At 42.7% G+C, this 117,500-nt stretch overlaps 12 protein-coding genes and 4 non-coding genes across 22 annotated transcripts; 6 read left to right on the forward strand and 10 right to left on the reverse strand.

Annotated features, from left to right (window-relative positions):
• Window positions 1-169: 169 nt before the first annotated feature.
• On the reverse strand, window positions 170-288 carry LOC137883938 (5S ribosomal RNA). Its single transcript, XR_011104679.1, has one exon. It is a non-coding gene; the product is annotated as a 5S ribosomal RNA (ribosomal RNA).
• Window positions 289-881: 593 nt separating this feature from the next.
• LOC137883881 (5S ribosomal RNA) lies at window positions 882-1,000 on the reverse strand. Its single transcript, XR_011104625.1, has one exon. It is a non-coding gene; the product is annotated as a 5S ribosomal RNA (ribosomal RNA).
• Window positions 1,001-1,592: 592 nt separating this feature from the next.
• On the reverse strand, window positions 1,593-1,711 carry LOC137883939 (5S ribosomal RNA). The gene has a single exon (XR_011104680.1). It is a non-coding gene; the product is annotated as a 5S ribosomal RNA (ribosomal RNA).
• A 591-nt stretch (window positions 1,712-2,302) lies between these two features.
• On the reverse strand, window positions 2,303-2,421 carry LOC137883866 (5S ribosomal RNA). Its single transcript, XR_011104611.1, has one exon. It is a non-coding gene; the product is annotated as a 5S ribosomal RNA (ribosomal RNA).
• A 1,202-nt stretch (window positions 2,422-3,623) lies between these two features.
• On the reverse strand, window positions 3,624-14,241 carry tubgcp5 (tubulin gamma complex component 5). Its single transcript, XM_068725356.1, has 23 exons — window positions 13,865-14,241; window positions 13,450-13,503; window positions 12,750-12,858; window positions 12,543-12,639; window positions 12,374-12,453; window positions 11,483-11,618; window positions 11,274-11,391; window positions 11,041-11,130; window positions 10,833-10,926; window positions 10,004-10,256; window positions 8,951-9,153; window positions 8,667-8,782; window positions 8,321-8,589; window positions 7,281-7,479; window positions 6,836-7,024; window positions 6,568-6,750; window positions 6,243-6,327; window positions 5,995-6,115; window positions 5,736-5,887; window positions 5,424-5,549; window positions 5,240-5,328; window positions 4,553-4,653; window positions 3,624-4,431 (listed from the first exon to the last, which is right to left on the reverse strand). Exons 1-23 carry the CDS (start codon window positions 13,999-14,001, stop codon window positions 4,385-4,387), a joined length of 3,048 nt encoding a protein of 1,015 aa, XP_068581457.1. The 5' UTR covers window positions 14,002-14,241; the 3' UTR covers window positions 3,624-4,384.
• Window positions 14,242-15,359: 1,118 nt separating this feature from the next.
• Window positions 15,360-19,209, forward strand: chst7 (carbohydrate (N-acetylglucosamine 6-O) sulfotransferase 7). Its single transcript, XM_068725426.1, has 2 exons — window positions 15,360-16,695; window positions 18,273-19,209. Exon 1 carries the CDS (start codon window positions 15,418-15,420, stop codon window positions 16,681-16,683), a length of 1,266 nt encoding a protein of 421 aa, XP_068581527.1. The 5' UTR covers window positions 15,360-15,417; the 3' UTR covers window positions 16,684-16,695; window positions 18,273-19,209.
• Window positions 19,210-22,809: 3,600 nt separating this feature from the next.
• On the reverse strand, window positions 22,810-46,108 carry slc9a7 (solute carrier family 9 member 7). 2 transcript variants are annotated; one of them, XM_068725424.1, is made up of 17 exons: window positions 45,717-46,108; window positions 41,656-41,858; window positions 41,476-41,553; window positions 38,723-38,799; window positions 37,857-37,969; window positions 37,668-37,773; window positions 36,861-37,002; window positions 36,648-36,753; window positions 35,524-35,612; window positions 34,885-34,998; window positions 33,740-33,851; window positions 33,488-33,641; window positions 30,862-30,924; window positions 27,904-27,967; window positions 27,332-27,414; window positions 26,417-26,522; window positions 22,810-23,242 (listed from the first exon to the last, which is right to left on the reverse strand). In XM_068725424.1, the coding sequence occupies exons 1-17, from the start codon at window positions 45,985-45,987 to the stop codon at window positions 22,979-22,981; spliced, it is 2,145 nt and encodes a 714-aa protein (XP_068581525.1). In that variant the 5' UTR covers window positions 45,988-46,108; the 3' UTR covers window positions 22,810-22,978. The 2 variants fall into 2 exon arrangements, with proteins under 2 accessions (XP_068581525.1, XP_068581526.1); XM_068725425.1 differs by lacking the exon at window positions 30,862-30,924.
• Window positions 46,109-49,509: 3,401 nt separating this feature from the next.
• Window positions 49,510-54,474, forward strand: rp2 (RP2 activator of ARL3 GTPase). Its single transcript, XM_068725381.1, has 5 exons — window positions 49,510-50,010; window positions 51,634-52,302; window positions 53,482-53,596; window positions 53,837-53,922; window positions 54,020-54,474. Exons 1-5 carry the CDS (start codon window positions 49,843-49,845, stop codon window positions 54,101-54,103), a joined length of 1,122 nt encoding a protein of 373 aa, XP_068581482.1. The 5' UTR covers window positions 49,510-49,842; the 3' UTR covers window positions 54,104-54,474.
• A 2,604-nt stretch (window positions 54,475-57,078) lies between these two features.
• On the forward strand, window positions 57,079-64,309 carry jade3 (jade family PHD finger 3). Of its 3 annotated transcripts, none has more exons than XM_068725457.1 (11): window positions 57,079-57,241; window positions 58,766-58,825; window positions 58,910-58,995; window positions 59,108-59,265; window positions 59,392-59,582; window positions 60,342-60,553; window positions 60,721-60,888; window positions 60,986-61,102; window positions 61,737-62,204; window positions 62,358-62,475; window positions 62,568-64,309. In XM_068725457.1, the coding sequence occupies exons 1-11, from the start codon at window positions 57,184-57,186 to the stop codon at window positions 63,362-63,364; spliced, it is 2,433 nt and encodes an 810-aa protein (XP_068581558.1). In that variant the 5' UTR covers window positions 57,079-57,183; the 3' UTR covers window positions 63,365-64,309. The 3 variants fall into 3 exon arrangements, with proteins under 3 accessions (XP_068581558.1, XP_068581559.1, XP_068581560.1); XM_068725458.1 differs by having other exon boundaries at window positions 57,079-57,179; XM_068725459.1 differs by lacking the exon at window positions 57,079-57,241 and adding an exon at window positions 57,339-58,294.
• A 2,800-nt stretch (window positions 64,310-67,109) lies between these two features.
• LOC137883746 (phosphatidylinositol-specific phospholipase C, X domain containing 1) lies at window positions 67,110-72,692 on the forward strand. Of its 2 annotated transcripts, none has more exons than XM_068725360.1 (8): window positions 67,110-67,289; window positions 67,380-67,488; window positions 67,999-68,128; window positions 68,662-68,804; window positions 68,880-69,008; window positions 70,016-70,171; window positions 70,868-71,048; window positions 71,851-72,692. In XM_068725360.1, exons 3-8 carry the CDS (start codon window positions 68,011-68,013, stop codon window positions 72,093-72,095), a joined length of 972 nt encoding a protein of 323 aa, XP_068581461.1. In that variant the 5' UTR covers window positions 67,110-67,289; window positions 67,380-67,488; window positions 67,999-68,010; the 3' UTR covers window positions 72,096-72,692. The 2 variants fall into 2 exon arrangements, with proteins under 2 accessions (XP_068581461.1, XP_068581462.1); XM_068725361.1 differs by lacking the exon at window positions 71,851-72,692 and adding an exon at window positions 71,332-71,434.
• A 2,232-nt stretch (window positions 72,693-74,924) lies between these two features.
• Window positions 74,925-78,144, forward strand: LOC137883803 (phosphatidylinositol specific phospholipase C X domain containing 1). The gene is made up of 6 exons (XM_068725447.1): window positions 74,925-75,287; window positions 76,188-76,324; window positions 76,434-76,562; window positions 76,974-77,129; window positions 77,409-77,592; window positions 77,691-78,144. Exons 1-6 carry the CDS (start codon window positions 75,206-75,208, stop codon window positions 77,942-77,944), a joined length of 942 nt encoding a protein of 313 aa, XP_068581548.1. The 5' UTR covers window positions 74,925-75,205; the 3' UTR covers window positions 77,945-78,144.
• Window positions 78,145-78,149: 5 nt separating this feature from the next.
• gtpbp6 (GTP binding protein 6 (putative)) lies at window positions 78,150-81,991 on the reverse strand. The gene is made up of 10 exons (XM_068725446.1): window positions 81,551-81,991; window positions 81,331-81,468; window positions 81,177-81,247; window positions 80,727-80,857; window positions 80,568-80,638; window positions 80,285-80,443; window positions 79,974-80,182; window positions 79,740-79,888; window positions 78,892-79,044; window positions 78,150-78,813 (listed from the first exon to the last, which is right to left on the reverse strand). Exons 1-10 carry the CDS (start codon window positions 81,921-81,923, stop codon window positions 78,687-78,689), a joined length of 1,581 nt encoding a protein of 526 aa, XP_068581547.1. The 5' UTR covers window positions 81,924-81,991; the 3' UTR covers window positions 78,150-78,686.
• A 727-nt stretch (window positions 81,992-82,718) lies between these two features.
• Window positions 82,719-86,599, forward strand: LOC137883810 (ICOS ligand-like). Its single transcript, XM_068725454.1, has 5 exons — window positions 82,719-83,128; window positions 84,248-84,571; window positions 84,664-84,948; window positions 85,036-85,221; window positions 85,578-86,599. Exons 1-5 carry the CDS (start codon window positions 82,987-82,989, stop codon window positions 85,661-85,663), a joined length of 1,023 nt encoding a protein of 340 aa, XP_068581555.1. The 5' UTR covers window positions 82,719-82,986; the 3' UTR covers window positions 85,664-86,599.
• Window positions 86,598-90,593, reverse strand: nit2 (nitrilase family, member 2). Of its 2 annotated transcripts, none has more exons than XR_011104606.1 (11): window positions 90,443-90,593; window positions 90,161-90,279; window positions 89,593-89,713; window positions 89,409-89,497; window positions 89,221-89,314; window positions 89,043-89,117; window positions 88,877-88,955; window positions 88,051-88,149; window positions 87,395-87,450; window positions 87,099-87,262; window positions 86,598-86,871 (listed from the first exon to the last, which is right to left on the reverse strand). XR_011104606.1 is itself a non-coding variant. In XM_068725455.1 (11 exons), the coding sequence occupies exons 1-10, from the start codon at window positions 90,468-90,470 to the stop codon at window positions 87,159-87,161; spliced, it is 864 nt and encodes a 287-aa protein (XP_068581556.1). In that variant the 5' UTR covers window positions 90,471-90,586; the 3' UTR covers window positions 86,598-86,871; window positions 87,134-87,158. The 2 variants fall into 2 exon arrangements, 1 of the variants encoding a protein (XP_068581556.1); XM_068725455.1 differs by having other exon boundaries at window positions 87,134-87,262; window positions 90,443-90,586.
• Window positions 90,594-91,412: 819 nt separating this feature from the next.
• tbc1d23 (TBC1 domain family, member 23) lies at window positions 91,413-104,627 on the reverse strand. 2 transcript variants are annotated; one of them, XM_068725354.1, is made up of 19 exons: window positions 104,545-104,627; window positions 103,505-103,616; window positions 102,783-102,888; window positions 102,428-102,632; window positions 101,293-101,416; window positions 101,091-101,215; window positions 100,941-100,987; window positions 100,466-100,569; window positions 100,070-100,192; window positions 99,007-99,099; window positions 98,758-98,928; window positions 98,590-98,632; window positions 98,011-98,117; window positions 97,780-97,922; window positions 96,771-96,815; window positions 96,014-96,102; window positions 95,017-95,152; window positions 94,706-94,900; window positions 91,413-94,196 (listed from the first exon to the last, which is right to left on the reverse strand). In XM_068725354.1, exons 1-19 carry the CDS (start codon window positions 104,580-104,582, stop codon window positions 94,112-94,114), a joined length of 2,091 nt encoding a protein of 696 aa, XP_068581455.1. In that variant the 5' UTR covers window positions 104,583-104,627; the 3' UTR covers window positions 91,413-94,111. The 2 variants fall into 2 exon arrangements, with proteins under 2 accessions (XP_068581455.1, XP_068581456.1); XM_068725355.1 differs by lacking the exon at window positions 96,771-96,815.
• A 532-nt stretch (window positions 104,628-105,159) lies between these two features.
• Window positions 105,160-113,507, reverse strand: tomm70a (translocase of outer mitochondrial membrane 70 homolog A (S. cerevisiae)). Its single transcript, XM_068725413.1, has 12 exons — window positions 113,215-113,507; window positions 111,568-111,741; window positions 110,519-110,645; window positions 110,319-110,428; window positions 109,515-109,663; window positions 109,146-109,353; window positions 108,193-108,327; window positions 107,936-108,043; window positions 107,726-107,842; window positions 107,511-107,608; window positions 106,924-107,046; window positions 105,160-106,807 (listed from the first exon to the last, which is right to left on the reverse strand). Exons 1-12 carry the CDS (start codon window positions 113,446-113,448, stop codon window positions 106,654-106,656), a joined length of 1,737 nt encoding a protein of 578 aa, XP_068581514.1. The 5' UTR covers window positions 113,449-113,507; the 3' UTR covers window positions 105,160-106,653.
• Window positions 113,508-117,500: the final 3,993 nt, after the last annotated feature.

The following is a 117,500-nucleotide window of genomic DNA, read 5'->3' on the forward strand; positions in this document are numbered from 1 at the left end:
AAGTTTATCGTCATTTTTGAAATAAACAATACGAAAAAGTAGCAAATCAGGATGTACTTTTTATCACTTCCATTGTGTGTACATCGCTGTACTGCTTTTCGTGTGTGCCTGTCGGTGTCCACGGAAGAAGCAGCAGTGTCCTCTGCAGGACAAAGAGTGGATAAATAAAAGCTTACAGCACCTGGTATTCCCAGGCGGTCTCCCATCCAAGTACTGACCAGGCCCGACCCTGCTTAGCTTCCGAGATCAGACGAGATCGGGCGTGTTCAGGGTGGTATGGCCGTAAGCGAAGATACAGCCCACCAAAGGGCCTTTTATAGACACTCATCAAAAACGTTATGGTATGTCATAAAAATGTCCAAAAAGTCACAATATGTTAAATAGTTCATGGTATAGAATGTCAGGAAAATGATAGAAAAGTCATAGTATAGTATGTCAAAACAAAAAGTTACAAATTTCAATAGTATAGAAAGTCATCAAAAACGTCTTGGTACAGTATGTCATAAAAATGTCCAAAAAGTCACAGTATATGTCATGAAATGAAAATATCAACAAAACGTCATAGTATGTAAAAAAAAAAAAAAAGAAAATATCGGGAAATCATTTCAAGTGTAAAATGTCCCCAAAAGTCACAGTGTAATAAGTCGTGAAAATGTATATATAAAAAAAAAAAGAAAAAAATGGAAAAAAAAATCATCCTATAGTACATCATAAGTTTATCGTCATTTTTGAAATAAACAATACGAAAAAGTAGCAAATCAGGATGTACTTTTTATCACTTCCATTGTGTGTACATCGCTGTACTGCTTTTCGTGTGTGCCTGTCGGTGTCCACGGAAGAAGCAGCAGTGTCCTCTGCAGGACAAAGAGTGGATAAATAAAAGCTTACAGCACCTGGTATTCCCAGGCGGTCTCCCATCCAAGTACTGACCAGGCCCGACTCTGCTTAGCTTCCGAGATCAGACGAGATCGGGCGTGTTCAGGGTGGTATGGCCGTAAGCGAAGACACAGCCCACCAAAGGGCCTTTTATAGACACTCATCAAAAACGTTATGGTACGTCATAAAAATGTCCAAAAAGTCACAATATGTTAAATAGTTCATGGTATAGAATGTCAGGAAAATGATAGAAAAGTCATAGTATAGTATGTCAAAACAAAAAGTTACAAATTTCAATAGTATAGAAAGTCATCAAAAACGTCTTGGTACAGTATGTCATAAAAATGTCCAAAAAGTCACAGTATATGTCATGAAATGAAAATATCAACAAAACGTCATAGTATGTAAAAAAAAAAAAAAAAAAAATATCGGGAAATCATTTCAAGTGTAAAATGTCCCCAAAAGTCACAGTGTAATAAGTCGTGAAAATGTATATATAAAAAAAAAAAAAAAAAATGAAAAAAAAAATCATCCTATAGTACATCATAAGTTTATCGTCATTTTTGAAATAAACAATACGAAAAAGTAGCAAATCAGGATGTACTTTTTACCACTTCCATTGTGTGTACATCGCTGTACTGCTTTTCGTGTGTGCCTGTCGGTGTCCACGGAAGAAGCAGCAGTGTCCTCTGCAGGACAAAGAGTGGATAAATAAAAGCTTACAGCACCTGGTATTCCCAGGCGGTCTCCCATCCAAGTACTGACCAGGCCCGACCCTGCTTAGCTTCCGAGATCAGACGAGATCGGGCGTGTTCAGGGTGGTATGGCCGTAAGCGAAGACACAGCCCACCAAAGGGCCTTTTATAGACACTCATCAAAAACGTTATGGTATGTCATAAAAATGTCCAAAAAGTCACAATATGTTAAATAGTTCATGGTATAGAATGTCAGGAAAATGATAGAAAAGTCATAGTATAGTATGTCAAAACAAAAAGTTACAAATTTCAATACTATAGAAAGTCATCAAAAACGTCTTGGTACAGTATGTCATAAAAATGTCCAAAAAGTCACAGTATATGTCATGAAATGAAAATATCAACAAAACGTCATAGTATGTAAAAAAAAAAAAAAAAAAATATCGGGAAATCATTTCAAGTGTAAAATGTCCCCAAAAGTCACAGTGTAATAAGTCGTGAAAATGTATATATAAAAAAAAAAAAAATAAATGAAAAAAAAAATCATCCTATAGTACATCATAAGTTTATCGTCATTTTTGAAATAAACAATACGAAAAAGTAGCAAATCAGGATGTACTTTTTACCACTTCCATTGTGTGTACATCGCTGTACTGCTTTTCGTGTGTGCCTGTCGGTGTCCACGGAAGAAGCAGCAGTGTCCTCTGCAGGACAAAGAGTGGATAAATAAAAGCTTACAGCACCTGGTATTCCCAGGCGGTCTCCCATCCAAGTACTGACCAGGCCCGACCCTGCTTAGCTTCCGAGATCAGACGAGATCGGGCGTGTTCAGGGTGGTATGGCCGTAAGCGAAGATACAGCCCACCAAAGGGCCTTTTATAGACACTCATCAAAAACGTTATGGTATGTCATAAAAATGTCCAAAAAGTCACAATATGTTAAATAGTTCATGGTATAGAATGTCAGGAAAATGATAGAAAAGTCATAGTATAGTATGTCAAAACAAAAAGTTACAAATTTCAATAGTATAGAAAGTCATCAAAAACGTCTTGGTACAGTATGTCATAAAAATGTCCAAAAAGTCACAGTATATGTCATGAAATGAAAATATCAACAAAACGTCATAGTATGTAAAAAAAAATAAAAAAAAAAATATCGGGAAATCATTTCAAGTGTAAAATGTCCCCAAAAGTCACAGTGTAATAAGTCGTGAAAATGTATATATATAAAAAAAAAAAAAAAAAAAAAAATGAAAAAAAAAAATCATCCTATAGTACATCATAAGTTTATCGTCATTTTTGAAATAAACAATACGAAAAAGTAGCAAATCAGGATGTACTTTTTACCACTTCCATTGTGTGTACATCGCTGTACTGCTTTTCGTGTGTGCCTGTCGGTGTCCACGGAAGAAGCAGCAGTGTCCTCTGCAGGACAAAGAGTGGATAAATAAAAGCTTACAGCACCTGGTATTCCCAGGCGGTCTCCCATCCAAGTACTGACCAGGCCCGACCCTGGTATGTCATAAAAATGTCCAAAAAGTCACAGTATATGTCATGAAATGAAAATATCAACAAAACGTCATAGTATGTTTAATAAAAAAAAATAAAAATAAAAAAAAGATCGGGAAATCATTTCAAGTGTAAAATGTCCCCAAAAGTCAGTGTAATAAGTCGTGAAAATGTATATAAAAAAAAAAAAATTAAAAAAATCATCGTAGAGTACATCATTAGCACACACACAGAGAGAGAGAGAGAGAGAGAGAGAGAGAGAGAGAGAGAGAGAGAGAGAGAGAGAGAAATGGGATGAGGTTCAACTTACAAAATAAAATTAAAAAAAACACACCCTTGTCAAAATACATGCCAAATACATTACCACAGACAAAATGTCCTTCGTTCCTTACCGTCTCATACAGACATCGATCTTGAGATCAAGATTTCTAAACAATCTGCTCTAATTGTTTTGCTGTTAACTCTAAATTAGTCAATTACAGTTTCAATACTAATATGAATACAACTTTATTATGTTACATCATGTGGAAAAACAACAACAACAATCATTGTGCAAGATTTATTGTGCTTCATATATACACATTATTAACAGCTCATAAAAGACACCTTTTTACAAAAAGTAACTTTTACAAATTTTAAATATAGAAGCTCACATTTGTTCACAAGCTGCTTTTTATGACTCCAGTCCTTTAATCAGGACTCATAATCCTCAGACACCACATGGTCCACGAACAGTCGGCGCAGACAGAGAGTGACGGCATACGTTACGCACCGTCGTCAGAGTGACGCCATGCGTTACGCACCGTCGTCAGAGTGACGCCATGCGTTACGCACCGTCGTCAGAGTGACGGCATGCGTTACGCACCGTCGTCAGAGTGACGCCATGCGTTACGCACCGTCGTCAGAGTGACGTCATGCGTTACGCACCGTCGTCAGAGTGACGCCATGCGTTACGCACCGTCGTCAGAGTGACGGCATGCGTTACGCACCGTCGTCAGAGTGACGCCATGCGTTACGCACCGTCGTCAGAGTGACGCCATGCGTTACGCACCGTCGTCAGAGTGACGCCATGCGTTACGCACCGTCGTCAGAGTGACGCCATGCGCTACGCACCGTCGTCAGAGTGACGCCATGCGTTACGCACCGTCGTCAGAGTGACGTCATGCGTTACGCACCGTCGTCAGAGTGACGTCATGCGTTACGCACCGTCGTCAGAGTGACGTCATGCGTTACGCACCGTCGTCAGAGTGACGGCATACGTTACGCACCGTGGTCAGAGTGACGCATCATCGTCAGAGTGGTTCCTCAGCACTGCTCAAAGCCGGCCATCAGAGACAGAGCCAGAGACTCCACTGAGACACAGAGAGACAGAAAAGGACTCATTGTTCATTATTCATGTCTGTGCATTAGGAGTAATACATATAATAAATAAAGATTTAGCAGATGATCAATGTGACGTATCATTTTACTCACAATGAGGGAAGGAGCCTCGACACACGGCCTTGTTGAGAATCGTCACGAGGAACATGTGACAGTTTTTGAAGTCGGATTCCATTTTATCAATGGACTCGATCCTGAAAGTGATTAAAAAAAATTTGAAAAATACAATATTTAGCTGCAAATACACAAGTGTGTGAATTTTTTTTACCACAATAATAATACAGCCTTGAGAGGAGGAGAGTTGAGATGGAGGCTAAGCTAACCCAGCTAGGACACTCCACTACCCAGCATGCATCCTGGCATGTCTGCTGTTTGGTAGCAGAACAAATAAGATGGATGAAAAGCAGCGGGAGGTTTGGTGACTGTTGAGCCCACATCTTCACAGAGACCTGGATCCATAGTGGTCCAGGATCAATACAGGACAGAGATCAGGACTCCGGTGGTACCAGAGGAGGCGGACTCTGTTCACACCATGATGCTTGGCGCTCAAACAGTCAGATCTGACGGACAACGTTGCGTTTTTAATGTGAAGATGTCGGCCATATTGTTTTTGTTGCTGCCGTTTACATTCCTGATGATGCTAATTTAAAAAAACGCACCACAGGAACGTTCTCCTGTTGGATTTGGTTGTTCATCCCTGTGTTGCATCATAACGACAATAAACGATGCGTAGATTCTTTTATTTCTCTTGAGTTTCTATTTAAAGATTCTCTCACTTACTTCCAGGCTCCGAATCCAGCATGCCACCGGTCAGAGAAGATCAGGACCAGGTTGAGAACCTTCATTATCGCCTCCTTCACAAAACTCACCTGAGAATAAAAAACACACAAAACAAAAAGCTCACCATACACCATGTATTTAACACCCAGCTCTTCAGGTAAACCTGGTCTCTGTGAGTGTTTACCTTCTCCCTCAGGAGGCAGCGGTCGTGAATGGTTGCCAAATATCTGTAGTGGATCTTGATCAGCTGGTCCAGGTCCTTGGCCTCCTGGACCTGGTGCTGGAACTCCAGTCCTGTACTGTGCAGGATCTGCAGAGAGACAACACAGAAAACGATCAAATTTAAACTTTTAAAAAGGAACACATAACGGGGTTTTAATCAAAACAGTCTCTTATTTTATCTGCAGAATGATGGAGAGATAGAACGTCGTATCAAACTATTAGTGAATAATGGTCTGAACATCTTCAGATGAACGGAGCTGTGAAGACTTCTCACCCTGGTCGTGATGTAGTTGTGGAGGCTGTTGACGAAGTGCATCAGTTTGACCCTCAGGAGACACATGCGGTGAATCTGCTGGTTGATCGGCTCTCTGAGCTTCACGTCCTCAGCCGGAGCTCCCTCCAGCTTCTTAGCGACGTCGGTGAAATCTAGAAGAAACAAAAAAAAAAAAAAAAAAAATCGAAGCCGTTCTCCTCCACGTAAACTACCGGGAGCTGTATTCCGGTAAGCGTACGACGCCGACGTGATCTCGTACCGCCGAACCGAAGGGTGTCCAGACTGTATTTGGCCCATTTGATCTGCAGCAGTAGCAGGAACACCTGGTTGTAGATCTTCTGACACTCGGAGCTGATCACGATGTCGACCGGCCAGGGAACCTGAGGAGAGCAGAAGAAGAAATGAACACGAACAATCAGCTGTTCTATGGAAGCCTCATTCATCCTGGACCTATAAAACTATAACTGACAAACTAAAGAATAAAACTGAAAACGCAGAGAGTCAAACCTTGTAGCCCAGAGTCAGAACCTCAAGGTTATTCACAGGATGTTTCTTCCTGGCAGCGTCGATGGGCTCCAAGAAGATCGACAATCTGTCAAGATATAAAGTGATGGAGGTTCAAATAACGGCCGCGTTTCAAATCATCTAAAAATAAAAGAACCATCTAATCATAGATAAAGATAAGATAAAGAGATAAAAAAAATAGATATTTGTAAATATGGATGATGCACAAAGATGGAGATGGTTGTTTACATGTGAAACACAAATGTTTACCACAGAAATAAACGACATGAACATAAGACCGCCTCTCTCTCACGAACACATGCGGTACCTGCTGCTGTCCTCCGGGTGGCGCTGTCCCACGGCCTCCTGCAGCTGCCCGTTGAGGAAGGACAGCTGCTGCCAGCTCTCCTTCTCCTGCACCTTGTCAAAGATGGCCGTGTAGAAGTCGTACATGGTGTCTCCAGCTTCCAGTAGGAAGTAGTTCCTCATGGCCTGCAGGTATCCCAGCAGCCTGAGGAGACACGGGGGAACTCGCATTACCCGCATGGTGCAACAGAAAAACACTAACTGGTGCATAACGGAGGAGTGAGTCTCACCGGTAGTCTTTCTTCAGAGTCCTCATGAGGTTCCCGCAGCACTCGACGTACCTCCTCTCGATGTGCGGGTAGAGGCAGGAGCGCAGCGTGAGCTCGAAGGTCTGACAGGTGACCGACTGTGACGATCGGTCCACCGTGAAGTCGCCGCCGGAGAAACGCTCGTGGAAGTCGCTCTGCTCCAAGTACAGCCTGAGAGGAGACACCGAGCGGAGCGACGGAATATATTAATATCTATAATCCCTCTGGAATCTTTGGACAGTGGCGCTTTGAGAGATTACAAATGCAGCATTAAATAATGACGGCTGAGTTTGAACTGAGAGGATAACAGCTTGGGGATTACAAAAGTGCTTTTTGTTTTCACATTCTAGCATTTTGATGTTCTTCATCGTTTATTAACGTCAGTCTGAGGAGTCATCTGTAACATGAATGCAGTTTAACCGTTTACCGGGCAAAGTTGATGGCCAGCAGCGGATCGTGCACGTCCTCGATCTCCAGGTGCTGCGAGATGATGGACTGCATCTTGATCAGGCTCCTCCTGGTGGCCTGCTGCTCGGTGACCGTGTCCGCGGGGGACTCGTCTCGGCTGCAGAGACGCGACTGAACCGACTCCAGAAACAGAGTGTAGAGACTCTTCCTCTCTGCATCTGCAACGCAACACGTTGATCAACGGATGCAGCAACGCTCATCTGATTAGTGAAAAACACTTAAAAACTAAACTGGTTTAGGATGGATTACTGAGCAGACTTCCAGGCACAAGGCCCCAAAGAGTCAGAGGCCCAAAGAGTCAGAGGCCCAAAGAGTCAGCGGCCCAAAGAGTCAGAGAGACAAAGAGTCAGAGGCCCAAAGAGTCAGAGGCCCAAAGAGTCAGCGGCCCAAAGAGTCAGAGAGACAAAGAGTCAGAGAGACAAAGAGTCAGAGAGACAAAGAGTCAGAGACACAAAGAGTCAGAGGCTCAAAGAGTCAGAGACACAAAGAGTCAGAGACCCAAAGAGTCAGAGGCCCAAAGAGTCAGAGGCTCAAAGAGTCAGAGGCCCAAAGAGTCAGAGACACAAAGAGTCAGAGAGACAAAGAGTCAGAGAGACAAAGAGTCAGAGGCCCAAAGAGTCAGAGGCCCAAAGAGTCAGAGGCCCAAAGAGTCAGAGACACAAAGAGTCAGAGACACAAAGAGTCAGAGGTCCAAAGAGTCAGAGGCCCAAAGAGTCAAAGACACAAAGAGTCAGAGACCCAAAGAGTCAGAGGCTCAAATAGTCAGAGGCCCAAAGAGTCAGAGACACAAAGAGTCAGAGACACAAAGAGTCAGAGGCCCAAAGAGTCAGAGGCCCAAAGAGTCAGAGACACAAAGAGTCAGAGACACAAAGAGTCAGAGGCCCAAAGAGTCAGAGTGTCTGTCTTGCTCCTATGTAGACGAGGTGGTGGGGCCTTTTCCACGTCTTGGCCCTGGGGCCCATTGTCTCACAATCCGTGCGCAGAGACGCAAACACTGACCTCTGGAGGATCTCTCAGACTGCTCGGTCTCCTTGCAGTCCAGATTTTTGAGCAGCTGCATGGACTTGCCGGCCATGATGATCTGCTTGAGCACGGGTTTGAGGAAGGACACCATGGTGAGCTGCCTGTTGCTGGAGCCCTGATCTCCTCCGGAGCTCCCGCTGGCCGCGTCGTTCAGCTTCTCCTCGTTCTCCACCGTCTCCGACACGCTGTACAGAGTGTAGGTGGCGTACCAGAAGTCCCTGTGGTTCACCGGGACGTCCTTGTTCCTGAGCGGGACGAAGAAGAGTCACTGTTGAGGAAGCAGCCACCGGGACGCGTTCGTTCATCAGTCTCTGCCATGTACCTCTGGATGATGAACTCTTTGGCCGGATCAAACAGGTGGCCGTGAACAATCCACTCGTCCACAATCTCCAGATAAGGTCGGACCGTCTCCGTCCACAGGGAAAATAACAAGGCCACCTGGAAGGGAAGAGGACGCAGGAATGATCACACATAATACAGACCCTTTGTGAATTCACTGAGTCTTAACAGGAGAACCAGCACTCATCTACTGTAGCAGAACACTGACTACGATCCCTTTAGATAGACGGTTACTTTATTCATCATTAATCATAATTTAGCTCTCACCGCCTGCTCCGACGCCTCCCCGGCGCTGTCGTACTCTATGATAGCTTTGTACAGGGTGTTGAGCAGGTGAGAGGCCCGCACCACATTCGGGGTCTCGGGGGGCACCTCGGCGACCCCGGTGCAGAACACTTTGTGCAGCACTTTGATCTGAGCCAAGTGAGGGTTGAGTCGCTCCAGAACCGCAGACAGGGTCACCGTCTCATCTGCGGGAGGACGCATCAAACACCGGCTGACATGAGAAATAAATCATTCACGAACCAAATCCAATACAAACCAGGACAGAGAGCAGCTGGTGGTCACATGTTACACTCGTTCCGTCTTCACATTTTATGATTCATGACACCAATAAGTTCTGGTTTCATATTTATCTTCTAGAGAGAAACGGTGTTGTTTGCAGAAAGCGTAAAGGTTGGATTATTTAAGCCTCGTTCAACATGATTATTCTGAAGCTTAACATCCAAACCAAATTCTAACATCACAAAAATAGATTACAGAAAATAAATTAGTTAATAAAAACAAATAAATATACGACTATAAAAATAAAAATATTCTATCAGTAAAAATGGGTTTATTCCAGGAGGCAACCTCCGGTTCTTTAAAGTGAAGTCAAAGCTTCATGTCTTAAAGCTGCATTCTCTAGTGTCCACCAGGGGGCGACTCCTCTGGTTGTATAGAAGTCTAGTCTAAAATGACTCTACTTCTCTCTTGATTTATTCCCTCAGTAAACATTGTAAACATGAGTTTATGGTCTCAATCTCTAGTTTCAAGTCTTCTTCAATACAGCATGATGTTCATTTAGTACATTATGGTCCAATTAGGGTCAAACAGACCATAAAGCAGGGGATGCTTTAGGGGCGGGGCTACACGCTGATTGACAGGTCTCTACTTCCAAACACCAAAGAGAGACGTTGGATTTGTTTCATCTAGTTTTTTTGTTTGTTTTATAAGATCACCTGTGTTGTGATCCCAGCGTCGGTATTTCAGAGTTAAATCATCCTATCAAGAGTTACCCAAATATTTCAACCCCCCCCCCACAAACCCACTTGCACTTGCCGTTGCATATGATCTCCCTCTCGATGGTGGTGAGCTCCTCTTTGAAGCCGGTGAAGTACTTGTTGAGCGCCCACACAAAGGCCTGGTAGGTCCTGAAGGGGGGCTCAGAGCCCTTCTTGGAGCCGTGGGAGGAACCGGAGCCCGGCGGGCTCGGCTCCGAGCTGTGACCCGTCACCTCGTCGATGAACCTCTGCAGCCTGAACACCGCCTGGCCGAACACAGAGATGTGCTCCAGGACGGAGCGCAGACAGTTCTGAGGCACAAAGAGAGAGAGAGCGAGCGAGTGAGTGAGTGAGTGAGTGAGTGAGTGAGAGAGAGACAGAGAGTGAGAGAGAGTGAGAGAGAGTGAGAGAGAGACAGAGAGTGAGAGAGAGTGAGAGAGAGACAGAGAGTGAGAGAGAGAGAGACAGCGAGAGAGAGAGAGACCGAGACAAAGAGAGAGACAGACAGAGAGAGAGAGAGACAGCGAGAGAGAGACAGACAGAGACAAAGAGAGAGACAGACCGAGACAAAGAGAGACAGCAAGAGAGACAGACAGAGAGAAAGAGACAGCGAGAGAGAGAGACAGACCGAGACAAAGAGAGAGACAGACAGAGAGAGAGAGAGACAGCGAGAGAGAGACAGACAGAGACAGCGAGAGAGACAGACCGAGACAAAGAGAGACAGCAAGAGAGACAGACAGAGAGAAAGAGACAGCGAGAGAGAGAGAGACAGACCGAGACAAAGAGAGAGACAGACAGAGAGAGAGAGCGACAGCGAGAGAGAGACAGACAGAGACAGCGAGAGAGACAGACCGAGACAAAGAGAGACAGCAAGAGGTTCTACTTACACTGGTCAGGTGAGTCACCACCACGTTGTTCCTGACCGACACTTTCCCATCGTGGTGTTGGAATATGAAGTGTTTCTTAACTCCAGAGAGAAGCCTGCAACACGACAACATCGAGGCGTCACTACGAGTCTGACGGAGAAAACGTCCTCTTAAAGCCAACAAGGACCCGTGTGTTAATTATGGGTTATTAAACATGACTTCATCTCACCACAACGTCTCCCGTATCACTTGGGTCTCGGTGACAAAGGCCTTTTCTTCGGGCAGATACAATGGATCAGTGTTGTACAGGTGCTGATCCCTGAGGAGAGAGTCATATTATGAGATAAAGCTGTATTTTATTTCATTTACTAAAAAAAGAAAAAGACTATAAAAGAGACTATTTGGCCTTTTGTCTATTTGACCTCCCCCGACTCCGTCTACATATCCTTTATGGTTGCTTACCACACGTTGAGCAGGTTGGAGTGCAGATGTAAGCTGTGAGGGAAGCGAGGAGCATGAGCCACCCAGTACGGAGTCACCACATGCTGCTCCAGCCAGACCCGGGCATCTGGCTCCCCCACTGGAGACAAAAGACACAAAAGACACAAGGACACAAAGTTAGCTTCTCTGCAGACGCTCGTGCGACGACGCTCGCGTGAATCCGTCCTCACCTTTCCAGGTAACTGGGACCGTCTTGTTGTTGTTGTCCTGGTCCTCCTGAGGCGTTCTGTCACACTGGATCCCAGAGTCCTCTCTGCTGATTGGCTGCTGGCTGTCGTCGTCCTCGCTCTCCTCCTCAGACCAGTCCTAAAAAAAAAAAAAAAAGAGTCAGAACGGATTAAGATAAAAATCTAAAACTAGATGAGAGGACGGCTTTATTTCTGCTGGATTGCTTTACATTCTCTAAATGGAGCATAATGTACTAAATGAACATCATGCTGTATTGAAGAAGACTGTAAACTAAAGATTGAGACCATAAACTCATGTTTACAATGTTTACTGAGGGAATAAATCAAGAGAGAAGTAGAGTCATTTTAGACTAGACTTCTATACAACCAGAGGAGTCGCCCCCTGATGGACACTAGAGAGAATGCAGCTTTAACACACAAAGCTTTGACTTCACTTTAAAGATCCGGAGGTTTCCGCCTCACTATAACGTTATCATGATGTGTTCACATGTAATCTGTAAAATGTAGTTTTGGTGATAAACTTGAATAAATCCAGTAGTTTGAAGATGTTTTCACATGAATATAAAACAGATATTAGAGATGAATTATGAGCCGTTTAATTTCCTAACCTAGTTGTTTGAATTGTGTGTTTTTATGCAAGTCAACACTAAAGATGACTTAGACAAAGTAAAACTAAAGAGTTGATCATTATGAATGCATACTTTAGTTCATAGGTCGATTAGAAATGGACTGAAGTGAGATGAACAGAGTGAAAACTTCATCTTATTGGATAAAAAAAAAAAAAAAAAAAAAAAAGATATTGAAGAAATGCATAATTTGCAGTTGAAAATAGGAACTAAATCCTAATGTGTCGCTTGTTTATGTTTTACTCACCGGAGTGTCTGGGTACGGTCCAATGTCTACGTCTTCACCCTCCATCAGATACCCAGCCCAGTCAAAGCTGTCCTCTTCCTCTGCAGACACAACATGAAGCCACAATGATTAACATGGACACGTAAGTGTTTTACCAAGAGTTTGACCAAGTTGAACTAACTTCACTCACCGGCCTCCTTCACTCTGGGTCTCTCAGTGAAGTCTGTGTTTAAGGGCGACTCCGATAAGAAGAGCAGCAGAGACAGAACGCTGTAGTGTGCATCGCTCTGCAGAACAAAAACACATAAAAAAACACGTCTGGATATTGTATTTAATATGTATTTAATAAGTCTCGTCTGTTGTGGGTCGGGTGAGAGTGTTTCTATTGGTCACGGACCTTCGTTCCCTCTGTATGAGGTAACGGTGAGTTCAGGAACTCCTCAGTCAGCCTCTTCCAGCTCTCTGCTTTACTCACGTCTGAGTGGACCATGAGCTTCTCATAGATACTGGAAAAATACATCAAATATATAAATATAATGATAAACATGCAGTTAAACTACAGTGCCATTCATAACTGAACATTATTATCTTTGTACAGGCAGAAAACATGTAGACTCCACCAATAATTCATGTAGTAACATATATATATATATATATATATATATATATATATATATATATATATATATAGATATAGCTATATATCTATATGTATATATATATATATATATATATATATATATATCTATATATATATAGCTATATCTATATATATATATATATATATATAGCTATATATATATATATATAAATAAATATATATATAAATATATATATATATATAGATAGATATATAGATAGATAGATAAATAGAGACAGACAGACAGAGTCAGAGAGAGAAGGGGGGACAGAAAGAGACAGAGAGAGAGAGAGAGAGAGAGAGAGAGAGAGAGAGAGAGAGAGAGAGAGAGAGAGAGCGAGAGAGAGAGAGACAGAGTCAGAGAGAGACAGAGAGAGATAAAATAACAGTTATGTCTCCCTTTAAATGACAAAGACAGTCGTCAGTGTAAGAAACCAGAACTACTAGACTCACTCACCCATTTATACTGCGTTGGACTTTATGACTGTCGACGTCCAAGTAACGATGAAACCTGTCAAGAAAGAAAAAGACACTCTTACTATGCTATTAGCTTAGAGACTCTGTCTGTCTGTCGCTGTGTCTCTATATACCTGTCTCTCTCTGTGTCTCTATGCATCTGTCTCTCTCTCTCTCTCTCTCTCTGTCTCTATGCATCTGTCTCTCTCTCTCTGTCTCTATGCATCTGTCTCTCTCTCTGTCTCTATGAATCTGTCTGTAAGTCTGTCTCTCGCTGTGTCTCTATATACCGGTCTCTCTGTCTGTCTGTCTCTCGCTGTGTCTCTATATACCTGTCTCTCTCTGTGTCTGCCTCTAAGCTTACTAGCATCACACTGTTAGCACGTTAGCATCCGACAAGCTAGCTACTCCCCCACCTGAAATTCGACCAGACGAACTTCTGCGCCAGCTGAAAGTTCGCCTGGTCCTCCTCGTCCCCCACCCCGCCGATGCATTTGATCAGCTTCTTCGTTTCTCTCTCCGTCTCCTTTTCGAAAGCGGTCCAGTGAGCCATGTTGATGTTGACAGTGGTGCTGCGGTTAGTTGACAGCTAGCTAGCTTGGACGTTAGCTACATCTAGCTACATGTAGTTACATGTAAGCTATCTGTCAGTCAGTGTTGATGTCGGCCTGGTGATGATTCTTCGAGCTACAGAGCTAGCATGAACAACAACATGTTAGATGACGCCATGTTATTGCAATTGGCACGAGTGTTTTTAGCGATGTTTGGCGCGGCGTTTTTCTTCTTCTTCTTCTTTCAGTTAATTGACGGACTACAAACAAACGTTTACGGTGCATGTCGCCATCTACTGTACCGGAAGTGTGTAACATCATGACTTTTATGACAGTTATCATTTAATAAACACAATAATAATGTTATTTATTAATAAAATAATAACAAACAAACAAACAAAAACTTAATATATAAGTTATATTCTGGATATTAAATCGGTTTGCCTCCCAAGCAACAAATGAGGGGAAGAATGCGCATGCGCGACATCAAAATAAAGTTTACAAAATATATTTTTTTAATTTACATGTGAAAGTTCGTGTTTAAAACTGTACATTTAGGACAGCCAGCACGTTTTATGTCTATAGTGACACGAATACATCGCCGACACGCACTGTTCATAGAAAAACACTAATTTGGAAGTGAAGCTCCCATAATCCATTGCGCTACTCCAGCAGCGTTACGGCAGGTAGTAGCCGTTGGCTACTCCTCCTATAAAGGCTCTTTGAGATTTCCACTCTAACGGTGCTAAATTCGAAGTTTCGTTTTACAAATAAATAAGTAAAAAGTGCTAAAAAAAAAGTAAAAACTACACATTTTAAAACGGTTTTATAAAGATTATAGCAAGGTTACGGCAGGTAGTAGCCGTTGGATCCTCCTCCCCTTTAAGGCTCTTCGACATTTCGAATTAAACGGAACTTTTATAGACAGACAGACAGACGGATAGACAGATAGATACTTTATTAATCCCGCAAGGAGACATTTTTTTCGCTACAGCAGCATTTAAGAAACAGGTAAATAAAATAACGGAGTAAATATATTAAATATAAAAATGAAAATATAAAAATGCACAATATATACAATGAAATAGAATAATATTTAAATGAATTGACAAACAAAACAGTGCAAATTTAACCAAACAACAAACAACTGTTGATGACTTGTTTAACAAAGAAATAACTACAAACTACACATTTCTTAACGCCTGTTGTGACAATTACACCATCGTGTATTTCACTGTAAACATGAAAATAAAATAATTGGCTGTTTTTACTTTAAATGGGCGTGGCTACCCACCCCCACTCCCGCGCGCACACACAGACACACACACACACATAACTTTACTGTAGTTCCGAGGCGGAGCTCACAAAGCGCTGCAGACCCTCCAGAGCAGCAGCTAGTCAGCTAGCTAGGAGAGGAAATGAAGAGGAGGTTACATAAGAAATACTTGGTTTTGATCCTGGCATACACGGGTTTGCTCCTGCTAATCCCGTACGTGTTAGATTACCGGGACAAATCCGTGCAGGGCGCTAAACACGGACTGCAGCAACAACAGCCAAGATGCCCCGATTTGGAGAACACCGTGGCGCTGCTGTGGGATAATAACGGTTACCGAGTTAACGGCAGCGAGGAGCACGCCGTCAACCGGAGCCAGTCTCGGATAAACATCTACTTGCATGCCACCTGGAGGACCGGCTCCTCGTTCCTCGGGGAGTTGTTTAACCAGCACCCGGACGCGTTCTACCTGTACGAGCCGATGTGGCACATATGGCAGGCTCTGTACCCGGGGGACGCGGGCAGCCTGCAGGGCGCGGTGCGGGACATGATGAACGCGCTGTACCGCTGCGACTTCTCCGTGCTCAAGCTGTACGCCGGCTCGCAGAACATCACCACGTCCTTCATCTTCGGCTGGAAGATGAACAAGGTGATCTGCTCGGAGCCGATGTGCGACGCGCACAAGCGGCACGAGATCGGGCTGGTGAGGGAGGACCGGTGCGCAAAGTGCCCAAAGCGGGACATCAGGGACCTGGAGAGGGAGTGTAAGAAGTACCCGGTGATGGTGATCAAAGGGGTGCGCGTGTTGGACCTGAGCACGCTGGTGCCTCTGATGAGAGACCCGGCGGTAAACCTCCAGATCGTCCAGCTCTTCAGGGACCCGAGGGCCGTCCACAACTCCCGCCTGAAGTCCAAGCAGGCCCTGGTGAAGGAGAGCATCCAGGTGCTGCGGAGCAAGAAGCAAACCGACAAGTACAAGCGGCTCCTCGTGCCGAGCAACCGGGTGAACCGGGCCGAGAGCTACGTCTCCAGCGCCATGGAGCTCATCTGCGACAACTGGCTCGGGGATATGATGCTGGTGGCGAACGCGCCCCCCTGGTTGAGGAGGAACTACCTGCGCGTCCGCTACGAGGACCTAGTGCTGCACCCGATGGAGGAGCTCCAGAGGCTGCTCCGCTTCGCCAACCTCTCCAGCTCCCCGGCTCTGGAGAAGTTTGCGCTGAACATGACGCACGGCCAGGGCTACTCCTCGGACAGGCCGTTCCTGATCTCCTCCAGGGACGCAAAAGAGGCGATATACGCCTGGAGGGAGAGGCTCAGCGTGGAGCAGATACATCAGGTGGAGGCCTACTGCAGCGAGGTCATGAGGCAGCTCGGCTATGAGAAGAGCGGCGGGGACAAAACGCCATGAGGACGAGCCGAGGTGAGAGCGCGCACTTCACACTTAACCAGCAAGCAGGGTGTTTAGATAAAGCTGCAGATCGTAATCATGTGTTTAAACCTCCACTGCTGTCAGAGCAGGAAGTTGGTGGTTTAACAGAAACCGTCCTCCAGGCTGCTGCTGCTTCGTAGCTGATCCCTGACCTCTGACCTCCCTCTCGCAGATGCAAATTGAGAACAGAGCCTTCCATGTGTGACACTGTACTGTTGCAGGCTGTTTTCACTGTGTGTGTGTGTGTGTGTGTGTGTGTGTGTGTGTGTGTGTGTGTGTGTGTGTGTGTGTGTGTGTGTGGGGTGTTTCTGTGTGCAACTGACAAGTGTGAAGTGGAATCTTGCAGCCTGCAGTTCACGCAGGCTGCAAAATGTTAGGACATCATAACAAGATAAGTGAAGTTTTTCTGTTGAGAAACCACTGCAGACACATTGATGATGTCATAGAACATGTCCGGTTGTTTCATTTGATTGAATATGATTTTGCTGACAGAGCCATTATCAATCTGCTATCTGTTGTTCAGATAATAATGGGACTCTGCTCTCGCGTTGCAACGACTCAACCTATGAATGTGTCACAGTGTTCCTGTTTCCTTCTGGTGTTAACATTAAAGGAAGCCCATTTATTAAAAAAAAAAAAATGTTTTGATAATTCCAGGAACAGGTTGACTCCACTGAAACAGATTTTTTGTATCCGTCAGAGCGAGACAGAACGGTTTCTCTCTCCTGATGCTGTTTAATAGAGGCTTCATTGTTTTCCTCCCTGGCAGTGCTGAGTCCTCTCATTGATGGGGGGCAGGGGTGGGGGGCGGGCGGTCTGGCAGCGAGTCTTTGGACCTCAGACTCTGCTGTCAAGAAGGGGGTTATTGTGTGCGGCTGTCCATGACGGGACAGAGCTCCCCGAGTCACCAGCAGCAGCTGGGCACCAAGTAGAAACAGGGTGGAGGCCGCCTGGTCTCTCTGCCACCACCCTGAGTCTAGCACTGATGGACATGGACGGGTTACTGAACAGAGCCACTGGGCACAGGGCTCAGGGGCTCAAAGTGTCGGGCCCCCTGCACAATGTCACTCAGATAGACACCAACCAACCAGGGAGAGACTCAAAATGACTACAAAGAGACACAAAAGGATATAATGTAACCACAACAACTACAAAGAGACACAAAAGGATACAATGTAACCACAACAACTACAAAGAGACACGAAAGGATACAATGTAACCACAACAACTACAAAGAGACACAAAGACTACAAATAAACACAAAACAACCACACATTAACTAAAACAACTACAAAGAGACACAAAATGATTACCAAAAGAGTCTAAACAACTCTAAAGTCCGTTTGGTTTGCTGCTATGTAGGCGGTGGTGGGGCCTGTTGCATGTCTGTACCCGGGGGCCCGTTGTCTCATGATCCGCCCCTGCTGATAGAGATGTAGATGGAGCTCATGAGCATTATTAATCCTATTGCGGAGGTCCTTATGCTCTGTGTCTGTTTCAGTGAGCAGCTGTAATCCATAACTTACAGGTTTATATTTAATCCCCCCCCCCCCCCCTCTCTCTTCCAGGGGCCCGGTATTTCTACGCTGTGGGTGAAAGGTGGGACAAGAAAACGAGCGGCTGGAATGTGGTCCGCTGGGAGCTGGGGAGCTCTCGGCTGGTTTTCCTTCAGCCGAGGAGGGTCGGCGAACTGGAGAAAACCCAAGAGGACGAGAGCAGCCAATCACAGACAGATGAATTTAAAAAAACAGGGGGGGGGGGGGGGGGGGGGGGGGGGAGAGAGAGAAAGCATCTTATATTTGTACAGTGTGTTTAACACCAGCAGGGGAAACCAAAACACAGAGACACGGCCGGATTGTGGCCGGTCTCCATCCTTCTGTCCTTTTTTTAGTAGCACTAATCCCTCCTCGCGTCCCCTGCAGGCGAGTGCCAACAAGAAGCCTGAGACGGGTCATTTTTATTTATTTTGTAGGGAGGTCAACTTCCCGGCTCCAGGGCGGCAGCGTCAGGCTCGCTCGCTCGCTCGCTCGCTCGCTCGCTCCCCCCCCCCCGCGCGGCTCATCCGTCCAGCGTACGACTAGCAGTCGACGTAAAGGTCCGAGACAAGAAACTACAGTATTTTCTGGAGTAGAGGGCCTGACTGAGGAACCGTTGTTCCACCCCGCTGGCCCCTCAGGAATCCAGACAGCTGCAGCGCCCAACTGACAAAACACTCGCATGGGTGTGAAATGTTCTAATATGTCCTTTTTGGAGAGGTGCTTCTCCCAACCAGTGTCTTTTTTTTTTTTTTAGCAACAGATGGTACTGATTCATTGTGTGTTTATAGTTGTTTTGTTTTAGTCTAAAATACTATAAAATGCTGCGACATCCCTCCGGAGGCCACCAGCATCCAAGTGTTCAACTTTAGAAGTTGGTTCTGTAAGAGAGAAGTACTCTCGTCAGAGAAAGAAATAACCTTTTTAAGATTATTTAAACTGACCTCAATAAAGACTAAAGAGAAACATGTGTGCGAGTGAAAAGTCATTAACAGTGAAGAGACAGTAGTGATGTTCTGTAGTGTGTCAGCATGAGGTTCTACTGCAGTAGATGAGGTTAACCTGAAAGAAGTCAAACCTCCTTTTTAAAACGGCGTCTTGGACTAAAATGAAACGACGGAGAGCCGCGGCTCGTAATTTGATGATTTTTATTCACATGTTGACATGCAGAACATGGTGAGTAGAACCAGGCAGCCAGCTGCTGCGGGAAACAACAACAACAACAACAACAACAGGTGCACACATTACCAGCTGAGCTACATCTCCTCTTCGTCAGGCAGAGAGACACGTGAAGCCAGCGGGACGACAGTCTGCAGATGAAGGTTATACGAGAGTCCTCTGCTTGAGGTAAAGTGCCAAACTCTGCAGTCCACCAGAGAAGTCCACCATGCTCATCTCCAGGAAATGCTCTTTATGCTGTTTGTTTTTTCTGCACTTGTGGTTTTTTTTGCAGGAAACTGAGGAAATTCTCCACCAAACAAAAAAAAAACCAAACAATCACAGTTTCAGTTCTGTTATTTTTTTTAAACCACATGATCTTAAGAGACGCGTCGACGAATAGAAACGCCTTGTTGAGACACAAGAAGTTGAAATGCAGATGAAGCTTCAGACCTCTCTCTCCAGAATTTAAATGAGCCTCACAGCGTCACAGCTTGGCAACCGCTCACATGACTGGATTCAGTTCCTCTTTAGAGGGGTCCCCCCCCCCACACCCCCCACAGTGAGCCATAAAAAAAACACCCTGTGTGGGGCTCCTCCCGTTACACAATCCTGCCTCTTCACACCTCCCCTCATGTACTCGTACATTAATGCAGCGGCCACTTGTGAACGTGTGAACTCTGGAGCGGAACACAAGAAGGTGACTGCGTGCCGTGGGGTGAATTAAAAAAAAAAAAAAAAAGAAAGAAAGAAAGTTCTAGACGTGGTGAAAGAAGCACAGAGGAAAGACTTCCTCCTCATCCTCCTCATCCTCACGGCCCCGTAAACCCAAAAGTCCAGCCAGTTCATACGCCGCTATTTACATTTATAGAAGAAGAGAGAAATAAATGAGAGGCTCATAATCAAGGAACTCCCTTCAAACTGTGACGATGCAGAACAGAATAATAATAAAGAGGTTCAGATGTGGACAATGTGCAGAGAGACAACATGGCGCCGAACAAACTGCAGGAGGATCACATCTTTTATCTTTTTATTTCAAAGAGAACAGTTGTTCCCGTTTATTATCAGCTGGGCTGTCCGATCAATGGCTGGTCAGGTTTCTGGTAAACGAAACTTAGGGAAGTCTCTCCATCGCTGTTGTTGATGCGTCCGTGACGTTTGAAACAATAGGTCAACATGTTTGCTCTCACGTCTGTGGGGTAGATACAAAAGCTACAGCCGCCGAGCTTAGCATAGCTTAGCTTAGCTTAGCACAAAGACCGGAGGAGAGTGACCAGATGAGCCGAGGGCCTGCAGCGCATTACATCATTACATTCAGCGTCAACAGACGAGGGCCGACCTTCGACCGTTTTACATGTTTGTCAGAGATGTGTTCGTTGTTTGTTTTAGAAATTCAGCATGAAAAAAAAAAAAGCTTAAAAAACGACTAAAGCGATGAAATAAATTCGGAGTGGACTGATGCTTCATTTGTACTTGTGCAGATGTCTGATTGGACGTCAGAGTAGCGTCACCGTATTATTTCCAGGCACAACTTCTCCTCCTCATCGTCATCGTTCAACTCTTCCACAAAAGTTTGTCCCAACAAAACTCCATAAAAAAAAATAAAAAATTCAAAAATGGAACATTTTGAATCCCGTCTATGGAATAAATCACAGAGCTCCTTGTTTAAAACCTGTGGGTCCAAATCAAAAAGACATGAAAGGCCACGAGTAATCTACACATGTTGGACGTGAACGATTCCTCCACACAAACAATCAGACGTACAGATTTAGTGAACGAGGAGAATTTAAATCTCGTGTTTCTCAGAGCTCAGACGTTTCTTTGAAATAAACTCATCCAGCATGAACAAAAGAAATTGAAGTCGACTGAGAGGGAGCGACCCTACAAAGAACAGTAATAATAATTATTATAATAATAATATTCTTTCTTGCACACTTAAGTTTTATTCGGCTGTAAATAATCAAAACTCTGGTTCAGACTGAAGAAAGACGGATAACCATCATCTGTCTTCACAGTTCCTGTTAGCCGGAACGAGGCTAGCCGTTTCCATCCGTTTCAAGTCGTTGTGCTAAGCTAAGCTAACTGGCTGCCGCCTTCATAGGTTGTTGTTTTTTTTTGTTCATGTATCATCTAACTCTCACAAGTCAGAAAACGCTTTTTTTAATCTACAGGATAAATGTCCGGAGACAGAAGTGTTGAAGAGCATAAACAGGTTTAATATCAAGAGCTGCTCTTCTGCTACGTTGGGATGTTAAGTTTGACCTTTTATTTAAAACTTCACCATTTGATTTCTGACATTAAGGCAATTATCTTTTCTATTTAATATGCAAATGAGGCATTATCTAAATGTTACAGACGCAAATAGACAAAGTAGTAAAATAAATGTTTTATTTCCACTAGTCTGAAAGGAGAAGTTTAAAGAAGTACTTTGAAACCTCTCAATAACTTTTTGTTTTTGGACTACAGGTCGGAAATGAGAATTTAAACCGACATTCTTTCACTATTTTGTGACATTCTCTAGACTTGATAATAACAACAAATAACCATTAGATGCAGCCCAACACAAATAGATGCATGTGATCATTTTAGAATATTTCTCTAGACCATAAAGTTACGATGAAGGCCCAGCTCCTTATTTTATTCATAGTGTTTCATTTGCTCTTCTGCTGATTAAAGTATTTAAGAAACAATATAAGTAGCAGTGAAAATCACTTTGGGTTCCTCGTTGTGAAAACAAGTCCAGCATGCGGACCAAAGACCCGGCTCCAAGACGACACACACACACACACACACACACTCTCTCTCACACACACACACACACACACACACACACACACAGATGGTGTTTTGTAGCGGTCACAGGACGCCCTGAAAGCAGCAGCCCCACATATAGAGAGGAACAAAGCTCTGCATTGTCGCTATTTACATGCTCACATTCTTCACCCGTGGCGGGCGGAGAGGGCGACACATTCAGTGTTCGATGCCACACACACACACACACACACACACACACACACACACAGGCCTGTCAGCAGCTTCAGATCACTAGTCTTGATCTGTAAACTATTAAAGCCGCTAGATGAGATAGTGAAGAAGCAGCTCACTGGTGAACTCTGAACCTGGTCAGATCACATGATGAGAGACATTTCTTCTTCTTGCTCCTCCTCCTCCTCCTCTTCTTCACTCCAGCTGAGTCACATGTTCAACAGATTTTTTTCACATATCCTGCATAATAAAAGGTTTCCCTGCTGTTCCTGCAGAGGAATCGATCAGTCGAATTGCGTAACATTGAGGACAAACGTCTCCTCATGAGGACAAACATCTCCTGATGAGGACAAACGTCTCCTGATGAGGACAAACGTCTCCTCAGGACATACACTCTGTCTCTGTAATGAGGATGAAATGCTCTCTCTCTCTCTCTCTCTCTCTCTCTCTCTCTCTCTCTCTCTCTCTCTCTCTCTCTCTCTCTCTCTCTCTCTCTCTCTCTCACTGTGTGAGGGCGAGGCGGTCTCGGGGGAGGTTGGCAGCAATAAAAGGACAAAAAAAGGACATGGGGGTGGGGGGGTTGGGGGTTAGGAGGATCAGATGTGATCCTCGATGGGGAAAACCAGGCGCGTGCCTCTGCTCAGCAGCTCCTGCTCGCGGGAGTCCAGCTCGCGCTCCAGCGCCTCCTCCGAGGTGCTGCCGCTCCTCTTTCCGTTGGCGCTCCAGCCCGAGACTCCGCCCCCGTCCCCTCCGTCCCCCCCACCGGATGCCCCGTTAGCCGTGACGGAAGTGTCCCCGAACGTGAAGGTGAGGTCGGCGTCGTTGCGGAGGATTTCGGAGTCGTGGTCCCTCAGCTGGTCCTGAAAAAAAAAATTAAAAACCAGAGTGGGACATGAGGGGAGAGGACACAGACCGGGGACACTCAAAACCTCATAAGGGACTCACAGAACGGGGACGCTCAAAACCTCATAAGGGACAACGGGGACACTCAAAACCTCATAAGGGACTCACAGAACAGGGACACTCAAAACCTCATAAGGGACAACGGGGACACTCAAAACCTCATAAGGGACTCACAGAACGGGGACACAGCAGCCAAATGGACTTGAGCCGTTAGAAAAGTCACTTAAAAGCACACATTGCATGCTGGGTAAGTAATGAGTAGCTCTGAAAATGCAGCGTGAGGTTCTCACAAACTCTAATTGACTGGCTGAAAAAAATCAATAGTGTGCTCTCATGTCCCCCGGAGGGAGGACGGGGGGGGGGGGGGGGGGGGGGGGGGACGAGTTAACGTCGGGTCATCAGGACTACTCTCATGAGAGGATCAACAAAAACAAAACAGTGTTGTTCTCCAACAATTAAATAAATGATAATAAATCCATCAGTTATTTTTGGTTAATTTAAGGATATTTTCTTACTGTTTTATTATGAAAATACTGTTTAATAAACTTATTTAGATTCATTATAGATTTATATCAACATCGTTGGTTTTGGCTGATGTCGAAAAGTCTAAAAATGACCTCCTAACGTCTTTTCCTAACATCTTTTCCTAACGTCTTTTCCTTGACCTCTTTGGAAAACGTCATCCGCTGACGGTCTACTGTGAGAGAAACTACAACAAAGAAGGACTACAAAAAGTGAAACTAAAACATGACCCCAATGAAATCTATGTTAGCTTAGCATGCATGCTAAATAAAGAGCTCCTTCTGTGAAGGAGAGAAACCGGAGCCGACTCACTCATTTAACATCAATGAAACTGTTCAACATCAATATTTCCTTTGTCCAATAATGTCGATTCAAACGTTCGGCCTAGCTTGTTTTGTTTTCTTACATGTTCGAAGTAAATAAATACTTTATCTAAAAAAAGGTAAAGGAAGATCCAGTGTTTCCTATGCTAAAGGAGATAGGAAAGGAAGCATTGAAGCACGTTTCCTTAACATTTAGAGGATTCAAACAGCTCTTATCATTGCCTCTTTGATACTTCAGGTCATTTCGCTCAGTGAGGAACCTTCTGAAGAAGAAGAAGAAGAAGAAGAAGAAGAAGAAGAAGAAGAAGAAGAAGAAGAAGAAGAAGACTGTTCAACTGCAGCCCATGTCTGTTTATTTATAGCACGCAATTAAATTAATTCATTTTCAAAGCTATGCAGCCTGAAAATTATTTTCTACAACCACATTTCAAAAAAAAAATAATTCGATTTGAGGTTATTGTTTGTGGAACATTTTCTCTTCCTCCACATATTTCATAATATCCATAACCGAAGAGGAAGCAGGCATGGAGCTATATTTAATCCCGTCCCCCCCCCCCCTCTGGACCGTCCTGATTATACGAGCAACATCCGAAATTCATCTGGCAACAGACCAGGAGAGGAAACGTTTATGGATAAAAGGCTTGAAACTTTGTGAAAATCTAATTTAAATGACCCATCTGGCTACTTTACGTAAAAAAAAAAAAAAATGACATTTAGAGTTAATAACCCGACAGTGAAGGGCTCTCTGAGACGAGAGTATGATCCATGTTGAAGTGTGGCTGTTTCTGTGTTTAAAACATCGGAACAGCGATCGTCATTGAGGGGGACTGAAAAGGGTCTTTTGTGCCCTCTGAATGCAGAAAGGCTTCTCTGAAGGCCTCGGTGCTTTTTGTGTTCGCTGGCAAGAACTGAGAATACTTTGACGGTATTTCTGTTCTCCTAAGAGAAAAAAAAAAACCTTCAGTATTCACAGAAAGCCTTCTTGAGGCCATCGGGGGGGAGAAAACTACCTCCTTTATGATGTCACACAATTCAGAGGCAAAGTCCCGCCCCTTTCCGTGGACCACCATGGGACCTTATTTCGGAAAAAAGTATGTATGATAGTCAACGGGGAAATACAAATATTTTTTTAATTGTGCCATGAATTAAATGTATGTTTGTAGATTTAAAAGTCGGAAACCTGCAGTTAAAGCTGCATTCTGTCCACCAGGGGGCGACTCCTCTGGTTGTATAGAAGTCTAGTCTAAAATGACTCTACTTCTCTCTTGATTTATTCCCTCAGTAAACATTGTAAACATGAGTTTATGGACTCAATCTCTAGTTTCAAGTCTTCTTCAATACAGCATGATGTTCATTTAGTAAGTTATGGTCCATTTAGAGTCACTTCCTGTTCACTGGTTGCAAAGAAAACAAGATGGCGACGGCAAAATCGTCGAACTCGAGGCTTCAAAATATCCACAAACAAGTAACGTCACAAGGAAAACGTCCACTTCTTATTTACAGTCCGTGTTTAAAAGATAATTTTGCACGTCAAAAAAAAAGTTCCAATTTGTCATAAAACTGTGATAATTCATAATTAGAAAGACGACACATTCAAAAGCGTTGTAAGTGTCTCAATCGTTCTTTCTCTTCCTGGCTGATAAAAAAAAAAAAGCTACGATTTAATGTTACATTTGTGAAAAGGAACATAGCTAAGTGAGCTAGCTAGCTAGCAAGCTAAGCTAATGGCAGTGTTGGCGTCAGTAACGTACATTGTGAGAAAGCGGTTTCACACAAAACTAAACATTAAGACAAACTGACATTTTCTTGACGCGCAAAAAATGATCTTTTAAATGCACAAACATCATACGTGTATTTCATAGCACGATTCAAATGTGATCAAAAAACTATTTCCCGTTAACTATCGTGACATATTGGTTTTTTTTGATACAAGGTCCTGTGGGTGACATCAGAAGGGGGCGGGACTTTAGACATTTAGTTTGTTTTTTTAAGACACGTAAGAAGCTTTTAAATTCAGAGGTGCGTTTACTGACCTATTTTATATCAGAGAACTAAATCTCTTCAGCTTGTGTTAAACACAGACTTTATTTCAGACTTCTAATCTAAAACGTATTCAGAAGACAGTGACTTCCAGACGAGCAGACAGGAAGTGAAAAACAAAAACAAAAGAAGAGATTATAATGGGGAACATAGATACACGAGAGAGACATCAATCTGGCATCAAACTGTTCCTTTAAATGCAGTAAAGAGGTTTTTTTTATTTGTCGGACCCCGTGAACCACTCACCTCGTAGGCCTGCCGGCTGGTCAGACAGCTGGCCAGCGGGCCGCAGTAGGCCGGCAGCGTGGAGGTGAGAGGAGGTCCGCTGTGGGTCAGGATGGGCTTCAGGTAGCTGAACAGGTGTTAAGGAAGACCAGCTGGACAGTTTGTTTAGTTAGTGTCTGTACCACCATCAGAGGTTCCTTTAATCACTCACGCTCCATGCTTCGGTTACGAGCCCATTAATAAGAACGTTTGGGTTGCCATAGCAAGAAGAAGACGAGGAAGGAAGAAACCCTCGCCATTAGTTATCGGCTCTTAGTAAAGAGGGTGGTAGCATGACATCTGATAAAATACAGTTTGTAGAAGCTAATCCAGTAGAAAACAGTTCAATCTGGCTGTGTACTCTGAATAAAAACAGACCTCACAGTCAGTGATTTCCCACCAGATATTCTCCTCCTGCAGTAAGAAGCAATAACAACATTTCAAATGATGAATTATGTTTTAATAACGCAGAGGACGACTGCCAGCAGGATCTATTTGGAGCTGAAGTCCTCCGTGAGCAGCTGAGGGTAGAAATCATTTTGGGGATGCTTGGCAGCAGAGCGGGCTCATGTTTGTAATTAGGCAGGCTGCATTGCATTCTGGGAATAAACCCATGAGTGCCCAGCTCAAGTGGTCGGGTCGCCGGTCCCTTTGAGGAGAGAGGCTCTCCGTCAAGAACGCGCGTGTTTGAGCAGAAATGTGCGTTAACCTCTGCTGCGCTGGGACACGAGAGGAATCCACCCTGAAATTAAATATTAATAATATCGAAACAAGTACAAGAGACAAAACGGCTAAGTAGAACCGGGAGCCAATCCCCGGTTCTGATGAGTGAAGTCAATGCTTCGCATGTTAAAGCTTCTCTCTACCGTCCATCAGGGTCAGGCACAGAAAGGATACTTGTGATCGAAGGTGTACCAAAGTCTGAAGAGCCACGCGCTCTCCTGTTTGGTTTTACTCTGTCCTTCGGCCTCGGATCCCTCCTGGAGAAACACAACACAACCCACATGTTCTCATCATGTTCTCATCTGGATCCCCCGGGATATTCTCCTCCAGTTCATCCAGTCGAGCTTTGTTTATTCGTTAACGCCCTCAGAGTCACTTGTCTTCAGACTCGCTGGCTGAGCTCCGCTTCAACATTAAATTGAAGTAGTGGCCGAGAGTTCAGCGCCGCTTTATTAAAAAAAGGTCACTACTTCCTGTTTTCACTAGAACTCGGGTTCTATGTAAAACCAAATATAGCGTTTGTGAAGCAGTGAGCATCCGACTGTATAAATGAGACACAGTTTTGGTTTTCATATAGCTTCGCTGTTGTTAAAACGCGGCCTCCATTGACTTCAATCCACCAAGGCTTTCCTCTGGTTTTTGAAGCAACACGGGGAGAGTAACCGATATACAGATGGTTATTTTTTTTGAGGGTGAAGAATTCCTTTAAAGCGAATAATAAATAAAGCATTGAATGAGAGCCTCACCCCCTGGAGGACCTGGAAGCTGTCTCCACAGGGCTGCTGGTCTTGATCTGGATCCACACCGACCCTGAAACACACAAATATAAACACCTCTGAAGTAACTAAACTGCAGCTAAACACTGTGGTTCATATTTGGTTAGATGCCAGACAGCAGTTGTTTTGTTTCCCCTTCTTTCTTGTTTGTAGTTGACATGATTTCGTGGCGACTGCACCTGCAGATTTGTTCTCTTTGAAAGCCCACACTCATGAAAAGTGCTGAGCGTTCGACCTTTCAGTGGCTAAAAATTACTGCATATGAGCATTTAATCTGATAGACACACAGATAAAACAGCGAGGAGCTGAAGGACATTGCAACAGACGGGGGAGAGATTTAAAATACAGATAATAGCCTTTTTGGCTCGTGATGCAAAAAAAAAACAACACAAAACCACATTTGTGTAGAACAGGCTGTTTCCACCAAAATCCCCCTCAGGTCCCCCCTGACCCCCAGACAGAGAGACATTCAGCATGCAAGAAGTGAAGACGCTATCATGTGATTTAACCCTTCCATGTGACAACAAAGTGGTTTTATTCCTCTACAGGCATGAATCCAATATTTTTACTATGATTTTTTTTTTTACAAATTTAACAAGTAAAACATTGTCAAACACTTAAATGTTTTTAAGAACAACAAAGTCGCAGTAAATAGTATTAATTGGGGTTGAAACATGGGCCAGCGATTCACTTTCTTTCAGTTAGATGAGAAGATCGATGCCACTCTCAGATGTCTCTGTAATATGAAGCTAAAGCAGCCAGTTAGCTTAGCACAAAGACTGGGAGCAGTGGGGAAAATAGCTAGCCTCACTCTTCTGGCTGCAAAATACCAAGATGGCGATGGCCGAACAACTAAGATGGCAATCTCCAAAAACCAAGATGACTATTGTCAAAATCCAGGATTACGAGAGCCAAAAAAGCAAAACCGCTATGGTCAAAATCCAAGATGGCTACGGTAACAAACCAAGATGACAACGGCCAAAATCCAATATGACGACAGCCAAAAACCAAGACAACAATGGTCATCAAACCAAGATGGCGACGGACAAAATAACCAAGATGTTGACAGCCAAAAATCAAGTTAGCAATGGCCAACAAACCAAGATGGTGGAGGCCAACAAACCAAGATGGCGACAGCTAACTAAGCAAGATGACCAAAAAACCAAGATGGCGACGGACAAAGTCTACAAACAAATGGGCGACGTCACAAAGACTACATCCACGTCTTAATAAACAATCTATGGGGGTCACATGCCGGCCTCTTTCTTGGCCACTTAGCCGTTTCCACTCTCTGTGCTAAGCTTACGAGCTGCTGTCAGTTAGCTTCAAGTCCTTTAATAGCAGACCACCTCAAGGTGTCACTCAGAAAAAAAAAAAAAACAGGACATTCTGATGTAGCATTTCAAAATAAAAGCCCTTCAAAATCTCATTCACGAGCCCACTTCAAAATCATATCCATGAGACAATTTGTCTAATTTCAGATTTGATGTTAGAGGAAACGGTGCATAGTTGCAACATAATTTCACTTCAGGCTAATAGCAGGTCACCTCAAGGTGTCACTCAGAAAAAAAAACTTCTAATTCACATAAGCTGTGAAGCAGTGAAGTCTAATCCCTGTGGCCCAGAGGCCATGGCAGAGACGTGTAGCCTTTCACGGCTACATCTGAAGCTGCAGCCGACGCTGCGCAAAAGGACTCGTGGTGATCTTTGGACTTCTCCATGACAGCAGATAATTGAGGAAACAGCATATTTTTTTTCCCCTTTCTGCTTCACCTCCTTGGCAGCTTGAGAAGGAGCAGGTTTGTGCGTGTCCATCTGTGTTGAAGGACGTTCTCCTTTCATAATGACACACACACACACACACACACACACACACACACACACACGATCTTCAGGGGGTGGAGCTCACATGCAGGTCAAAGAAATGCAAAAACTAGGAAGGATCTGAGATTAAGACCTAGAGTGAGAGAGGAACACAGCACAGGAAACTGTGCTGTGTTCCTCTCTCTTCACGTGCACACTTATGTCACACAGAGTCCCACTGACTGACTAACCTCTAATCCTAATCCTGACAACATTCCCTCCTCTCCTTAAACCCATCAAATATTCCTCACAAGCACATTTCGTTGTCAGCGTTTCTGTCCTCTAAGAAGACATGCGATCCTCGGAGTCAGAAATGGAGAAACCCCTTTTGGCACAGCAGCTCTCGGTTTCTTTCTTAACTTCCTGTTTTGATTCACATCAGATCGTATCACTCTCACACACACACACACACACACACACACACACACACACACACACACACCCCCGTCACGGTGTGTGTGATTTGTTCATTGCACGGTGGTGAGAAAAGAGATACTGGTGGACAGTTCACAGAGTCTACAACAAAACAGGAGACGGACTCAGGTTTCCACGTCACCCGGAGAAAAATAAAAAGAGTCCTGAAGCAGCTTGCACCTCCACCAGAGCTGTGCTGGTGAATGTGACGCAGTTGTATTGTTTTATTCTAACACTAACCATCCAATTTATATGACTAAGAATCACGTTCTTAAAGGGATAGTTCAGAAAAACAATCAATATCAGTTTAGGAGGTTCTTTTAGGAGGCTAGAACACGTCCACAGCAGAACATCACTTTGCTCCCGTGCTGGTTCTATGAACTCCTCTGCTGTAGTAGAACGCCGACTGTGGAGGAGAACCTCATACAGAACATCGCCGCTGTCTCTTTAAGAGTGTCAACTTCTCCCCGTGGCCCTTTAAAGAGGCGATGCCCAATGTTCCCAGTTCATCAGAAAAAAACAGAAGTGAACAGTGAAAAGAAAATGTCCCCATCTGAAGCAACCACCCACACACACACACACACACACACACACACACACACACCGTCTTTCCCAACACCAGTGACACCAGTTCAAATTCAGATACAGCACCTGAGGTACTTCCATTTCCCACGCTGCCGTCGCTCTTTCTGCAAAGCTTCGCTGTCCCCGACTCTGTCACATCATAAACACATCCAGCACATTTAGCTTTCCTGTTTTTGTGGGTCCGTGTGTGAAAACATCTGCATCACATTCTGATATGAACAACTGGAACGGTGACATCCGAGCTCCACATTAGACACAGATGGGGATTATCTGTCATCTATCAGAATTAAAAGTTGTTTTATTCATGAAAATTATAACGTTTCTACATTTTTACCGTTTAGATAAAAGCCTCCAAAGTGATTTAGAGGATCAAATGTTACAGTCAGTGTTGGTTTATTACAGAATTAGACTTTAATGAGAGCTAAAGCAGATAACTTTGAAACATTGAAACATTTATTGGCAACAATCTCGACCAAATACGATCCTCTGTTCTGCGGATGAATCCTCCGACGTGGCACAGAGGCAGAAGTTCATTAAATGAAAATTATGATAATAATATTGAATTATTACTGACATTAAGAAGATTATTTTTGGTATTACAAGTTTTCTGAAATGTTGTTTAAATGTTTAAATATGCAAATAAGGAATTATTTTATTAAATATGTGCACATTTTCATACATTTCCAGAGCAAATGTGAACATTGGATAAAGTCAGGTTCATTGTTCTTGTTTCATGTTGTTGACATTTTAGAGTCAAAGGTTTTGACATTGATGATATCTCTTTATATCACTCCATAAATCTATTTCCTCCATGTTTTATTAATAAATGTAGTATAAATGAGTCTCTGGATGATGTGTGAACAAACTCTGTAGAACCCTTCGGAACACAGAGAGGAATGAAGTCCATTACTCACATTAAGATGATTATTTGTTTAAATATGCAAATGAGACATTATGTGATGGTAACTTTTGGTGAATTTAGGAGAAATCTACAGACGTAAAACAGACAAATAAATGCGACATTAGAATAAAGAACATGGCTGATATCCGCCTGCCATTCACCACATGTCCCAGTTACCATGACAACAGGTTCATGAGGTTGGGGGGGGGGGTGTTTTGGCAGCTCTATAAAAACCTCTGGCTAACACACAACGGTTGCCGCTCGGCCCGAGGAGGCGTTTCTCATATTAAACGGAGCCTGTTGTCCTCAGGCCGCCTCTGCCTGCTGTCACACATCACCGGCGCATAATCCGCTTTGTCATGACCGATGGAGGCTCCCTCCCAGTGCATTATGGTCCGGCAACCAACAGACGAGACCCACGGACGAAACGTGATGCAGCGCGGATGCAGCTTCACCTCCGGCTCAGTGATGATCCTCAATGTGAGCTGGTTTCATGATTCACTATGAACAGTAATTGATTCACTTTGGGATTTTATTTTCTACTTTGAAGGTAAATAAAAGTGAATAAAAGCATCGAAATACACTAATAGAGGCAGTTTATATACGCTTCATTCTTTGTTCAGTCAATTTTCATATAAAAAACAACAAAACCAATAATAAGTTATTAGATTTGAAGTCGTGACAAACTAAAGCAGGGACTGAAATGTTGTAGTTTATTACACGTTAACGCTTATTTCATTTCCAGTGTTTGAATTCAATAAGAACAAAACAAAGACTGTAAAAGGTGTAATATAGCAACACCTTTTCATTTAAATAAAATATATTGACGTTTTTATATGAAGTCCCAAACGACAAATATTATACACATTTAGTTTTGATCCGTTTAGAGTATTGCACATTCTCATTTCCTTTTCAAAACTATTCCACAAATGAACTCCTCTGACTGTTCTAGTCTTTGCTTTTCATTTCTCATAATCTCTGTTTTTGTAAAATGAGTTCAGACTCACTATAATTCATTTCCACGAGGCTCCAGTTTAATGTCGTTTAAACTCAAATTCAACTAAAACGCAGTAAAATGTCTGATTTATCCATCATAGAAGTTATTTGGTTAATAAGTTAAGGCTTTAAAAGAAAGATGAGCCTTTTAAATTGATCTATTTTATGTGAAAAATATGATTAAAGTTTGTTTATTTTTTACAGTTCTTGATGGAAGAACATCAGGGATCTCTGGCTCCACCTCCTGGACTACTCGGTTCCACCAGAGAGCTCGAGGAACCGAACATCTCAGTAGAGAAGACGGGTATCGTTAGGATGTTAATGATTCTAGATTATTCATTATTAATTAAGAAAATAATCAACGTTGGTTTATTATTCTTGTGTGTAAATAAATAGTCTCTTGAGCAGCGATACAAGAAGTTCTAAAACCTTTAAAATACATTCTCATCTAAACAATCTCAGTGAATATCTTTTATTAATTATTATTAATTATGTTCTTATGATCCCAAATGAAGCAAAGAAGGAAGATTTACGTGTCTTTTTGGAAGTGTTATGTTTTCACTAAATCAATGTTAGACATCACATGTCTGGTCTTTTATTAGATAATATAATGGAGTATATTATATTACATTATAATATAATGTAATGTGGAAAAGTCTAACTCTGAACACTTTCTTTGCAAAAATAAATTGTCGTCTCTCCTCCGACGTTTTCATAAATGTTACGTTTTCACTGTGAGGACTTGATGCAGATTTTTTTTTTTCTTCAAACGTTAAATCCAAATTGTCAGCTCACCTGATGTGTAGCCATGACAACATGGGCGTCGTCCCGCCCCCAAACACCCAGACGGTGAAGAAGACGATGAGCAGCGTGGTGGTGAACATCATCTGGCGGGCGTAGGTGGCCGTGTCCCGGATGGCCAACGCGAACGCCATCGCCCCACGCAGACCTGCAGAGGATCACATCCGAGAATCATCCAATCACATCAGAGCCGCGACGATCGCTCGGATGAGTCCATTAGCGGGGAGACGACGCGATGTCAAATACCTGCGAACATCATCATGTGCTGGAAGTTCCCCTTGATCTTGTGCCTCCTGCCGAGGTTGAGAAGGAAGGACAGCGGGTAAATGTTCAGCGCTCTCCCGATGAATATGGCCGTCTGACAGGCGGGTTAAGAAGTCTTTGGACCATTAAGAGACGGAGAGATTCAGGGGATGTGTGAGTTCCTGAACCCCCCCCAGACCCCTCACCTATAAAACGTCACTCAAAGAGACACGGCGCAAAATGACCACAAAGTGACTAAATGACTACAAAGAAACACAAAACAACCAAAAAGAGACGCACAACATCTACAGAGAAACAAGACAACCAAAAAGAGACACAAAACATCCAAAAAGAGACACAATATGACCAAAAAGAGACACAAAACAACCAAAAAGAGACACAATATGACCAAAAAGAGACACAAAACAACCAAAAAGAGCCACAAAACAACCAAAAAGAGACACAATATGACCAAAAAGAGACACAAAACAACCAAAAAGAGACACAAAATGACAACAAAGTAACACACAAAAAGACCAAAACAAGTACAAAGAGACACAAAACTAAAGCAAAGATGCAAAAAATACTACAAAGAGATTCAAAACAACTACAAAAAGACTACAAGGAGAAACACAACAGCTACATAAAGACCAAAAATACTACAAAGAGACACAACACAACTACATAGAAACACAAAACAACCAAAAAGAGACACAAAATGACCACTAATTGACACATAACACCTACAAAATGACCAAAACTAGTACAAAGAGACACAAAATTACCACAAAGTGATGTAAAGCGACTACAAAACTACCAAAACCATAACAAAGATGCAAGGAATACTACAAAGAGAGACAACACAACTACATAAAGAACAAAGCAACCCAGAAGAGACACAAAAAGAGGCTGAACAACAATAGAGTCTTGCTCACATGTAGGAGAGGTGGTGACCCGTTGTCTCATAATCCATTCATGCTGATGGATGATATCTTTTTAAATAGCACAAAACTCTGGGACATCACAGCAGACTCAGAGTCATCGACTTTGACCCAGTTCTGCAGGTGTGGAGATATTTTTGTTCTACCGGAGAGAAAGTCCCAAATGGAAAAAAAACACACAAACTTGTTTCGCCCCAAAAAGGATACGAAAGCCCCGACGATGAAGATGGGGCTGAAAACGTGATTCTGGAAGGTGAAGAGAGCCAAACCCATGTAGGAGAAGATGAAGTTCTCAGCCAGGAAGTGAAGGACCTCGAACAGCTGCAGGGAGAAACATCACATTCATCATGAATTACAGTTAGAGAGAATAAAAGAAAGCATTCAAATGTGAGCAGTGGATAAAACCAGGTTTTAAATACTCACATTAAGACGATTATTTATCGTATTACAAGTTTTCTGAAATGTGATGTTTAAATATGCAAATGAGGCGTTATGTAATGGTAACTTGTGGTGAATTTAGGAGAAATCTACAGACGTAAACAAACAAAGAAGTAAAATAAATGTTTTATTTCCTCTAGTCTGAAAGAAGACGAGTTAAGGAACCAGTTTTTTTTTTGCAATGTTTACTGTCTAAAAGTGAAGATTCTTGTCATGACGTACATGTGTGGCCTGCTGTAACACTGGTCCCTGAATGCATCGCGCCGCTCGTCCCTAATCTGCACCCCGTCCTCAAGACTGAACCCCGTCCTCAGAAAACCCAGATTAAGGTCACAGCAGGCCGCTCATGGGGCCATCTGGCAGCGTGGGCCGGGCAGAACGGGGGGGGGGGGGGGGGTCAGAACGTACCTGCTTGGTGCGTTTGTTGGACTCTGCAGAGAGGTTGTTGTAGGTGTAGTGAGCCTGCGTGATGCCACAGAACAGCACGGCCACGACGCCTGTAGTCACAAACATCAGAACCGATCAATCTGCTCCTTACTGGGAGTTATAATATCGGTTTCATTTTAATGTCCCGCACATCTGCTGCATAATCTGAGTTTAAGTCCCCGTTACATTTCATTACTGTAGCAGACAGATTGAGCTCTCTGAGGGCGGGTTAGTTTAAACGGCTCATCGGGACGTTATTCAGCAGAACCAACAGCGTGGAATTAAAAGATAAAATCATGGTCATCAAATTATAACTTTATCTGCAGAAACAATAATAAAAATATTTAACAACTGAAGCTTTATTTGAAGAGCAACTAACATTTTGAAAGGAAACCTGTGTCATGAAATATGAGGGCATTTAACAGGAAGGAAAGTTTAATAAGAGAAAAATATGTGAAGAAAAGTCTGAAAATGTCCAGAAATATGTGAAAAATATTCTAAAAATTATCTGAAAATATGTGAAAAATGTTCTAAAAATTATCTGAAAATATGTGTAAATATAAGTAAAAATAAATAAAAATAAATAAAAAGATGTAAATATATGTCAAGAAATACGTCAAAAATTACAGAAAACTGTCCCAAAAGATATGTGAAAAAAATCCCCAAAAATAGTTAAAATTATGTGAAAGAATATTTTTTAATGAAAATATGTCAAAAAAATATGTGAATAAATACGTTTCCAAAAAATATGTGACAAAATTCAAAAAATGTCCGGAAATATGTGAAAAAATGTCAGAAAAAGTTGTGAAAAATGTTCATAAGATGTCAGAAGAATACGTTTATGAGTTTCTGAAAAACAATATGTGAATGTATGTCCAGAAATACGTGAAAAATATTCTAAAAATGTCCAGAAAATATCAGAAAAAAAATGTCCGAAAATATGTGTAAAACGTCTGAAACATAAGTCATGTGCTGAATACGATCCTCCTCTAAGCATCCTGACCACAGCTATCTAGTGCCTACTTCCCCACATCCCTCCCCAGCAGCAGCAGCAGCAGCAGCAGCAGCAGCAGCAGCAGCAGCAGCAGCAGCTCTTAGTGTCTCACCTGTGAACCCGCAGGCTTCAGCCAGCAGGAAGGTGCTCCAGGACATGAGGAAGAAGAGCGCCGTCTCCAGCAGCGGGAAACAGTGCAGCTTGGTGAACTTGGTGACGTGAGAGTCGAGTTAAAGACGTCAACACAGTTTTAGATCTTTACTAGAGCTCACCTGCTGTCCAAAAGAAATCAAATAAGTCTGACATTAGACTTTGTGAAGGATATGAGAGCGGTGACGACTCCCGTGGCTGCACCCATCACGAAGGAGCCGCTGAAAATACCCAGGAAAACCCCCACCGACTTGAAGAAGGCCGCGGCATCGAACATGTGTGTGTTGGCTCCGCTGGGCTGGTACGCCACAATAGACCTGAAACACAGTAATGGATGTCAAGTCATGAATTAACCACTTTGTCAATGAGGTTTTGAATGGATTCATCTCCTCATGAGGACAAGGAGGACACGTCTAACTTTGGCTCTTTTTGGAAAATAATTTCTATGATTTGTTTACATATAATGAAATACAATAATTGTTTGTTTACCTTTGTGCCTCACTTCAAAAACAGTTGCTCTGATGTCTTATAAGATGAAAATGAGTGTACATATTAATATTATTTATTTATTTTCAAATAAAAAAAATATAAAAAATTAAATAAATAAAAATTAAATTAAATTAAATACAAATTTTATAAAAATAAAAATAAAATAAAAACCAGTGAGAAGACGAACTTTCAAAAAAATAAATTAAAAAAAATTATGCCATAAGGAATTAACACAGACAAAATGATGGAAACATTTAAAATAAAAAAGCTAAACTTGTGATGCTCCATTGTTTTAAAATAACTAAATAGTAAGTAGTAGGTGCTTTGTAATATCTCCAGCAGAGGGAGGCAGAGGGCCGTCCGTCCGTCCAGAGGAGCGGAGCTGAATCCGTCTCTCACTTCAGTGTTGAATTTCACCATCAGGAAAGAAAAAAGGAGCTCAGGAGCTTCAGAGAGACGTTCATCTGGTGAAGAAGGAGGGAAAGGGACTCACGAGGAAAGCACGATGGCCACCGCGTCGTTCATCACACTCTCTCCGAACAGCAGAGCGTAGAGATCCCCGTCTGCGTGGAGCTCGTTGAAGATGGCCAACACCGTCACTGCACACGTTTAAAACATTTAAAACATGGCGTCAGTTCGTCCGCTCGGTCGCAAACTGCGGACGCAGCTCGTGGTCACGTACCCGGGTCTGTGGCCGAGATGATGGCTCCAAAGAAGAGGCAGTCGGTGTAGTAGAACTTGTCGGTCAGCTGTCCGACCATCTGCATGAGTTTGACCACACCGTACATCAGATTCCTGAGGACAGACAGACAGACAGACAGACAGACAGACAGACAGACAGGTGAGACATGCGAGACAGACAGGTAAACGGAGCTTTGATCATTAAAAGGCAGGGTTGGTCTTCTTCTTCAGAAACATTTGTTTCAAACGTTTTTGTTGAAATTGTTATTTCATCCTGACGGCAATCAATGAATCAAAATCTGTGAGAAAGAAACGAGAAGAATCTGATTCTGAAAGACTGAAATAAGACGACTAATCATTTCATTCAGGTCCAAAGGAACGATTCAAAAGGGCTACCTGTCTGTCTACATACCTGTCTGTCTGTCTGTCTACATACCTGCCTACCAACCTACCTGTCTGTCTACATACCTGTCTGTCTGTCTACATACCTGCCTACCAACCTACCTGTCTGTCTGCCTGCCTATCAGCCTGTTTACCTACCCATCTTTCTGCCTACCTGTTTGTCTACATACCCGTCTACCTGCCTAACAACCTACCTGTCTGTCTATCTACCTGTCACTCATTCTTCTTCACCAGCATCTTCCTCCAGCTTCTCTCTTAACAGCGGCCATGTTGTTTGTTTACGTTAGGGGGGGGGGCGTGTCTCTGTCAGTGATGAAGAACTTGGGAGACTTTTAAGAGCTGATGAAGCTAAATACTTTGACCGGAGGAGATCACTGAGCTGAGGTCAATAGGCCGGATCACTTGTTAAATCTAGAACACCAACCCCCACCTTTAAGGTTTCATCAACAGAAAGTAGAAACTCACCCGATAACAAAACAAGAGATGGCAGTGCCCAGAAACGCATAAGTTATGATCGAGCCCAGATTCCTGAAGAAGTGTCTCTGGAAAAGGAAAAGGAGAGCAAACGAAAACACACACACACTTTAAGTTTAACTAAAGTGTTACACTGAACTTATTTAACCAAACACAACAAGTCAGTGAAGGCCACACGAGAGGGGGGCGTGACAGCCGGTCAAACAGGAAACACAAACACACATTCGGCTGTTTGACTGGTTATAAAACAAACAGCATTCGAGAATGTCACACACAAAGAATGTTGATTCCAATGTTTTCAAGGACATGTGTGTTTTCCTGCCCGACTGTGAGGAGAGATTGTTGTAAAATTCTTCTGTGGTCCGATGACACACCCAGTAACAATCCTGTGTTTGGCTCCAGTCATCTAAAGCAGATTAACTGAATCAACAAGTTAACTACAAACTGTTCACATGTGCTCAGAGTGAACGGCTTAACGTGACCTCCTGCTTCCTGCTTCCTGTTTCCTGAGGCCGTTTGTCTGACTCATCAAAAAGCATCTGGAATCAAAGTAAAGGCAGTCAAAGCAAACCGTTCCTGAGATTCTACATCGTCTGACATCCCAGTGAACACCTCCGTCATCTTTGGTAACTTTGTGTGTATTTTTACAATGACTTATAGAATAGTATTCTAATTCCATACAGTCTGTACTACTATGACTAAGTATGTACTACACACTGTAACGAATGAGTTTGTACTACACACTGTATTGAATGAGTATGTACTACACACTGTAACGAATGAGTGTGTAGTACACACTGTAACGAATGAGTGTGTAGTACACACTGTAACGAATGAGTGTGTATTACACGCTGTAACGAATGAGTGTGTATTACACGCTGTATCGAATGAGTGTGTAGTACACGCTGTATCGAATGAGTGTGTAGTACACGCTGTATCGAATGAGTGTGTAGTACACGCTGTATCGAATGAGTGTGTATTACACGCTGTATCGAATGAGTGTGTATTACACGCCGTATAGAATGAGTGTGTAGTACACACTGTATCGAATGAGTGTGTAGTACACGCCGTATCAAATGAGTGTGTAGTACACACTGTATCAAATGAGTGTGTAGTACACACTGTAACGAATGAGTGAGTAGTACACACTGTAACGAATGAGTGAGTAGTACACACTGTAACGAATGAGTGAGTAGTACACACTGTATTGAATGAGTGAGTAGTACACACTGTAACGAATGAGTGAGTAGTACACACTGTAACGAATGAGTGAGTAGTACACACTGTAACGAATGAGTGAGTAGTACACACTGTAACGAATGAGTGAGTAGTACACACTGTAATGAATGAGTGAGTAGTACACACTGTAACGAATGAGTGAGTAGTACACACTGTAACGAATGAGTGAGTAGTACACACTGTAACGAATGAGTGAGTAGTACACACTGTATAGAATGAGTGTGTAGTACACACTGTAACGAATGAGTGTGTAGTACACACTGTATCGAATGAGTGTGTAGTACACACTGTATCGAATGAGTGTGTAGTACACACTGTATCAAATGAGTGTGTAGTACACACTGTAACGAATGAGTGTGTAGTACACACTGTAACGAATGAGTGTGTAGTACACACTGTATCGAATGAGTGAGTAGTACACACTGTAACGAATGAGTGAGTAGTACACACTGTAACGAATGAGTGAGTAGTACACACTGTAACGAATGAGGGTGTAGTACACACTGTATCGAATGAGTGAGTAGTACACACTGTATCGAATGAGTGAGTAGTACACACTGTAACGAATGAGTGAGTAGTACACACTGTAACGAATGAGTGAGTAGTACACACTGTATCGAATGAGTGTGTAGTACACACTGTAACGAATGAGTGAGTAGTACACACTGTAACGAATGAGTAGTACACACTGTAACGAATGAGTAGTACACACTGTAACGAATGAGTGAGTAGTACACACTGTAACGAATGAGTGAGTAGTACACACTGTATAGAATGAGTGTGTAGTACACACTGTAACGAATGAGTGTGTAGTACACACTGTAACGAATGAGTGTGTCTCCAAAATGCTTAGGGTTCATCCTCTGGACACCATGAATGTCTGTTCAGAACCTCACAGCGATCTACTCAATAGCTGCATATGATCCAGCAACCACTGCTGCCCTCCTGCAGACCGTTAGCTGCTAGCAGCTAAAAAAGAAGAATTAGAAGTGGAGCCAGGGTCAGATCCTCATCAGACGCTCTTCACAGCAGCGCAGCACAAGCTCACCTGACCTCCTTCATCCATCACTGTAGAAATGGATAATAATGAGGGGCTCCCTCTCAATGAGAATATAAATCAGCTGTTTAAAACACGTATTCAGTCTCCATTACCAGAATAGAATATAAATAAAGTATAATATAATAGAGCCACCTCAAAGCTTTCCCAAAAAAAAACAACATGCAGCTCAGCAACAGTCGAAAGCAGAACTTGCTCACGTTGTCAGACGTTTTTGATTTGCCAGTTTAAGAGTCAGAGAGGAAACGAAAGACATCTGCTGTCGACTTCCTCTCAAATAGAGGCGTGTGTGTGTGTGTGTGTGTGTGTGTGTGTGTGTGTGTGTGTGTGTGTGTGTGTGTGTGTGTGTGTGTGTGTGGGGGGGGGGGAGGGTCGCTCCAATGACACAGCAGTTTGTGGCAGCAGATCTGCCCCTGTGGTCCACATCGAAACACATGCAGCACCTCACCTTCTTCAGACTGTACCCGGCGTGGAAAATAATTGGCGGCAGCAAAATGTTGAAGAATACTTCAGGGTCAAACGTCACCTGGGAACAAAAAAAAAAAAAAAAAAAAAAAAAGAGACAAATTAAAAAGAAGTGAGGGGAGTGAGTCTGAAGAAGTGGGTGTTCCTCGCTGGCGGCCGTTACCTTGCGCAGCATGTCGTTCTGCTCCACGTTGTGGATCTCTCTGGAGTTGATCTCCCCTTTGAGGGTGTACTCAAAGAACTTTCCGCTGACGTTGAGCAGCACGGTGCTGACGGGTCCCACCTTCAGCGAGCAGCTCGGCGGCGTCTTGTTGTGGTAGCTGGTGGCAGGGATGCCGTATCGCAGGATCACGCCGACCAGCAGACCTGAGGGAGAACCAGATGTTATATCGATTCCCTTTTTATTGTTCCCGAGAGGAATTTGTTGCGCGCGAGGAGAATAAAAGAATAACAAAAGAACACCAATGTGACAGCAACTAATATCACATAAAGCATCATTTGGGACATTTATTAAAGACATCAGTCGAAATCTTGGTTTTTGTCCGTCGCCATCGTGTTTTCTAAGGTAATCACTATCTTGGGTTTTGGCCGTCGAAATCTTGTTTTCTAAAGGCCATCGCCATCTTGATTTTTGGCTGTCACCATCTTGTTTTCTAAGGCCATCTCCACCTTGTTTTTTGGCTGTCGCCATCTTGTTTTATAAAGGCCATCGCCATCTTGATTTTTGGCCGTCGCCATCCTGTTTTCTAAGGTCATCACTATCATGGTTTTTGGCCGTCAAAATCTTGTTTTCTAAGGCCATTTCCACCTTGATTTTTGGCTGTCACCATCTTGTTTCTAAGGCCATCTCCACCTTGGTTTTTGTCTGTCACCATCTTGTTTCTAAAGGCCATCTCCACCTTGATTTTTAGCTGTCACCATCTTGTTTTCTAAGGCCATCTCCACCTTGGTTTTTGTCTGTCACCATCTTGTTTCTAAAGGCCATCTCCACCTTGATTTTTAGCTGTCACCATCTTGTTTTCTAAGGCCATCTCCACCTTGATTTTTAGCTGTCACCATCTTGTTTTCTAAGGCCATCTCCACCTTGATTTTTGGCCGTCACCATCTTGTTTTCTAAGGCCATCTCCACCTTGATTTTTAGCTGTCACCATCTTGTTTCTAAGGCCATCTCCACCTTGGTTTTTGTCTGTCACCATCTTGTTTCTAAAGGCCATCTCCACCTTGATTTTTAGCTGTCACCATCTTGTTTTCTAAGGCCATCTCCACCTTGGTTTTTGTCTGTCACCATCTTGTTTCTAAAGGCCATCTCCACCTTGATTTTTAGCTGTCACCATCTTGTTTTCTAAGGCCATCTCCACCTTGATTTTTGGCTGTCGCCATCTTGTTTTATAAAGGCCATCTCCATCTTGATTTTTGGCTGTCACCATCTTGTTTTCTAAGGCCATCTCCACCTTGATTTTTGGTTGTCACCATCTTGTTTTCTAAAGGCCATCTCCACCTTAATTTTTAGCTGTCACCATCTTGTTTTCTAAGGCCATCTCCACCTTGATTTTTAGCTGTAACCATCTTGTTTTCTAAGGCCATCTCCACCTTGATTTTTGGCCGTCACCATCTTGTTTTCTAAGGCCATCTCCACCTTGATTTTTAGCTGTTACCATCTAGTTTTCTAAGGCCATCTCCACCTTGGTTTTTGGCCGTCGCCATCTTGTTTTTTAAGGCCACACTAAAAGCATCCAAATTCCCATCGCAAACCTAGCATTAGCGTTAGCATGCCATGTCAGTTTGCTCTCAATAATATCGCCCGGTTTCTTGTAATCCAGTAAACTCAATAGTTACGTTGTTCATAACCACAGAGGAAAACCAATGATTTCTTCAGTTTTCTTTATGTTAAAAGTCAACGAGTGGTTAATCTGAGTTCTAGTCTCATCGAGGGTTAAAAGGCCTCAGAGCTGCAGCATCGTGCTATCGTCGTACATCATCCTGAGAGCTAACGCAGACATTGGTGCACAATATGAATGTGTGTTATGATCAAACAGCAGAGGCCAGAGGACACATCGTCCTCGATGATGTGAAATGTTTGCTTTTTAAAAACGCCACCATCCAAAACAAAAGCTCCTGAGAGGACACCCAGAGACGGCAGCAGAGCAAAGAGAGGAAGACAAATGAGGAGACGGTGAGCAGAAGCTCGTGGTCAGAGCAAAAAAGGAATGAGGCCGGCGGTTAGAGAACATAAATCCTCTGATCGGGCGAAGCAAAGCGGTCAGGGGTACACACACACACACACACACACACACACACACACACACACACACACACACACACACACACACACACACACACACACTCTCTCTCGAGAATTAAACTGCCTGCTGTGTCTCAACAAAACAAACCTCAAACTTTAGGTTCTTTCCAGCTCGTGGGAGGTTCTGTTTTTTTAATAGGAAGTACCATAAAAGGAAAACTTAGCATTTGATGCCAATCCTGTAATAAATCATGCTCTTCCTTTAAACTCGATTGTCCCGTCACAATAATCTGATTATACCGACAGAACACGCCAAGGGTTTTTTTTCTGCAGAATCTGCTCTTTATACAGCAAATCAATATTGGAACAAGGTCTCCGCTTGGCAGCTCTTTCATACTGGCGATGGTCCACATAGTGACCTCTAAACTCCATCAAAGTGAACAACAGTTCTAAAAATCACTCCACAGGTTTATTAAATGCAGAGAGAGTAAAAACACACATCTGGAAATAGTAAACGTCTGCTGTAATAATATATTAGTAGGTTCCTGTTTTTGAACCCGACTGAAACTATAACTAGAAACAACAACAACACACGGGAGCTCAGTTCACTTCCCAAGCATCCAAAAACAAATCAGAGTCCGTCCTCTTCATGCGACGTCTGTGGTTAATAAGTGACGCTCTGATCCGCAGTGAAGAGAAACCCAATGTTCTCCTGAGACCACGGTTTCAGCTCCACACGTGGTGTCAGCGGTCACGGTCTGAAGTCATATGATCGCACGCACGCACGCACACACGCACACAGACACAGACACAGACTTTCTGTTTCTGCTACAGCAGCAGATCTCTGCTACATGCTCTTCTTAACGGTGTTTTTTTAGTGAACGTTCTGCTCTCGTGAGGACGTCCCTGAAGGAAGGAACAAGTAACTCACTGTCACAGAAACACATGCAGCTGCTCACTGACAGAACCGCTGGTGAATGTGAGGCGTCGGTTATCTTTCAACGGTTCATTTTAACAACCAAAGTCTGCAGTTGGGCTCGTCAACGAAGATATGCATGTACTCATCCCTGCACAACTCTTCACTTTAAATACACACATGACACTGTAAGAGCATAATAAAACAAGTCTGTTCTTAGTGTGTTTGTTTGTATATATTGTCATATTTTTTATTCTTAAATTATGTCTTTTACTATATTGCTTATTGTCACACGCCAATCACAAACTTTGCAATAAAGTGTTTCTGATCTCCGAAAATAACCAAACAAATATCTCACTGTGTAACTAATATATGCATCCGCTCACAACGAGCGCTGTGGATCCATATACATAAATATATATTATATTATATTAGAGAGAAGACAGACATCTCTATGGTCCACATCTGCAACTCACATCCAAAAAGAACGTAAGAGGAAGATTGTGTAGTTGTTGGATTTTGGGCTGGACTGTTCCTTTTAAAAAGATGCGTGACGATGTTAGATATTCTTATATTAAATGCACTTTAAAACAGCTAACTAACGCAAAACGTCTATAAATTTCTACTCCGTCATGTGTCCCATCTGTTCTTTGAAAGCTTTGAAAGATCAAATAGTCAAACGTACGAGTTATTTCTCTCCAGCAACATGTGTGCACACAGTATCTGATGTATTCTAATGGTAGCACAGAAGAACAGGAGCTGCATCGGGGTCGCGGTAATCTAATCTATGACAGCAGACACACTGAAGAAGTGCCTCGGGGTTATAACGCTGCACGTCGCTTCCAGAAACGACGTGAAACGTGTTCGCGCTTCAATCATCTTCAGCTCCACCACTCTGAATCATGCAAAGCCTGCTGCGTGTGTGTGTGTGTGTGTGTGTGTGTGTGTGTGTGTGTGTGTGTGTGTGTGTGTGTGTGTGTGTGTGTGTGTGTGTGTGTGTGTGTGTATGTGTGCGTGTTCGTGCGTACGTGTACGTGTTGGAGCGTTAAAAACCGACGAGCCTCACCGTAAATCATTGCCAGCCCGGTCTCGTGAAGGAAGCGCACCCTCCGGTGCTTGAAGAGCCAAATGGTGAGAATCGTTAAGGTCAGCAGCAGAATGAACGTCAGCAGATTAACGCTGTCCTGTCGGTGACTTTCCTCAGCCTCCTTCTCGGTGGTGAGTTCTTCCATTCCGCCGTCCTCCGCCCGCAGCCCGGACACCGCCGCGCTCAGGAGCATCCACACGGGCATCATCACGGTCTTCATCATCATCATCATCTTCTTGGTTCTCATCATCGAGCGTCCATTGGTGCAGGATGCTGCTGCTGCTGCTGCTGCTGCGGCTGCGGCTGGAGACACACGGAGGTCTCTATGCCATGTCACTGCTGTAAAGGTGCACACAGCTGAGCTCGAGCGGGGAAACGATCCAGCGCCGTCCGCTGCAGGGTTCAGCCTTTTAAAGGAACACTGCGCCACGCGACAGAGAGAGAGCGAGAGAGAGTGGCGGAGGAGCGCTGCCTGTGTGGAGGAGACCACATCGCACACACACACACACAGTTCACTTCATAGTGGTGGGGCTTCACTGCCATCAAAGTATATATATATATAAAATAAATAATTTATAATAATAAATACAATATTTTTCAAACATAATGTATATATATATAAATAAAGTTTTAAAAATCATCCTAAATATATGTATATATATTTATGTATACAAAAATAATAAAAATAAAATACAAAAATAAAATAGATTTTATATTTATATATTTTTTATATTTTTTTACTTTATATATATATATATATACATATATTTACATATGTAAAGTTTAAAAAATACAATACAAATGAAAATATATATATAAACATATAAAGTTTTAAAAATACAAAAAATTAAATAATATATATACATATATATATACATACATATATATGTATATATATTGCCAAAGCATCAAAATAAAAAGTAAACAATATTAATATATATATTCACACAACATTAACATAACAGTACGATAATATATATATATATACAGTATTGCAATTTCATTTCAACAAACACGTGTGTGTGTGTGTGTGTGTGTGTGTGTGTGTGTGTGTGTGTGTGTGTGTGTGGTGATACATATTGAGCACTAACATCTTCTCTTAGCAGTATATTTAATGTTGAGAGCTCGTTAAACTCGTTGATATCTGGGATCACAGCATTGAATTTGTCAAAATAAATGTTTCCTATTTCATTGACTGTTTTACATTTTAGGAGGAAGTGCGTCTCCGTCCAACAGTGCCCACATACTCAGGTTTGCGTTTGTTTGTTTTTGGTTGCCACGGTTATTTGCGTTTTCCTGTGGGGACTTCCAGTTTGTTTGTCTCTACTTCATGTCTCTGTTACAGTAGATATATATTCAGAGGACCAGTTCAAGCTACTGAGTCACTGCCGGGAGATTTTGATGAATTTGCAGTTCAGTTGTTCAAAACAGGAAACTCACACAGGCTGAGATTAGATTTTTTTAAAATCCTGACTTTTGCAAGAAAAGTACAGATGCAACAACATGGTCTTATATAGTAGTACATATATATATATATATATATATAGTATACAGTAGTGGGTGAGAGGTTCCCAAGAAATACTGTGAGTGGATCCAACTAGGGGCCCTCAACAGCCCCGGGGCCCCTAACAAGTCGATCCAGCATGTTTTGTGTCACAATGTGGTGAAACCAAAGGGTTGCTGGTTTCACGCTGATTTAAAGGGCCAGTGTCTAACATGTTGGGGGATCTGAATACATTAACTATGTTTTCATTGTTGTTTAATCACCTGAAGCCACAGACTGTCTATAAGAAGAGGACGTAGTCATCGAGACGTCGTCCACTGGTTTGTGGACTGACGGGTTGAAGATTTGAGTTCAGCGTTTTGGCCGTCGCCATCTTGGTTTTTTGCAACCAGTGAACAGGAAGTGACCATGTTAGGACTGAGGAGGAGTGATGTAGAGACGGTGTATACGTCTCTGGTAGAGACCTGTCAATCACCGTGTAGCCCCGCCCCTAAAGCATCCCCTGCTTTATGGTGTGTTTGACTCTAAATGGAGCATAATGTACTAAATGAACATCATGCTGTATTGAAGAAGACTGTAAACTAGAGATTGAGACCATAAACTCATGTTTACAATGTTTACTGAGGGAATAAATCAAGAGAGAAGTAGAGTCATTTTAGACTAGACTTCTATACGACCAGAGGAGTCGCCCCCTGGTGGACACTAGAGAGAATGCAGCTTTAACACATGAAGCTTTGACTTCACTTTAAAGAACCGGAGGTTGCCTCCTGTCATGTTGTTGCGTTACCTAAAGGCCACAGTAGTTCTACACACTGGTGAAACTCTTCTGTATTGCACTGTATGCCATTTAACACTCAGATCCTCTTTTAATACAACTTCACAAGTTCAGCATCATTAGTGTTTTTGTATTTGAAAACATCCGCTGCTGTTTTCACCAGATTCAGAGTCGCATCTTTCCTCAGACTGAGTCTCCTGAACTCATCCTCCACATAATAACGCCGTTTTTATTGTATTCTTATCTAACAAACTGGGACTACTAACTGCATTTCGTTGCGTAAAACCCTGTTGTGCAATGACAATAAAGGAACCTCGCAGCCTTTAAAGTCAGGCGATGACACAGATTATGAAAAGGGGATGTACAGAAAGAGCATCTCTCCCAGAGGCATGATGGGAGATTACCTATTATTAGAGTGGCCTAGTGGCTTAAATTGCAAGCTAATCTGACGTCCGGTTGCACGTGGTTCCGTGTTTAATTGTGTTTATTTTAGCTACAGTCCCCGTACCGTATCAATGCTAAAAACACACACACTTGCATTCAATTTCATGATTTGATTCTGAACTCTTTTCAGTCATTTGTTATTATTTAATGTGAGATATTTACTATAAGCAGCTTTTTGTGGCAAAGACAACACCCAGAGAGTTGTGTCCGTGTGTAGATGACGGTGCGTTCAAGGTAGTCTGGTAAATTAGTGTCTTTATGAATTTCCTCCTCCCTGACCATTGATACAAATGGTGAGATCAATGTGATATAATTTAATTGTTTTGATTATTTTAGTTGTTCGTGGAATTTAATTTATTGATTTTTTGAAAAATTTGTATCACTTTTGTTTATCCGTGTTCTTTAAAAGAAAACCTAAACTAAAAACAATACAGAGGAGGAATTAATTGAATTACACCGTAGTGTGTTTCACGACATTCACAGATATTATATGATTTCATATGCTAGAGGAAGTTAATTTAACTTGTTAAAATATCTTGTTTAAATCGTAGATTTAGTGAGGTTCATTATTTACACATTTGTCCAATAAAAACATGACAACCGTGGCAACTTCTAAAGCAACGGTTGCAATCTGCCATAAAACGGAATGAAAGATGGATCAACTGGTGGTGGAAAGTAACTAACTACATTACTCAAGTAATACATTTGAGCTACTTTATACTTCTACTCCAATACATGTTGGAAGCCAATGATGAGCTCCACCTTTACCAGCATTGAAGTGATGAACGAATTAATAGTGCATCAATAATTATTATCCAATTATATAAAAAATATTATTCTGCATGATGAGTACTTTTAATTTGCGTTAATACTAATATAATTATGAGATTAAAATTAATAATTATGAGATAGGTCATTAATATAAGATAAAGAGTCATAAATTGAAGATACAAAGTAACACATATAAGATAAAAGTCATAACTTTGAGATGGAAAGCTCTTATTTCTTTATTTTACTGGCAGTGTTGGGCTTCCTTAAAACCAACACCCTTCTTAAAAATAAAAAAAACTACCTGCGGAAATCTCTTTTCTACTTCTTTCACCCAAACGCCTCATGAGGACGCGCCTCCTCTACGTGCACCCGTGACGCCATCACGTCGCTCCATCCTCGCCCTGTGATTGGCTGCTGTGACCGACTAGCTCTGGTGGAAGAGAGAGAGAGAGAGAGGAGGGGTGTGAAACAGAAGAGTTGCACGTCCCTACAGAACCGCCTGCTGCTCCTGTGTGGTTCTCCTTCTACTTCATCTCCTTTTCTTCTTCTTCTTCTTCTTCTTCTTCTCCTCCTCGCTCCGCTTCACGGTACCGCTCGCACAGACTTCCACGATGGGGTGTTTCTTCTCCAAGAAGTCCAAGAGGAAGTCCTCCGAGAGAGGAGAGGAGCGGACGCCTCAGACGACGACCGTCGACACGACGACGACGGACCACGCTGTTCCCCTTGGCAACAACAGCGAGGAGGCTCCGAAGCAGTACAGCTGGGACAAGAGGGAGAAGGTAAACACAACAACAACAACAACAACGACAATCATCATAACAACAACAGCAGTCCTAGTGATTAAAGCCAGTGTTTCTGACTCGTTTCACTCCTTCTAAACAGTCGCTTCCTTGTCTTCGCTGCAGATAATAATGAATATAATTCACCTGTAGATGAGCCTCCATTAGTGGAACGCAGCGTATCGCGACATGAAGGAGGTCGTTTGTATTCCTCCTGATTTCATGTAAATGCCCTGCAGCTGTTTTGTTTTGTTTACGAGCTGAGATTCATTGCGCAGACATATAACGCATTTAATAGTCATATAAAATATGTAAAAAAAAAGATGAAACGTCTGCAGTGACTCACGGTGAATCCACAGTGTTAATATTTGAATATATAACCGAAGCATGTTAGAAGCATTAAATCCACTACTAAAAGATCAGCTTTGAGCTTTTAAAATCACGTTCTATGATTATTAACATTAATGTTTAATAATGCACACGGGATGATTTTTTTTTTTTTAATATCGCGGTACACAATCCAAATATCACTCGTGCATCGAAAAGCCAAACGTGTTTAAATGTCCGTGAAACATCCACAATGAGGAGAAGCAGAGGAGGAGGAAGTATTCACATCCTCTGCTGCAGTACAAGTACCACAACCACACTGTGAACAAAATACTCCCAACTCCAATGCTCCTCCTGTTTTTAATGAATATCAAATGAATCACAAGAAAGTATTTAGAAGAAAAATACAAGTTTACAACTGCAATAATCCTTCACTTCAATCTGAATCCTGAACATTATTAATTAAGGACCTATATATATATATATATATATATATATATATATATATATATATATATATATATATATATATGTGTATATATGAATCTTTGGTTCCATATCAGTGCCGTCTCTAAATAATCAGATTTCCATCTTTACTGTATTTCATCCGTTGTTCTGCATGATGACATCACGCTTGAGTTTGAAGCTCTCACTCTGTTATCTCATTATGGGATTACAGCAACACAGCTGACCACAACATGGCTGCTGCTGCTGCTTCTTCCTCTTCTTCTTCTTCTTCTTCTTTTTTCTTCAGGCCGGTTCAAACTTCCGCGTTGACTCGTGGGACGTGACGAGTCAAGCTGTGGTCGACCGCATAAAACGCGTCTGAAAATAGCTTCGATATAAGATGCTGCAAGTGCTCACATGGAAGGGGAAAGAGACGAAATGTTTTAACGCCGGTGGAAAGTCACATTAGACTCATTAGAGTAAAAGCAGAAGTACTAGTACTCCAACCACACGAGTGAAAGTCCTGCTGAGCCTCACTGAAGTACACGTATACACATGTAGTGAAAGTCAAAAGTATTTATCGATCAGTAAAATGTTTACTCCTCTATATCCTGTTGGCTGGTTTATTCATTAATGTATTATATTCTATGAGAGGACAATGTTTACCTCCGGGACGTAGTGGAGGAGAAGTAGGAAGTACTCAAACCTTAAATCTGTACTTGAGTAAATGTACTTAGTTACATTCCACCACTGTTAATGAATACCTTTTATAAAGCTTGATGTGTTGTGGTGACTCTAAAGAGTGAACCTCAGTGTTCTTATTGGATGTCTCATTGTGTCTCTGCTCAGGTGGACCCTAAAGACTACATGCTGACGGGGCTCAGGGGCGTGACGGCGGGCCGCCTGCCCGGCACGCTGAACGGCCAGCAGTTCGTCATCCAGGAGTGCGAGAACTGCGACATCTTCGTGTTGGACCACTCGGCCGCCGTCACCATCGACGACTGCGTGAACTGCCGCGTGGTCCTCGGTCCCACCAAGGGCAGCGTGTTCTTCCGGGACTGCAAGGACGTCAAGTGCGTCGTCGCCTGCCAGCAGTTCCGCACGCGGGACTGTAAGAAGATGGAGGTGTTCCTGTGCTGCGCCACGCAGCCCATCATCGAGTCCTCCACGGGCGTGAAGTTCGGCTGCTTCCAGTACTTCTACCCCGAGCTGGCCTTCCACTTCAAGGACGCCGGGCTCAGCATCTTCAACAACAACTGGAGCAACGTGCACGACTTCACGCCGGTGTCCGGGGAGAACAACTGGAGCCTGCTGCCGGAGGCCTCGGCCGTCCTGGATTCGGTGCCCGGCCCGGACCCGGAGTCCGAGTTCAAGTCGGTTCGGATCTCCGGAGACCCCGAACGCAGCATCGTGCCTTTGACGAAGGGCGGGCGGCGAAAGGACAGCGAGGAGTCCTGCCTCTTCGTCTTCTTCGCCGGAGAATACGCCACCGCCAACGCCCGCAAACTGATCGACCAGGTGAGCGCGAGGAGGTTCCGGTCGGTGAAAAGATGCTCAAAAACTGGTTCAAAGAACTTTGTCACATTTTAGACCGTATTTCACCGGGACTTGAATTTATCATCCGCCCTTTGCTAGTAATTGCATATCTACATATCAGAGCCTATAATTAAGAAAACACATCCACATATCTCAGTTGAAACCAGGAGGCAACCTCCGGTTCTTTAAAGTGAAGTCAAAGCTTCATGTCTTAAAGCTGCATTCTCTCTAGTGTCCACCAGGGGGCGACTCCTCTGGTTGTATAGAAGTCTAGTCTAAAATGACTCTACTTCTCTCTTGATTTATTCCCTCAGTAAACATTGTAAACATGAGTTTATGGTCTCAATCTCTAGTTTACAGTCTTCTTCAACACAGCATGATGTTCATTTAGTACATTATGCTCCATTTAGAGTCAAACAGACCATAAAGCAGGGGATGATTTAGGGGGCAGGGCTACACGCTGATTGACAGGTCTCAGAGACATATACGGCGTCTCTACTTCACTCCTCCTCAGTCCAGATATGGTCACTTCCTGTTCACTGGTTGATAAAAAACAAAATGGCGACGGACAAAAGGTTGAACTCGAGGCTTCAAAACGTCCACAAACCAACGAGAGACGTCACGACTTAACTGTATTTTTAAACGTCTTTCAAACTTAAAACTCTCTGTGAAACACTTCCATATTCCACGTTAATGTTCTCGTTACGATGAACAGGAAGTTCCATATTCATCACATTTTATTTGAGACATTTAACGGACCAGTGAAACACGACTTCAACACTTTCACAGGAACCAAATATCGTCTGTTATCGGCTGAATGTTGCGTCATCACTGATGTTTACATCACTGTCATACAAATAAAGTTTGTATGACAATGTTTTAGCAGTTGCATATAAATACGTGTAAATGTTCCTAAAGTTCTGTTTTTCTGTTGTTCTATTGTGACTTCAGACCGGCAGAGAGCATCTTAAATGCTCCCTAAACATTCCAGTGATGTTTGTGTCGCTGCCAAAAACTCAAAAGTCAGCGTTCCTCCATCTCAGAGGCATCCGGTTCATCCGCTCCGTGTGTGTTGTTGTTGTTTTTTGGTACACGGAGGATTCTTTAAATACTTTTGAAGTACTTCACATTTAAAAGACGGTTTGTCTTCCGTGTGTTCAGGCCACCGCTAAAGGCTTCGTGCTGATCCAGACCAAGGAGGTGTCCATGAAACCCGAAGACGTGAAGAGAGTGTTCCAGAGCAGTGCGGAGGATCTGGTGGAGTGGATCACTAAAGGTACGTTCATGGTGCTGCTGCTGCTGCTGCTCAGGAACTCAGCCGGATGTGTGAGATCTTATCTGACAAAGTAGTTTCATGTTTGTATTTAATGAGAGAAGAAAAACAGAGTCTTAAAGAGACAGTAGTGATGTTCTACTACGGTAGAAATCGGTGACTGTTTCATAACCTGTGTGTGTGTGTGTGTGTGTGTGTGTGTGTGTGTGTGTGTGTGTGTGTGTGTGTGTGTGTCCTCTGAAGGTCCGGTCATCGCTCTGGAGCTGAACGGAGACGGGGTGGTGGAGGCCTGCAGGAGCATCGCTAGCGACGTGTTCAGCGGCTCCAAGGTGATCAAGGCGTCACCGGGAGCCTCTTCTGGTTCTACGCGTCACAAACGACCTGAATCTTAATCCGCAGCGTTTTCTGTTTTTATTTCTTCCGCAGGTCTTCGTCTCCGATAACAAAAACTCGTCCACTCGAGACGTCGACAGCTTCTTCAACTTCGCCGACATGCAGATGGGCTTGTGAGCGAAACCGAGCGTCCGGACAAACTGGTTCCCCCGAACGCCTCGCCGTCCAGCGCTGGTTTAAGTATGAGCGGCCTGATTTTACGCAGTGACAAATAATGAAGTCTGGTTTTCGTAAAGAAACTCAGCTGATCGACTGCGAGTCTGCGGACTAAAGTTCATCTAAAAAAAAACCATCCAGTCGTCGCTGAGAGTGCTGTGAATATTTATATTTCTATGAATGTATTCGGTTGCTTTTATCGATTTGTGAATGTAGCTCTTTGCTGTAAATGTAATTCATTTTAATTTAAAGCTTTGTTTTTCTGATATGAAACCGTCGATGCAGCGGAAAAAACCATGAGCATACGAATGGGAAAATATTTTATATATATTTATATATTATATATTTATTTATATATATATATATATATATATTTATAAATATATATTTATAAATATATTTATATGATATTTTTATATTTATTTATATATATTTATATAAATAAATATATATCTATATGAATATATAAATACATTTATATATTGTATTATATATATATATATATATATAAATCATATTTTGTATTTCTTAAAGTGTGTGTGTGTGTGTGTGTGTGTGTGTGTGTGTGTGTGTGTGTGTGTGTGTGTGTGTGTGTGTGTGTGTGTGTGATCAATGCTGTGTAGACGGGTTACTTCTCCTTTAGGCCAAAGCTGAACTGTGACAGTCTGACTGATGAACTCGTCTGTTTACGTTCATCAGTGTGAACTCTTTGTATCATAGCTGGTTTTGTGACGTAGCCAACTCACGTGATCATTCTTATTTTGTAATATGTGTTTTATACTCCGCTGAATGTTCTTGTTTTTTTTTTTTGTATATGGACACAAAAATGTATGTTCTTTATCATCTTTTTTTTTTTTTTTTTTAGTAAAAGTTTCATTAAGTCTGACTTAATTTTGTTAAGATGCTTTTTTTCCACACCTGTGCTGTTATTCTCTGTTGAACCAACGTGAAGCAACGACAGACTACAACCACCTGTTAAACAATCCGTCCTGTAGTCACTGTCAGCGGCTCACACACGGAGTCTTAAAGAGACAGTAGTGGTGTTCTGTAGCGCGTTAGCACGACGTTCTCGCTGATCAACTCGTCCTCTTTTGTGAAGAACTCCCAACGTTTGACTTGAGCTCCTTGAGAACGAGCTGTAAATGGAGTCTGACTGCATGTTGTCAGGATTTTCCTCTTTAGGTTTTCTAATGATCGCTCCAGCTCTCTCTCTCTCTCTCTCTCTCTCTCTCTCTCTCTCTCTCTCTCTCTCTCTCTCTCTCTCTCTCTCTCTCTCTCTCTCTCTCTCTCTCTCTCTCTCTCTCATATCAGTTATTCATTCATCAGGGATTGGTTGAAGTTAGATGAAACGTGGAACACTTTCTGTTCAGTTGCCTTTCAGAGGGATAGACAGAGGGACGTCTCTCTGTATTTGTGAACCTTTTTGTACAGTTCTTATCGAGCGGTTTGTCTTCGTCGACACACATCTGTCTGTGATTTGTTGTTCGGACACATTTAAAATGACACCCTGTCTTTATGAAACACATTAAAAGCTGTAGAACACCTGACTGGTTATTTAATATCAGAGTCACTTTATTATTTTGTGATCAGTGTCAGTTAGTTTCAGGAAATAAGAATCGGAGAGAAATGAAAAGATTCAATGTTTGGTCGGCTTACTTAATGAGAACTGAACTGTAGATTATATATTTCATAGTTTAAACTGTTCTCTAACATGTTAATATCATTAATGATATGAACATAAGTATCGCTGTATTTATTATTTATATTTAATTCCATGTTTATTTCAGCACTCTGCAGCATTGAACTATTGTCTTACTGTTAACAGTTGTTTTATTAATATATAAATATGTATATTTATACATATATATATATATATATATATATGAATAAATATATATTTATTTATTCATATATATATATTTATTCATATATAAATATATATATTTCTTTATTCATATATAAATATATATTTATTTATTCATATATAAATATATATATATATTTATTCATATATAAATATATATATTTATTTATTCATATATATATATATATATATATATATATATTTATTCATATATAAACATATATATATATGTATTTTTCTGTATAAGAGCATCAAGACTCAGGTGAATTAACTCCAGAAGGTGGCAGCAGTGCAACATGTAAACAAACGTTAATTTAAAACCCAAAGAAGAAGACTTTTAAAGACTTTATTCTTTTTTATTTTAATGGTTTAATGAAGTTTAATTCATAGCTTCGATAAATCTAAAATGTGCCTCAGAGGGTTTTACATGTTGCTCAACATCCTTCAGGAAAACTAAATAAGTAAAATAACAGTTTTTTGTTAAATGTATATATGTTTTTATTATTATTTCTGCATGTAGGCTTCATTCTTTGTTGTGGTCTATGGATCGAGATTAACAGTAGTGTAACTACATTTACTCAAGTACTGTACTTAAGTACAATTTACATATATTTTTTTAAAGTACTGAAGGTACTTATAAATGTACTTTTTACTCCACGACACAGGTTTACTTTCTTTTCAAATTCAGTTAATTAATACAAAATAATAATTAACTAATAAATGATGATGTATTATTATAGATTAAACCAAAGCAGAATATAAAGGAATAAAAAATGAGCTCCTTTATCAGCTGCAACATAAAAGCAACAAATTCATCAATAATTATAAAACAATAATGTATTTTATTCTGAAATAATACTTTTACTTTTGATACTATAAGTATATTTGTATGCCAATATTTTAATACTTTTAATTGTAAAAGTATGTATTTACTATTGAGCCCTTCTACCACCACCACTGGAGGTTAGCGCCAGTTGACAAATCGAGCGCACCCAGGTCGTAGGGAAGCCGGCGGGTTTTAGGACCCTGCGGGAGGCGCGGTACAATAGAGCCGTTGTGCCGTGGTGGACCGACTTGCTGCCCAGGAGATCCCTTCTGTGGTCGGATACAAACCTCCAGATTTTCACCCCCGCAGCTGCAACCAACCAGAGCCTCGCATATATTTCTCTACAGGTACATGTTGGACGCGGTGTCCGGGCGGATATGTGGCTGGAATAAAGCGGACAGCAGTGGAGGTAAAAACGGGGGGGAGGAATGTGAAACAATATGCGCGTGTGTTAGGAGGGAGAGAGAGAGAGAGAGGGGGATAGAGAGAGAGAGAGAGAGAGAGGCAGGAAATTCCCCGGATGAGGCCTTCTCGCGCTCCCCCTCTCTCCATCTCTCTCTGCTGCGTTCATGCTAGCGACCGTTAGTTTAGCGCGCGCTCGTGTCCGTTAAATGACCGTAACTACTCTGACTAACGGACCCGGTCGAGCTGTGTGGTAGTTTCGTCTTAATGGATCTAGGAAGTGACATCTTTGTGTGATGGTGGCGCCCACGTTTGATTCCTCCACAGGCTGCAGTGCAGCCCGCTAGAGGCCCGGATGTTAGCTTGTGTGTATGTGTGCGCGTCTGTGTGTGAGAGGAAGTTAGCTTCACATTTGTAGCTTCCGATTTGGCAGTTAAGGAAAGTTAAGGCCTATAAAATGAAGGCCTTATTTCATTTGTAAATAGACATTTTATTTTTTTTTAACATGTAGACCACATTGAACCAGGTTTCTTATCAAAACCATTATATTTAATCTGATCGGGTCTGGACTACATTATCAGAGAGAAGCCAGAGACTCTTAAAAACTCAGATTATTATGTATGAAAGCTTTATTCTGTTTGAGAAATTGAAAAAAAACAAAAAAAAAACAAGGGAGATTTCCACATTTAGACCACTTTGGACCAGGTCCAGAGTCAAAAATCCTTATTCCTAGACTGGTCAAATGTGGACTTTATTATCAGAGAAGCAAGATACTCTTTAATACTCTGTTTAAGATTTATGAAAGCCTTATTTTGTTTGTGAAAATGCAAACAAATTAAAGATTTTACTGTTTCTTTTTGCACCTAGACCACATTGAACATCAATGAATGAAGTTAACGTGCCTCTTAATTGTCGAATCAGAAACTAACTTCACTGTGTTTGGCGCCAACGCGGCTCTTTGATCAGGGCGGACACTGTTTACTCTGTTGTGTTTCTGAACGCAGTACTCACAGATATTAGTACATTAAATACAATACATGAGGAAATACATGTAAACAAGGTGGGGGGGGCATTGTTTCCTGTTAACCCAGAAACCTCTGGTCAATGTGATGTCATATCCGTGCTATACACACACACACACACACACACACACACACACATATTGATCGATTATCAAAATACTTACTGATTTAATTTGGCAGTTGAGAGTTTATGGATTAATCGTTGCCGCTCTAATACAAGAAACTGACTTTTGAATAATATACGTGTGTATTTTGCACTAATTATTATATATTACAATTATGCTGTTATGATTATTCACAGATACTATCAGCAGGTCAATATGCTGGATCTTTCACAGGAAGGTTTTAATATTTAGACGTCATTATATATATATATATATATCTTTTCTTTTACACCTTCATCATTCTGCTTGTTGGGTTGACGTACATATTTCTGATAATGATTTAATTAAAACCAGTTTTTATTTAAATAACCGCTGACGTGTCCTCCTCTTCCTCCTCTTCCTCAGGATGTTACAGGATGAAACGTCTCAGGTCGTCGAGCAGCAGCGACAGTTCAGACAATGAGAGTGAGTCAACGTGAACGTGAAGCGTCTCCTTCTCTTCTCCGCTGCTCTTTTTTTAATTCACACACATTTCATTCCTTTCATCAGGTCCCTCCACCTCCTTCTGCTCCTCCAACAAGTATGGAGGCGGCAAACCCGAAGCTCCGGCCTCCATCCAGAAGAAACCGGCTGAAGTAAGTTTCCCCCCCGCCCTCTGCTGTCTGCAGCTGAGCTCCGTTTACAGGCGAGGACGGGCGTCTCACTCTGCTGCTGTGTCTCACTCTGCTGCTGTGTCTCACTCCTCAGGTGTTCCGAAAAGACCTGATCAGCAACATGAAGCTGCCCGACTCCCACCACGTGTCCCCGGAGGACTACTACCTGCTGGCGGACGCCTGGAAGCAGGAGTGGGAGAAGGGGGTCCAGGTGCTGGCGAGTCCAGACACCATCCCAGAGCCGTCCGTCAGGTAACGCTGTCCGGCGTCTCGCTGTGAGGGGTTGAATACATCAGAGGAGTCTGTTTGTGAAAATGTTTTGTCTGCGGTTAACGAAAGGTAAAAATCCCGATCCTGAGATGTGTGTTGTGTGTTCAGAGTGATGGAGGAGAAGCCCACGGAGGTCCTCTACACCCACCAGAGGAAGCACATCCAGTGCTGCAGCCGCGAGTCCACGGAGCCGGGTTACGTGGACATCAAGGACCTGGCCGAGGCCATGTGTCGCTACGACCTGGACGACATGGACCTCCACTGGCTGCAGACGCTCAACAGGGAGCTGGACCGCATGGGTGAGGAGAAGCCACTCACTGCTGCTCTATGCAACTAAATTATGATTGATGGTTCTGTCAGAATCTAAAGCTACAGCAGGCTGCATCCAAAACTGATCTTCTTCCTTTGTAATGTAGTTTGTTATAGATTATATAGTAATATAATGAACTAATGTGATATATAATCACTGTACAACGTCTCCCTCCGTTAGAAGACAGCAGCATTGGCTACAGTTGACTTTTAAATACAGTTAAAGGTACATTCCATCATCAGGTCTTCTTCTTATAAGATCAGTTGGTTCATAATGACGTCTCATCACTGACATTAATGCTTTTATATAACCTGTTTGAATACGACCTCCTGGTTTAGTTTGTCTTATTATTTCAGATTTATTTTTTGTCATATTTGGTATCGTTTAATTACCTCGTTGTTTTTTGTTAAATTGTCTAATTGTGCTTTTATTGTCGTTGAGGACCCTTCTTCTTTTTTTATTGTCATTTAAATTTGTTGTTCATTTAAACATATTAACGTTTTACATAAATACAAAAATTTAAATACAATAAATAAATAAATAAAAATACAAGAGAACAGCAGAAATAATAATAATAATTTAAAACGATAAAAGAAAATAATTATAAATAATTAAAGAAAATACATTCATACATATCCATATACACACTGATCTCAGGGGCTCATTCCTCAGAAATAATTTAATACTTGAGCAGCGCCCGAGCTGTAAATAAGGTCACAGGACTGATGGCGTCGCGTCCGTCCTCTAGGGGAGGAGCCTGTGGACGAGCTGACGATGGAGCGAGCGATGGAGGCTCTGGAGAGCCAGTGTCACGACAACATGAACCACGCCATCGAGACGGTGGAGGGCCTCGGCATCGAGTACGACGAGGACGTCATCTGTGACGTGTGCCGCTCGCCCGACAGCGAGGAGGGAAACGACATGGTGTTCTGTGACAAGTGCAACATCTGTGTGCACCAGGTGAGGAAACACAGCTGGATGCTTTGATTCAGGAAGCATTCCAGACGCACATTCCACTCTTGTTGCTTTTGTTTTATCGTTTCTTCCTTTTTCTGATCTGATATTTGAATCGTGTCTATTCCTGGTGACGTTGATATAAATCATCCTTCACTAAATGCTCCTCACAGGCCTGCTATGGAATCGTCAAAGTGCCCGTAGGGAACTGGCTGTGCAGGACGTGCGTCCTCGGCATCGACCCTCAGTGTCTCCTCTGTCCTCAGAAGGGCGGAGCCATGAAGGCCACGAGAGCCGGGACCAAGTGGGCTCATGTGAGCTGTGCTCTGTGGATCCCAGAGGTACACACACACACACACACACACACACACACATATTTAAACACGCACACGCTTCACAGGGAGCGTTGAATAACCTCACCATGCCGTCCCTTCCTAGGTGAGCATCGCTTGTCCTGAGAGGATGGAGCCCATCACCAAAGTGTCCCACATCCCGCCCAGCCGCTGGTCGCTCATCTGCAGTCTGTGTAAATGGAAGACGGGCGCTTGTATCCAGGTGAGTGCAGCTAGTTAGCTTAGCATAGCTTAGCGTGAAGACTGGAACCAAGGGGCGGTCTTGTTGTCACTGCACCCGGAGAAATAGTTCCTTTTCTAATTAATTCCTTTTAGTTTTGGGGGCATTCTAAAGCATCCTCTGCTTTATGGTCTGTTTGACTCTAAATGGAGCATAATGTACTAAATGAACATCATGCTGTATTGAAGAAGACTGTAAACTAGAGATTGAGACCATGAACTCATGTTTACAATGTTTACTGAGGGAATAAATCAAGAGAGAAGTAGAGTCATTTTAGACTAGACTTCTATACGACCAGAGGAGTCGCCCCCTGGTGGACACTAGAGAGAATGCAGCTTCAACACATGAAGCATTGACTTCACTTTAAAGAACCGGAGGTTGCCTCCTGGAACTAGACTCCGAGAGATAATTAAATATGAATTGATGATCTGTGGAGGTGAAGGGTCACAGCGTCATGTCATTGTGGAACAACTCGTGCAGTAAAACGTGTGAAAGGCTGCAGAAAGGTTGGCAGCTGATCGTCATAGAACATAGGTCATTGATTAGTTTCTCTGAGGTCAGAATGTATTTTATATGAAATCAAAGACTCTTTTCATGAGCTTCATTTTGTCCCCAGTGCTCGGTGAAGAACTGCACCACTCCCTTCCACGTGACGTGCGCCTTCGAGCACAGCCTGGAGATGAAGACCATCCTGGACGAAGGCGACGAGGTCAAGTTCAAGTCGTACTGCCTGAAGCACAGCCAGTCCAAGAAAGCCGGGGATGCCGGCCTGAGCCCGGCTCGCTCCAAACCCCCCGGCGACGCCCAGAAGGTGGGCGGCGGCCAGCGGGCCCAGAGGCTGCAGGAGCTGGAGGAGGAGTTCTACACCCTGGTCCAGCAGGAGGACCTGTCCCGGGCCCTCGGGCTGCCGGCGCGCCTCCTGGACTTCATCTGTCAGTACTGGAAGCTGAAGAGGAGGGCCAACTTCAACCGGGCCCTGCTGCCCCCCAAGGAGGACGAGGAGAACCTGGTGCTGCAGCCGCAGGAGGACAGCATCCACACCCGCATGAGGATGTTCATGCACCTGAGACAGGACCTGGAGAGGGTGGGTGTCCTCCTACGGGACGGGACCGGGATTATGTTAATGAGCTTAGTGTCTGTGCACGGAAAAACTCCTTAAACTGTGATTTATAAACTTCTTCAGCATCGTGCCCATAAAGTCTCACTCATGAATTTGTTTCTGCCGTTTGTCTCTCAGGTGAGGAACTTGTGCTACATGGTGAGCCGGCGGGAGAAGCTGAAGGTGCTGCAGAGCAAAGCTCAGGAGCAGATGTTCAACCTCCACGTGAAGCTGCTGAACCAGGAGCTGTCCGCCGGTGAGCCGTCCGTCCCGCCTCCGACCCGTCGAGACGTTTGAATCGTAGCCTCGGTCCTGATCGCGTTTCCTCGTCTCTCTCTTTGTCTTCAGGTCTTCCCTCTTCCTCTCCAGCGGAGAGCCTGCTGTTCCGTCCTCCTCCGAGGATCACTCTGAAGCTCAAGATGCCCAAACCCTCCGGTCTGGGGAACGGAAACCTCGGCTCCAAGTCCTCCGGTAACGGCCCGCTGTGCCCGGACAACAGCGGTAACGTGGAAGGTGAGGGTCTGGGTCAGGGGAAGCCTCAGCTGCACGGACGCGGTCGCCGAGAGGAGCGCTCCAACGGCCGCCTGTCCTCGTCCTCCAGCGTCTCTCGCGGTCCGACCTCGCTGCCCGGCGGCAAACCGCTGGCCCTGCACGCCGCGCTGCACGGCGGCCACTCGTCCAACGGCAAACCGGACCAGGACCACAAATCCAACGGCCTCTCGGAGAAGTTCGTGGCGCAGAAGGACAGTTCCTGCCAGACGCCCGGCGAACAGGACGCCTCCAATCCGACGCTGGACAAGAGCAGCTTACGCAAGTCCGCCATGGAGCACTTCGGCAGGTCCTTCAAGGAGGCCACCATTAACCTGGTACGGACCACGGAGGACCTGCGGGCCTCCGACAAACTGTCCCGAAAGGGCTCCTCCGCCAAGGAGAGACTGTGGGCCAAGCCCGAGCACAGAGCCAAGAGCGGCAGGTCGCACCAGGACAGCGACGGGTACTGTCCCGACCTGGAGCTCAGCGACTCGGAGCCCGAGTCCAAAGGGAGGCGGCAGCGGGTCGGCCCGCCTCAGCCGGACGCCGCCGGGAAGGGGGTCAGCCGAGGGAAACCGCAGTCTCTGGGCTCCAGACACGCCGTGCAGAGGTGACGGCCGTTACGGCGACTCCGTCCTTTTCCAAGTGCCAGACTCGTCAGGGGGACCAGACCGGGAACCCAGACCGGGAACCCAGAGGATGCCGCAGAGTCTGCATGAAGGGGTTTTTGCGGGACTCGTGAAGAAGCTCTGTGTCGGAGAGGAACAGTCTTCTGAGATTATCATCGTTTGCCTTTTCATTGTGACTAGAATTACATTTTGTACTCTGCACAACTTTGTATCAAAACACTCCCCCCCCCCATCCTCCCCGTCCCCCGTCCCCCGTCCCCCCCGACACTCGGTGTAAGCTTCTGAACATTCTGTGTTCACATCGGGATGTACATAACATTCAACACGCTCCACTTTATTGAGACTTCAAACATTAAATCAAACCGACGACGTTTACATGCATCACAAAAGACACTATTCCTCCTGGTTAATGAAGAGCAACGTTCCTCTAATATTCCGTTCATGTTCACACGTTCACGTCTCGTCCTCGGCGACGTCCTTCTCTTCTGTCGGACGGGTGGACGTCCTCGGCACGCCGTTCGTCGCGTCCTAAATATGTCAACTCTATAATATACAAACGGATTATGTTAGCGAGCATGTAAGCGTAGTCGGCGACGCAGCAGATTAGCGGTGAACTCTACTGCGGCTGTTTCTTGCACATCTGTCGTTTTTTATTTTTATTTTATTTTCTACATTCGTAAAGTAGTGATGTCATTTGTTTGAGCGGGTGAGTAGAACTACGCGTCGACACTATGAGTAGCTTTCTGTTAGCCGACGATGTCATTTCAAATCGAAGGTTCTCGTCTCGGAATGGGGAGAAATGTGCAGATGTGCAGCGGGTGTTCGCCTCAAGACGATCACGTGATCGGCCTCCGTCGTCGTCACGTGATCGGCCTCCATCGCCGTCATCGTCGTCTCTGTTTGTTTTGATAATAAATAACTGGTTCACTAGCTCTGTTTCTTTGTATCGACTCATTTCACCACAAGAAAAGCTTTGTTTTTCTATATTTCATCAGGTGTTTGATGTCTGAATACAATCAGGATTTTAAATAAGAATATCTGACGAATAAATAGTCTGACCATCTGGTGTCAACTTTCAGTCTGTAGTGTGTTAGTTTGAGGTTCTCCTCCACAGTCAGGGTTCTACTACAGTACATGAGTTCATAGAATCAGGACAGGAGAACAGTGATGTTCTGCTGTGGACGTGTTCTAGACTCCTAAATGAACCTCTATCAGTTTAAGCGAACGCTACATTTAGGATGTTCTCTCCTCTTCACCTCGCTGTCAGACAGACCTTTCTGTTATCTCTGATCTCTACTGAGACACCAGACTCCATTCACTAAAACACTGATTCTACCTCTACAGCACAGGAGCTGCTGCTCTGCTGCTGCCTCCATCTGGTCGTGGGTTTGTGTTGTTCAGGGACTTTTTGGAAGAAGAGCTAGATGGCAGCATCGCCTCACTTTAATAATAACTCAAACCGGCTGTTCATTGGCTGACATGTTTAATAACATCATAAAGAATCAGAAATAATTTATTGATCTCTGGGGGGATTTTTATAAAATAAAACAGAAATATGTATTTAAAATATATTCTAAAATATATAATAATAGATATGAAAAAATACAATAACAACAATGTAAATAATAATGCAAAAAATTAGATCTATGAGTAAGCGTATAAAACAAGAATATTATATAAAAAATAATATTTTAAAATTAACCAGAACACTCTAGTTACACACACACACACACACACACACACACACACACACACACACACACACACACCATCGTATCATCTCGTCACATGATCAAACAGAGACTCGACATTGAACAAGTGACATTCATATTACTAAATAACCATCATTGTATATCTGTTTATTAATAGGCCTATTAATTTAAATGAATAGCTTTTTTTAAAATAATTTATTTATAGTTTGTATTGATACGCATATAATTTAGTTTCAGATTCATACTGAGTATTTTGCAAATTTCTTTTAAAATAATAAAAATATTTTAGTTTGTTAATATATAATATATAGATATATATTTATGTTGAATAAATATATATTTAACATACATATATAAAACATATTTCTTTTAATTTAATATATTTTATAATATATATATTTATGTTAAATAAAATTTAAATATTTTATATATAATATATATGTAAAAGAGAGATGGGTTTTGCTGTTTTGAGGGTTAACATAGTAAATAACACCATTTATTTTGTAAATATAAGCACTTTTTGGAACACAGGCACATTTCTGAGGCCCCATATATACCAGCCCACCTCAAGGGCCCCAAACCACACTGTCTATTTACACACACACATACGCACAAATGAAACGCCGTCATAATTTATTATGTTACCATTGTGTTGAGTCTGTGGCTCACGAGCTGCCGCTGCACTTTCATCTAGTTTCTGCACCGCGGTTAGTGCTGCTTCAGGGTTTATCGACTCGCTGGAGAAGCTGAGGACGACCTGACGCCACCAAACAATCACAAACGCACACAAAACATCTCAGTCAATGAGCTCCTGGGAATCCGAACGTCAGCGATCTCAAACCACTTCTACGCTCATGTGAAGATAACGGACGACGTCTTTAATCAGCTTATTGAACAGATATTTATTATAGAGAGTATTTATAATGCTGGCTGTACTCGTCTCACCCTCGTTCTACAGAATGGAGAACTCGCTGTTCAACACATGTTATTAACCAGCTTGTGACCCTTCAAAGTAAAGCAACGCTCAATGAAAAAGTCATGAAAAAAAAACAGAAACTTATGTTTTAAAGCTACCCTGTGCAGTTTTTGACCACTGGTGGCGCTATGGAGTAATGTTTGTTTGGATCCTGTACAAAAATGAACGGATGAAGTGAAGTCAAAGCTTCACGTGTTAAAGCTGCATTCTCTCTAGTGTCCACCAGGGGGCGACTCCTCTGGTCGTATAGAAGTCTAGCCTAAAATGACTCTACTTCTCTCTTGATTTATTCCCTCAGTAAATATGCTTTTCTCACAACAATACCGTGAGTGGCCACTAGGAGGCATCCTTGTATCCAGTTCTTATTATACAATCATGATGTAAACGTTGCACGATTATAAATAACTAACAAAGTTATGAGATGCATTCAGGTGTTTACATAACATAACTTTGTTTACAAGAAAACTCCACAGAGCTTCTTACCAGCTGATGACGTCATGCAGGTCTGCATTGGGCTCAGCAATATCTAATACTGATCATCATAGTAGTAGTATTTGTGATTTTGCAAAGACAAAAAAAACTGGACCTTATGATTAATGTTGAATTTTAGCCAAATTCTTTATTCATAAGGAAAAATATAAAATAATAGAGAAATATCTTTATGTGCTACTAAAGTGACTGTATTAAGTCCCTAAAATAATGAAATGAAATCCTAAATAAATTATGAGAAAATTATCTGATCCTATCACTAACATTCTTTTTTTTAAATGTATTTATTTATTTTTTATTTATGCTATGATTTATTTTTTTGTACGTACATGTTTTGTATCTAATGTGGAATATATTCAGGATGATAACTTTGTATTTTATTGCCTTATTATTTGTAAATTCATCATGTGAATAATATACATTATTTAAATTCAGAGGGCTCTTTAAGAGGAGAGACTGTCTGCATCTGCTGATCTGTCAGCAGGCGCGGTGCCTCGCTCCCTCCCTCCTCCCCTCCTCCTTCTCTCCTTCCCTCCCCTCTCAGCTCGCACTCTCTGCTGCTGCACCTCGGGACACCGACAGACACCACCCGGTGAACGGAGGAGCTCAAACCCTCATGTCGCTGCACCTGAAGCAGCCATCGGATCGCACGCGGACACTCCACCGTCATGGATAATCGATAAGAGGAGCCATACGATGCACCCGCTTCCTCCGTCCTCTGCAGGTGTCAAAGGTAACCCGACTAGCCCGCTTGAGGGGTGAGTGTTGAGGGGGTAGACGTACCACGCTTTATCTTAACACGTCATACATGCTTCCTCTGCAGCCATGACGTCGTCTTCTAATGCATTCAGGACGGAAGTGTTGTGGCGCGTGCCCCCGGCTCTAGTGTCACCGGGTTCTTCCGCGGTGGTTTGACTGGTTCCACTGGTTCGGTGAGAGGAAGCAGCGGCTGCTGCAGCTTGGTCGAGAGAGAGAGAGAGAGAGAGAGAGAGAGAGAGAGAGAGAGAGAGAGAGACTCACAGAGTGCTAATGAAGTTTACTTTGTCATCATCATCATCATCATCATCATCATCAAACCCCAAAACAAGCAACATATTTAAATAATAATAATAAAAACTAAATTAATTAATAATAATAATAATGCTGATAATAATAATAACAATATGTATTATGATGATAATGATGATAGTAATAAGAATTAAAGAAAAAATAAATAATAATAATAACAACGCTGCTGGTAATGATAATAATAATAACAATAATAATAATGATAAAGATGATAATGATGATATTGATGAAAATTATGATATTAATAATATTAATAATGACAATAATAGTGATGATAATAAAATAAGTATGATGCTGATGATAATAACACATTAATAATAATAATTGTAACATAAAATGATGATAATAACTATATTTTCGTGCGTCCACTGAAGCTGGAGCTCAGGATGTCGTCGGCGTCCGGAGTGTCTGAGCGGAGTCTGGGGCAGCTGCCCATGCACAGCTGGATGTCTCACCTGCCGTGCGCCCTGTGGGACACCCCCCTGTACCACCTGGCCATCCCAGGTAGGAAGCCTCACAGCAGCACGCTCTGACTTAATGACAACACAATAGCCCAGTAATAATGCTAATACGGCCTTTCACACAGCCAGTGTCGGACTCCAACATCAAAAGAGGAACTAGAACGTTTTCCGGCATGTAGGGAAGCTCATATGTCACCATGTGAAGGCCGGCCTAGAGGGAACTTTGACACACTCCGTCTACCCAGGAGCTTACTTCTGTTGCGGTTCTTTATACATGGTGGAACCCCCCCCCCCCCCCGGTTCCACCATGTATAAACTCATTGTATTTAAATACTCATTGTATTTAAACATTGTTGTATTTAATAACTGGCAGTAAAAGGTATCCTGGCTGTTATTTAAGGCGGCTCTCAGCTCGATGAAGGTTCTCTCTTCATTTGCTTGTCTTTCCTTTATTTGAATGTGTTTTCTTGACGTTTGCATGTACGCTGAGCTCTCAGTGCCGCCGCCTTTTGCTAGAACGCGAAACACTCAAACGTTTAGTGGTGATTCTGTTTATCATCCCCCCCCCCCGATCAGGGAGCCACAATGCAATAACCTACTGTCTGGACATGAACGACAGATCCCCGGTGGACCTCACCCAGCCAGACATGCTTCAAAAGCTGGACAAATACATGAAGCCTTTCATCCGCCCCTTTGTGTACAAGTGGGCGATAACGCAGGTAGTAAAATGGACCCAGTATCACTCACTGTTAAGTACCCGGACCTGGTGTAGTGAGTCCGGCGTGTTTTTACAGGAGTACACCATCAAGCAGCAGCTGGACTCCGGGGTCAGATACTGTGACCTGAGGATTGCACACAGGCCCAATGACAGCTCCACTGACCTGTACTTCTACCACGGTGTTTACACCGCGCTCACTGTGGAGGTGAGGCCACGGCGTCTCACACACACACACACACACAAGGATGTAGCCACAGTGACATTTATGCTCCTTAAAAGGTCATCTGCATCCACAGCGTTAAGTCGTGCTCAGTGAACAATCATCTCTGCGGTGGGGAAACTAAACCCTTTAATTAGATTGGTCACGGTCGGTGTGGCCATTTGTGATGTTTTTAAGGTTATTGAAGAGGGAACACGGCTGTTATTATTTAAAAACTTTACTTTTACTGAAGAGAAGCCACCGGGACTACGAGTCACATTATAACAGTAAAAACGTAGAGTAAGGGGTCGTTCAAAAGTTGCGTCTAAACGTGTGAAAACGCGTGAAGAAACGCCAGCTGTACCTACTGGTTTGTGGACTGACGCTTTGAAGCCTCGAGTTCGTCATTTCGGCCGTCGCCATCTTGTTTTTTTGAAACCAGTGAACAGGAAGTGACCATATTTGAACTGAGGAGAAGTGACGCAGAGACGCCGTATACGTCTCTGGTAGAGACCTGTCAATCACTGTGTAGCCCCGCCCCTAAAGCATCCCCTGCTTTATGGTCTGTTTGACTCTAAATGGAGCATAATGTACTAAATGAACATCATGCTGTATTGAAGAAGACTGTAAACTAGAGATTGAGACCATAAACTCATGTTTACAATGTTTACTGAGGGAATAAATCAAGAGAGAAGTAGAGTCATTTTAGACTAGACTTCTATACGACCAGAGGAGTCGCCCCCTGGTGGACACTAGAGAGAATGCAGGTTTAACACATGATGCTTTGACTTCACTCTTTGGAACATTTCTGGCAATATTCACGTGGAGCAGCAAACACTTTAATATCTTGTGTATCCAGAACTGGCAGGTTATTCCAGACTTCCATCATATCTTATCAGAACCATGTGAGTCCTACCAGATAACTGGTGTTTCACTCTTCCTGTTAGCTTATTTAGAACAAGGCTGTGGATCAGCAGGAGATGCAGACTAACTGGTGTTTTCCCCCCCGGCAGACCGTTCTCCTGGAGATAAGCGAGTGGCTGGACGCTCATCCCAAAGAGGTGGTCATCCTCTCCTTCAGCCACTTCCTGGGCCTGAGCCAGGAGCTCCACACTCTGCTGCTCTCGACCATACGCAACGTCTTCACCTCCAAACTCTGCCCCAAAACGGTACGGCTCCTCCTCCTCCGCCGTGGAGGGAGAGGACTTGAAGAAGAAGGCTGGTCATGATCTACATGTTTGTTATTGTCGATGAATCGAGTTGATTGATTCTAATAACAAGTCCGTCTGTGTAGCCACATCTTGAGAAGATTGGTTAAGTCCTTCATCAGGGCAAGAAGCGAATGCTTTAATTTGGGCCATTTTTTTTTTTTTAGCCCAATCCCAAATCTCCCCACATTCACTGAGTTTGAGGCGAGTTTCCCGTTAAAGTCCGTGAGGGTTTAGTTCTTCTGTCAAATCCTCGAGTGTTTGAGTCTCTGATACGTCGCAGGAAAGTAGCGCCTCATTCACACTCAACCGTTCACCAGGTGAGCTCAGCTAAACCTCTAAACTAGGTTCAGGGTTTAAGGCCTTAGAGGGGGACAAAGGGATTGGACCTTTATACATAATCTGTATGGACAAGTAGGTCACATGATCAGTGTCGTGCACGGTAGTAACAGTTCATTACAGATGTCAGACGTAGACCAGATAGAAAACTCAATAAGGAGAAGAACCATAGAGACTTTTAGAGAAAATTACAACTGGAAAGTTCTGGTTTTTTTTGTCTTTTTATTGATTTCTTTGGCAAAAATTTAGAATAACGCCAGCCTTGTCCTTCACATAACATTCATGAACAAACGTGTGGGTCATTGCGATTGATTTCAGGAAGTGTTGACCCTTCGTAACCTGTGGGCTTTGGGCTACAGCGTGATCGTGTCCTACGAACACAACATCTCCAGCTGTCACGGCGACCTGTGGCCACACATCCCGTACTGGTGGGCCAACAAATGCAAAGCTGAGGCTCTCATCGAGGAGTTTGAACACAGGAAGCAACACGGCAGACCCGGTAATATAAATATATTTAATTTAATTCTTTATTTTGGGACAGTAGCTTAAATTACAGCACAAGGATCTCTTTATTTCTTCTGCCGTCCACAATCAAGGGTGAAAGAAAAAGGAATAAATGTCAACGAGGTTAAATGAAGTTAAAACATTACAGAGTCATTGATTCTATATCTACTCAAAATCTGTCCCTAAGGGTTTTACACATTTGACACATCGGTTTGTGGACGTTTTGAAGCCTTGAGTTTGTCATTTTGGCCGTCGTCATCTTGTTTTTTTGCAACCAGTGAACAGGAAGTGATCACATCTGGACTGAGGAGGAGTGACATAGAGACGTCGTGACATAGAGACCTGTCAATCAGCGTGTAGCCCCGCCCCTAAAGCATCCCCTGCTTTATGGTCTGTTTGACTCTAAATGGAGCATAATGTACTAAATGAACATCATGCTGTATTGAAGAAGACTGTAAACTAGAGATTGAGACCATAAACTCATGTTTACAATGTTTACTGAGGGAATAAATCAAGAGAGAAGTAGAGTCATTTTAGACTAGACTTCTATACAACCAGAGGAGTCGCCCCCTGGTGGACACTAGAGAGAACGCAGCTTTAACACATGAAGCATTGACTTCACTTTAAAGAACCAGAGTTTGTGGCCTGGATCCAGTCAAATTAAATAGATCATAGATTTAGTCTTCTTTCACACTGTCTATAAGTTTGATATAATACTTTTTTTACACGTGTGTGTGTGTGTGTGTGTGTGTGTGTGTGTGTGTGTGTGTGTGTGTGTGTGTGTGTGTGTGTTACAGGAGGTTTCTTCGTCACAGGAATCAACCTGACGGAGGACCTGAAGTACATCTGCACTCACCCGACAGAGTCCCTGAAGGACTTGGTGACGTCCACGTATCCGGCCCTGCTGAGCTGGGTCACGGAGCAGACTCCCGGCTCCGGCGTCGGCTCGCTCAACATCATCGCCGGGGACTTCATCACCGAGAGCCAGTTCGTGCCGACCGTCGTCACGCTGAATGAGAAACTACTGAAATGGTCCTCGTGACTTCTCACCACTTTGCATTATTCTACAAGAAGTGAATCACAGCATGAGCTTGTTTTGTGACGGGAAAAAGTACTTGAATTATTGGTTTGAATATTATAAATGCACTTATCTGGAGGCAGTGAAATGTACATTTCAGTCTTGAAAAAACAGACTTTTTTGGGTATTTTTGACCTGCACTGTTTACATTCAGTTCACTATTTATGCAACGTACTGTATCAGTTTTCACGAGTCAGCAAAAAAAGGTGGCCGGTTTATTGTTACGGTGACCAGCAATAATAACACAACTAATCTCACCTGGACATTTTAGAAGAGGAAGCACAAACGTATTCAATGAGCACATACGATTGTAATATACAAACTTTTATAACTGTGACATTTCACCTATATATATATATATATATATATACACGTATTAATCCATAGAGAATGTAGGCAAAACATCAGACTTATGCAAAAATGCATGGGCATCTTATTTGCATGAACCCCAACCGTGACTGTTTTACTTCTAATATTGACTTGAGCCAACAGGTGAGAACCTTTGTTTTAGAGCAGTGCTGCACCGCTGTGCCTGTGGAGGTGAAGCTTTTCCAATAAACATGAGCGTTTTCAAGCAAATCGCCTCAATTTATTCACCAACCATTCAGATGTACAAATCAAACGGCAAGGAACCACATGAGGATGTCCCAATTATCCCGATAATCATCAAAATCATGATCATTTCACCAAATATTTTAGTTTTATTGCATCCGAGAGACAAATCTTTTTATAGTGAACATCCTTTTTTAGTGAATAACAAACAATCTTAAACAAGGTAATTAATAAGGCCGGTTATCGGTACTCGGTTCCTTTAAGGTAGCGACCAAAAACAACTCTCCGGTCAAACTAAACCTGCAATCTCTCTTATATTTTTACACCCAGATCTAAAAATAAAAACACTATTTTTATGGTTTCGCTAACAGCAAATCACCACAAGTGATCTAATGCTAACGCAGCAGCTACAGCCTTTCACTGCTGGGTTTACCAGCCTGCACTGAACCGCCGCGGCTAGCGGCTAGCGGCTAACGGCGCAAACCGAGCTAACAGTTTTAACCTTGGGGTGGAATACAGGAAGTTGTTCTTTCCTCAAGAACGGCAGCACAGAGATGAAACGTTTGCATCTTTTTTTTTCTCTCCCGTCGACGTAGTCAGAGACAAAAAGCTGCTGCAGAGGCTCTCTGGAGCTCTCTGTTGGTATCGGTGTCACTTTAAGGGTTCTGGGGAGCTTGTTTTTTTTAAACAATACCCAGCCCTACTAATCATAAATCATATGGTCCCCCCTGCATTGATAAAGAATGATTACATGTTCATTCTTGTATCTTTTAAGCAGCTCTATTTGTCTCTTTTTAAGTTACTAGTGACAATATTCACAATTCTCCTGATAATGGAAATTCACCACGATCAACTTATTGTCTTTCTTTTTTTTTTTATTGCGATTCTAAAATCCTAAATCATCTCATTCCTACTTCTTGAGCTCCCTGAGTTGAAGTCTCTCGCTTTCATTTACAGAGCAGAAGTGAACGCGTCTGTGCTGTTTTCAGCTGTGAGGAATGTCGAACCTCATTGTGCCTGAAAGGCCACAGTCGGGGGGGGGGTATCTTTTGTGTTCACTCACAATAGTTTGTGTTACATCATCTGTCTGAAACTGAGGATCGGAGTGCCCTGTTGTGTTCAGTTCTCCTCATTCTTCATCAGGAGCCAACAGCTGATCTGAATTAAGTCAAATCATCTCAGGGGAACTGAGACGTTCAGCTGAAGTGAATTAGGAGAAGAGAAACGACAGCGAGGACCAAATAATAAACTAACTAACCAAACTAAAAGATCTACACTTCCATGACCAAACTGCATTAATCTGCACCATTCTGCACACTGTGTGCATGATTAATCATAGTGATGTAATGAGAATTTATGTATTAATGTGATTTTAACCCTAAAGTGATTTCTTTTGGCCTCAAATGAACAATAAAGTTGTTTTATGCTCTATTTTTTTATGAAACATGTAGAGCAGACAGGAGAAAGTATGCAAATAAAAGAACACTATACAAATATTATTAAAAATGCAAATAGTAAGTGTATAGAAGCCTTTTTGTTGGTGGAATTAGAAAGTCGTTTCACATATTGGACAAATACCACTACTGTTACTAGTACTACTTCTAATAATATTTATAGTACAACTACCACTTATACTACAACTGTAGTATATAAGACTAAGTATCTCAAAATATTATTTTGAGATACTCAAAATATTCTCAAAATATTATTTTGAGATACTAAGACATTAGAGATACTAAGTCATTAGTTAGAGATACTAAGTCATTATTTAGAGATACTAAGTCATTAGTTAGAGATACTAAGTCATTAGTTAGAGATACTAAGTCATTAGTTAGAGATACTAAGTCATTAGTTAGAGATACTAAGTCATTATTTAGATAGTAAGTCATTATTTTGAACTACTAAGTCATTAGTTAGAGATAGTAACTCATTATTTTGAGATACTAAGTCATTGTTTAGAGTTATTAACTCAGTATTTAGAGAAAGATTCTCATTTTAACTACTTTCAGGATCTTTTTTGTCACAACATTGTCCGTAATGGTCCTTATATTTGGGAGAAGATACTGTCTCTGTTCACCACCGTTACATACAACAATATGAATGTACCTTCTACTCTCCAGGACTCCACTCTACATCCTGTTCTTCTATTGCTGCTCAACTTGTTTCATGTGTTTTCCTTTAGCTCCGCCCCCTTCCACGTCACAGTAACACGTCAGTAATGTGTTTGCAGACACGGAGAAACACAAAAGTGACCCGTTCCTTCTGAAGCGTCACATTAATTCACATATTGTCTTTAGAGGAACATGTGTGAGTGACACGTTATGTAGCGCAGCTGTCAATCAACAGAAGAATGAGGAAGTATAAAGCCTCCTCCTCCTCCTCCTCCTCCTCCTGCTGCTGTTGTGTTTGCGGTCGATCATTTAAAGGAATTAGATAAAGGACGAGGATCGGTCATGTGATGACTTACCTCGGATCTACAGTTCAGACCTGGTTTTAGTGAGTCTCTCTACTGCAGGTCCGGCATGGATCTCCGCTGTCAGGACTGGATGTCGGGTCTCCCGGAGGAGCTGTGGGACATTCCTCTGACTGAACTGGCCATACCCGGTAAACAGAACACCTTTTTCTCTTCAATCATCCGTTTATGATCAATAAAGACATAGAAGCACGGAGGGAGGAGTTGAATCAGTAAATAACGTCTCAGAAGACAGAAAGTTTCTGTAAATGTTGGTCTAAAAACTATTGTTTTATTCATTCAACCTTTATTTATACTCCAGAGATCATGAAAGAGACGAACAGAAAAGAGGCAATGTTATTATTAAAATACATTGAGACTTTCTGATTATGGAAAATTATAATAATATAAAAAATATTAGTGCAAAAAACACCCAGAATTTACCAGTAGGAGTAGATCACTTGGTAGATAAATGAAAATATTTAAAATAAAATAAAGTTATTTTAAAGCCCTAGAATTGAAGAAAAAAAAAAGAACCCACAACATGATTTTAAAATTAGGGTAGATAATTTGATAGATAACTTAAAATAAGACAACGCTATGTAAAACAATTTTACATGTAAAATAAAACCTGTAAAACACTAACAAGTAGAGTTTAGGAGGTTTAAAATGCCCGTAAAGTTTGAGTGAGTTGTTTTTCTGGTTCAGTTTCTCGTAGTTCTACCTAAAGCAGCTGGAACACGAAGAAGAGAGAACCAGTCAATGCATTGGTTCATACATATATACATATGCAACACCAGCAAAACTACATCATTTGTGATTATTATTTATTTCTCAAAAAGAATGTCCAAGTATCTCAAAACAATGACTTAGTATCACCTGTTTCGGTTTATTTATTAATTCCAGAATTAATTCCAGAATTTAGAGTAAAAACCTGAGAACACATTACATACAAACACAAGTCTGTGTGTAGTCGCACAAACGGTCACCACACAGACCGACACAGGAATTAAAGCGTGTCTGTTCTCACCTGTTCTCACCTGTTCACCCAGGGAGCCATGACGCCATGAGCTACTGTCTGGACATCAACTCCCCGCTGATCCCGTCTGAATCGGACGCCTTCAGGCTCCTGGACCGACTTTTCTACTGTTTCACCAGACCTGCCATCTTTAAATGGGCCACAACACAGGTGTGTGTGTTTGTGTGTGTGTGTGTGTGTGTGTGTGTGTGGCGTGAGGACCCCTATAGGACTAAGGCAGTACGACATATAGAAGACTTCCTCTTCCTCTTCCTCACAGGACAAAAGCATCGAGGAGCAGCTTTCGATGGGGATTCGATTCTTCGATCTGCGTGTCGCTCACAAACCCAAAGACTCATCCAGAGAGCTGTACTTCACACACGTCATATACACACATTTAACAGTTCTGGTGAGTTTAATAGTCTTAAAGGAACGTCAGTATATCAAAGTCTTGATTAATGGAACTGACAACAGCGAAACTAAATGGAAAAAGAGGAACAAAGGACAATTTTTCTGAGCTTTTGCGCCACGAAAAAAGTCCATCAACCAATCACGTTGGGTAATATCTTCATAAAACAACTAGGAGGCTCCATTGTCTCAACTAGGAGGGCCAGATCCACTCCTTCCTCTATCCTTCACAATAAAAGCCCCATTCATTTAATACTGGCAGGCGGGTATTTAGCATTTTCGTGTTGTTTATTGGTACGTGTGTGAATAACTGATATACAAAAGGTCATTTTAGAGATGAAGTATTCCTTTTAATGAAAAGTATTACTTTGGGCTTTTATTGCATAGTTACACTAAATGTCTTCTTCTACAGGACACACTGTCGTCTGTGGCCGTCTGGCTGAAGTCTCACCCGAAGGAGGTCGTTATTCTGGCCTGCAGCCATTTCGAGGGAATCGACGACAGACTCCATCAGTCGTTCATTTTCTCCCTGAAGAAGCTGTTCGGATCCAGACTCTGCCCCCAGAAGGTCAGCCGTCTCCTCCTACAGAGACCACAGAGCGGCTACCGAATGGGCCTGTTGGGCTCTGGTCAGGGGCCTAATATGTTAGTGGCCCCTGGGCCAGAGCCTCTGCTTCACTGCTCATCTTTCTTGTTTGGAAGTCCACAAAGAGACTCAAAATATCAAAAAATATGTCTCTCAGGGGGGGCTTTACATCTCTGCTCCCAGGGGCCTCGTTGTCTCATAATCTGTCCATGATAGAAACAACACAAAGCCTCACACAGACCCTAACATTGTCCTCCACAGGAACCCGTCCTGACCCTGCGGAGCCTGTGGACGTCCGGATACCAGGTCGTCCTGTCCTACGACTCCCAGTTTGCGGCGAGACATGCGGAGCTGTGGCCCGCCATCCCTTACTGGTGGGCCAACCAGCACACGGCGCAGGGAGTCACCAGCTACCTGGACTGGAACAAAGACCTGGGACGTCCAGGTGAGGGTCTTCAACACTCTAAACGTTCGACTCGCACTGCTAACTTGAGCACCAAACATCACAGCGCTTTGTGTCCTTGTGTCTCCGCGTTTGTCCAGAGGGCTTCTTCGTCTCCGGCCTGAACCTCACGGCCGACAGGTTTTACATCACCGAGCACCCAAAGCAGTCTCTGCGGACGCTGACCTTCAGTAACTGGGAGGCTTTGAGGACGTGGCTGGAGGAGCAGGAACCAGGATCGGACCCCAAGAGCCTCAACATCATCGCTGGAGACTTCGTGGGTCCGCTTCCTCTCTGCTCTCTGGTCATCGCACTGAACCAGAAACTACTGCGGAAGAAGGCCGTCAAATGTTAAAGACTACAACTACTAAGAGACACAAGATGAGCAGAAACAGACACAAGGCTACGACAACGAGATGCAGAATAACCAGAGACACAAAAAGACCAAGAGGAGACGCAAACATGATCACAAAGAGATACAAAAGAACCAAAATGAGACACAAAACTACCACAAAATTACTACAAAAAGACACTGAACAAGAAACGGAAGAACGCCGTCAAATGTTAAAAAAAAAAACATTTTTTATTCCACAGGAACTGAAACCAAATTACCTTCTGAATACATCATCATTTCCTTCGTCTTCACGACGAGTTCTAAATGAAGGAAACCGGAGTTTCTGAGTTTGTTACATTCAGTTTTTATTCCATCAGAAAACATTCTGTATGTTGTGACTCTACAGCTCCGGTGTGCAATATGTTTACAAGAACGTACGTCATTCTTTAATAATAAAATGATACTGTCAAATAATTTAATCGCGTACGTCTTCATGTCTGCGGTTCAGTTTGCAGAAAAAGTAGAGACATTCTTTATTTCTTGGAATCATCTACAGAGACGGCGGCCTTATCAAGATGCTAACATTTAGCTAGCTCTGGCTAACGCTACACTCTCGCTTCTTTCTCGTCTCTGTGGAGAGCTGCACACGCTCAGTAGGGATCAGCGAGCCGGTGTCACGTGTTGTTGTTGTTGTTGTTGTGTGGCTTAAATGAGCTGATAAATCATTGGAAGGCTGCGGCAGGACGGATCGCTTTCTTCTCCGTCATCTCCCCGCGAACAGTTTCCTGTAGCGTCCGTGAGCAGCGGCGCTGATGATGACTTTGACGACGGCCGAGCCTTCGTCCGCGTTCACCTGCACCTCCTGAACGGCGGCCTCCTTGTACAGCCAACTGTGGACGGAGACGCACGTTAGCGCGTTATTTTAAAAAACAAAACAAACAAACGTTAGCGAGGAGGACGGCCGTCACCTCAACTGAGGAGAGCTGAGGTCCACGCTGAGCTCTAACACGCGTTTCCCCGTCGACGTCACGATCGCTTCCTCCACCGCCGTCCTCAGGCGGTCCAGACCTCGCTGCTCCAGGGCCGAGATGGGCAGAGCGTCCGGCTCCGAGGGCTGATAGCTGAGACAGAAAACATGCTTTAGTTCACACAGAAAGGCTCCATAAAATGTGTCCCGGAAAATGAGGACAATTCATTATTATGTCTTGTATAGTTTTGAGTTCATTTAAATGTGACATTTTATAGGCTTTATAGGCACATTTTCTATTATTGCCATTAAAAGGAACAGTGTGTACGTTTTAGTGACATCTAGTGGTGAAGCTGCAGATTGCAACTAACTAAATACCCCTTAGCGAAGCCCCTCCCCTTTCCAAGCATGAAGAGAACTACGGTGGCCTTGAGGTAGAGAGAGAGTTATCTTTAGGGTTTTAGTACAACTAGAAGCTACTTTTATCAATACTCTGCTCTTTTACATGACTAAATAATTGAATTTAAAAACAAATAAATTAGAACAGGATTAGAATTTATTTATAATATAGATATAACAGTTTTGTTTACAACAGTAAAGTCACTTTATAAAGTAATTAAAGTCTCACTGGAAACAAATCTAATGTGTCAATAAAATAAATCACATTTCTGAGTGAAGTTTATGAACTTTAGATAATATCAGTGTGTCCTCCTGTCCTTTGTCCTCCTGTCCTCTTTGACTCCGCCTCCTGCTCCCTATGTAGATGTGAAAAACTCACTCTAAGCTAACTAAACTCCTGCTGCTGAATGCGACACGCTGGCCCTTTAAAGACAAACTTTGTCTTCTTACTTGTCAACGAGGTCCGTTTTATTGTGGACTTCTATCATGGAGCTCATCAGCCTGTCGGGGATTTCCATGTTCTTCAGAACTCTCAGCACGTTCACCTTCTGGTTCACCGTCTCCGGGTGACTGATGTCTCTGACGTGGACCAGCAGGTCCTGAGAGACGGACAGACAGACGAGTCAACACCTCTGTAAAAAACTGTAGTCCTGCTCCGTTTCACGTCACCGAGTGGACACCCACCGAGTGTTTGATGTCCTCCAGCGTGGCGGAGAAGGAGTCGATGAGCCGGTGGGGCAGCTGGGACAGGAAGCCGATGGTGTCCACGTACAGGACGGTCATGTGACTGGGCAGCTGGCCGGCGTGCACGGTGACGTCCAGCGTGGCGAACAGCTGGTTTCTGGGCTGAAGGCCGACGTCGCCCGTCAGCGCTTTGATCAGGGTCGTTTTTCCTGAACGGAAACATCATCGAACTGTTAAATAATACGGAAGATTATTGAATCGATAAAAAATACAATCTCATATTTCCTAAGTTTTGTTTCCCAGTGTCTCACCACAGTTGGTGTATCCCAACACAGAGACGGTGGGGAACTCCTTGTGTCGACGCTGAGATCTCAGCAGGCTCCTCTTCCTCCTCAGTTTCTCCAGCGCCGAGCGGATCTTCATCTCGCGCTCCCTCAGCAGTCTCTGCTGGACCTCCATCAGCGTCTCGCCTGTACGGACCAATCAGCAAGCAGGATCAAGCGGCTGAACATCCAATCACAGGCGTGTGTGTGTGTGTGTGTGTGTGTGTGTGTGTGTGTGTGTGTGTGGTTTTATCGCCCCAGGCGTCGTTACCTGAGCCTCCGATGTATCTCGACCCTCCGCCCTGCTGATCCAAGTTTGACATTTCATTTTTCAGACGAGACCTGTACGCCGTCAGATGAAGACGTTGTTTAAAACCCAGATGGATGATGGGAGAGAAAAAAACATAAATAAATAAATAAAAAACCTTACCTTAACAAGGGGATCTCCGCCAGAGAGATCTGTAGCTTGGCCTCTTTGGTCCTGGCGTTGCAGCGGAAGATGTGGAGGACCACCGAGTATCGGTCGAACACCTTGACCCCCCAGGCCTCCTCGAACTCCCTCTGTGGGGGAGGAAAGACGGCCGTCAGCAGCTGAAAACGTCCCGTGTGTAAAGACACGCACGAGGCCTAAATAAAACACGTGGGTGTGCTCGTGAAAGCCTTCTAATCAGTTTTAAATAAATCTGTGTTTATTAGCTAAACTTTAACGTTAAGCTACTACGAGCAACCGAGGACGCGTTTGTCTGAGAGTCACCAGTTAACACAGTCACTGGTTAAACTGAAACACCGGAAAATGTGAAAAAAATTTACCAAAAATGCAATATATCTGAATCAAAATCAAAGAGCTTTTTATGTTTGAAGACGTGTTAGTTTTGTTCACCTCAGAGGAAGGAGACAGACGCTCCACATTCACAAACACCGCAGTGATTCCTGCCGTTTGTCTGATTTTATCTACAAAAACAAAAACACAACATGATTCATATGAAAACCATCGATCAGCTGAGACGTGCACGTGGACGCAGAGCGGATCGAACCTGTCAGAGTCTGGAAGTTCCCTTTGCCGAAGATCTTCTTCTTCTCGGGTGTCTTGGTGGACAGGATGAGCTGGTCCACCACTCTCCAGCTGTCCAAAGTGTTCACGAGACCCACGGCCTCGGCCATCATCAGCTCAGCTGTGCACAAAAACAGCTCGATAAAACAAACACGCCTGCGCGCGCGCGCGCACGCACACCTGGTGGACGGTGTGTTACCTACCGGTGGTCAGGTGCTGCTTCCGGCTCCCCCACTTCACGTCGGGGTGAACCACGAACACTCTGTGCTGCTGAGCGGGCGCGTGCAGCCGAAACAGCTCCTCCACCTCGCTGTCATCGATGAAGTCGGTCTCCTCTTCCTCCTCCTCCTCCTCTCCCTCCTCCTCGTGCACCCCGCTGCCTCTGAAGTCATCTGTGTTGTCCCTCGACCTGCACGCGGACAGCGTGAACGCCCTCAGCTGAGATGGACACGCAGCTCCGACTGCACGCGGAGGCTTGTGAAGGAGTCTGCAGGTAGCCAATGACGTCAGACAGGTGTGTGCGCGGCGACGCAGCAGGACCGGAAACCACGAGAGAGCCCTCCTCAGTGCTGTCATGGTGCTCTTATTGTACAGTTATCACTACGTCTCCATGGTTGTTGTTGTCATGCTTTAGGAGAGAGAGCCACCACGCATGCGCACTGTAAACGTGTTCTTCTTCTTCTTGTTTACTGGAGATCACAAAGCGGCCCGTAGAGAGAATACTGCCACCTGCTGGTGTGTTGATGCACCGTCTATCAGCTGTTCATGCTGGAAAACTGTGGGACTGTGTATTTATATTATACATTATATATTTTATATATATTTATTTTAGTCATTTTTCTTTTGATGTATATATAATTATTTTATTTATGATTTTATATACATATAGATATTAATAATGGTGTTATATTTGTCATTTATTTTGATGTACATATGTGTCTATATACACACTCACACACACAAATTTAAAAAAATGTATATTCATATTTTTTTTTTCATTTTTTTATGTATGTGTATGTATATATTTGGTTGTTATATTAGTAATTATTCATAAAATGGATGTTTTAACTTTATTATTTTATTTAAAGTTACTTCAATAACTTTAATTTAGTGTTGACTCTGTCTCCCCCTGTGGACTAAAGCGGTAGTGTCTCTGAGCGCCAGAGTCCTTTTAGAAAACCTCTCATTTTACTGCAGCAGGGTCTGACAGTCTGCCCCTCTCAGTCCTGGTTCTGGTTCTAGTCCCGTGCCTCCCCTTCAGAACCAGGTAAAGGTTCCTCGCTGTCACTTTAACACCAGTTGAATCTCGGCGGTTCATGACATCACCCTGTGTGGGCGTGCGTCTCCTAAAAACAGGTCAAACAGGTCGGACACAACCTTCACATTATGGCTCTCAGCAGGATGTATGCTGATGGGAAGTAAAAAGGCTTTACAAGTTATTTGTGAGTAAGAATCCCTTTAATTCTCACTGCTCGTCATCTTTAATATCAGATAGAGTTACAGAGCCAGATGCCTCAACAAGCCGCAACATGACCTGCGGTGACTTCACTCAGGGAGAAACAAGGTGTGCGTGTCCGTCCCGGAGCTGTGCGACAGGCCGACAGGGAAGTGGAGCCACACGGGCTCATTTAACGCGGTGATGGGTCTGCGTTCGTTCTCCGGTCTGAGGAGGAACGGGTCTTTGAATGGTTTCTGCGTCTTTGGCGCACAAACGGCGCACAAAGCGGCTCTGTGGAGCTCCGGACTGCTGCTCAGCTTCCTGGGTTTTTGCGCCTGTCTGGGTGAGACGATCACACACTGACATGTACCTGGTACACTGAAGTACTGCAATCATATACTACTACTACTACTACAGTTAGTCAGTAAAAGGTAGTTAAAGTATTCAAACTGTGACTGTTCTACTATTATATATACTATCATTAGAGTATTACTCACGTATTCATGGAAAAACAGGATTTTACTGTTGTCGTTGGTTGAACTAATAACTAATAATTATTTTCATTATGGATTCATCTGCTGATTATTTTGGTTTGTCTCATTTGTGAAGCTGGAACGTTTGCTAAATGATTATCAATAAAGTTGCCAGTTAATATCTTATCAAAGGATTACTCTAATGTAGTTTTTACTTTAAATCTTAATTTAACAAGTATAAGTACTTCAAATTTGTACTTTAAGTGACTAAGAGGAACTTTTATCTGATTCTGAACCAGTCTCAGTTTAGTCCTGATCCTCTATATGAACCAGTCTCAGTGTAGTCCTGATTCTCTATCAGACCTCCATCAGTACAGAGACCATCAGAGAGAAGATGGTCTGGTTCTACAGAGTTGTTCTTAACGCTCGTCATCGGAGCCACCGGGTCGGATTCTGGTGAAACCAGATGAACTCATGCAGGTTCACCAGAAACTCCTTCAGCTCAGACTCCAGCAGAGACCGGTCCACCTTAGACAGACCCAGATCCTCCAGCAGAGACCTGGTCCACCGTGGACAGACCCAGATCCAGGAGCTCCGGAGGCAGGAGGAGAGCTCAACTCCCGGCAGCAGCTGCAGCGTCTCCTCTTCCTCCTCCTCCTCCTCCTCCTCCTCCAGGAGCAGAGCTTCTCCTCTCTGCTGGAGACCCAGGACGTATTGCTGGACCCGCTGGAGGGAAGGAAGGCAACGGGAGAACCAGAACCAGGACTGAGAGGGGCCAGACTGTCAGACCCTGCTGCAGTAAAATGAGAGGTTTTCTAAAGGGACTCTGGTGCTCAGAGACACTACCGCTTTAGTCCACAGGGGGCGACAGACCCAACAGAAATGAAAGTTCCTTGTAGTAGCTTTAAGTACAGTACTTGAGTAGAAGTACTCGGCTACTCTCCACTACACTGAAACGTTACTGTCTTGTCTCTCTTGTCTGTCCTCAGATGAAGAGTGCATCCTCGGTATCGTCGGACAGCCGGTGTCGCTGCCCTGCATTCGCCCCAAGTTAATAACCTCGGTGAACGTCACCGTCGAGTGGAGGAGAGGCGAGGAGGTGGTGCTCCGGTCGGTGTGGAGGGACGACGGCATCGTGGAGGAGTGGAGCATCAACAGGGCCACGACCCCGCCGAAGGCCGCGCTGACGGGAAACTTGTCCCTGCAGCTTCCCACGGTGAACCCCTCAGAGCACAGCGTGAACTACAGTCTGATCGTCACTTCAGGGCAGAATCAAAGCGCCGAGCTGTGCACCGTGTGCCTCAGGACCGCAGGTCAGTGTCCAACAATCAATCAATCACACACAGGAAGTGATCAGGACGAGTACTTAGAGGAGCTGACGTTGTCTTTGACGGCTGTTTTGCAGCCAGTTTCAGCTCCCCGCTGCTGTGGAGGGAGGAGACCGGGCCGGGAGGCGAGACCTCCTTCTGGTGTCACTCCAGCGGGGGTTTCCCCGCACCTGCACTCTACTGGCTCATCAACGACACCGAGGACCCCCCCGGCGGCTCGGTGAGGACGCTGGCGGCGGCGCTGCCCAACTCCCTCCTGTACAACGTCACGAGCCAGCTGACGCTCAACGTCTCCGAGGACGCCAGCGTGTCGTGCGTCGTGGGGAACCCGTCCATCAACGAAAATTTGACAGCCACAAGCAGTGAGTGATCCGCTTAAGTGATTTCCAGCAACCCCCCAAACGCCACCACCCGATCCACTAATCTCTGGTTCTCTCGTTGATGCGAAGGCGGAGTGAAAGTGAGGGGCGGGCCCGTGGTGACCGGCAGAGCCTCGGAGGCCATGTGGATCTTCAGCACGGCGCTCTGCGTGGTGGTCGGGGCCATGGTGCTGGTGGGCGTCGTCTACCAGATCCACCTGGACAGGATGAGCAAGAGGAAGAAGAAAGACTTCCAAAAGCAGCATCCGATGAGAGGTAGGCAGACCCTGCTGCAGTCAAAGGGACTCTGGTGCTCAGAAACACCGCCACTGACACAAACGGGTTTGTGTTTGACTAAATATTCTGAAGCAGCAACCGTTTCTGTTTGTTCAGCTTCACGTGAAAGTCAACACAGATCCAACGGCTCAGCTATAAAGAGCAATAATCATATAAAAGATGAAATAAAATGACAATAAGATAAAAGATGAAAATAAATAAGATATAGAAGAGAGGATTCTGTTGTAAAAGCAAGTTCATTATGAATCATTGATCACAGGTTGTTTTATTCTGTGGACGCTTTTAAACTATCTTTTATGAAGAATATGTGGAATGAATGTCTGCTCTTCGTTCAGGATACAAAAGGAGGAGACCTGAGGAAGAGGAGGAGGAAGAGGAGAAGGAGGCCATGAAGCCGGAGAAGAAGGAGACCGACGTGTGAAAGGAACCCTCTAAACCGGTGGTTCTCAGCTGCTCTGGCTGCTTCATGACAACTTCTCACATGTGTTTCATGAACAGACGGAGCAGTCTGAACCTGAGCTGAAGATGTCCTCTGCAGTCCTAGGAGTAGGAGCTCTCTGGTTCCTGTCAGTCCCCGTCCCACACGTTTCACGTAAACCAGTCAAACTGATTTGTTTGTTTATGTCTGTAGATTCTCCATTTTAATGCAAAATGACCGCTTGCCTTAATTCGAGCTGTGTTCTGTTGTTTGATGTTATCCGACATGTCTTCAATTCATCTACTTATAGTGTCATTTGACAGAGGAATAGTTTTAGTGGATAGATCCAACACGTCCATGTCCACGGCTGCAGACAGTGAGACACCTTAGTGGTGTCCTCGGGTCTTGAAGTCGTCTTCCAAAGTCCTCCACAGGTTCATCTTTGAGAGGAGGCCGTTCTGTTTCCTTCAGTTTTGGACGGCTTCACGCTTTCTTGCGCCAGAACCTCGCTGCACAAAACACACCGAGGTGTTTGTCCTCTTTTGTCCTCGATGTAAGAAAATCCATCGCTCATGTAGTCGGTGTCGTACTTGCATTTCGCTCAATTAGCATGAAAACAAACTTAAATAAATAAATAAATAGCAGGTGTCTATTAGCATTACAAGGCATTAATGCCAAATACCGTTAGGGAGGTTTTCTTTTGTTGTTTTTTTGAAAACGGGTTCCATCAGTTGAGAATCACTGCTCTGAACTTTTGTGACTCGAGGAAACAGAGAACTGATTTGTAAATACTTTAGTTTTGTAGTTTGTGATCGCTAGTTTTTTTTATCAAGTCCACATCCAGAGGAGAGGTTTTAAGGTGATTTAAATAAAGGTACTAGAAGACTTCATGAGGATTCTTCTGTTTGTCTCAAGCTTCAATAAAGAGACTCAAAGCGACGCTGCAGCTGATTTATTTACATTTATACAGGAAATATGACAATTTACATTTCTTCAATTTACATTTCAATTTACATTTCTGTCTTACTTCTGACAAAGACATTTCTGCTGGTGTTTGATTTTCAATAATGTGAACTGAATTAAAGATTCAGGTGATGGTGATTATCTCATGATTAGTTGTTTGATATAAACATTCTATAAAACATCCTAAAAGCTCCAGTCGACGTCCTCAAATGTCTCGTTTTGTCCACAACTCGAATATATTCAGCTCACTGTCAGAGGAAAGAAAAGCAGAACATATTCAAGTTTAAGAAGCTGCAATCAGATAATTATGAAATAAAAAATGACTCAAACCGGTAAATCAATTATCACAAATAGTTCATTTAAAAGTTAACAACTAATCAATTCATTGTTGCAGCATTAGAGAAGCTCCATCCAGCAGACGTTCATGAGTCTTCAGCTCCTTCCTTCAGTAAGAAGTGAGCGTCTCTTAACTCACTGGAGTCTGGTCTGAGACCACGTTGGTGTCGGTACCTTCGTTCCTCTGGAGGTCACATGATCAGCTGGCTCCTCCCCCTCCCACAGAGGTCACGGCGTAGAGGTCGTCCCGCCGCTGAGCCGTGACGGGGATCTGCTGCCGGATATCAGCCAAGTACTGCAGGTCTGAGATCAGATCAGACCGGTTCAGATGCACACAAACAACAACGAGACTTTAACAACGTGTTCACAGTCCTCCTCCTCCTCCTCCTCCCTGCTCCTCTTCCTCTTCCTTCTCCTTCTCCTCCTCCTCCTCACCTATGTCAGCGTAGATAACGGCCTCCTCTGGTCCGGCCTTAGAGATCACCTCCCCCCTGAAACAAGTTAGAAATATGAATAAATATTCAAACTAGAGTTTGAATATCAAAAGGAGAAAAACTGCTGCTCATCAAGTGTATTGATACATACTATTTGAGGTACTTGTACTTTACTTGAATACTACTTTTTTTTTTTTTAATTGTTAGTGAGTCTTTTCTTTTTTAAAGCTTTCCTTTCATTCACTAACTAACTGGTGTTGCCTTCACTGCACATGACAACAGTCAGACAAGGGGCTCTTATCGTTTCTCAGTTTGTACATCCTTGATTCCTTTCCTCCTCTCCTCGCATCCTAGTTCCTCAACAATTTAAAGCAACTTCAGTTAACCCTCTGAACTTGAAAAGCATGTTTTCTTTAAAAAATGATCACCACAGCCAGGAGCTGTAAAAAACGACACTTTATCGCCAGATTGTCATCTTTCCAACGGTCCTTGAACACATTGTGTGTGATGAAAGCTTCCATGAGGAAAAACAACCAAATTGAGGCATTCAAATGTGATTTTCAAGATGATTTCTAGGTGACAGGCAGGAGGACAGAGGAGACGAGGAGGCAGACAGCAGAGAAGAGGTCAGAGGAAACACGGTGGGTGTGTCTGTACCAGGGGTTCACCACGGTGCTGTGACCCCAGGCCACGTATGAAGACGTCTCATCTCGGGCAGGAGACGCTGTGGCCACGAACACCTGGTTATCCAGAGCCCTGAGGAGGAGACAAGGAGAGGAGACAAGGAGACCACCGAGGTCACATGACATTTAGGAGCTCGTCTAGGAGGCTGTGAATACCAAAAACATATGAAGTGATTCATAAATATCATAAAGATGACATCACAACATGGAGAAAACAAGGTTTGATGTTTTAACCAGACAATATCGTTTAAGTTTAGTTTTTCAACAATATTTTTCACCGTTTATTTTCTTTTTAGTTTACTATATATATATATATATATATATATATATATATATATATATATATATATATATATATACATAACCTTTATTTAACCAGGATCATCTTTTATCTCCTTTTTAAGAGAGTCCCGATAAAATGGCAGGGCAACAGTCATAAAAACACAAAGAACAAACTTTAAAAACATAAAAACATCAAATTAAATTCACATTAAAGAGACAAATTCATCCTCTGATCCTGGTTTCATTTAGCCTGCTTATAAAATAGTAATTAATAGTTTTAAAATGACTTAATTTTAATGAATTTAATTATCTAATAATATCAAGCTTTCAGTAGAACTTCATTGATTTGAGTTGGTCTTGTTTTTTAAAAGGTTTACTTATTTATCACATCTTTACTGTGTGATTTTAAGACCGGATTAAAGACTGTAGAAGAAGAATAGCTGCTCATGAGACATGGATCAACCCTCTGACAGACCAGTGGTTCTTCTCTAAACTGGGAGGTGGTGTCGGGCTCTCACCTCCCCCTCTGAAGGAGCTCCCAGTGAGCCGGTCCCGTGGTCATGTTGAAGGCTCCGGGGTAGACCAGCAGCTGACAGCCTGAGGACACAAAGACACACCGGGTTACCACTCCAACCTCACGCCTCCTTAGAAATGAAAACCTCCGGTCCAATCCGATCCGCTCACCTCTCTGGCTGTAGAGCTGAGCCAGCTCCGCAAACCTCATGTCGTAGCAGATCCCCACGCCCACTTTACAGAACGCTGAGGGAGGAACCACGGGGGGGGGGGGGGGGGGGGGAGAACGGGGGTCAGAGGGAGATCCTTTAAGCTGCTTCCTTGGAGAGGAGAGAAAAGAATCACTTACGGGTCTCGAACGTGGACAGACTGTCACCCGGAGTCAGAGTCTCAGACTCCTGGAAGCGGATTTTCCCCGGAACGTCGATGTCAAAGAGGTGAATCTTAAAAAAAGGAGGAGAAACCACGTGACTGTCCTGCTGCTGTGATCTTCTAGTGAAGTGAAGTAACGACAGAGCGGAGCACATGAACACAGACCTTCCTGTGTTTGAGGATCAGATCTCCATCAGGACCGAACACCGCACAGCTGTTATACAGCTTCCCTCCGTCCTCCTCAGGGATCGATCCTGGAGAACAAGGAGAACATCGTGCAGAATGTCAACAGCTTGTTGACAACAAATGTGACTCATAGTCACGATGTGTCGCTCAGAGGCTTCCTTACCTCCCACCAGATACACCTTGTTCTCCTTCGCGGTGTCTGACAGCAGCTGAGTGGACTCTCCTGGGATCCTCTCGGCGTACTGAGAGAAGAAGCCGGTTCCATACGGGGAATTGAAGAATTCCTGTGAGAGAGCAGAGAGAGAGACATTAATGATGGACTCAAGGCTCACTGAGGACACCATTTAAAGTTACTAAGAGGAACTTTCATTTCAGCTCCGGATCTGGGTCTGTCCACGGTGGACCAGGTCACTGCTGGAGGATCTGGGTCTGTCCATGGTGGACCGGTCTCTGCTGGAGTCTGAGCTGAAGGAGTTTCTGGTGAACCTGCATGATTTCATCTGGTTTCACCAGAATCCGACCCGGTGGCTCTGATGACGAGCGTTAAGAACAACTCTATAGAAACAGACCATCTTCTCTCTGATGTTCTCCGTACTGATGGAGGTCTGATAGAGGATCAGGACTACATTGAGACTGGTTCACAAGTTCCTTGTAGTAACTTAAAATAGAGAAAACGTGATACAGATGACCAGCAGCCTCCCCTCCCTCACTCCCTCACTCCCCCTCCTCACCGGAAGTAGCACGAGCTGGCTCCCCTGTCCCGCCGCCTCCTTCACGAGCCTCCTTGCTCTGCTCAGGTTGTCCGCTTTGACGCTCGTCACGTGCAGCTGGACCACCGCCAGACGGAATTCTGGGGAAAAAAACAAGACAGTTAGCTACAACGTTAGCAACAGCGTCGACATTTAGAGCCGTTTACAGCCTGTAGAAAACATTTAAATACAACAATCACTCAGTTTAACGTGTATAGTATGTATCTACAACTTTGAAGTAACTCACAAACATAACATACTTACTGGACATCGCTTTAGCTACAGCGGACATGTATGAGCCGGACTGGGCACCTGAAACCGGATGACCGTTTTGTTTTTTCAAAATAAGAGCTTATAATCGGCGCACCGTCATGAAGTTCCGGTAAAACAAAACAAAAAACGATACAAAACAATAACAATGAACTTTTGGAGATGGAAATAATGTGTTCCTCTATCTTATAGACAAAATAGCGCGAGCTTACGTAAAGCTAAGAACCTTTATTGTGAAGTTTAGCGGAGAAGATACGTCAGCAGGGGGGTGGGGTTTTTGCAGCCAATCAGCGTCAGAGCACATTGGTTTAAAATTAACATACTCGACTAAACATTAACATTAACATGAACTTGATACTTGCAGAGTTTACTCATTATAAACATGAATTAAGTATGAATATACTTCATGTTTACACAGCATAGAATTAGCATTTTGAATATTTGGACCTTTATTTAAATAAATTGAAGCTAAAGACAGAAAGGACTGTAATGACCATATATTCATGTTGCTGGCTGCTGTGTTTCTTTCAGGAGATATTTGTTCACTTGACTCTTGTTCAACATTTCGTTAGTACCGACCAATAATATCATGACATCCATCAATTGATCCGCAACATAGGGTCAAAGGAGGCGTGTCTCTGGTCGTAAGCCCGCCCACTTTTTAACAGTCCAATCAACTGTAAAGGGTTTGATTTAAAGCCCTCTTGTATCTATACACTCAAACATTTAAATTAAATAAGTTTCATTTGAGAAAACATCAAAGAACAGAAGATAAAGATGTTCTAACTTCTGTTTCACTGCGACTTTAAGTAAAGTACTCGAGTAAATGTACTCTGTTCTAGTATTTGAAAGCAGTAATTGATCTGAAACAGAGGAAACAACTGTCTCTATTGTATTATAATATAAAAATTATTCTAATTTACATACATGTCCCATAACACAAGAATCACTAAACTACAACAAGTCGAATAATCTCCATTTATTAAAATCAGAAACGCTTAGAAAATAATAGAAGTACATTAAGGTGCAAAATACACTTGAGACACGTTGCATTTCCACGAGTGGTGACGTCCTCTGCCGGCGATGTGATGAAATAATGTAAAGACTCTCGATGGAGGAGGTTCCAGTCAATACTGACAAAATCTCTCATAACTACAGCACAGTGCATGAAGGACATGGGGACGCTACGAGAGACCGGAGTGAAGAAAGACCAGATCTATACGACCAAAGGTTAGGACCAAAGGAGGAGAAAAAAATTATTTAAATGTACGGAGGAAGAACACAGAGGAGGGTTGATCTGAGAAAAAAACAAACTCATTTATGTAAAATAAAACTGATATTCTCTGAGATGAAAGTGGTAAATTAACAAGAAAAAAAGATAATTAAATTTACGATGAAAAAAAAATATTTTAAGAGAAGAAAAAAAATCTCTTAAATTTCTATAATTCTCCAAAAATAAAATGTTAAATTTACGAGAAAAAACCCCCTCAAATTTACAACGAACAAAATTATACTCTCCAAGACTTTAGCCAAATTTGTAAGAAAAAACAAAACATGAATATTCTCTGATATTTGCAGAGAGCAATATCTTTTAATTATATTAGAAGTTATTCATCTTGATAAAAGAACCCAAAAGAAAACGCGTATCTTTCAGGACCTTTTCCTCGTTCAGAGGTCCTCTTTACCGTAATAACACGACTTAAGGAGCAACAAAATTCAGACGACGTCTGGGGTGTGATGGAGTTCTTTCTCGTAAATCTGTGACTTTATAATCTCTGAGAATATTCATGTTTTTCTCAGATTACCACCTCTCCCCCTCGGCTTCTTAACTATCTTTTTTTTTAATTTTAAACCTTCAAAAGGTCCCAATAGGTTGTCGTAGTTTAAAGCGTCTTTAATTCAAGTTTCAGTTTGTGATGCTCGTATTCTAAATGTAACACCTCTCCTCATTCAGTCCGAAACAGACAGAAGAGACATTAAACCCTCTCTGGACAGGAGCTTAAACCAAAAAAACAAAATGATTCAGCAGAAAGAAAGAGAGGAAAAAAAAAAAAAAGTCAAAAAACAGAGTTTAAGCTTAGAAGAGAAAAGCAGCAAATACACGGTGGAGATGTTGCCGACATCACACGTCATCACCGACTTTGAGGCCGAAGGCAACGGTGGAAAACAAACTAAAGCTGCTTAGTGTAGACTAACACAACGGACAGGATCTGAAAACAATTAATTAATTATATATATATATATATATATATATATATATATATTTTTTTTTTTACAAATGATCTCTTCACTCCTTCCAAAGCTCCGTCCTGGCTACAGACACCTTTACCTTCTACGTGTTTTTATCCATCTCACCCGGGCATTAACTAACATTATACTGAATCTGATGGTAAAACTACTGAGGCGCTCAGGCTGTAAATAACTGAACCACCGGAGCTCCTGCTGTAACACTAAAGCAGTCCAGAGGAAGCTGCATCACACCGCTACGACGTGAGGTTTATTATTATTATTAGACGCGTCTCCCAGAAGCTCTGTGCTGATACGGAGCAACGCAACTTCTATTCAAAATCAATTGTTATCAAAAAACTGTTGCGGTGGGTAGGAAACACGACTCGTGTGCCGGCTATGCTGCAATGTGTCGTTTGAGATGTTAATGTTTGACTCGTGTTCGCTTCATTAAATCTGCTTTTAAAAAATACACATCCGAGAGGTAAAGTAAAGAGACCGAGCAGCAACCATGTTCACAACAAAATTAGACGTTTGAAAAGGGATCGTTTAAAGGGAGGTTCTCCTCCACGGTCAGGGTTCTACTACAGTAGATGAGTTCATAGAACCAGCACGGGAGAACAAAGTGATGTTCTGCTGTGTTCGTGTTCTAGACTCCTAAAAGAACCTCAGTCAGTTTAAGTGAACGCTACATTTAGAATAAGGCAGCAGTAGACCAACAACCGCTGTGTTGTAGAGGTAGAATCAGTGTTTTAGTGAATGGAGTCTGGTGTCTCTGTAGAGATCAGAGATAACAGCTTCAGTTCCTCAGAAAGAAACATCCTAAATGCAGCGTTCACTTAAACTGACGGAGGTTCTTTTAGGAGTCTAGAACACGTCCGCAGCAGAACGTCACTTTGTTCTCCTGTCTGGTTCTATGAACTCCTGTACTGTAGTAGAACACTGACTGTCCCTTTAAGACAACAGGTCAGTCATGTGGCGATAGAACAGGTCAGTCAGTACGCTACCGTAAGGCCAGAGGGAAGTTGCCAAAGTAGAAGTGCACTGCAATGAGATCTCCCATCTTTTATCAACGATAAAGAACAAACAGACAGTATAACCGATAGTATTATTAACGTAATGTAAGAAAATGGTTGGATGACTGTAGGAGCACCTAAGTATTTCAACACACACACACACACACACACACACACAGTCTGTCCCTCGTCCTGCAGCCGGCAGTGTGTGTGTGTGTGTGTGTGTGTGTGTGTGTGTCCACCGTGTGCAAAGAAACACCCGACACACAGGGTTTCCCAGTCAACACTGCACGGGCTCCGTCCAGCAGGGAGGAGGACAGCCGAGGGACAGACGGTTTCCCCCTCGGCGGACAGAGACTCTCCTCATAGTTTGTGTCACGGCGACGTCCCCCCCGATGTCCTCCTCCCCCGTCGTCTCCCTTTACGAGCTCTCCAGAGCGTCGAGGACCTTCATGATCTGCTGCTTTATCACCTTGGTGGCGTCGCCGGCGTTGGGTATCAAATATCTGAGAGGAGGAGGAGGAGGAGAGACGTTAACAAATAATGACCGACAGAACAAAAATAATCTCTAAATGTTCTACGTCAATTCATGCAATTCTTGTTTTTAAGAGGATCTTCAGTGTGTTGAAGGAATGTTACTGAGAGTCAGATGAGAAAAGGTGATGCCACTCTTGTGTTTGTAAGGTAAATGTGAAGCTACAGCTAACAAACGATTAGCTTAGCATAAAGACTGGAATTAATACAGCTACAGCATGCAGCACCCCGTTAAATTAAAGCTTTTACATATTTTTAAACTCTGGAGAGAAGCAGACATTCCCCCCCTTCTGCCAGTCTTAATGCTAAGCTAAGCTAATTGCCTACCATTGGCTTTTATTAAATAATTAGCATATAATCATGAGGGTGGAATTGATCTTCTCACCAACACAAAGAAAAGTGAATAACTGCATTTTTGTGTCACAATTTTCAAATTACAGCTTTAATTAAAACTTCATATCTGCATTTGAAAGATAAGCACCTCTCGACTGCCGAGATCTCCACTCCGGCCGAGTTGTTGGTGCCGAACTTGAAGGTGATCAGTTCTGGGTGCTTCTTTTTGGACGTGATCTTCACCACGGAGTTCAGCGCTTGTCTGGACTGGATGTAGGTGAAGCCTTTCCTGGAGGCGATCTCCCTCAGGCAGTACATGTGAGTGGCTGTGATCAACAGGTGGCTGGAAGAACAAAACGGATCCAACAGGAAGGAGTCGGAGTTAAGAATCGTGGACTCCTCTCGTTCTTTCATTTTTAAAGAAGTGGGAATTAATCACGGTTATTTTGACACACTCACCTGGGGAACATGTGACCGGTTTCTTTCACCTCATTACATGGAATGTGATGCTTTACATCTGGTTTGTTTATCCAGGTCTGGATGTTGACAATCTCCTTCCTGTCATCGTCCGACATGGAGGAGCTGTCGATCTCATCTGGGGAGGGGGGGCAAACGGATCAGTATCAAGTTATAACCAGGTGTTATTACAACATGCAAACTTATCACATTATAACTAAATACTTTTTATTTTGTTAGAACGTGAAAAACAGCTGGTTACGACGAGAAGATATCTGGTTATATACCGAGAAGATATCTGGTTATATATCGAGAAGATATCTGGTTATATATCGAGAAGATATCTGGTTATATATGGAGAAGATACCTGGTTATATATGGAGAAGATACCTGGTTATATATGGAGAAGATAGCTAGTTGTATATCGAGAAGATATCTGGTTATATATCGAGAAGATATCTGGTTATATATCGAGAAGATATCTGGTTATATATCGAGAAGATATCTGGTTATAGATCGAGAAGATATCTGGTTATATATCGAGAAGATATCTGGTTATATATCGAGAAGATATCTGGTTATAGATCGAGAAGATATCTGGTTATATATCGAGAAGATATCTGGTTATATATCGAGAAGACATCTGGTTATATATCGAGAAGATATCTGGTTATATATCGAGAAGACATCTGGTTACATATCAAGAAGATATCTAGTTATATATCGAGAAGATATCTGGTTACATATCAAGAAGATATCTAGTTATATATCGAGAAGATATCTGGTTATATATCACTATATTATAACATGAAATTATCTAATTATTAATTAACATTATCATGTTATAACAAGATACCTTATAACGAGAAGATATCTTGTTACACGAGATAAACTTCTTGTTATAACATGAAATCATCTTATTATAACTATAACTCTTCACATCATTACATCATACCGATCCATTTCTAGCGTGGCAGCGCCAGGCTCCCGTACAGCTTACCTGTGTCATACTCCTCCTCATCACCAATACTGAAAACGGGCTTCACTCCTCGGTACGGTTTGCCGACGCGGTCGCTGCTGCTCACATGTCTAGATGTGGAAAACAAAAGAAAGAAGAAGAAGGGCAACTTGGAGCGTCACATCAGCGCTGAGTGAAGGATGAGAAGCTACAGAAATGAAAAGGTGGAACGCAAATAGTGATGGCATGAAGACCTCCTCTAGCCCACTACTGTCAGCTATGCTGTTAAATATAAAGAAAGAGGTTAAATGAGACATTCATACTCCAGAGGAGCGAGATTACTCCGTGTATGATATTCAGGGCTATTTGCAGAATGCCACAGGTTTGGTTTTAGTAGCAATACTGTATTCTGCATAGCCCTGGCTATCATCTAAAAGAACAACTATGGAATGGAAAGACAAGACTTGTTAAGTGCATCTCCAAGCAAAACAGCAGTGAAGCTAAAAGGTTCCGCCGCGTAAAACACCTCAGATGTTCAGACGGCGGCACCGGTGAGTCGCGGATGTCGAGATGACTCGCTGCGTCCTGAAAGAGCCCAGCGGCTCTATGTTGTTAGTGAAAGCATGAGGACGGATCTCAAAACGTCTCGTAGCTGTAGTGCGGTTACATGAGTGAGAGATGCCGATATGCTAAGCATGCGTCAATGTGAGGCTAACGGTCTCCTACAACCCCGCTGGACCGGTGCGGGTCTACAGCCAGTGGACATGCTGGTGACGAAAAACAGCTCGATGGCTCTTACCGATCTGGAACCACCTTCTCTGGCCACGGCAGATTGAAAGACATTCTAGCGTGGAATAAGGCACAAGGTAGCTTCAATTAAAATACAGAGACGTCGCCAAACTAGATGTCACTTTACAGTTTCATAGTCGCTGTTCATTTTTTTACAGGCTACACCTGGTAACATGTTCAGTCAGGTGTAAATATGTATTAAACCCAAACGACCAAAAGTGGAAGAAGTATTCAGACTCTTTACTGTAGTAAAAGTACTAATACTACGCTGTGAAAACACTCCACTATAAGTAAAACCTGTCTACAGGGGGTTGTGGAGGGCTCTCACCCGTCTACGGGGGTTGTGGAGGGTTCTCACCCGTCTACGGGGATTGTGGAGGGTTCTCACCCGTCTACGGGGGTGGTGGAGGGTTCTCACTCGTCTACGGGGGTTGTGGAGGGTTCTCACCTGTCTACAGGGGGTTGTGGAGGGTTCTCACCTGTCTACGGGGATTGTGGAGGGTTCTCACCTGTCTACAGGGGTTGTGGAGGGTTCTCACCCGTCTACGGGGGTTGTGGAGGGTTCTCACCCATCTACGGGGGTTGTGGAGGGTTCTCACCTGTCTACGTGGGTTGTGGAGGGTTCTCACCCGTCTACGGGGATTGTGGAGGGTTCTCACCTGTCTACGGGGATTGTGGAGGGTTCTCACCCGTCTACGTGGGTTGTGGAGGGTTCTCACCCGTCTACGTGGGTTGTGGAGGGTTCTCACCCGTCTACGGGGGTTGTGGAGGGTTCTCACCCGTCTACGTGGGTTGTGGAGGGTTCTCACCCGTCTACGGGGGTTGTGGAGGGTTCTCACCCGTCTACGGGGGTTGTGGAGGGTTCTCACCCGTCTACGTGGGTTGTGGAGGGTTCTCACCCGTCTACGGGGGTTGTGGAGGGTTCTCACCCGTCTACGTGGGTTGTGGAGGGTTCTCACCTGTCTACAGGGGTTGTGGAGGGTTCTCACCCGTCTACGGGGGTTGTGGAGGGTTCTCACCTGTCTACAGGGGTGGAGGTATTCTCGATGAAGCTGATCATCTTCTCCTTTACGTTCACCGACTTGGACTTCAGAGCGAATGTCATTTTGTTGACCAAAGACTTGACACCTTTGCCGTCTCCAGGACTACTTAGTGAGTCTCCCTGTATCAGGAAACAAACAGAAATGTAAAACTAGCGACATGAAGCTACAGTGACTTCCTAATTCGTACAGATGTTTCTGGCCTCTTACGTCAGCGGAGCTGAGGCTGCTGTGAGATCCAGATGTGCTGACGATCCAGTGGAGGTACGAAGAGTCCAGACCCTCGATATTCATGTCCACCAGATGCTTTTGAAGGGCTGGAATCACACAAATCTCTCTAGTGAGAAGTGAAAACTCAGTCTGCTGGGCACGAATAAAGCGTGCATGAGATTATGGAGCACGTTAAGTTCTATCAACTGCTTACAATAATGTAAACACACAAAAGGTGACATTTTTTCATGCTAAACTTGCATAAAAAAAATAAATACTGCCTGTTACATAAATAAACTTGTTTGTTTATTTCGTAGAAAGTGGCCAAATATATAATATATCACAGAATAATGTTTTGCCTTGACTTTGTAGGATTACTGTCCATCAGTAGTAATATTTAAGGTACCAAAACATTTTAAGATACATTTCTGGAAGTTGTGAATCGATTCAGAATCTTGATTCTTACATGAATCTATTTTTTTCCCACACCTCTACCTCTCATGTAAACATTATGTGTCATAGAGCCAGCTCAGTTCCATGCATTTAGCCCAGTGTCTCCCGTTATTCTCATCTACTTACCCATGAATCCTCCTTTAGCGATGCTGACATATTCTTTGTTTTTCTGGAACAGAAAACCTTGAATCAGCAAAGATGCGAGCAAAGAACACGAACCGACCAATTGACCTTAAGAGGGACGTGAATCACACCGACGTCAACCCTTCTCTCCGGCTACCTCCTCTCTCTCACCTGGAGGAAATGAGCCAGCACCATGTTCATGTACATGTCCTCCTCCTCCCTCCCACTGCCCATGAAGCACAGGTGCTCCCCGCTGGCGATGGAGCCGGACTCCAACGACTGCTTCTGAGCCTCCAAGAGGGACTTCACAGAGAGAGCGAACTCAGAGGGGTTCTGGAGCATCTGAGAGAAGGAAAAAACCCGCATGTATTACTCTGGAAAACGTTCACGTTCTTCAGAATAAGGAGCGTCTCCTCTCACCAGGTCAGAGTCCAGGTGGAAGGCCGTGGACAGGTGACCAGCGTTGTACTGCTCTGCAGGCCGACAATCCACCACAAAGAACCGCACCCCGTCCTGAAAGTCAAGTCCATCATTATGAGTATTCTACAGTACTGCAGATACACGTTTGACTCTAAATGGAGCATAATGTACTAAATGAACATCATGCTGTATTGAAGAAGACTGTAAACTAGAGATTGAGACCATAAACTCATGTTTACAATGTTTACTGAGGGAATAAATCAAGAGAGAAGTAGAGTCATTTTAGACTAGACTTCTATACAACCAGAGGAGTTATACATATATTAACAATATTAGTGATGTCACAATATAAAAATCACAATTCTTGTCGCAGGAAATATCACAGTTCCAGAGTTTTAACAATTATTAACCAGAATATTTGTAATAGGCCTATAGCTAAAAATAATTATCATAATCATGAACTATATATTTTTACTTTATTGTCACTTATTTGCATAAAAACACAAATTCAAATGATTTGGAAATAAAAAGAAAAAAAGATTTTTATTGATAAAGAAATCTTGACGTGTTAAGAAGTCAAATAATTCATCTCTAATATCTACTTTACATTGCTGTGAAAAGATCTCCTTCAAACTACTAGATGCATTATTTAAAAGCAACTTGTTGTTCTCATGTTTTATCATCAGACCAGCGACTAAAGGGCATCGAGGCCGATCTCCACATCGCATGTTTGTCTTAATCCAAGCCGATAACGATCGGCAGTAAAACTTCCTGGGTGACGGTTGAACTGTGTAATTAATCACGAGGTGATTTAAGGCTCCATTAGCGGCGGATATACGGCCGGTACTTCAGCTCCCTCTGACGCTCTTACAGCTCTTCAGGTGAAGGGGCACGACTCTCCTTATCTCCGATGTTTCAAGGTAACGTTCAGATGGTTTTAATAAAAGGGTGTGAGCTGAGGTCCATAGGATTCACTGTTGTTGTCGTCGACTGCTAAACTTCCGGCATCGCCTCTTTCTTCCTCCTCACATGGCCGACTTCAGTGAAGAAGAGCGTGACTGACCTGCTGCAGCTGGTTGGCCTGCAGGATCTCGGGGACAGACACAGGCAGACACAGCGCTTGACTCAGATCAGTGTCCTCCTCTTTCAGAGCCACCAGGCTGCTACCGAACAGATTCTGGTTCATCTATAGAAACAAAAACACACAATGATGGCTTTTGGAACAATGAGATCTCTCTCTCTCTCTCTCTCTCTCTCTCTCTCTCTCTCTCTCTCTCTCTCTCTCTCTCTCTCTCTCTCTCTCTCTCTCTCTCTCTCTCTCTCTCTCTCTCTCCTCTCTCTCTCTCTCTCTCTCTCTCTCTCTCTCTCTCTCTCTCTCTCTCTCTCTCTCTCTCTCTCTCTCTCTCTCTCTCTCTCAGCACTATGCATCTGTGTATCTGACGCAAACAGAGACGTTTACCTTTCTGAGAGACAGAGGGGTTTTACTCTGGTAGTACTGAGCCAGAGAAAACAAATCTTCCACGTCCTCCGATTCCAGATGAGAAGGAGACTCTTCCAGCATTTCTGTGACAAAGAAAGTTTTGTTAAACGCGAGATATGAAGAGGGACGCCCCCAGAAACCAGGTTCTGAATGAGAAAAACCCATTAGTAGTGATGCGGTCCAGGGTTCCCGGTTCTGCTGTCGGTACTTTCCTGAGTGAGACGTCCTCGTCTCCAACGTCCTCTCTCTGTCTCTTTGTCTCCTCTCAGTACAGTGCGAGACTCACGTCATGATCAGAGAGAAGGAAACGTTGTAGGACTCTGGTCGTCTCAAACACAATGAAACCCTCACAAGTAACTGATAAGAGCATCAATAAGAGTTCGAGTGATGATAAAATCCTCACGATACCCGTCTCTAGATACAACAAACCCACAAATAAAAAGGACAGACTTACTGATGATGTCCTCTCTGCTGTCTCCTTCTTGTGAAAGAATGGCCTCTCTAAGGGACAATCAAACAGAGACGAGTCATAATTCACATTTCAGGTTTCTTCCAACGATCACGTAGCTCGCTAGCTAGCTAGCTCACGGTAGAGGATGCCTACTTGGCGTTGACGAGGATGATGAGCATGAGGAAGAAGATGAGGAAGGGGTCGGCCTGCCTGAAGTAGCAGTCCCACAAGGCCTGGGTGACGTCGGGGGGGCAGTGGCTGGAGAACAGACTTCCCATCTGTTGGGAGGAAACAGAAACTCAGACACGGTTCAGAAATGACTCGAACAAGCCGGAACTATGGCGATGGAACAAACCCAGTTGATGGCGTAGGAGTCAGGCGTGATCTTTTTGGTGTCCAGGAAGGAGCAGAGCTCCGGCTCGTGGTACTGAAGCAGGAGTCTGTAGAGGTGGAAGGGCCGGCCGCTTGGTACGCAGTCCCTGAGACAAACGGATCAGAACTATTTTAATCCTCCACTTCCTGTCTAGTAGTGATGCAACTGGACCGTAGTGGATCTGTGAGCCGTACCGATCCCCCTCACCGTTCATCATGTTAACCATCACAGTGTAAATAAAGTTGTAACGTTAACCATCAGAGTGTAAATAAAGTTTTAATGTTAACCATCAGAGCGTAAATAAAGTTTTAACGTTAACCATCAAAGTGTAAATAAAGTTGTAACGTTAACCATCAAAGTGTAAATAAAGTTTTAACGTTAACCATCACAGTGTAAATAAAGTTGTAACGTTAACCATCACAGTGTAAATAAAGTTTTAACGTTAACCATCAGTGTAAATAAAGTTTTGACGTTAACCATCACAGTGTAAATAAAGTTGTAACGTTAACCATCACAGTGTAAATAAAGTTTTAACGTTAACCATCAGTGTAAATAAAGTTTTAACGTTAACCATCACAGTGTAAATAAAGTTTTAACGTTAACCATCACAGTGTAAATAAAGTTTTAACGTTAACCATCAGTGTAAATAAAGTTTTAACGTTAACCATCAGTTTAAATAAAGTTTTAACGTTAACCATCAGAGTGTAAATAAAGTTTTAATGTTAACCATCAGTGTAAATAACGTTTTAACGTTAACCATCAGAGTGTAAATAAAGTTTTATCATTAACCATCAGAGTGTAAATAAAGTTTTATCGTTAATCATCAGAGTGTAAATAAAGTTTTATTGTTAACCATCAGAGTGTAAATAAAGTTTTATCGTTAACCGTCAGAGTGTAAATAAAGTTTTATCATTAACCATCAGAGTGTAAATAAAGTTTTATCGTTAATCATCAGAGTGTAAATAAAGTTTTAACGTTAACCATCACAGTGTAAATAAAGTTTTAACGTTAACCGTCAGTAATAATAATAATAATAATGATGAGATTTGTTTTAAAAATACAATCTTTTATTTGCTAATCATTTGAATTAAGTGCTGAGTTGTGGGTCGGCGCTCACCTGGGGATGTGTTTGTTCATCACAGCGTAGAAGCAGTTGTAGAGGTCGCTGCGGTGGAGCTGGAGCCCCAGCAGCGGTTTGAGCAGATGTGGCCAGCTCATCTCCGGGCTGAAGCAGATGTTGCGCGACTTACAGTAGAACGTGATGACGGACTCCACGTCGCACGCCGTGTCGCGCCTCTCCTCCTCCGACACGTCCAGCTGGTCTGAACACGGGAACCAAAGCGGATTGCGTGTGAGGACGTCCTCACACTCTAACAGCTCGCTGTTAAATAGTGCCGACTACCACATTCTATTGAACCAATTCCAAAATCCAGGATTGCGTGGAGGAATCCAGAGCTCATCGATTGACTCACCGATCAGCTGCTGACTGCGGTTGTGAATGAGGGTCTGTTCCGGTAAGTCCAGGACACCGTCCCACGGAGACAGACTGTCTCCTTTACCAGAGACGTTTAGAGCGATCTGTCAGCAGAAACACAGGGAATCAGAGCTGAACATTCAGTTTAAAAAAGGGAGACTCAGCTAAACACATGAGACTGAGACTGACCTGCAATCAGTGAGTCCACTAGTGAATGAACTGATCTATGGAGATGTAGCTGCATGACTTCGTGTTTTAACTTGTGATATTTAGAGACGAATGAAACAGGAACCTCTGCAATCTGCCTCAAAAACGTCTTATTAGCTAAATAAATTACAATGATTATCAGCAGTGCTGCACCATCTAAGAGCTGGTTGGTTGATCCACACAGGAATTAAAACCAAAGCAAGATCAGAATTACTTGTGTCTGTTAATTAATAATTTACCTCATACTAACACACTACAGAGCATCACTACTGTCCCATTAAAGTACTAACAGGTAGACAATAACAGTGTTAACTAGTTGTTTAAAGTAGAACCAAAGGTCTCAAAGGTGTGGTGGCTTTTACATGATCTGAGCCCGAGCTGCTGGTCTTTCCAGTCTGATGAGAGTAATTCCTTTACAGCATTCTGACTCTATTAACAGAAGCATTCCTCATTGCTTTAGCGTTGCTAATAACCGTATACGTGTTTTAAAAGTGCAGTCAGGCTTCTGCTCACCTTCCACATCTTGGCCCTGTGCTGAGCTGAATGCTCCTGGACCTGGATGATGCCTCGCTCCATCTCCATGTCAGACCCGCCGGAGTCCAGAGCCTCGGCTAGATCCTGGTCCCTGGAGAGCGGGAAGGACCGGCACACAGGTTATAAATGTTCATAAAAACTAAAAAGATAACATTTGTTTATGTGCGACGTTTATCAGTGGTTCCCACAAGGTTGTAAAGTCATCGCGGAACACGATGCTTCACTGCGATAACTTATCTGTAGTCATGTCTGTTTATACTGTGAACTAGGGTCGTCCTCAACCAAAGAAAGTCTTAGTAAACTCATCGATTAGTTGATTTAAAAATCAACAGATCTGTAAAACTGAGTTCCTTCACAAATAATGAACACAAACACTTTAAATCTAGTGTCTACCAGAGATGTGTTCATTCATTCAGCATGAAATAATTACAATTAGATTAAAGAAATCTCACAAGATCGAGACCAAAGCAATCGATTAGTCCACTAATTATTGTGTTTTAGATTGTCATTTGCTGCCTGAAGTTTGTGTTTTTCTCCACTTAAATATAAATAAAGACATTTCCAGTCCAACTTCATACAAATGCGCTAGAAACCAGGTAATTAAGTGTTCGAGGCTACGCTTGGGTTCAGGTTAAACGGAAGCAGAACTCCACATAACACCGGCTATTTAACTAGCTAGGTACTGTTAGCTTACTGGCTAACAAGCGTCGGCTATAAAACGAGTCAGCGCGAGAAAAGAAAGTAATGTAAATTACATTGACTGATGGACTTAGTTAAAAATACATTCGTGTCTACTACTGACTGACTGAGCTGCTGGTTTAGCTAAACCAACTTGGCTAATTAACGTTAGCCGGCTAGCCGTAACGTTAACGGCATCCAGGCTAGTTTCGGGTTAGCATCCAGCGCTAGCAGACTCGTGTTTACTTTCTGTACGTCGCGTACTGTCGGGTGAAGTCGACGCAATCGTTTGACAAACGTATTGAATAATGTTAAGTGTGATGACAAGAACATTGGCTCACCAGCTGCCCTGAAGAGCTTCCTCCGCGGCATCCGCCATTGTTGTGTTGACGGAGACACGTCAAGTGCCGTGAACACGGCCGAGGTGTCGCACAACGCTGTCATTAACTGATTTAAGAAATATGTCAACACTTAAATTATTATCTATCATTATAATAACAAATATGATTATTGGTGTTGTTAATATTATTTTATCATAAAGAAAAAAATATTATTATAATTATTCGTGTTAATATTAGTATTCTTTTATCATAATGAAAATAATAAGACAGAAAGTATGAGGAAAATAAAGTGTTTTTTGAACATACTGGAAACCCAAAACTCAGAAAATTAGCATATGTCTCCTTTAAGTGTAGACTGCTGCCGCTTAGAACATTATAATAAATAATAATTATGAGAAAAGCGTTTTTGAACATTACAGCACATCAACATGTTCTAGTAGAAACCCAAACATACAAATGTGAACCTGAAAATCTGCATATGTCTCCTTTAAGTGTCAGTATTTAGTATTATTCATTTAAGATAGAATAGAATTTAACAGATGAAAATATGAAGCAATAAAGTTTCAAAGCATGAAAGTGTAACAAAGTCACAAAGAAAGCTGAGAAGAAACAAAGTGGGAATTCATTCCAGGAATTATATCTTTATTAGGGATTCTCTCTCACTTTGGTCACCATAAAGAGCATTGATGAAGAACGTCAGTCATTTCTATTGAACACACAACATGTTGTGATTATCTGCCGACCGTCACACCAGGTTCTCACAGGTCGTTTGAGTTTTGCCGAGTCGTCGTCAGCAGCTGGAATGAAACCATTGGGTTCCTCGTTGCCGCCAAACATTCATCAAAACGTAGCCGTAACCTGCTGCTAAAATGAATGAACGTCAAAGATTAGTATTTTCTAAAAGTTACAAACGTTTAGCAGTGGTGGCTACTTTAACTTCACGTGTCTATATAAAGTGGGGATGCTACTCGAGAACCAGTTCTTACTCCTCGCTCTCAGAGGCTGGTCGGGGCCTAGTGACGGTCAGAAACAGTAAGGCTCGTGTTAGACCACCATACAAATCTGACAGAGATAAAACCAGCCTCTTACATGTAACATGAAAAATAAACATTTTACAAGAAAATAAATCATGATTATGAATTAAGAGCGAGCTAGGAAAAAACAACAACACTGAATATCCAATCTTCTGACATATGAGGCAATTTAAAAAATAACATTTTCAACAAAAACTAAAGACATTAAAGTTTTCTTTCTAATCAAAAGTGGGGTTCCCCCCCCCAAAACAAAAGTCTCTCATCGTCGGGGTTTTCCTAGTGTTCAAGACAGCACGAGCATCGCATTGACAGTTATTTATAAAGTGAACATGCTGCACAAAGTATATAAAAAGAAAAACAGGCAAATCCAGATTTAAAAAAAACAAAACTAAACTCTCTGAAGCCCCGCATCCATGGGATCAATTCCAGCATTACAAACACAGACGTTAACACATTTGACTATACTTTTAATCTTGCATTCAGAACTGATAGTGTATGTTACACATGATAGGAGCCGGGAAAAAAAAACAACAAAAAAAAAAACAACACTTCAGATCAGCATAAATTAACGAGTGAACAGTCCGTCAGAACCACGCAACGCTCTCACAGTATCGTTCTGTAGATTTAAAAGTGTCACAAAAGCCTTTTTTTAAAGTCAGTTATTGGTTCAACAAACTGCACAGGTTTCAGTTCACTTACATCTCACATGGTTATGATTCATTTAGACAGGAATACATGGGACTTTCATGTAGGCGTTTCTCTGGAGATGACTCTTTTTATTTGTGAGCGGTAAAAAGGTTTGAAGACAAACCAGAGGTCTGGATCGCAGCCTCGGCTCCACTGTGAATAGAAATCATTCTGTCCACGACAACAAACCCCTTTTAATGTGATGTAAACACGTTTATATTTTCATATATATATATATATTATATCAGGGGTTGTTCTTTTCTCTTTTATCATCCATTTTCTTTTCTTTTTTTTTCTTTTTGCAAATCAAAAAGTTAAGTTGCATTTTAACAGAGTTATGTTCAGCGATGGAAGGTTGAGTTTTGGCGATTTGGTTGGCAGAGCGGCGTTACAGCGTCGGCGGTTTGAGGCCGTACTTCCTCGCCACTTCCGTCTGGGCGTACGCTGCGTCACATAACGAGTACAGGTGAGCCATCTCCATCTCCGACTTGGCCAGGTTGATGGCCTTGTTGAACATGTCTATCGCCCGGTCCAGATTCCCCCTGGAGGAAGAAGAAGAAGAAGAAGAAGAAGAAGAAGAAGAAGAAGAAGAAGCCGCTCTGGTTACTTCAGTAATCCAAGAAGAGACCCATCAGGTGTCGAGGGTTTTAAATCTCACCTCTGAACTTCGATGGTTCCCATAGTTTCGTAGGCAAAGTCACATTTGTTGTCGATCTCAATGGCCTTACTGATGAGCTCTAGACCCAAGTCCAGGTCCTGTTTCCACTGAAGCTGTAACAAACTGGACATACATGGAACATTTAACAACCAATTCAGTAAAATATGAGATCAGGACATCATTGATGTGTTTCTAGTCTCTGATCTCTGATCATGTCACATTATAAACAACCAATCAGTGTTTAAACCAACAGGAGGAGAGCTAGTAACATTAGCAGCACCGCTAACGGCTAACCAACAGGAGGTTCACTTCAGTTACATCATGATGCCTTCAGGCTCTGCTCAGTGAACACGAGTACTGGCTGAAGGTGAATTATAACGTATCATGATGTGTTCACAGGTCATCTGTAAAATGTAGTTTTGGTGAATAAATCCAGTAGTTTGAAGGAGATGTTTTCACATGAATCTAAAACACGAGCTCTAAGCACATTATTATACACCATTAATAATAATATTGACTAGATTTATTAATTAATGAAAATACAATTGAAAAGTTGCACGTCTACTAAACACAGGAACACGGCGTACCCCTTGTGGACGTATGTGGTAGCGTTGTCTGGTTCCAGTTCAATGCACTTGTCATACATCTCGTCTGCTTTTCCAAACTGCTGCTGATCAGTCAAAGCCTGAAAGACGCACAACAACAAAAGACACATAGCTGCTACTTCCTGTCTGAATTATACAGATAATCTACTGTAAAAATGGGCCAAAGCACCCACTGATGTAGTTTTTGTATTCTGCACCTGAGCATAAAGAGCGTAGCCCTCTGCACACTTGGGGAACCTTCTGATGACGTCCTCGAAGCCGTCCATGGCCGTCTGCACTTGAGACGGGTTGTTCCCAGTATACGCTTGTCTGTACTGAAGAACACACGAACAAGAAACGGAGTTGCAGCAGCCATTAATACGCTACAGGCTTGCTTCTCAAAAGTGATCTTCAGCCGATTTACTTACCAGAGCGAAGCATTTCTGAGCCTGAGCGAGAGCAGAGTCGGGCCTCAGCACGATGCACTCGTCAAAGTCTCCCACGGCCTCGTCCACCTGGTCCAGCAGGATCTTCAGCTGTGAGGAAAGATCGACTTTAGAGAGAGAGAACTATAGCCTAATATACCAAGACCTTTTAAACTAAGACTCTGGCAACATCTTACACGCTGCACCTTCAACGTGGCAATCGTCAACTGACGGCCATTCGGGTAAACAGATGAGCCTACCTGGCCCCTGTGGTGATAGACGTCGGGGTTGCTTGTGTCAATCTCGGCTGCCATGTTGAAGTCTTGTGTGGAGAGCATAGGCTGCTGCTGCTGCATGTACATGCTGCCCCGCTTGATCAGAGCGTTGGCTCGCAGCTGTAAAACACGAGACCAAAGAACAGGTCAGGTCCACGCTTTCGGTGTTGATTCTGGACGGGTCAACAGCTGGACTGACGGGTCAACAGTTGGTTGGACGGGTCAACAGTTGGTTGGAAGGGTCAACAGTTGGACGGACGGGTCAACAGTTGGACGGACGGGTCAACAGTTGGACGGACGGGTCAACAGTTGGTTGGACGGGTCAACAGTTGGTTGAACGGGTCAACAGTTGGTTGGACGGGCAACAGTTGGTTGGATGGGTCAACAGTTGGTTGGTCGGGTCAACAGTTGGTTGGACGGGTCAACAGTTGGTTGAAAAGGTCAACAGTTGGTTGGTCGGGTCAACAGTTGGTTGGACGGGCAACAGTTGGTTGGATGGGTCAACAGTTGGTTGGTCGGGTCAACAGTTGGTTGGACGGGCAAAAGTTGGTTGGAAGGGTTCAACAGTTGGTTGGACGGGTCAACAGTTGGTTGGATGGGTCAACAGTTGGTTGGACGGGTCAACAGTTGGTTGAACGGGTCAACAGTTGGTTAGACGGGTCAACAGTTGGTTGGACGGGTCAACAGTTAGTTGGTCGGGTCAACAGTTGGACGGGTCAACAGTTGGACGGACGGGTCAATAGTTGGTTGGACGGACGGGTCAACAGTTGGACGGGTCAACAGCTGGTTGGGTAAACAAAGATTATCTACAGATACGTCTAAACCTTCACATAGGCTACCAAAAGTTAGCAACAAGCTGTAAGTTTGCAGTCCATTAAAGTCCTACTAGTCCACTATCCTGGTACTCAGACTGTCCCGATCAAGTCAACGGTCCGTACCTTCACATTGGCGTCCTGCATGTTGATCACCCGGTCCAGGTCGGGTTGAGCAGCAGTAGCGTTTCCAATCAGCAGGTAGAACGTGGCCCTCAGCAGCAGGGCCTCTGCAGTGTATCGACCCCCTGAATCGATCTCCTTGGTGCATTCGCTGATGATTTTGTCGTAGTTCTCCTCCTCCATGTACTGCTTAGCCTTCAGGTAGCCGGAGCTAAACAGATGAAAGAACAGATCGGGGGGGAAGTGTTAAACTACCAGGTGTGAGTCGTGAAGTGGGTTTTTACATACGATGTAAAAAACTTATTTAATCCGGCGTACTCCTGCTCGTTTCTCAAGATCACCAACCCCAGCATTAATAAAACCATCTCTGACCTCTCAGTGACTTCGGCCGCCTCGCCCTCTTTGTCCTTGTCCTCGTCCTTCTTCTCCCCCTTCTGCAGCGGCTGTGAGATGATGTCGTCGGTGAACGAGCTGAAGTAGGATTTGATGAACTGAGGAGAAGGCATCATCGGCTCGCGGTTCTACAGGAGAACGACGACAAGTTTCTCAAGTTAGACAAATACAAAAGAATCAATGATCTTTGGTTCTCCGTTTGCAAAAGTTGTGGTACCAACAGAAGGTTCTAGCGAGCTGAGCCGGTACTAGAAAGGTGGAGTTAAAACACTGCAGATCACTGATTGGTCAGAGCATGACGTGGGACTTCCTGCACCAACCAACTGTTTCTAAACAGCCAAGCTAACGTCGATAGCGACCGCAATTTTCAATGCACACAAGAGAAGTCAAAGCTTCATGTGTTAAAGCTGCATTCTCTCTAGTGTCCACCAGGGGGCGACTCCTCTGGTTGTATAGAAGTCTAGTCTAAAATGACTCTACTTCTCTCTTGATTTATTCCCTCAGTAAACATTGTAAACATGAGTTTATGGTCTCAATCTCTAGTTTACAGTCTTCTTCAATACAGCATGATGTTCATTTAGTACATTATGCTCCATTTAGAGTCAAACAGACCATAAAGCAGGGGATGATTTAGGGGCGGGGCTACACGCTGATTGACAGGTCTCTACCAGAGACGTATACGTCGTCTAAATCACTCCTCTTTAGTCCAAGACCTGGTACCGAATGTGGGCCGAGTGGAGCCGATCCACGCAGCGATGATGAGGCACAAAGTGGATGAAGTACCTTGTATTTGTCTTTGGCCTTCTCTTTTCCCAGATGCTTCAGCACCTTGTCTGCTAGCAACATGCTCTGCTGGTTCTGGAAGGCCTCGAGGATACACACCGCTGTGACGTCTGCAGGACACAAACAAAACAGACGGTGAACACCTGGAATTTAACTCATAGCAGAACGTTCCGTTATAGAAAGTGAAAGGACCGTCTCACCTTCTAGACACTCCTTCTTGTTGTCTAGTTTTTCCAGAGCTTTGGCTCGTCTGAACAGAGCCTTCACATAGCGTGGGTTCATCTCCACGGCCTGACAGCAGTCCTGAACCACTTCTGTCCATTTCATCTGAAATGAAGAGTCATGAGCCGGTTATCTTCATCTGAAGGTAAACACAGAGGTCTGTCCACTTCAGAGGAGGCTTCAAGGGTTGGAGTTTTAAAGAGTTAATTCAGATTCACTAAAGACACACAACAACAACAACAACAACAACAACAACAACACAAACCCACTACCAGATGGAGGCAGCAGCAGAGCAGCAGCTCCTGTGCTGTAGAGGTAGAATCAGTGTTTTAGTGAATGGAGTCTGGTGTCTCAGTAGAGATCAGAGATAACAGAAAGGTCTGTCTGACAGCGAGGTGAAGAGGAGAGAACATCCTAAATGTAGCGTTCACTTAAACTGATGGAGGTTCTTTTAGGAGTCTAGAACACGTCCACAGCAGAACGTCACTTTGTTCTCCTGTCTGGTTCTATGAACTCATGTACTGTAGTAGAACCCTGACTGTGGAGGAGAACCTCACACACTAGAGAACATCACGACTCTTTAACCTCTGTGACAAAAAAAACAAAAAACCTTCAGTTAAACACAAAGGTGGAAAGATTTGAGATGATTTGCATAGAATGTGCAAATCATTGACCAAAGAGGAGAAACCTCTGATCGCTGCATTCCTTCTCTTCTGGCTTCAAGTTGTGAGGAGACGTTCAAACTGAAGCCACTTCAGCTTTATTTCATGTCCAACGAAGAGCAACAAGTCTTGACCTGCATGGCTTTCCATCTACAAGCACCTCAACCCAGTAAATACCTCTGGAGACATTTAGACACGGGACAATGTGTCCCAGACTCAACGCTACACTCTCATTACAACAAAAGACGGACACAACACCGACATTAACGTCCCTCCCAACGAAGAGATCTCGGCACGCTGTTGCCTCGTCAGGTAAGTATTTCATACGTCAACAACAGTCCCTGCTCAGACGGAAAGACGCCGACCTGTTGTTCGTAGGCCGCCGCTCTGTTCTGGTAGAACGTCGACAGGTCGGTCTTCTGCTCTGTGGGGCAGAGAGCGATGGCCTCTGTGTAGCACTGGATGGCGTTCTCGTACTTGCCGGCCTTGAAGTACTTGTTGCCTTTGTTCTTGGCTGCTTGGGCTCGATCCAACGGGCTCTGAGTGAGAGGGAGACCAGAGAAGAGGTGGTGTTTGTTCAATAACGGTTCCTCTTTCTTTCAATCGATCATGATGTAACAGACCTCACAGATCCAAGCTCATAATAATAATAATTATTAAGACTTTCCTCCAACAAAGACATTCTTAGTCGACTAACACTCACAGGATTTTGTCGACTAATCGTTTAATTGATTTAAACCACAGATCTCTAAAGTTTCACCAAAAAGAATGACAGAGAATGTATTATATATTTTGTAGTTATTGTTTCATCTGTTGTAGAGTTTTATCAGAGTTTACATAGTTTATCTTCCTGTTGTTGGGCCTCACTGTTGACTTTCTGTTATATTACTTTGTAAACTCCGATTTTTAAAAAGGTGCTAATCAAATAAAAGTTATTGTTATTATTATTTAAATATTGTGTTTACATGAGATGTGTTCATACGTTTCTTATAAATAAAGTCATTCAGCATGAAAAAAACAACCAATAGGTAAAATAAATATTGAAGTGTAATCGTCTAAGAGGGGGCGGCTCTTGTAATATTAAGAATTTATATTGTTACATTATTATAATATAAACTTGTTATACGACACCTTAAACTACGTCTCATATCCCATACTACATCATATTATATTATGTTAATGTCTTGCATTGACTTACATTTTATTATTAATACAAACAAGAACATTCATATATTAGCCGGGTGTATTATTCTCATGCACCACACACACCAAGCCAAAGTCCTTCTATGTACAAACGTACTTTGATATATATATATATATATATATATAGTATATAAAATATACAGACCAAAAAGCACCAATGACCAACAATAATATTAAATAAAACGTCTATGTGCAAACCAAGCGTTGAGTAAGATGTAAACTACATAAATACATGGATTTAAATTATATATACAGTATGTACACACATAGGATTAACATAGAAAGTGAAATAATGTACTAACTGCGTGCATTCAAAGTGCAAAGCTTGTAAAAAATAAAATACATATAACAGCAGTGCAGCTGTCTGTATATATAATATTTTAGTTATTGTGGATTTTTTACTTGATTAATATTCTTGACTGATTTATTGCTTATTTATAATACTTGTTTTGATCTTGTTTGCACCACACACACACACACACACACACACACACACACACACACACACACACACTATATACACTCCACTATGCTGCTGTAAATGTCCCCAACCTAGCTAGCTACCTAGCGGCTAACAGCTAGCTAGGTAGGTTAACCAGCATTAGCTGGCTAACAGCTAACACTAGCTAATCCACCGCCTTGCTGCTGTTGAACGTAGCTGTCACTTGACAGTCGGTGTCCTTGACGGCACTTTTAACGGAAATGACCCGTTAATTCAGCAAAGTGTCCGCGGGGCACCGAGGCAGACATTACGTAGTGACAGCGGAGGAAGGAACCCGTTTCTCCCGGTAAACGTGTAATACGTTTACCATGTTCGGCTGCTCTCGAGCTGCTCCGTCTTCTTGGCCCTGCACCACCGGACTCGCGCTGCCTTCGGGTGTCTTCCGCTCTCCGGAGCGCTTGCTGCCGTCCTTCGTCCGGCTGCGGTTCCAGAGGTACACCGCTCCGACTCCCAGCACTATGGGGGTCCCGACCAACAGGGCCAGCTGCCAGCGGGGGAGTCCGGTACCGGCCTGCGGTTCGACTGGCTTAGAAGCAGCCATGATGTAGTTACAACCGACCAGTTAACCACCAGCAGAAACAGCGTGAGCCGCTTCTTCTTCGTCTTCTTCTGCTTCTTCTTCTTCTTTAAGTTCATTGGCGGACTACAAAACCACCGTTTAAGGTGCATTACCGCCACCTAGTGTACCGGAGTGTAATATAAAATAAAGGAATGTACAGGATTACAGCAGCATGTAATGTAAAATATATACATGCATATAGTGGATAGTGCAAACAAGAAACACAGTAAAACACAAGATCAAAACAAGTATTATAAATAAGTAATACAACAGTAAAGAATATTAAATAGGTAAAAAAGTAAAACATCCACAATAACTAAAATATTATATATACAGACAGAATATTTTTTTTATTGCACAGTGTATTTATATTGCACATGACTTTATGGCAGTTATCATTTAAACACAATAATAATGTTATTTCTAAATTAAAAAATTAAATAAACTTCATATAGAAGTTATAGTCTTGATATTAAACCCGTTCCATTCAAAAAATTCAATAAAGCCCTTTTAACCTTGTTTGTCCCCTATCTCCAGCAGTCCTGCTTCTTCTTCTTCGTTTTTCTTCTTTTTTAAAGGTTTATTAGCGGTTGGCAAACAATGAATTGGTGCATTACCGCCACCAGCTGGTCGGGAGTGTGGATCAGGACGTCTAATACTATAGTTAAAAAGAAAGAAGGAAAAACAAAACAAAACATTTTGAAGGGCTTTAATTTTGAAAAGCTACATCAGAATGTCCTGGTTCTCTCTGATTGACACTTTGAGGTGGTCTGCTATCAACCTGAAGTGAAATTATTCCGTAACTATGCAACATTTCCTCTAAAATCAAATCTGAAATTAGACAAATTGTCTCATGAATGTGATTTGAAGTTAGCTCATGCATGCGGATTTGAAGGGCAGTGTACTGATTCTCTTCTTCTGTGGTTGTATTATCTGTAGCTTGTGGTGACTTGTCTGCATGTCTTTTGCTGTCTTCATAACTTTTGATTTGACTTCTTTCTGCACTTCAATCATGTAAAATGATTTTTGCTGGGAGGCTCCTTAAAGAAGATAAATAAATAGTAAATATAAAAAGACATAAAATATAATACAATAAATATAATAACAAAATTATAAGAAGCAAAAAAATATTCATCAGAGAAAAAAATAGAAATAATTATTATATATTATATTATTATATATATATTCCTTCTGAATGTTATGAGGAGAGGGACGGCAAAATTATATATAAAAAAAAGAATCATTGTACCAAAGTAATGGTGTTTTTGTAACTTGGAAAAACAATATATATATATATAAATTAATATATATATATATATATATATATATATATATATAAATTTATATATATATAAATATATATATATATATAAATTTATATATATATATATATAAATTTATATATATATAAATATATATATATATAAATTTATATATATATATATATATTAATTTATATATATATATATATATATATATATATATATATATATATATATATTAATTTAATTAACTAATAGTGTTGATTTGCAGGTATGCAGCCACAAGAGGACAGTGCTGCTGAATACAAAATACATCCTCTAATGCAAACGTAACAACTGTATGTTTACACACACACACACACACACATATACACACACACACACACACACACACTCATTTTGACAGCTCTCTTCTTTTCATATTTGTGCAGGTTTTCCAGCAGAGAGCCGTTTGATCCGGATCGATGTGGATTTTGTTCATATGAGTGATACAGTGTGAGTGTGTGTGTGTGTGTGTGTGTGTGTGTGTGTGTGTGTGTGTGTGTGTGTGTGTGTGTGTGTGTGTGTGTGTTAGTGTGTGTGTGTTTGTGTTCCGGTTCACAGCTCTGATGAGCGCCGGAGGCCGACTGTCCTCAAACACACCGCCAACGATGCTTTCAAAGTCAGCTGTGGATCAGCTGGTCACAAGTGGAGGAAGCTAAGTACATTTACTCAGTACTGTACTTAGTTACTGTACTTTACTTGAGTATTTCCATTTTTTTGCAGCTTTATATACTTTTACCCTTTACTGCATTTAAGAGGAGAATATTAGACCGTTTACTGGATTACATTGGTCTGATAAATTACTTTGCATATTAAGATTATTTATACAAAATCAACAAATAAATGGTGATTTATTAATATAGATTAAGTCGTTAAAATGAGCTCCACCATTACCAGCTGCAACATTAAAGTTATCAACACATTAGTAAATATAATCCAGTATTATAATATATTTTATTCTTTTTTACTAAAGTCAGATTTTGAATGCAGGATTTTTACTTGTAACAGAGTATTTTTAAACTGTGGTATTGTTACTTTTACTGTAGTAGAACATCTGAATACTTCCTGTGGTGATGATTGCTGCAGCAACATAAAGCTAATATATAGATATATATATATATAAGTAATCTAATATAATTAAGCTGCAATTCACTTGTTACCTTTTCACACAGTCGGTCGTAGTTTTTTGGGATTCGTGCCAAATGAAACAACATTTTTGTACTTTATAAAAAAAAAAATTGTATTCATAATTCATACAGCTGTTGAAACACGTTGCTGCCCTCAAAATAATCCATTCTTCGCTGACACACATGTTTTGAAAAGCCATGAAATCAATTTCAGCTGCACAACAACAGGAGATGTTGTTGACACACCGATGACATAATAACCTTCTGTTTTCCACGAGCGTCTCGTTGCTTAGAAAGGTTCGAACCGTCAAGGTTACAATAAGGATGTCTGATCTTCAGCTGTTCCCGACTCTCCGTCTGTTATTCCTGTGAAATGCGTTTGCTATTGTTAGCGCCGCCTGTGAGCCACGGAGACAAACCATGTAATCAGATTATCTTTAGTTCATGCAGGTCGGCCTCTTGTTCTCCGGCTACGTCGGTAGAAAGTTGGATCAAACGTAGTCGATGGTGACCGAGTCTGATCCTCGAGTCCAACAATGAAACACAACTCAAATGGTTTTAATAAAGGTGTTGAATCAAGAATCAATGTTGCTCTCTCTCACACACACTCTTGTATTTTGTATTTTTGTGGACATACATGTGATAATTAGCGTTTTGCTACAAATTTAGCACATCTGGTCCTATATAAATATGAATTACATTTCTAATGTTACTGTGAAATCTATATTAAATCAAATGAACTGACTCAAATGTCTCAATATATGTTCTTTTGTCTATTCCCTCTGGATCTGTAATCCACTGAATTATTTAAACTTAAACTTAAAAATGTAAACCGTAAACATAAAACAAAAAACAACGTAAATTTAAAAAAAAAAAAAAAAAAAAGAAAAAACTTAAAAACTTAAATCTTAAATCTTAAATCTTTCCCCGTATAGTCTTAACATATTGGGTTATTTGCTGGGAGGATTTGTGTATTCTAGCATCATGTAGGAATATTTAAAGAGCCTTTAGCCACCTTTGGAAAAACAGCAGATTACCGTAATCTTGATCTGGTTAAAGCAGCGTGGACGTCTCTCTCATCAGATTAGTCCTCCTCTCTGAGGCTCTGACGGTTTGATCCTTTCAGTCTCGTTCATGTTCAAGTGTAAATGACATCTTAGCTCATTTCAAAAGTTTAAGAGTCTGAAAATGAAGGAATATTTGGTCGTTTTGATCGGAACTAAAAGTGGGAAAACACAGTGTGCAGCTTTATGAGCAGAAACAGAACATAACATTCATTACTATATTTTTACATTAACTCGCTGATTACTTTTTACACTTCACACTTTGAACTTCTGCACTACTCTTGGACAATTGTTCACATTTCTGCAGAGAATTACCGCTTTTAAAAAACGGCAAACCTCTTTTATTCGGTCAGATATATTTCATATCATTCTATATTTAGTTTTGTGGTATTTTTCTTCTCATCTATATTTGTGTTTTCTTGATTTTTGGAACACTTGCTCTCATTTTATATTTAAATTTCTACAATATGCACCAATAATTTATATCTTGTAAAAACATCTTGTACGTAATCATATCTTATGCATATTCATTTTATGTC

This window comes from Cebidichthys violaceus, unplaced genomic scaffold (assembly GCF_023349555.1).
Source record: "Cebidichthys violaceus isolate CVI_PGR_0920_01 unplaced genomic scaffold, fCebVio1.0.p SCAF_35, whole genome shotgun sequence".
Classification (NCBI taxonomy): domain Eukaryota; kingdom Metazoa; phylum Chordata; class Actinopteri; order Perciformes; family Stichaeidae; genus Cebidichthys; species Cebidichthys violaceus.

Bases quoted from the DNA above. Each gene is read 5' to 3' on its own strand.
- slc9a7 (XM_068725424.1), bottom strand. From the start codon at position 45,987: ATGATGAGAACCAAGAAGATGATGATGATGATGAAGACCGTGATGATG. The intron at 37,970-38,722 runs GTGAGTTTCTAC...GTCTGTCCTCAG, and splicing joins ATCTCTTGTTTTGTTATCGG to GAATCTGATGTACGGTGTGG. The intron at 27,415-27,903 runs GTGAGGCTCTCA...GTGTTTCTCCAG, and splicing joins GCTTCCAGGTCCTCCAGGGG to GAGGGATCCGAGGCCGAAGG.
- LOC137883803 (XM_068725447.1), top strand. From the start codon at position 75,206: ATGGATCTCCGCTGTCAGGACTGGATGTCGGGTCTCCCGGAGGAGCTG. The intron at 77,130-77,408 runs GTCAGCCGTCTC...TGTCCTCCACAG, and splicing joins CCAGACTCTGCCCCCAGAAG to GAACCCGTCCTGACCCTGCG. The intron at 77,593-77,690 runs GTGAGGGTCTTC...GCGTTTGTCCAG, and splicing joins CAAAGACCTGGGACGTCCAG to AGGGCTTCTTCGTCTCCGGC.
- nit2 (XM_068725455.1), bottom strand. From the start codon at position 90,470: ATGTCCGCTGTAGCTAAAGCGATGTCCA. The intron at 89,315-89,408 runs GTCTGTGTTCAT...CCTTTTTTTAAG, and splicing joins TGATCCTCAAACACAGGAAG to ATTCACCTCTTTGACATCGA. The intron at 87,263-87,394 runs GTGAGGAGGAGG...ATCTGATCTCAG, and splicing joins CGTTATCTACGCTGACATAG to ACCTGCAGTACTTGGCTGAT.
- tomm70a (XM_068725413.1), bottom strand. From the start codon at position 113,448: ATGGCTGCTTCTAAGCCAGTCGAACCGCAGGCCGGTACCGGACTCCCC. The intron at 110,646-111,567 runs GTCGGCGTCTTT...TCTTCATTTCAG, and splicing joins CGGCGGCCTACGAACAACAG to ATGAAATGGACAGAAGTGGT. The intron at 106,808-106,923 runs GTGAGATTTAAA...TTCTTCCTCCAG, and splicing joins GGAACCATCGAAGTTCAGAG to GGGGAATCTGGACCGGGCGA.
- tbc1d23 (XM_068725354.1), bottom strand. From the start codon at position 104,582: ATGGCGGATGCCGCGGAGGAAGCTCTTCAGGGCAGCTG. The intron at 103,617-104,544 runs GTGAGCCAATGT...CCCGCTCTCCAG, and splicing joins GAAGCTCTTCAGGGCAGCTG to GGACCAGGATCTAGCCGAGG. The intron at 99,100-100,069 runs GTCAGTCACGCT...CTTGACTTTCAG, and splicing joins AGGCCAACCAGCTGCAGCAG to GACGGGGTGCGGTTCTTTGT.
- LOC137883810 (XM_068725454.1), top strand. From the start codon at position 82,987: ATGGGTCTGCGTTCGTTCTCCGGTCTGAGGAGGAACGGGTCTTTGAAT. The intron at 84,572-84,663 runs GTCAGTGTCCAA...GCTGTTTTGCAG, and splicing joins CGTGTGCCTCAGGACCGCAG to CCAGTTTCAGCTCCCCGCTG. The intron at 85,222-85,577 runs GTAGGCAGACCC...CTCTTCGTTCAG, and splicing joins AAAGCAGCATCCGATGAGAG to GATACAAAAGGAGGAGACCT.
- chst7 (XM_068725426.1), top strand. From the start codon at position 15,418: ATGAAGAGGAGGTTACATAAGAAATACTTGGTTTTGATCCTGGCATAC.
- rp2 (XM_068725381.1), top strand. From the start codon at position 49,843: ATGGGGTGTTTCTTCTCCAAGAAGTCCAAGAGGAAGTCCTCCGAGAGA. The intron at 53,597-53,836 runs GTACGTTCATGG...TGTCCTCTGAAG, and splicing joins GGTGGAGTGGATCACTAAAG to GTCCGGTCATCGCTCTGGAG. The intron at 53,923-54,019 runs GTGATCAAGGCG...TTTCTTCCGCAG, and splicing joins ACGTGTTCAGCGGCTCCAAG to GTCTTCGTCTCCGATAACAA.
- LOC137883746 (XM_068725360.1), top strand. From the start codon at position 68,011: ATGTCGTCGGCGTCCGGAGTGTCTGAGCGGAGTCTGGGGCAGCTGCCC. The intron at 68,129-68,661 runs GTAGGAAGCCTC...CCCCCCGATCAG, and splicing joins GTACCACCTGGCCATCCCAG to GGAGCCACAATGCAATAACC. The intron at 70,172-70,867 runs GTACGGCTCCTC...GATTGATTTCAG, and splicing joins CCAAACTCTGCCCCAAAACG to GAAGTGTTGACCCTTCGTAA.
- gtpbp6 (XM_068725446.1), bottom strand. From the start codon at position 81,923: ATGACAGCACTGAGGAGGGCTCTCTCGTGGTTTCCGGTCCTGCTGCGT. The intron at 81,469-81,550 runs GTAGGTAACACA...TTTTGTGCACAG, and splicing joins GAAGCAGCACCTGACCACCG to CTGAGCTGATGATGGCCGAG. The intron at 79,889-79,973 runs GTGGGTGTCCAC...TCCGTCTCTCAG, and splicing joins TGGAGGACATCAAACACTCG to GACCTGCTGGTCCACGTCAG.
- jade3 (XM_068725457.1), top strand. From the start codon at position 57,184: ATGTTGGACGCGGTGTCCGGGCGGATATGTGGCTGGAATAAAGCGGAC. The intron at 60,889-60,985 runs GTACACACACAC...GTCCCTTCCTAG, and splicing joins GTGCTCTGTGGATCCCAGAG to GTGAGCATCGCTTGTCCTGA. The intron at 62,476-62,567 runs GTGAGCCGTCCG...CTTTGTCTTCAG, and splicing joins GAACCAGGAGCTGTCCGCCG to GTCTTCCCTCTTCCTCTCCA.
- tubgcp5 (XM_068725356.1), bottom strand. From the start codon at position 14,001: ATGGCTCACTGGACCGCTTTCGAAAAGGAGACGGAGAGAGAAACGAAG. The intron at 12,859-13,449 runs GTGAGTGAGTCT...GTATTTTTCCAG, and splicing joins GTCCAACGCAGTATAAATGG to TATCTATGAGAAGCTCATGG. The intron at 11,619-12,373 runs GTGAGTAAAACA...TTTTTTTTTTAG, and splicing joins GACCGTACCCAGACACTCCG to GACTGGTCTGAGGAGGAGAG.